Source organism: Vicugna pacos, chromosome X (genome assembly GCF_048564905.1).
Source record: "Vicugna pacos chromosome X, VicPac4, whole genome shotgun sequence".
NCBI classification, from domain to species: domain Eukaryota; kingdom Metazoa; phylum Chordata; class Mammalia; order Artiodactyla; family Camelidae; genus Vicugna; species Vicugna pacos.
In genome coordinates, this window is record NC_133023.1 from 77,490,870 (window position 1) to 77,620,342 (window position 129,473).

At 40.2% G+C, this 129,473-nt stretch overlaps 5 protein-coding genes and 1 long non-coding RNA gene across 15 annotated transcripts; 2 read left to right on the forward strand and 4 right to left on the reverse strand.

The window, feature by feature from the left end:
• The first annotated feature begins 9,248 nt into the window (after window positions 1–9,248).
• Window positions 9,249–13,486, forward strand: TCEAL2 (transcription elongation factor A like 2). Of its 4 annotated transcripts, none has more exons than XM_072956054.1 (3): window positions 9,249–9,365; window positions 10,287–10,359; window positions 10,708–13,486. In XM_072956054.1, exon 3 carries the CDS (start codon window positions 10,711–10,713, stop codon window positions 11,365–11,367), a length of 657 nt encoding a protein of 218 aa, XP_072812155.1. In that variant the 5' UTR covers window positions 9,249–9,365; window positions 10,287–10,359; window positions 10,708–10,710; the 3' UTR covers window positions 11,368–13,486. The 4 variants fall into 4 exon arrangements, with proteins under 4 accessions (XP_072812155.1, XP_072812152.1, XP_072812154.1 ...); XM_072956051.1 differs by lacking the exon at window positions 9,249–9,365 and adding an exon at window positions 9,620–9,743; XM_072956053.1 differs by lacking the exon at window positions 9,249–9,365 and adding an exon at window positions 10,141–10,189.
• Window positions 13,487–22,693: 9,207 nt separating this feature from the next.
• LOC102544932 (transcription elongation factor A protein-like 3) lies at window positions 22,694–25,240 on the reverse strand. Of its 3 annotated transcripts, none has more exons than XM_031671507.2 (3): window positions 25,080–25,240; window positions 24,450–24,516; window positions 22,694–24,081 (listed from the first exon to the last, which is right to left on the reverse strand). In XM_031671507.2, the coding sequence occupies exon 3, from the start codon at window positions 24,057–24,059 to the stop codon at window positions 23,460–23,462; it is 600 nt and encodes a 199-aa protein (XP_031527367.1). In that variant the 5' UTR covers window positions 24,060–24,081; window positions 24,450–24,516; window positions 25,080–25,240; the 3' UTR covers window positions 22,694–23,459. The 3 variants fall into 3 exon arrangements, with proteins under 3 accessions (XP_031527367.1, XP_072811974.1, XP_072811975.1); XM_072955873.1 differs by having other exon boundaries at window positions 22,694–24,086; XM_072955874.1 differs by lacking the exon at window positions 25,080–25,240 and adding an exon at window positions 24,634–24,686 and having other exon boundaries at window positions 22,694–24,086.
• Window positions 25,241–36,771: 11,531 nt separating this feature from the next.
• Window positions 36,772–39,135, reverse strand: BEX5 (brain expressed X-linked 5). Of its 3 annotated transcripts, none has more exons than XM_031671509.2 (3): window positions 39,007–39,135; window positions 37,795–37,861; window positions 36,772–37,363 (listed from the first exon to the last, which is right to left on the reverse strand). In XM_031671509.2, exon 3 carries the CDS (start codon window positions 37,333–37,335, stop codon window positions 36,994–36,996), a length of 342 nt encoding a protein of 113 aa, XP_031527369.1. In that variant the 5' UTR covers window positions 37,336–37,363; window positions 37,795–37,861; window positions 39,007–39,135; the 3' UTR covers window positions 36,772–36,993. The 3 variants fall into 3 exon arrangements, with proteins under 3 accessions (XP_031527369.1, XP_006219297.1, XP_072811856.1); XM_006219235.4 differs by having other exon boundaries at window positions 39,003–39,133; XM_072955755.1 differs by lacking the exon at window positions 39,007–39,135 and adding an exon at window positions 38,394–38,425.
• Window positions 39,136–49,316: 10,181 nt separating this feature from the next.
• Window positions 49,317–58,980, reverse strand: LOC140691753 (uncharacterized). 2 transcript variants are annotated; one of them, XR_012067426.1, is made up of 3 exons: window positions 58,911–58,980; window positions 58,115–58,210; window positions 49,317–49,679 (listed from the first exon to the last, which is right to left on the reverse strand). It is a non-coding gene; the product is annotated as an uncharacterized lncRNA (long non-coding RNA). The 2 variants fall into 2 exon arrangements; XR_012067425.1 differs by lacking the exon at window positions 58,911–58,980 and adding an exon at window positions 58,581–58,687.
• A 13,380-nt stretch (window positions 58,981–72,360) lies between these two features.
• LOC107035067 (melanoma antigen preferentially expressed in tumors-like) lies at window positions 72,361–85,675 on the reverse strand. 2 transcript variants are annotated; one of them, XM_072956574.1, is made up of 4 exons: window positions 85,596–85,675; window positions 76,556–76,855; window positions 75,389–75,991; window positions 72,361–74,559 (listed from the first exon to the last, which is right to left on the reverse strand). In XM_072956574.1, the coding sequence occupies exons 2-4, from the start codon at window positions 76,849–76,851 to the stop codon at window positions 74,046–74,048; spliced, it is 1,413 nt and encodes a 470-aa protein (XP_072812675.1). In that variant the 5' UTR covers window positions 76,852–76,855; window positions 85,596–85,675; the 3' UTR covers window positions 72,361–74,045. The 2 variants fall into 2 exon arrangements, with proteins under 2 accessions (XP_072812675.1, XP_072812676.1); XM_072956575.1 differs by having other exon boundaries at window positions 76,556–76,858; window positions 85,596–85,656.
• Window positions 85,676–98,559: 12,884 nt separating this feature from the next.
• Window positions 98,560–118,417, forward strand: LOC140691826 (nuclear RNA export factor 2-like). Its single transcript, XM_072955973.1, is given in 21 exon segments — window positions 98,560–98,701; window positions 101,309–101,492; window positions 101,725–101,878; window positions 102,414–102,497; window positions 102,612–102,716; window positions 102,830–102,910; window positions 103,047–103,116; window positions 103,272–103,360; window positions 103,480–103,587; window positions 103,764–103,873; window positions 105,565–105,601; window positions 105,964–106,032; window positions 106,118–106,173; window positions 106,307–106,414; window positions 106,536–106,594; window positions 106,704–106,819; window positions 106,913–106,955; window positions 107,529–107,601; window positions 108,141–108,198; window positions 108,201–108,325; window positions 118,186–118,417. Coding segments are annotated over 21 exon segments (1,764 nt in total). The 5' UTR covers window positions 98,560–98,688; the 3' UTR covers window positions 118,208–118,417.
• The last annotated feature ends 11,056 nt before the right edge of the window (window positions 118,418–129,473 follow it).

Consider the following 129,473-nt stretch of genomic DNA (forward strand, 5'->3'; position numbering starts at 1 on the left):
TGATAGTTTCAGTTTGCATATCTCTTTAATAAAGCTTATGCTCTAAAAACTGAATACTACTCATCAACTGATACATATTTTAAATCATTAACTTTCACTATAACCACTGTTGAATGACCTAACTGTCTTGAGAACCTCTCAAAAGCACTTGGAACAACTGACTTCAGGAAACACACCACCATTTCTACACGTGACCAAACATAAAGCCAAGGGGTCATCCTAGATCCTGTCTGATCCTCATACACCCACCCCCCTACAGCCACTGCAGGTCCCACCTGTCCTACCTCCTACACCCGCTGTCCAGGCCACCCCGCCCTCTGCACACTGCTGCAGCTCAGGGCCAATCCACTCTCGTCCCTCCTCTGGACTCTGCAAGCTTCTCCTAAGGGTTATCCCCACAGCTATCCCATCCCTGTCCAGTCCACTCCCCACACAGCGGCCAGAGTCAACTTGTGAGCACGTGAATCAGAGCCTGTCACCCCCACACGCTAACCCTCTGCCCTAAGAATGAACTCCAAACTCCTGACACGGCCCGGACCATGTGGCTCCTGTCTGCCCTCATCTCCCACCACCTTCACCTCGTCTGCCAGGCCCCACCCACACGAGCTAGTGGTCGTCCGCTCCTGCAACCACCAGAGCCACACAAATCACAGGGCGAATGACCCAAAGGCCTGCCCAGGCCAGGTGTCCTCTTGTCATTCAGGATTCAGCTCTAATGTTGCTTCCTGAGAAAGAGCCTCACTGACAGCCTCATCTATAATAATCCCTGTCCCCATCATTTTCTTTTCTTTTTACGTATTTATTTTCATCAAAGTGCAAATCCCCATATGAAATTGCCCCGTTTATTGATTTATCTCCTTACTGCCAGTCTTCCCAAACTAGAATGAAAGTTCCAGGGACCCTGCCTTTCTTGTTCTCTGTGCTGTGTCCCCAGTGTCTCATTCAATGCCTCCTCACATATATGTCACTGAATATATATTACTTAAATCAAGGAATTGTTAACCTATTTGACACACAGGAGCAGACACATATTTAAAGCTGTCAGAAACAAATGACAACAAAATTAGACATCAAAGGATTCCAAATTTTAAGAATATATTGTTGCAAATCCATAGCAGTATTTTTCAAACTTGGATGAGTACTATAATGAACTGAAGAAATTATTCAAAAGTAGACACCTTCCATCCCACCTCCCTGGTTTTGATTCAGCAAAACCTAGGGTCAGCCTAGGTATCTATAGTCTTAACAAGCATCACCTGATGATTTTGATAAGGCAGTCCATGGACCATAGTCGGAAAATTCCTGACCTAAACAGCTGACATTTGCTTAGCATTAGTTTCATGCCTGCCATGCAGACTTCTATGATATCTGGGATGTGTTTGTTAATGTAATTGCTTCAAAGTGCACTGGTCCTTTGGTCCACTGGTCGGTGGACTGCTTTCCCACATGACACTGCACTTAAACTCCACAATACTCCTGGGTGGTGAGGAAAGGGTAGTGACTTACCTGAAGTGTCCCAATGATGGGGCCTGAGCTCTTCACTCCTGCTCCAGGAACCTGTCTAGCAGACTCAGCATCACACTTGGTTCTTCTCTATCAGCTCCTGTTTCTGGGGCTCAGAGTCTACACCCTTCTCAGATGTTCCACTAAAAGAGAGAGACAGGGGAATCAGACAGCACGTGGGATAAAGAGAAAAGTGAGAGGATGGGAAAGCACATGAGACAGAGGGGAAGGGGTGAGGATGTTCTGCCCGTCCCCACTCAGTTCACTGGAAGCTGTGCAGTGATGCTTTGCCCCTTTCCCAGCTCCATCACACCGCCCCTTCCACACACTGCAGTGACACTGAAGCTGTCACATCATGGAAATGTGGGCTTATCCCTGCTTGCATCACGTGTCCAAGTGTTCTCCCTGGAAGTCATGTTATTATGTTAATATCAGAGGCATCACACTGACAGAATTAAGGAGATAAAGCTGGAATGTAGAAATACAATTTGATGAGGATCTACTAGTTGCCATACATTGTAGGCATTGTAGGTTATAATTTTTGGACTTTTTCTTTTCAAGTCCTCAAAGCAATTCTCTGAGGTGGGTGTATTTACTTCCTTTCTACAGATGGGGAGATTGTCAGGCTCTGAGAGCAAAGTACATGATAAAAAAAAATTCTAGGGAGGTGTCAATGGACATAGAAGCCAAATTGAAGGGGCTAACATTGGCCAATTCTGTGACAATTTGAGCATCAAAATATATAATGATAGTAACAGATGTAGCAAAGGTAACCCTTTGAGCAAAGTAGGAATCTGTGAGTCATACTGATACAAATATACATGAATAAATACATAAATAAGAAAGAGGGGAAAGCTCTACCCTGAAGTCAAATCCAACTAATAAATCTGGAAGGAATGAGGGAATTAGAAAAGCAACATTTGACATCTACCATAGTAACAAATAACTCAGCCAGGAGTCAAAAATGGATGATCTGCACGAAATCCCACAGCAGTCACTGAGCCACCGTGGTAACCAAACTGGCCAAGAAAAGCTGCGAAATAGAAACAATTTGGTTCCTAACCTGTGCTAGGAACTGAATAGAACAGACATGCACACACACATACGCACATGATCTCTCCCTCTCTGTCACTACCCAAGACTTTGCCTTATTCTCCCTCGCACCTGTTTTTAAAAGGAAAGTAGCTCCAGGACACCCTGGAGCAAGACACCACACTCACTGGGGCCGGGAGGGGCCCCTAGGGCCCATCTCTCTGCCTCACCAGACAGCCGGGGCACCGATTCCCAAAGCAGGAAAGACACGACTTGGATCCCTTTGTCTCCCCACACCTCAGGGCTGTTCAGCCCCCACGGCGGGAACCTACACCCTCAGTTGAGTCCCAAACACCTGAGGGCGGGACCTGCTCTTCTCGTCAGACCACGTCTGTCTCGGTAGAAAAGTCGTCACGGTCGCCACATTGACGTCAGGTTTCTATGGCAACCACGATGCGCAGACTAGTCCCCCCCTCCACCGGAAATACTACTGCACACCCCTCCACCCTCTGGCTTTTCGCTTGAAAGCAAAACATCTTCGGTCTTCAAGCTACTACGTGAGAAAGCATCCTAATTAGAAGATCTAGACTGGGACCTGGCAACTGGCGGAACTCTGCCTAGTTTGGTGAAACAAAGTGTGTCTCTGCTGTCAGGAATTTTGTTTGCTTTAAAGAGACTGTAGGGAAGTAGTATCAGTACCCAGAGACTCAGGGAGGTATCCTAGGATTCTTGCAGATAAGCTAGCCCTCAGAGCGTGAACATATCAAATCACAGGCCATGCTAAGCAGTTAGTTATCTGTGGCAGAAAATTAAGACGTGGTCTATGATTATGTGACTGAATGATGTAGGAGCACCAAAAGATGGTTTGATGATCTTCCCTTACCACAAATACTGCATAAAAGTCATCCTACAAAATAGAAATGGTCCCCAAACTTCATTCTACACATTTTGCTTCTTGATGCTACATTTTGGTGGTCTTTATGGCAGTTATGCTATATGGTTTAGGTCAAAGCCGTTATTTCTCTGGAAGACAGGAGAAAGATGTGCCTTGATTAACATTTGTTGAAGTCCTACTACATGCTATACACCCTGTACACTATTTATCATTTGCACCTCACAACAGTTCTGTAAGAAATACATCATGGGTCGCCTTTACAGATGACCAAGGGCAGCCTAACAGAAGCTAAGCAAGTATTCCAGCATCACACGTGAAGTTAGGGGCAAAAATGAGGGTTCAGATTTTGCCCTTATCACAATATGCCAATATACCATGGATTCTTAACAGAAGCAACATCACTGCCAAGGAACTGAAAATTGATTCTTAGGGATGAAGAGATCTTAGATAGTACTACGTTTTGTTGCCCTCAGAAAGATGAAGGTATATAAACTGATAAACACTACATCTCTGTATTAAACATTTCACATTCTGTGGATGGGGCAATGATTGGGGGAAAAAGTGTCTAAGAAGTGGATGATAATGAGAGGCTTGAGAAACATTGTATATACTCAGTGACCTAATATATGTAGATGATGGGCCGCCAGGACTTATGGACTGGTCATTTTACATCCCCTCATGGATGCTCAATTCTCAAAAACCAGTCCTAGTGGTGGTGGTGGTGATGATGATGATGATGATGATGATGATGATGATGATGGTGGTGATGATAGAGAAAATGAAATCCTGCCCCTGGGATCAAGAAACCTGGGTATGGAGACCATGTGAATTGACTGAATTTTAGGATGGCAGGCAGGGGCTCAATCAGAAGAATAGGTGTTTCCTCTGGAAAAGATGATCTGAAGGGTAAGATATTAATGTTTTTAAAACTAATGTAAATGGAACTCCAAATTGTGTCTTTTTTAGTTTCATCATTTATTCAAGTTACATGTTATTAAATCCATAATTCAGATCAGACCACCATAAGTTAGAATATGGTTAAGTAAATCAGGGAAACTTATGTGCAAATGCTTACTCAGTAGCTAAATCTGGAATTACTGTAAAGCTTTTTGCATTGTGTCCTGTAGCTGCTAGTGTTCTGAATGCTCTAATCTTCTTGAGAAATTGATACTATCCAATATATTGCTTATATTTTTATAGTGAATTGTTTTATTTTTAAATTAAAATAGTATTGTAATTTAAAATGTTGTATATGGTAAAAAAAATTAGCAAAGCTTGTCTGAAAAGGCTAGAGTAAATATTTTCATATATGGGGCTAATTCCTGTGATATATAACACATGGGCAAATGATTTGGTAGGCAGCCTTCAAGAAGACACTCAATGACCCACAACTCTGTATTCGTGCCCTTTTGTAATCATTTATCCTTCAGTGTGGACTGGGGATAGTTTCTTCTAGCGAATAGAATACTTGTGATGTATTGGGATGTCACTTCTGAGGTTAGTTACAAAGAGGCTGTGGCTTCATTTGAGGTACCCTCTTATGCTCACCCTAAGGAAAGCTAGCCACCATGTTGTGTGTTGCCCACATGTCAAGGATCTGATGTCTCTGGCCAGCAACCAGTGAGGTCTGCCAACAGACCGAAGTGTGAGCTTAGAAGTTTGTTCTCACCCAACTGACCCTTAAGACGACTGTAGCCCCAGCCTATACTCTATTTTTTCAGTTATACATATATACATATTATGTTTCATATTATTTTTGATCATAGGTTATTGCAAGCTATTGAATATAGTTCCCTGTGCTATATAGTAGGATCTTGTTTATCTATTTTGTATAAAGAAGTTTGTATATGCTAATCCCAAACTCCTAATTTATCCCTCCCTTCTCCTTTCTGTATGTCTCTGAGTCTGTTTCTATTTTGTAAGTTCTCCTGTGTCATTTTTTAGATGCTATATAGGTCATATCATACGATATTTGTCTTTCTCTGTCTGACTTACTTCACTTAGTATGACTATCTCTAGGTCTATCCATGTTGCTGCAAATGGAATTGTTTCATTCTTTCTTGTGGCTGAGTAGTATTCCATTGTGTGTGTGTGTGTGTGTGTGTGTGTGTGTGTAAGACATCTTCTTCATCCAATTATCTGTGGATGGACATTTAGGTTGCTTCCATGTTCATGTCTTGGCTATTGTAAATAGCACTGCTATGTACGTTGGGGTCCAGCATATATTTTATTTACATCCCTGTGAAAGTCTGGGCCAGAGACACCCAGCTAAGCTACATCCAGATCTCTGACTCCCCAAAATGGTGATTTAATACATGTTTGTTATTTTAAGCTACAATAGAACATTGGGGACCAGGTATACCATAGGGTCTTGGAAATTAGTTTTTCCTGTGCTGGTCTTTTTTTGGATAACACCTCTCAGATAGATGTAGAGTTTAAGGAATACCATCTGGGAAAGCACATATGATAAAATGTCATGTAACTAAATACACACACTCATACAGAAATGAGTGCATATAAAATGCATATAAAGTGCACATAAAATCTGAATAAGGTTAGTGGATTATATCTGTCAACAAAAAAATTAATCAGTAAGCAATCTAAGAAAGAAATGGAAAATTTTATTTGACTAAACCTGAGAGTTACAACCAGGGAGACAATCTTTTAGAAAGAGGTAAATAGGGAGACCAGTATATGTGTGATTTTAGAGAAGGGATACATACAGTCAAACACACATCTTGGTAGAAGGTTACTGCTATTTGCAAGGAGCAGATATCTTAGTTAATGATTTTAGTGCTTTTCTAAGTATGAGAAGATGCAAGAAGCTGAGTTTATAAAATTTTTCTCCTGAATGTATCTAACTATCTGAAGGGTCTGTCAAAAAAATCTTCATTTTTAAACAATGTATTAGTATTACTGATATTTGCAATAAATTGTCACCAAGTCCAAGCTCATAGCTCAATACCACTCGCCACACAACAGGTGAATAAGTCAGGAGACGAGGTGTTGGGGCAAGGAAAAGCAACTTTATTCAGAAAGCCAGCAAAGTGAGAAGACGGAGGACTAATGTTCTTTAAAAAATCATCTTAATTTGGGGTAGAATTAAAGCTTGTTTTATGCTAGGAAAGGGACAAGCAGGAGGAGGTGAGATCAGGTGATGAGGAATAGCCACAAGCAGCTGGGCACTGGCCATGGTCCAAAGGAGGTTAGGAAAGTTCTTTGTTCTTGGTCAGTTGACTCCCATTGACGTTAATCGGATTTGGTCGCAATGTTCCTGCAGAACTAGATAAGACAAATGTTAATTTTTCTTGTTCTTGTTCCTTATCACCTCTGGGAAGGTAGAGTTTCTTCGAAAGGAGGATATCACTTACACCCCAAGCTGCAAGCAAAATTCCTTCAATGATTAACACGCTTATGTGCTGAGCTAGCATGACTAAGCAAAGGCAACTAACAACACAAAGATAAGAACTAAAATAGCGTTCAATATGGAGTCAGAGTTGTTCTTGCCTGTTACAAAATTAAGCCAGAATGATTTTAGTAGACTTTGTTTTCTTGTAGTAGTTTCCTAATACTGCAGTAACAAATAACCACAAATATGAAGACTTAAAACAATACACATGTATTCTCTTACAGCTGTGGAAGTCAAAAGCCCAAAATCAGTTTTACTGGGCTGAGAAAAAGTTTATTCACAGGGCTGTGCTCCCTCTGGAAGTTCTACAGGAGAATCCATTTTCCTGCATTTTCCAGCTTCTAGAGCTGCATTCCTTGGTTCATGGCTTCTGCCTCCATCTTTGAAGCCAGAAGCTTAGCACCTTGCTTCAGTTGTCACGTTGCCTTCTTCTATAGTAGAATTTCCCTCTGTCTCCCTCTCATAAACACACCTGTGATCATATTTAAGGCCCACCCGTATAATCCAGGATATTCTTCTCATCTCAAAATTCTTAACTTAATCACATTTGTAAAATCTCTTTCCTAATTCAACATAATTAACACATCTCTTTCAAGGACAACATGCAAGGTACCCATTGTTAACATGAAGTAAACTCATGCAGGAGAAGCTAGAGAGCCAGTTTGTTTTTGTCTTCAGTGGTGGTGAAAAAAACCATTTGGTGCTGCTACCTCTGCTAGTTGTATGTGATTAGCTAGTTGGGCCATGATCATGCCAAGGACAGCCAAAATGCATGCAAGTGGATGTGAAATATGTGAGGGAAGTAAAAGCTGAACTGTCCTGCTGTGGAGCATGCACACCCTTGGTACAGTGTATTATACATGTATTATACATGTATTATACAGTGTAAACATATATCTATATTTTACTGTTGGAAACGATTCTTCAATCTTTCAACAAGAAACAAAAGTGCATATTGTATTAAAAATTAGGTAACAAACTGTGTTTGCTTAAGAAAGTATCTGATACACATTTAACTCACACAAAACATTTGCTGATGTTTACTATGCACCAAGGGGACTGTGGTGATATTATTGACCTCATGAAAACCCAAATCTACAAACCTGCTGAAGAAACATTTGCATCTACTTCAGAAGGTAGTAGTTATTTTAAGAAAAATATGTCAGTTAAATGCAGACAGATGCAGAATTTGTGTTGACTTCTCATTCTACGAATTGAACTTCTAATTTAGAACAAATTACTTTTCTTCTAATTCAATTATTCAAAGTTTGAATTCCAAGTTTTTGTGTGCATGTTCAAAAATAGGGGTGATAGCTCTTAATATGTTGGTTCCGTTAGGAAAAGAACTTAGCAATTATTGATGATAGTTTAAAATCAGCATCATTAGATGATTAAAACAGAAAATCAGTTAATGCCAACAGTGATTTGATAGTACTTTCATCAAATTCATGGAATAATAATAATAATAATACATTTTTGGGTGTTCATAATGATGAAACGGGCACATCCAGCCTTGTTATATATGGCATTGTGAATTCAGTTGACAAACTCAACATTGAGGATAAAATTACTTGTTATGTAGTGTTAATGTGCTCATGAGAATAGATATTTTGGTGGAACAAAACACCATAGAAAGATGAATTTTTTACTAAATTAAGAAACATATGCATCAGAAATAGAATTGGTTGTGTCACACATAATTAATAATTGTGTAAACAAGATGTAGTATTTTACAAATCAAAATAGTGTCCTGTATTAACACATATGAACACTCATACACACATATACCCTGTGTGTGAATGTGTGTGTGACTACACTGTAGAAGCTACAATATTAATAGTTTTCTAATCTTGGGTCAGCTAATGGTTTCACAAATGTGAGAGAGAAGAGAAAAGACAGAGAAAGGAAGGGGAGACAAGGAAGAGGGAGAAACATGGGTTACAGGATGAATCTGTGCATCTGTAGTTCCTTTTTAAATATATTCTAATGCTTCCTTTTTCTTCTGTTTTTATTTTTTAGTTGTCAGACATTCTCCATAGATGAGAACAGGTCAAATGTTGGCATGCAAGTTTCCGGTGTGGAGAGAAGTGAACAAAGAAAGCGAAAAGGAAGTTGGTGAAATCAGTTGGGGTATATGGATTTTGAAGTCCCTCGAGGATCAGGAAGTGGTGTCCAATAGACACTTGGCAAAAAGGGCCTGAGGCTCAGGGGAGGGAATAACCTGGATACGTAGATTTGGGAATCATCTGAGTTTAGAGGGAAATGAACAGAGATCACGCAAGGAGAGAGAACATGTGGACTAAAACAGGAGGCCCAGAACACCACTACTCAAGGTGGTAGCTCAATTCCCGGAGGGTATCACCACTTGGGCTCTGCAGTCAGGCAGAGCTGGTCTTGAAAGCGGGTTGTGGGGCTCGGTTGCTGAGCGCTCTTGGCGAAGTCGGGTACCCCGCTGTGATCAGCTGTCACAACCGGTGATAATGGACATCTCAGGGGGATGCTGCGCAAGGACCTGAGATGTGCCAGGTAAAGCACCTGCATCAGGAAGCCTCCTCCCTCCTGCTCTGTCAGTAACTCCCTCCTGCTCTGTCAGTAACTCCCTCCTCTCCAACCCCTGCCCCCCAAGGTCTGTCTGCAGCTGTTGGATCCCTTGGGGACGCGGGTGAGGGGGCGGAGCGGGGGGGAGCAGAGCTCGGGTGACGTGGCGCTCACGTGACCAGCCGGGCTCAGACGTGGGCAGCAGCCCCCGCGCGCGCCCGCCCGCCAGCCCTGCGGTCCGGTCCCGGCCGTGTCCGCTCGCATCGCCCGCGTGGAACCAGCTCCCCGAGCTCCCGGGGTGGCGGGCGAGGGGCGAGCGGGCTTAGGCGAGCCCGAGGAGGCGCAGGCCTGGCCCGGGCCTCGCAGGTCAGTGTGAAAGTGGGCGCTGCTGGAGGCCCGGGCGGCGCGGGAGGAGGATGAGAGGAGGATCCAGAAGCAGCGGGGCGGGGCCCGGGGAGAAGGGAAGGGTCCAGAGATGGGTGAGGAGGGGCACGGGGTGCGGCGTGGGCAGGTGGGGAGGGAGGACCCAGCAACCCATCCCGCCCCCTAGGACGCCCCTCCCCTGCACCCTACAGCCATTTTCTAGCCTGAACTGGGGTGGGGTGCGCCCCCGTAGTTCAACAGTGAAACAGACGAATTCTGAAAATAGCCCACCTGTCACACTCAGTGCCTATGAGAAAATAATGACTTCTGTGTAAAGGGGTGGGACTGGGGCGGGTTGCCTGCAGGGGAGGGGGCTACAGAGACCCAAAACAGTTTAGAAAGCATCCTGGTCAGATGCCTGATGCCTGAGAAAAGATATGGCGACTGAGGTGCGGGGTCAAGGGAGGTGGGGGAGGAGACGTCTGATGAGGCGGGCCCTGATTGCAACCACTGAGCTACCCAGCCTCTTCCCTTGTCTGTCTGCAGGTCTGCGAGGCTGTTGTTCCAGGTACTCTGCTGAGTTACGAAAAAAGGAGGAACCTGTCCAGAATCCCCGCAGGTCAGTGAAAGAGGGGGGCACTGGACAGGGACTCAGAGGGGTAAGGAGTATGAAGGTCAGGCCTTGGCAGAAGTGCGGGCCCCACTGCCCACTTGCCAACACATTTACTCACACTCTGAACAAAAGTAAGGAAAAATAGCAGGGCCGGCCAGAGAGATGGTTGGCTCACGTGCAGAAGGACTGGTGGGGTAAAAGGTGGCAGAAGTCACACTAGGAGGGCCGGGCCAGGTCCGGGGAGCCCTGACAAGCAGCGAGAAGCAACTGCTATTCCGACCTGCATTCCAACCCCCAAGCCCTCAGTCTTCCTTGTCTCCTTTTTGTCTTCTCTTCCCCTCATCCCACCCCCAGGACATGAAAAGGAGGGGACATCTCAACATGGAAAAACTCTGCAGTGAAAATGAGAACCCAGGAAAGATGGAAAACAGAGAACAGCCACTGGATGCGGGAAAGCCAGGAGTAGCTTGTACTGTGGAAGACAAGGAAAAGTTAGAAAACAAAGGAAGGATTGATCACAAGGGAAAGATAGAAGATAAGGACGTACTAAAGGATAAGGAAAAGCCAGAGAGTGAGGCAAAGCCAAGAGAAGGAAAGCCAGTGAGCCAGGGAAAGCCAGAGAATGAGGGAAAACCAAAAGAAGGAAAGCTAGAGAGCGAGGGAAAGGCAAAAGAAGGAAAGCCAGCCAGTGAACCAAGGGCTGCAGGAAAGCGCCCAGCAGGGGACGATGTACCCAGGAAGGCCAAAAGGAAAACCAACAAGGGGCTGGCTCAGTGTCTCAAGGAATACAAGGAGGCCATACACGATATGCATTTGAGCAATGAGGAGATGATAAGAGAATTTGATGAGATGGCCAGGGTGGAGGATGAGGTGAAGAAAACCAGACAAAAATTGGGGGGGTTTATGTGGATGCAAAAAAGTTTACAGGACCCTTTCTACCCCCGGGGCCCAAGGGAACTCAGGGGTGGCTGCAGGGCCCCACAAAGGGGCTTTGAAGACATTCCTTTTGTGTAGTGCCCTCAGCAGGCATTTGCCAGGCCCTGTGCTTTCACGTTTTTGAGATACTTTGATTTAGGTGTCACTCTTGTTATCAACAACAACTTTTGACCCAACTAGAGTGCTCTATCAGTAGGGGATTTTCAGCCTTATGCTTTGCAAAGACGTTATGAATCTTGGAAAAATAAAGCAGCTTATAATATTACCTGCAGAACTGGCCCAGTTTTGTTAAAAAAAAACAAATTTATATAGTACATCTGTGCACAGGAAAAATAGAAAATGTTGTTCACTGAATGGTTAACAGTGGTTTTCTGAGTTGTGAGATTGTGGGTGATTTACTTTCTTTGTTTTCTTTCTACTCATCTGTTTATTTTTTTCCCTAAAGAGCACAGATTACGTTTCTTATAAAGAAATACTAAAATATAAAAAAGGAAAACAATATATAAAAAGCAATACAAAGAATTGTTTACTGAGTTTATGGAGGCAATGGCAACACTTATGATTCTTGTTGTCAGAACTTAAAATGTTATGTAAAATTCACATTACTTCTGGAACTCGTATCTGGAGGAATCATCCTGGCAGTTATAACAGATCCATTGCCGTAAAGGACAGTCTTGTCATCTGTGAAATGGGGATAATAATTGTTTCATAGGGTTGCTGAGTGGATTAGATGAGTTACTGAGTATGTCAGCTGTGTTTGGCTGGCTTCTACCTTTTTCCTTGTACTAGCAGGACCAGGACTCTATCAGACACTTGGAAGAGGGTTGAGGTACATCTCACCTGTGCCCAGGAATAAGTCCAGGAAGCCAAAAGGTGGGTACCACCCTCCCCTAGGTATTTCCCTGTCTGCTGGGCTCTGTGCCCCTACTTATGAGTCCTGCACCCTATCCAGGCCCTCACTGCTGCTGGTGGACTGATTTCCTCAAAGTGACAAAGCCCAGTTGATTTACCTGAAGTCCTCAGTGCCCCAAACCTGCCCCACCCCATGACACCTATAGAAGTGAGGATAAAGCCCTTTTCCTCACTTTAGAGTTATACTTACCCACTGAGTAACACCTCATTGATACTTCAGTCCCTAATGAATTTCAGATTTTTTTCGCAAAACAATCCATTTTGTGTTTGTTGCTTTCCAAATGTTTTTGCATACAGCCATCTTTCCACCAGATTCAGATATGAAAATCTGGGATAAAATTTGAGTGGCACAAACTGCTTTTCTCATCTGTCAGTGCCTTGTCTGCTTGATTCCTCTTTCCTTAGAGGAAATTATGTCCTAGGAGACTCCTGCCAGGTCCTGAATTAAAAGGTTAGCACATCTACCTACACTTATGTTTTTTTAAGCTACCTTTTTTAAAATTTTTTATTGACATATAGTTGATTTACAATGTTGTGTTAATTTCTGGTGTGCAGTGTAGTGATTTATTTATACGTATATACATATTCCTTTTTATGTTTTTTCATTATAGGTTATTACTATATACCTACAATATAGGTATCAAATATAGTTCCCTGTACTATACAGTGGGACCTTGCAGTTTATCTATTTTATATATAGTAGTTAGTATCTGCTAATCCCAAACTCCCAATTTATCCCTCCACCCCCTTAAGATCATTGCTACTCAAACAGTGGTCCATGGGCCAGCGACATCAGCATCATCTGAGAGATAAAAGTGCAGAATCTCAGGTCCCCATCCAGACCTACTGAATTAGAATCTTCATTTAAACAAGATCTTCAGGTGATTCCTGGGCACTTTAAAGTTTGCAAAGCACTGGCTTATAAGGAGACTCCCCTTAGCCTCCCACCCCCACCATCACATGAAATACGTGCCTAGAAGGATAAGTATATATGCTGCATAAGATACACCCCACAGATTATTAAATAGTCCTGTGTTTGTCAAACTGCAATTCCACATCCTTGACATTAGCAGAACCTGAAACAAATTCAATGAGTCAATGCCTACAACTTTTTAATGATGTAGGGTAGAATAGCATTGGTTAGAGCCAAACAGTAAATATCAGATTGTATTGCAGGTGGGTAGAGTGAGTATTGTTTTCTGAAGTTTGTATTTCTGCTATGTATCTATGTATGTCTGTACACCCTGAGTTGTGATGAAAAATAAATTTCTGATTGTGAGCTAAATTTTTTAAAAATTGAGAAACACTGCTTTGGACTCTGCTTCTCAAAGCACAATCTGTCCTTTTTATCCTGGTACCGCTAACACCTAGCACAATACCTGTAAAGTAATAGGTTCTTAATAAATTGGTAATAATAATAACTGAGTTAGGCATTCTTGCCCCAGATCATTCCTGGTCTACATAAATAACTGTAGACTCTACTTCTGTAGCATGGTTTACTTGTAGTTCCAAATGAAACACCATGTAGAGGGGTTTGTACCACAGGTTCAACCTTATCTCATTTTATTAATGCATGCATATTTTTAAAGTGTACAAATCTGGCACATGTTAAAATCACCAGAGGACTTTGTTGAAAATGTGAACTGACCCCCACCACGGATCCTCTGAGTGGAGCACTAGAATCTCTGTTTTTAACTAGCTTCCTGGGTGATTCTGATTCACACTTAAGGCTAATGTCCACTAACTTATGAATTCATTCTGATTACAGTTGTATTAAATGTAAACCACCATAAGATAAGCAGAAGAAAAGAGTTGCAATGTCTATTTGGTGGGGGCAGGGGGAGTTGAAGGTCTTTGTAAGGTATAAAATTTGGGAGTAAGAATCCATAAAGGCAAGGATTAATATATCTACTGAGGAGAACCTGAAAGTGCTTATAGAGCAGAACATGACTATAAACAAAGGCAAATGGAAGGCATCTCATAGTATGGTGTATTTCCTTCTCCAGATGCTGTGATAACTATGACAGCTAAACAGTTCCTTTGCTAAATAAGACTCATGGAACCCCAAATGTCAATGCTTGCAAATTCATAGTTTGGTGCAGGGGGTAAAAGGGATGCAATATAGCAACAACATTGAGAATATGCCTCACAGCCAAGAGCTGTCTCATAGCTCAGGGTCTGGAGTGGCCAAACGCAAGCTTCAGTTGTCCTCCTTCTCTATAAGAGGTCCGGAAACATGTGCTGCTTCTTCTGGAGCAGGAACCACTGATGTGTGCACAGAATACCTTAGGACCAGAAAGCCCAGGATTCTCGTACAGTGATGGTTACATAGGCATATTCTTACTATGTTGCTGGCTATAACAGCACAGCTCTTGGTGGGGAGGTTCACCAAGACCAGGTTCAAATGATCAACCTTTCTGTTACTAATAAATGAAGCTGACAAGCTGGTACAAAACACCCCAAACTCCTCAGACCCATAGTCCTAAAACAACACTCATATATTTCATGCCTTTACCATGGTTCAGTGACTCACAGGTGCATTTCTTATTTTAGTAGAACAGCTTAGGCAAATCCCGGTCCTGCTAGAATTAACCCTCTAGGAACAATAGGCCTTTTATGCTCCTCCTTACAATATGAAAAAAGTTGAATAGGGGTACCCTTTTCCGCTTCAGGCACAATTCCCAGGGATTACTATTAACATGGCCCTCGTCCATTTGCTAGATATCTCTCCATCTCCCCATCTGGATTCACTCTCTATCCTCTTCCACCCTGCTCTGTATTCCAGGGAATCTAACCTGTATCAACTACATCAAAGGGCTCTTTTGAGAGTCAATAAAGGACAATGTGGTCAGGAAATTTCCTTCCCAGCTTGTTCCCTGTAGTGTCACCAGATGCTGACTGAGTCACTTCTCCAGAGTTTCCTAGAAGGTTGCCCTTTCCATTTAGGCTCTGTATCTCCAGCTTACAGTAACCCTTCTTTCCCCTTGTCCCTCAGGCCTAGATAATCCTACCTACACTAACCATGGAGTATTGCACTATCCTTTGTGATTCTCCAGTACTTTCCCCACATCTTTGTGTACTGTCCTTTAAAAAAAACTCCTCTCAAATTTTCTAATGCAAATAAGCTCCCTATTTCCTGTCATGTACTTCTCAGATACAGTAATAGATACCAGAAGTTATCCCAAGAACTGTGTTGCTAATTTGAGGAGGGAAAATAATTACCTCCTTACCGTGGAGGTCAGGAGAGTGGGGAGAAGGTGTTGGGAGAGGTTCCCTGGTACATAGCATGCATGTAGTAGTATCACACTAACTCAAATTAACACCACTGGTGGCATGGAATGAAGTACAGGTGGAAACCAAAGTTTGGGGAATCAAGCTGTTGTGTCATTTAATAGCACTGTGTGCAAAATAATTGTCCAGAGGGTTGTGGAGTTTCCCATGTTCATCTGAGGTTCCTAAAAAGTATCATAGGAAAAACAAAATTGAAAGCTATGAAAAAACAACAGAAAATGCATGTAGAGCACCAGAAGTCCTGCATGGTGTATTTAAAGGAGTCCCTCATCTTAGAACAGATAAAGCTGAGGACCAAGCTTGTCTCCTCATAATGTCACTGAGTTCCACTGCCAATTCAATGCTCTACCTGCTATGGTTTTACAATAAGGTAAGGACACTAATAGGGAAGGAGTGGAACCCTGATATATGGGATATGGGCATTTGTGCAGACATGTTCAAAGGCATTGGGGAGAGGGTCACCAGCACCCTTGACGATTTCTGTGGGCCTGTGCTCTGTAGGCTGAAGATGATGGTGGAGAATTCTGCAGTGGAATTGGGCTTCTTGATCTTAATGTAAATGAAGGAATTCCAGAGTGGTGGAGGTCGGGTGACAGTGCTTAATCATATGAGACAAGGTGCATGCAACTACCACAGAGCCACAGGGATGAAATGGTAATTAGAGCATGTTTGACCCACAGGACCTGTGGTGATAGTTAATCAGAGCATTCCTGAAAATGAACTAATTGTGCAGCCTGTAGGATGCTGTCTGACATATTCAGGCAGAAAAAAAGTCTAGATCTGCTTTTTCCTAATTCAGGTTGCTGTAGTGGAGGTTTTCAGCTTCTTACCCAGCTGAGGGGAAGGCAGGGTACCTCTAAGGTAGGACCCTGCAGTCACTGGTGTATACTATGAATCTTCCTTGAAATCTTTTCCAGTGCAGACACTTTTCAGAGTGACTGTGCACAAGAGAAATAGAAATAGCGAGACCTTCTGGGAGTTATTACCTAAAGGCTCTGAACTGGTGCTAATCTCTAGACTGAGGCAGAGAGAGGCAAAAGGATAGACTATACAGAAAAGATTGTGAGAAACTAATGGGATATGGTGGGAAAAAATCTAATGTATGTACAGTTGATCCATGAACATGTAACACGGGTTTGAACAGCATGGGTCCACTTATATACAGATTTTTTTTCAATAAATATACAAAAATATAGGTGTAGAACATCATGTGCAAGACTTGTATTAAAGTGGGTAACTTATTCTTACATAGGCATAAAGTGAGTGATATTTAATATAAATTAATAACGTGTTAGTTTTCTTACTGTTTTGTAACTTTGCTTTCAAAGAATTACATTACCATACAGTATGCCTCTCTCTCTCTCTCTCTCATAATTGGAGAAACTGCACATCAGGCCATCATCATCACAGGTAAGTAGTTTGTGTGTGTGTGTGTGTGTGTGTGTGTGTGTGTGTGTGTGTAACAATGTTTCCAATGCTGTATTATGAGTATAACTGTAATACTGTATGCTATAACAATTTCATAACGATTCATTCATTAGTGACGCAATGGTATTGACTATACTAGGCTGCCGTAAAGCAGTCATATTGCTACCTTGTTATCAGTTCATGAATCGCTATACCTGTAAATAAGTATGAATTTCTTTTTCATACAATCTTTTCGTTTTTGATGTCTAGTGTTAATAATACATATAACAGTGACAGTGTTTTGTACATATAAGGCAATATTGATGTAGGCATTGACAGACTATGTAATCTTACTGTATCAATAAATACAATACAGTACTGTAAATGTGTTTTCTTTTACTTATGATTTTCTTAATAACGTTTTCTTTTCTCTAGCTTACTTCATTGCAAGAGTACAGTATATAACACATATAACACAAAAATATGTTTTAATTGACTGTTTATGTTATCAGTAAGGCTCCCATTAATAGTAGTTATTAGTAGTTAAGTTTTGGGGAGTCAGAAGGTATCCATGGATTTTTCCAACTGTGCAGGGGATTGGTGCCGCTAACCACTGCATTGTTCAAGGGTCAACTGTATAATCAAAGTCCTGAAAGAAGAGGAGAGAGAAAGTGGGAATGAAACACTATGAAGAAAAAATGGAATATTGACTTCTGGCATGGCAGCATGAAGAACCCCACTGACCTGGTCCCCAATGAAAGTGGTAAAAATTATATTTTAAAAATCAAAATCAGCCATTAAAGATCTTTGGAAATGGTCCTAAGAACAAACAGCATGAAGAAACATCCTTTCAAGAAAATCTACAAATAGTAAGAAAGCTGAAATCTGTAATATTTGAACCAAGATTACTTCCTCCCCACTTTCCAAGCTCAGTGAGATGGATTCCAGACTTCTGTGGCCAAAATACAGGGCTCCCTTTCTCCCCCATCCCAGCTGTCAGACACTGTCAGGTAATAAATTAGTGTTGTTTTCAGCCACTAAATTTGAAGTAATTTGTTATATAGTAATAAAAAACTAACACAGATTTTGGCATTGAAAGTACCAAATACCTAAAAATGTGCAAGTGGCTTGGGAACTGGGCAGTAGGTGGAGGCTGGGGAAATTTTGAGGAACATTATTGCTTTGAACCAACTGTAAGTAAGCATATACACCTCAAAGACCCTGCTAGCACAGGTCCAGAAGGATGTGAGGAACATGTTATTGGAAACTGTAGGAGGAAGATCCTCATATGTAGTAACAGAATGATGAGTGAAGTTATCTCTTACAGTCCAGTGGAAAGCAGAACTTGTAAGTGATAAACTCAGATACTTGGCTGAGGAGATTTCTAAGCAAAGTGCTGAGGTATGGCCTGGTTTTTTCTTACTATTTATATCAAAATGTGGCAGGAGAGAGACAAATTGAGGGAATATCTGTTAAACAAAAAGGAAATAGGGCTTGATGATGTCCACCCTACTCAAATGGCAAAATACACTAAAATTAAGAAATGCCTCCTGAAAGTATGACATAAAGAAATAGCTGAGGATGTGGCTAGTATAATATTTTGCTGAAACCTCCAAAACATAAAGTCAGAGTACTCAGTCCCATAAAGCTCATTTTTGAGAGACAAAAAATTATGACTTGTGCATTCAACAAAACCCAACAGTTTCTAGGATACTTAAGGGCTTAGAGGTCAGAGACAAAGAGGTCAGAGATATGAAGTATGAGAAGGATTTACTGTGCCACTATTGGCTTGGTGATGGAGGACCCCATGTGGCAAGGAATATGCACATCCTTTACGGACCAAGTGCATCCACACTCAGCCCTCTCAGCAGGAGCCAAAGATAGATAAAAATGATCTCATAAATAACCGTGTGTGTGTAGATTTTGTCCAATGGAGTAAAACTCAGTGCAATTTATTCAAGACTAACAAGGTTCTTAAGAATATTATATCAACAGAAACATTGTCAGCTTGGTATGAAAGTGACAGAAGAGTACAAAATGAAAGGAGAACATTAGACCCCCCAAAACTCTCCTGGTGGGGAGCAGCCTGATAAAACTACTTAACTGGGACCATAAGCTACCTTTAATGAAAAAGGAAGGCTGAATCAGAGGACAGAATCAAGAGCTCAGAATACAGAGCTAAGAGTCCAGAAGACAAAGCCGTGAGCACAGAGGGTGAAACTGAGAGCTACAAAGAATTATTCTCAGGTCTTGAAACCTAATAATGGAAGTTGAGCTGTTTTGGACTTGTGACTCCTTTTTAGCTTCCATTTACCCCATGTTTGTCTGTAACTGTTATCCTGTGTCTATTCCATCATCATATGTTGGGAGTTTTGTGGGCAGAAAATTTGTGTCTTTAGTCTCATAGGTCCACACAGGACAGGAATATCCTCAGGAACTTCACTTAATGGTTATGTCCAAGATCCTCATCCATATCTGGTTTAAAAGATTTCAATGATGAGATGACTTTTCAGCTAACAATGTAATGGGATGCGATCCTTGGGAACCTTGGGAGAAGGTGAATATGTTTTGCGTTTGGGAAAGACATGAATCTTTGGGGACCAGAAGGCACACTGTGGTAGGCAGAATCTAAAGATGGCCTACCAAATTACCAGCTGATGGTGTACACATACCTTCTTCCAGTTATTCAGTCAAGCACCAATCCACGTATTTCTGTGAAGTCATCTTGCAAATGTAATTAGGTTCTCTAATCAATTGACCTTAACATGGGAAGATTATCCAGGTGGGCTTTACCTAATAACACCACTCCTTTAAATGAGGGGTCTCAAGTCAGAGACAGAGAATTCAGAGAGTAGAAGTATGAGAAAGAGTCAATGTGCTATCGATGACTTGCAGATGGAGTGAGCCTCATGGTAAAGAATGCAAGTAGCCTCTCCAAACTGAAAGTAGCCTAGCTGGCAGCCAGGAATAAGTGTACGACCACAATCCTAAGGCTGCAAGGAACTGAATTCTGAAAACAACCTAAATGATCTTGTTAGTAGATTTTCCCCCAGAGTTTCCAGATGAGAACTCAGTTTGACATCTTGATGTTAACCTCGTGAGACCCTGAGCAGAGAACACAACCATGCTGTGCCAGACTTCTGACCTACAGACATGTGAGCTAATAAATAAGTGTTTTGTTAAGCTGTTAAGTGTGTAGTAATTGGTTGTACAATAGTAAATGATTTTATCTTGAGACATAAATATCTGTACCATCTGTGCCCTTTATGAGTGGCTATCTATAAACCTATTCCTCAGACTTCCACATCATTAATTTTCCAATTTAATTCCCTCCAATTCCCTGATCAATCTTTTAATCATTGCACATGAGCCAGGGTAGATCCATATCTATAGCCATGATGTGTTCATACAAAAAGGACCAAACAAAATTGTACCCACTGGTGTCATTTATCTTCTGCTGCTTTCTGAGTCATTCCTGAGCAGGGCTACAGTGCAGCAGACATCCACTTGCATCTACAGTCAACATACCAAGAAAATACATCCATAAACTGGACCACTGCTTTATCCCTCTTTTTCTAACTGTGCACTATAGCCTGGAACTACTGTAGATCTTTTCCTTGTTCTAGGTTCCACTTAAAACTGGAAACCATCAGGAATCCAAGCACAAAACTAATATACCATATGTTGTCTCTAAAACCCAAGGCCTTGATTCTCACAAGCTAAATGGAGAAAGAGCATCTGTAAGTAGCTCAGCTGCTATCCCTCCAGGGTAGCCCCTCCCCCTTGGCCTCCAATCCTTGCAGTCATGCTTCTGTTCTGTGAGGCTGTGCTCCTGTGGCACACACAGAACCCTCCACTGCACCCCTTTACAGTACTGCATAGTTGTTTAGTTTCACTTTGCAGAGCCTGTCTTCCTGAGGTTAAGAAATTCTACTCCTGCCAGCCCAGGAGCTCTCCTTGGTACTGTTGAGTGTATACTTTTTACTAGTGACAGGTGGGGCTGTGAACTGCAGTAGGTTCTATTCATCCTGTGAAGTCCATGGCTCCTGGATCCTTCTGGATGTGTAAGTAAACGCTGTTAGGCAATTAAAAGTTATTTGTCCAAGCTTTTATTTATGTAGACATGGGTTAAACTTGGGGCAAAATTTGAGTTTCTGAATTAGTCATTATTATTTACATTTTAGTAATTGCCTACTGTTTATCAGGTACTGTGCTGGGTACTAGGGATATGAGTATATTAAATGGACTGGATATGCTTTGCAATGCAAAGAGTCCAGTGCAGAGTTTCTCATTTTTTTAAAAAACACAGCCCAGAGTCAGAAATATATCTTTCATCACAACTCATGTTGCATACACATACAGACATAACTGAAACACAAATTTCACAAAACAATGTTCACCTTAACTACCTGCAACTTGATATTTTCTATTTAACCCTATTCATCTCTGTTTTATCTTATTTCATTAAAAATTGCAAGTCTTGACCTAGTGAATTAATTTTAAGTTACTATTATTTCAATTAATTACTAATGAATGGGAGAAGGGGTAACTGCAGTTTGACAAACATGGATCTGTTTAATAATCTATGATGTGTACCTTATATGGTGCATATATTTACCCTTTCAGGTACATATTTCACATGAAGGTGGGAGTGGGGAGCCTGGAAAGAGTCTCCCTCTAATCCAGTGCTTCTCAAACATCAATGTGTATAGGAATTATCTGGGGATCTTGTTAAAATGAAGATTCTAACTCAGTAGGTCTGAGTAGAGCCTGAGATTCTGCATTTCTAATTAGCTCTCAGGTATTGCTGATGCAGCTGGTCTATTACCACATGTTCACTAATAAGGATCTAAAAATAAAAAATGTTGGTGGGTCTGCTAAACTGCTAAAGCAGGGCCTGACAAGTTTCCTGGGAGAGAATTCAACCTAGGAAAGAGAGTCTGCAGATGAGATACTAACCTGTGAGAACAGTACAGCCTCTATCATGCAGATGTTTTCCTCCTGGTCTAACCTGACGTATCTGAATTTGGTAATAAGGATAATTATGTATGCAAAACACACGAAAACACAAACCAACAAAATACACATAAATGATCATTTTACTTAAAAAATAAGTCTGAAAGGTATTAGAGTCCCAAGTAGCACCAGGGAAATACAGGTAACTAGGTAACCATAACTCTAAGGTGAAAAGAGGGCTTTATCTACACTTCTATAGAGATCAAGGGTAGGTGGGCATTGGCTTCAGATAAATTGATAGGGCTTTGGAAACTTAAGGCCTCCAGCTCATTATATAGTATCAGTAATGGATATAGGACCCAGGAGAAGGGGCACAGTGCCCAGCAGACAGGGCACTATCCAGGAGAGAGTGGCACCTATCTCTCAGCTGCTTGGACTTGTTCCTGGGGCACAAGTGAGACCTCCCTCAGTTCTCCTCTAAGTGTCTGCTTACATCCACATACCTGCTAATGCATGGGAGTAGTAAAGGAGCCACTTCTCTCCCAAGTATCTGGGGGGGGGGGCTGGGTCTAAACCAACTCATATACTCAGTACCTCATTTAATCCACTTGGTAGTCCCATGAGGCAAGTATTCTCACCATTTTACAGTTAACAACACTGACCCTTGCAGCAGTGTGTCTGTTATGACTGCGAAGTTGATTCCTCTAGCTATGAGTATAGCTACGAGTACCAGAGTCAACATGAGTTTTACCTATTATTGTAGGTTCTGACAAAAGGAATTTTAAGTGTCTTCATTGCTATCATAAACTCACTGAACAGTCCAATCACTTATCACACATTGTTTTCTGGTTTTAGGTTTTCTGTTTATTTATTTGGTTTTAAATGGAGGTACTGGGGATTGAACCCAGGACCTCGTGCATGTTAAGCATGCACTCTACCACTGAACTATACCCTCCCCCCTGGTTTTAGTTATTTTTTAATGACAAACATAATCCATATCATTTAGGAAAAAGTAGAGATGAGTGAGCAAAGGAAATAAAAAGAATCACACGTGGTGGGAGCCATAGGACAGTAGAGGACCCAGGAGATGCAGCAGCAGTGCCCACTGACATGGTTACAATGAGGGGAAGAGATGGGGATGAGTGCACCTGCAGAGGAATGGCATGTAAGTACCTAACCATCAAGCGATTGGCCTCATTTCTGAGAGCAGGCGAGGCCTATTTTCTGGCTACCTTGCAGGAAAAACCATTGCCCAATATTTAGTGCACACATTTCCAGAGTTTTCTTTGTGCCAAATGCATGATACAGACATTTATATTTTCACAAAAATGGGCTGATACTGTATATGTGGTTCTGAAAACTGTTTTTCCTTTATTGTTATTTTACAGTGTACCATGAACATCTGTTTCATGCACGTGGCTGAAAATCCCCTACTAAAACACAGAGAGCACTGTAGTTGGGTCAAAAGGCTGCTGGTAACAAGAGTGACACCTAAAGCAAAGTATCAGCTTAAGGTTAAAGCACATAGCCTGGCAAATGCCTGCCAGGGAAAGCAGGGTCAGCAACATTCTCACCAGAGGAGTCAGAATTGAAGGCCAAAGGCATTAAAGATATGGGATATCATGTAAGCCCCTTTGGCCCCTACCTCCGCCTCTCATTCCCCTGACACCCCGTTGCCCCCTTGGGGTGAAGGGATCCTGTACATCTCTTTGCATCCAATGAAAACCACCCATTTTCTGTTTTTTCCTTAGCTCCTCCTGAGCCCGTGACATATCTCCACATTCTCTCATCATCTCCTCACTGCCCAGATGCCTTTCCTGTAAGTCCTCCTGACGGTCCTTGGGGGAATCATCCGTCCCCCTGTCTGTTTTTCTTTTTGCTTTCCGGGGCACATAATCTTCAGCCGGGCGCTTTTCAGCAGCCCGTGGCTCGCTCTCCAGCTTTGCCTGGGATTCAGGCTTGCCCTCACCATGTGGTTTTCCCTCGGATTCAGACTTGCCCTGCTTTTCTTGCTTCCCCTCACCATATGGTGATCCCTCATCTTCTGGCCGTCCCTCATTCTGGAGCTTTCGCACGTGTTCTGACTTCTCCACTTCCAGCTTTTCTTCCTCATCTGACTTCCCTTCATTTTCAGGCTCTACTTCATCTTCTGGCTTTCCCTCGCTTTCCAGCTTTCCTTCATTTTCATTGCAGAGTTTTTCCATGTTGAAATGTCGCCTCCTTTTCCTGTGCTGGGAGGATGGGGTGGGGTGGGGAGAGAAGACAAAGAGGAGACAAGAGAGACTGAGGGCCTGGGGGTGGAATGCAGCTCCGGATAGCACTTGTATCTCGCCCTTGTCAGGGATTCCCTGACCTGGCCTGGCCTTCTTAGTGTGCCTTGTGACACACTTTACCACACCGTTCCTCCTGTACATGAGAGCCAACCACTTCCAGGGCAGGCCCTGCCACCTTCTGTACCAACCTTCAGCGTGGAAGGAAGTGTGTATATTACATGTAGTGGGGGGTGGGCAGTGGGGCCCTCAAATTCTGCCTAAGCTGTGCCCTCCAAACCTGTCCCCTCAACTTGTCCAGTGCCCCATCCCACTTTCACTGACCTGCAGGGACTCTGGACAGGTTCCTCTTTTCCTAGTCTTGCAGAGTGCTGGGAACAGACACGCGGACCTGCAGACAGACAGGAGACAGAGGCAGAGGCTGAGCGCTCAGTGAACTGAGATCCCTTTCCTGAATCTGGGCCCGCCTCATCAGACGTCTCCTCCCCCACCTCCCTTGACCCCGCACCTCAGTCGCCATATCTTTTCTCAGGCATCAGGCATCTGACCAGGATGCTTTCTAAACTGTTTTGGGTCTCTGTAGCCCCCTCCCCTGCAGGCAACCCGCCCCAGTCCCACCCCTTTACACAGAAGTCATTATTTTCTCATAGGCACTGAGTGTGACAGGTGGGCTATTTTCAGAATTCGTCTGTTTCACTGTTGAACTACGGGGGCGCACCCCACCCCAGTTCAGGCTAGAAAATGGCTGTAGGGTGCAGGGGAGGGGCGTCCTAGGGGGCGGGATGGGTTGCTGGGTCCTCCCTCCCCACCTGCCCACGCCGCACCCCGTGCCCCTCCTCACCCATCTCTGGACCCTTCCCTTCTCCCCGGGCCCCGCCCCGCTGCTTCTGGATCCTCCTCTCATCCTCCTCCCGCGCCGCCCGGGCCTCCAGCAGCGCCCACTTTCACACTGACCTGCGAGGCCCGGGCCAGGCCTGCGCCTCCTCGGGCTCGCCTAAGCCCGCTCGCCCCTCGCCCGCCACCCCGGGAGCTCGGGGAGCTGGTTCCACGCGGGCGATGCGAGCGGACACGGCCGGGACCGGACCGCAGGGCTGGCGGGCGGGCGCGCGCGGGGGCTGCTGCCCACGTCTGAGCCCGGCTGGTCACGTGAGCGCCACGTCACCCGAGCTCTGCTCCCCCCCGCTCCGCCCCCTCACCCGCGTCCCCAAGGGATCCAACAGCTGCAGACAGACCTTGGGGGGCAGGGGTTGGAGAGGAGGGAGTTACTGACAGAGCAGGAGGGAGTTACTGACAGAGCAGGAGGGAGGAGGCTTCCTGATGCAGGTGCTTTACCTGGCACATCTCAGGTCCTTGCGCAGCATCCCCCTGAGATGTCCATTATCACCGGTTGTGACAGCTGATCACAGCGGGGTACCCGACTTCGCCAAGAGCGCTCAGCAACCGAGCCCCACAACCCGCTTTCAAGACCAGCTCTGCCTGACTGCAGAGCCCAAGTGGTGATACCCTCCGGGAATTGAGCTACCACCTTGAGTAGTGGTGTTCTGGGCCTCCTGTTTTAGTCCACATGTTCTCTCTCCTTGCGTGATCTCTGTTCATTTCCCTCTAAACTCAGATGATTCCCAAATCTACGTATCCAGGTTATTCCCTCCCCTGAGCCTCAGGCCCTTTTTGCCAAGTGTCTATTGGACACCACTTCCTGATCCTCGAGGGACTTCAAAATCCATATACCCCAACTGATTTCACCAACTTCCTTTTCGCTTTCTTTGTTCACTTCTCTCCACACCGGAAACTTGCATGCCAACATTTGACCTGTTCTCATCTATGGAGAATGTCTGACAGCTAAAAAAGGGACGCATTAAGACATTTAAAAATATGGACTAGAGATGAACAGACTCATTAAAATCCTTGCTTTACAACAGACTCGTCATTTAACCCTGCTTGTCCCTCTTTCCTTTTCTTCCATTTCTCCCTTTCCCTTTCCTCTTTCACACTTGTGAAACCACCACCCAACTCCAAAACTAGACAATTGACATTGTCGTTGCTACAGTGTAGTGCCATATATTTGGTTTTGATGATATGACTCTAATGTGTCTTTGTTTGGGTCTCTTTAGGTTTGTCTTGATTGGAGTTAATGAACTTCTTAGATGCACATATTAGTGTCTTCCTTCTAATTTGAGCAATTTTCTTCTATTATTTGTTCAAAAATTATTTCTGCCCCTTTATGTCACTTGTCTCTTTCTGGGATTCCCATCATGGATATGTTACTGTGCTTGATGGTGTCTCATGGATCTCTTAGGTTTTGTTCATTTTTCTTCATTGTTTTCACTTTTTGCTCCTCAGACTGTATAATCTCAATTCATCTGTCTTCAAATTAGCAGATTCTTTCTTCTGCATGCTCAAACATGCTATTGGACCCCTTTAGTGAGCTTTTCGTTTCAGTCATTGTACTTTTGAGCTCCAGAATTTCTGTTTGGTTTCTTTTAATAACTTTTATTTCTTTATATTCTATTTCTCTACAGATATCCTATATTTTCTGGGGCATTTCCTTTAGCCCTTTGTCCATGGTTTCCTTTAGCTCTTAGAAAATATTTGACAATTGATCTAAAATTTTTGTCTAGTTAGTCCAATATGTGAACTTTATCAGTCAGTTTCCAATACTTCTTGTTTTAATTTCCTGTGAATGAACCATACTTTCTTGTTTCTTCATATACCTTATGCACAACTTGCATTGAAATCTGGATGTTTTGTATATGAGAAACTGTCAACTCTAGAAATCAGAATCATCTGTTTCCCAGGATCTGTTGTTGCTCTCTGTTGTGGGTTATTGTTTCCTTATTTAGTGACTTTTTAAAATAGTCTTGTATTTTCTGCATTCTTTGTCATATTTGGCCATTGAAGTCTCTGTTTCATTAGCTCAATGATCAACTAGTGTTTGGACAGTTACCTTAAATGCCTACAGCCAAAAAAAAGAAAAAAAAACTACTTTCCCAGTCTTTGCAGATGAGCTCTGAGTTTGAGCACTTTTTTAATGCTTTACCTTCTGCTTGTGCAGAGCCTGAAGGCCAGCCCAGGGTGAATGTTTATGGTCGTCTTTGTCCTTTTCTGAGCATGTGTCCAACCTTGAGCATAGACTTCTTGATTCCTCATTATATGAGAGTTTTTTAAAGTGCTTTTTCCTCCATTTATGTCATTTCCCTAACTCTTCCTTCCTAAGCTTCTCAGTCTGTCTGTTGCTTACCCGGAATGTTTCTTGCCCCAGGCTGCTATGGCCAATACCTATAACTTTAAATACTTTTGACAAAAGTCACTCAGGAGGGTGTTGTTCCAACTCCAGTCCTGGTAATGCTATTAGCGCGCTATGATCAAGGGAAAGATTTGTGCTGGTCCTTGAGGCAGCCACCAGACAGACCAATATCCACAACCACAACTCTATGAGAATAGAATCCAAACTCCTCCTTCTGGCACTAGCAATCTGAACCCAGATAGTGGTCTGTCATCTACAAACTACTACCAATCTGAGGCATGGGGATTGGTAGACAGGTAACTTAAAACTTCTTACCACAAAGCAAGAGTTTCTTTCTTCACCAAATTTCCTCCAGTTGTTGTAATTTTTTTTTTACTAGATTCCAGAATTCCACAAAACTTGATTCTGATAGTTTTTGCCAGTTCATTAGTTGCTTGTGGGGAGGGATAAAGTCCTGGAGTTCCATACCCTGCCATTTTCAGTAATGTTACTTTTCTTTCTATTTTCTATTTGTCAGTTTTGGTAGTTTGTGTCTTTATGGAATTTGTCCATTTCCTCTATCTTGTCTTATTTGTTGGCATACAATTGTTCATAATATTCCCCTATAATCGTTTTCAAACCTGTAGAATTGGGAGTGATGTCTCCTCTTTCATTCCTGATTTTGTTAATTTGAATCCTCATCCTTTTTTCCTTGGCAGTCTACCTACAGTTTTGTCAGGTTTTTTTTTTTTCAAGAAAATACTTTTGGTTTTAATAATGTTCTCCATTGTTTTTCTAGTATATATTTCATTTATTTCCACTCTAAATTTACTATTTCTTTTCTTCTGATTTCTCTGGGTTTAAGCTGCTTTTCTTTTTCTAGTGTTTTAAGGTGGAAATTTAAATGTTTGATTTGAGATCTTCATCTTTTTAATAATAAGTATTTAAAGCTATGAATTTCCCTCTGAGCACTGTTTAACTACATCTCATAAGTTTTGGCATGTTGTGTTTTTGTTTTCATTCATCTTAAAGTATTTTGTAATTTCTCTCATGATTTCTTCTGATTAAATGAAAGTATATTGTTTAATTTCTATGTATTTGTAGATTTTCCATATTTCCTTATGTTGTTGGTTATTAAATTGCATGTCATCAGAGAATATTCTTTGTATGATTTCAATCCTTTAAATTTTATGTAGGATTTTATTATGGCCTAGTATATGATCTATCCAGGAGAATATTCCAAGGCTGCTTGACAAGAATGTATATTCTGATGTTGCTTAAAGTATTCTGTAGGTGTCTGTTATTCTAGTTGGTTTGTAGTTTTATTTAAGTGTCTTATTTCTTTTGTGGGGGAGGGATGGGGAGTGATTAGGTGTTTTTTTTTTAATTGAAGTCCTGTGGGTATTGAACCCAGGACCTCATGCATACTAAGTATGCACTCTGTCACTGAACTATATCTTCCCCCACATTATGTCCTATTTCTTTGTTGATATTTTTCCTACTTGTGCCATACAATTTTGAAAGTGTCATTTTGAAGTCCCCAATTATTATCAATTGTCTGTTTTTCCCTTTTACTCTGTCACTTTTTGCTTTATGCATTTTGACATACATGTTTATATTTTTATATATTCCTGATGAATTGACCATGTTATCACTTTAAAACATCTTTCTTGTACTCCAGTAACATTTTTTTGTCTTAAAGTCTTTTTTGTCTGCTATTAAAATAGCCACTCCTCTTTTTGTTACTCTTTTTTGTATATATTTTCCATCTTTTCACTTTCATTGTATTTATTTCTTTGAATCCAAAATATTTATCTTATAGATAATATATAATTGAATAATGCTTTTTTCCCATTCTGCTAAATTTTGCCCTTTGAATGGAGCATTTAATCAATTTGCATTTAATGTAATAATGGAAAGGTAGGATTTATATCTGCCATTTTACTGTTTGTTTTTTTATATATCTTCTGTCTTTTTTTGTTCCTCTATTTCTCCACTATTGTATTCTTTTGAAAAGATATAAAAATATCTTTGTGCTTTCTGGTTAAGAAATCTTAGTTTACAGTCATTTTCTTTCCATATTCTGAAAATATCCCACTGTCTTCTAATTGCCACGATTTTGATTAGAAGTCAGTTGTATATTAGTATTTTTTAATCAAATTTGAAAAGTTTTGTTTATTATATCTTTGAATGTATTTCTCTGCCACTTTCTCTTTCTCATCTCTTTTTGGGATTCTCATTACGTCTATGTTGGTATGTTTGATTGTGTATCAGGGTTCTCTGTGTTTCTCTAAACTTTTCTTCATTTTTATTTATATTTTGTTCTTCAGACTCAAAAATATCTATTTACCTATCTTCAAGTTCATTGATTCTTCAGACAGTCCATATGAGTTGCTCTAGTGAATTTCTCATTCCAGTTATTTTCTATTCAACAGGGGGGAAACTGCCTTTTAAACAAATACTACTGGGAATACTGGATATCCACATGCAAATGAATGAAGTTGGACCTTTACATTACACCATTTACAAAAACTAACTCAAAATGGATCAAAGATCTCAACATAAGAGCTAAAATTTTGAAAATCGAGAAAGAAAAAGGTGGGTAAAACTTCATGTCACTGAATATGGCCATGATTTATTGAATATGACACCCAAAGCATAGAGAAAAACAGTATTAAGTAATTGGTGCTGTTGACCTAAAACAATAAAACGACTAGTTTTTTACCAGCAAAATATATTTATTTGGGAATAGCAAAGAATTGCAATTCAGGACATGCAAGCTATGGCAAACCACAGGCAAAGCCTGGAGAACAAAGGAAAGAATGTTCTTTTATAGAGTAGAAAGGGGTGTTGGGAGGAGCTGTTATACACAAAAACAAAGAGTCCATTGGAGGAAATGAAGTTCTAAGGGTAGTGGCTTTTCGCTGGCTGAGTTGTGACAGTCTCTCATTGGCTGAGATGTTACCAGGCAAGAAGAAATTCTTCCTTCTTACTCCTGGGTAGTAAAGTCCTTACTTTCTTCTTACTGGGCATGTAAAGGTATTTATCCTTCTGTTGGGTCTGCAACTGATATGGTAGGGCATGAGAGCTCCCCCTTCTGGCTGCCTGACTCCATTTTAAAAGAGGTTTCTGTTTATTAGTTTTCACATATTCACCCTTTTGATTAAGATTTTTCTCTGAAAGCATTACTGATCAAGAGTCAGATTTTACCAGATTCAGTGGCCTTTTGCCACTCAATGCTAGGAAAACCTTTCATGGGTGTCATGTCCCATGTTGGAGGGAAAGTACACACATTGGAAACCTACTGAGGTCACATTTGAGTAACAAAGAGGGGTAGGAGGGAGATCACTAATCATTTCCCATCTAAGCTCTGTATCTTAGAATAGTGAATACAGCAAGAGCACACTCAAAGCTGAAAGAATTAAACAGTGCTGTGTGAAGACAAAGTGCAGAAATAAACATGAAGCAATAGCTGATGAACTTTTCACAGAAAATAGACTTGAATGGGCAGCACATGGAACCAAAAGAGGATTATTCTCATGCCCTAAGAGCTAATGGGATTTACCTTGCTAGGTTTTGATTCACTCTTTCTTCTCTCTTATTTCTCCCTTTGGACTAGGAATGTCTATTCTATGTCTGTCCCACCATCGTATTTTGGAAGCATGTAAATTATTTGGTTTCACAGGTTCATAGCTGGAGAGTAATTTTGCCTCAGGATGAACCACGCCTAGAATCGAACCCATATCTCATTTAGATAGTACTTAGACGAGATTTTGCCCTTTTGACTTTAGAGTTTATGCTAGGATGAGTTAAAACTTTTAGGGCTGTTGGGATGAAATGAATGCACTTTGCTTGTGAGGACATAAATTTAGGGGGGCCAGGCGTGTAATACTATAGTCTGAATGTTTATGTCTTCCTCCAAATCGTACATTGAAGCCCTAATCCCCAGTTTGATGGTATTTGGAGATGGGGCCTTTGAGAAGAGATTAGATTTAGGTGAGGTCATGAAGGTGAAGCCCTTATGATGGGATCACTGTCTGTATAAGAAGAGGAAGAGATCAGAGAGATCGCTCTCTCCTCACCATGTAAGGACAGAGCAAGAAGACAGCTATTTGAAAACCAGGAAGAGGATTCTCATCAGACACTGCATCTGCCAAAACCTTGATCTTGGACATCCAAGTCTCCAGAACTGTAAGAAAAAAATATTTGTTGTTTAATCCACCTAGTGTACTGTATTTCTACTGATAGCAACCAGAACTAAGACATTTTGAATTAATCAAAGTTAAATACTTTTGTTCATCAAAGAACACTATTAAGAGAGTGAAAAGGCAACCTACAGAATTAGGGATTTATTTGCACATTATATATCTGATAAAAGTTTAACATTGAGTCAATATAAAATCCTTGTACAACTCAACAACAAAAAGAACCCAACTGAGAACTGGGCAAAAAACTTGAACAGACATTTCTTCAAAGAAGATATGCAAATATCCAAAGCATATAAAAAGATGCTCAACATCACTAGTCATTAGGGAAATGCTAACCCAAACCATGATGAGGTATGACTTCACATCCATTAGGCTGCTATTATAAAAAGAAATTCAGAAAATAATGTGGTAGTGAGAATAATGTGTGGAGAAATTGGAACATTTGTACAAAGCTAGTGGAAATGTAAAATGGTACAGCTATTGTGGAAAACATTCTGACATTTACTCAAAAACCCCACATATAATTACCATATATTCCAGTAATTCCACTTCTGGGTATATACTCAAAAAAGAATTGAGGGCAGAGGCTTACACAGATATTTGTACTTTCATGTTCACAGCAGCATTATTCATAATAGTCAAAAGGGAGAAGCAACACAATTGTTTATTGAAAAATGAGTGGATAAATAATATGTGGTATATACATTCAACGGAATATGATTCAGCCTTAAAAGGAAATGAAATTCTGCTACATTCTATAATATGGGTGAATCGAGAAAACATTATGCTAAGTTAAATAAGCCAGACACAAAAATACAAATACTGTATGATTCCACCTATATAAGGCCCCTAGGATAGTCATATTCATTTAGACAGAAAGTAGAATAGTGGTTACCAGGGCCCAGGGGGAGAGAAGAATGGGAAATTATTGTTTAATGGGTACAGAATTTCAGTTTGGAATGATGAAAAATTTCTGAAGATGCATAGTGGTAATGATTCTACAACAATGTGAATATACTTAATGCCACTGAATTGTACACTTGCAAGTGGTTAAAATGTAAATTTTGTATTATGTTTATTTTTCCACAGTAAAAATCCAAAAAATTGGACCATTTTAAAGTGAAAGGTATTCTAAATTCAGTGGTATTTAGAACAGTCACAGTGTTGTGGAACCACTGCCTCTATTTAGTTCCAAGGCATTTTCATCCCCTCAAAGTAAAAGTCCTTACTCACTAAGCAATTTCCTCCCTTTACCTTCTCCCCCAGTTCCTGGCAGCCACCAACCTGTGTTGTATCTTGTATTGGTCTTCTAGGTCCGCCATAACAAAATCCCACAGATTGAGTGACTTAAACAGCAGAAATGAATTTCTCACAGTTCTGGAGATTGGAATTCCAAGATCAAGTTGTCAGCAGTTTTGGTTTCTCCCGAGTCCTCTCCCCTTGGCTTGCAGATGGCTGTCTTTTCATTATATCCTTATATGGCCTTTTGATTGTGAGTGAACACTCCTAGTATCTCCTCCTCTTCTTGTAAGCACACCGGGCCTATTTGATTTTGGTATCACCCTGTGACCTCATTTCACCTTATTTACTTAAAGACCCTATCTCCAAATACAGCTACATTGGAGATTAGGGCTTCAATCTATGAATTTGTGGGACATGATTCAGTACCTAACATTCCAAACTCTGTCCCCCCTCCAATATTCATGTCCTGCTCATATAAAAAGTTCATCCCATCTCAACAGTCCCCGAAGTATTAACCCATTCCAACATCAACTCCAAGTCCATCTAATTATCATTTAAATCAAATCTGGGTGAGATTTGAGGTATGATTCATTCTGAGGCAAAATTCCTCTCCAGTTGAACCTGTGGAACTAAAGAAGTTATGTGCTTCCATATTCAATGGTGGAACAGGCATAAGATAGACATTCTTCTTCCCAAAGGGAGAAATCCAGTATCATGAGAATTTCCCCCTATGTTTCCTTCTAAAAGCTTTATAGTTTTAGCTCTTAGGTTAGGTTTCTGATTGAGACAATTTTTGTGTGTGGTGTAAGACAAGGGTCCAACCTTATTCTTTTGCGTGTAGATATTCAGTTTCCCAAGCACCATTTGCTGAAAACACTGTCTTTTCCTCACTTTATGGTCTTGGCAACCTGTTCAAAATCATCTGACGATATCTATGCAAGTTAGTTTCTGGGCTGTTTTTTCTATTCCATCGGCCTGTATGTCTGTCCTTATGCCAGTACCAAACTGTTTTGACTATTGTAGCTTTGATAGGGGCTATATAGCAATGATTCTCTTGTGGAGCTTCCAGTGGGAGCACAGGCCTCCCCAAACATTGATTTCTGACTTCCATTCTACAGAACTGTGAGAAGATACATTTCTATTGTCTTCTTCTCCTTCTTCTTCTTTTAACAGCAGCCACCAGAAACCAATACTAATAGTGAGCAGCAGGCACTGTGGCAAATGAGTATCCCTATTTTCACCTTACCACGTTACCACATTAGGGAACTAAGGCAAGCATATAATCCCTCTTTTGTTATTGAATAAATTCCAAATGGCTAGGACAGACCCTTACAATCAAAGTTTTAAGTGTGCAAGAGAAATGTGATTTTTATTAATTTTATTGTTTATATTTTACCCACATTGGAATGAGAGAGTAAATTACATGGTGTTCAATTGAGGAAGTACATCTTATTAAGACATACAGACCCTTCTCTTGGACTTTTATTTATTGTCTTGCTACCTTTTCCATAATATTTAATATGTTTTACATAGTATATATCAATTTTTTTCCTTTATGGTTTCATCTTTTCTTATTTTTCTAGTGTTCAGATAGGCCTTCTCCCCTATGATCTTTTCCCTGAACTCAGATTAACATATATCTATATTTTCTTTTAGTTGCTTCATTGGTTTGTCCTTAATATACTTGACATAAAAATATATGTATACATGGGTAATTCTCAAGCTCTAGTGTGCATCAGAATTACCTGGGAGCCTGTTAACAATGCAGTTACCTGCGCACCATTACCAAAGGGTGGTTCTGGAGTGTGGGGCCAGGATTCTGTATTTTAAATAAGTGCCACATGTGATTCTGAAGCATTTGATAGGCTAGAAAACTTCAAGGAACACTGACATACACTACCTTAAAAGGACCTCATATGTTGATTTGGGGGTATAATTCTTCTTTTCTGATACGTCTTTCACAAGAAAAATATTCTAGATAAATGAAATTACTTCCTTGGGGTCAAACAGTCAATCAAGTGTAGTGCAGAGAAAATAAACCAAAGATATTTTAGTCACAAATTATACCCAGTTGTTCTCAAGTCTACATGTACATCAGAATCACAGTGGGAGCTTTTACAATGTAATGATCCCTTGATCTCACTTCTACTGAGTCTGATTCAATAGGTTGGGATTGGGTCCTGAGTTCCATTTCAAATAATTCAAACCCGAAGCCAAGGTTAGAACATATGCACTAAAGATAACAGCATAAAAATAAGACAGTTGTCTCTTTAAAAAGGGGATGGGCTAGTGGTTAAAAAAAAAAGCCTTATGTGTATGTGTGTGTGTGTGTAAAACATAAAGTGGAGTGTCCAAACTTGAACTAAAGTTGGGACCTCCACTTTAATTTATCTAAGTCCAGAGCTATCATGAACTTGTAGGATGCAGTAAGTACGGAGTAAAATCTAGTTTCCTGAATTTTTTTCCAGTCCCTCAGGTGATTCCAATGCAGTTGGTCTGTATAGCACATGTTGATCAACACTGACATTTATAACAGTACAATGTCCATGCATCAAAACTGAGTCTAAGGAGACATAAATTGTTGTGTTCCTTTTTCAGTTGCAAGCTACAGTCTGCAGGGAAAAGGAAGTTACTTGCTCACAAACGATCAGAGGCAAACCTTGGCCCAGACAGCAAGACTTTTGACACAGTTATAATTAACTATTGTGCTCTACAACTTACCAGACCCTGTGCTAGGCACTGAGGGTACCAGGACAAATGAGACAATATATTTCCTGTGAGAAGGGCAGTCTAGTTAGGGAGTAATGATGACTGGGTGGTGGAACATCCTGAAAAAGTGGTCCATCTGCCATATCCCATATCAGCCTGTTTCCCATTGATCTGTGATTACAGGTCTATCGAGCGCAGCAAAAATCAAAGTAAAAGCAGAGGGAAACTGCTCTGGATCCGTGTAGGTTGGTGTGAGTAAAGAATCCTGGGTCTCCTGCAGTGAGGGTGGTATTGACCAGAACAGTTCTGGGGACTTAAAGCCACCTTCACAATACCTGGGTATATAAAAAGTAAAAAGTTTCTAGCAGTGTCTGCACAGAAAATGGAGAGTCAAGAAGACTGAGCCCTATTCACTGGAGGATAGAAGGAATAGTCCAATTCTGAGCATCCCATCATGAGTGTCACTCAGATTTATCTTGGGGAAGAGGGAGTGAGGAGAGGAAAAAAAGTCTGAGAAAAACCACAAAGGGTTGTTTGGATCCCTAAGCAGCACTGGGGAATTACTCACCTGGAGTAAGTATAACTGTAAAGCAGGCAAATGGGAGACCACTGAGGGCTCCAGAGAAATCAGTGGGTCTTTGTCACCTTTAAGACCCCAGCACATCAGCAGTGTTGGGGACCACTGGAGGGAGCAAAACCTAGCAGAAGGGGAAGTAGTGCCTAGCAGTCATGGCATTATCCAGGAAAAGGAGACACAGCAGCGTAGGTGTACAACAGTGTCTCCTACCTGGCGGTCAGTTGGACTTGCTGGTAGACATACTCCTTGGGTCCTTCACTAAATATGAAGGCCATCCAGAGGGCAGGGGCCTTGCATGTGTCAATAGAGCAGCTAGAGTTCAGTCAGTACCTCATTTGATTCCCACAGTAGCTCTGTAAAGCATGCACTGTCTTCATTTTACAGACACATATGCTGATTTTAAATAAATGTATCTGTAATAATTACCAGGTTTGTGCTTCTAAATTAAAGATCCAGAGGTAGTATAATATTTATGTCTTTAAATTGTGTCTCAAATGTTTATTGTCTCCATCCCCTTTATAAGCTGATTGGTAAGTTATTTGCTTCTTACTTTTGTTCTGACACACATGATACATTTTGGAAAAGTGAGGGAAAAAGATAATCAAGAAAAAATAAAGAAAAGGCTGCATTCTGATGTGTATATATATAATACACGTGGTTTTAAATGAGATAGTATATCTACAGACAGCTTTTTAAACTGCTTTATTAACTCTACAATATGCGATAGACATTTTTGCATGCAAGTTGATGAACCTCCCCTGCTGACAGAAAAACCTACAGAGTAAGTCAAAAGTCAAAATGAAATCTCCAATCAGAAAAATGACAGAATACCAAAGGTTCACAGTAAAGGCTACATCAAGAAAATGAAAGTTTGAGAAGCAGGGGATTTATGATCATTAACCTCAGCCTTCAAGGCATAAGGCAAAACTCATCATGATGATCATGGTGAGGGGGATCTCCAATAAGAATGCGCAGACTGTACCTCAACTGAAGCTCCCTAATTTTCCTCCTTAGCTCTCTCATCTCCTCCATGAACCTTTCCATATCATCTGCATCTCCATCTATCATGTCAATGTTATTGACAAGCCTATTGGGCATATCCTCTCTAAAATCCTGAGCAGGTGGAACCCAATCCCCTCTAATGTTTCCTCCAGGTCCCTGGCCATCTCCACCTCCCAAAGGGTGGGCTTCCTCTTCATTCTTCACTGGAGCCTGCTCCTCTCCTTTGCTTTCCTCGGGGACATTTTCCATCTTGAGATTTTTTTTTTCCTGCTTCTTCCTAGGAGACAAAAGTACTGAATGTAACAACAGCTTTCAGAGCTCTAACGGCAAAGGTTTTCCCATCTGAGAGACTGCATGTGCCCTCTAGGGGGCGCCCCAGAGCCGGCCCTGCCATAAAGCCCAGCATTTTCTCTGAAAATTCTTCCCTGGGCCACTCCTCCACCAAAACATAAGATGGGTGGTGGGCTGGACAGTGGTTGAGAGACCAGGCTTTAGCTTCTAGAGATCTTGATAAGCCCTTCAGGGGCATCCCAGGGCTTGTCCCTCTACTCCCGTCTTCCCTCACTAGCCACAGGCCCACTGTTTCTAGACTCCTGCCAGGTCTCTCCTGCACTTAACTAGGGCAGGTAGGGCTGGGAGTCTCCCAGATTTTGTTCTGATCCCTTATTCCCCCTACGCCAGAGGGCCCCAGGCACTCCCCCCTCATACCTGCAGGGATCAGAAGCAGTCCTCCTTTCTTAGCCTTGAAATCTGCTGCACCAACGGACCTAAAGACCTGCAGACGGAAATGCAACAACGGCCAGGATTTTTCATTTGATTAAAGGACAAGTATCGGGGGCAACAGCTCCACAGTTGACTTAGGACTCTGCTAGTCAAATGCTGCTGCCTTGTCTTTCTCCTCCATCCTGTCACACAGCTTCTTTTCCTGCCCCGCGACACGCTACCTCGCCTTCCAGAAATAGGTATTGTAATCAAAGATGGTTATTTCCAAACCAGTTAAACCTCTTCTTTGGGACCCTTATCTCCACTATCTCGTCCTTCCCGTCACCTAATTACAATTTCTTGAATGCAAATGTATAACTTGTGGGGCGGGGGAGTCCGAAGAACTTGTTGGGTAGCTACGTGGTTTATTTATAAAGAATTTCATTATGGGTATCTGCCAAGACCTTTTGGGACCCAGTGGCCTTTCTGGAGCTCACCCTCCTACCACTGCCCACCATTTTATGCATCAAGATGGAAGGGGGAAGAGGTAACGTGGGCACTGCAAACCTGTACCGGGGGCGGCGTCAGCGCTTTGTCATGCTTACCCCAGGGTCCGCAGGCAGCTCCCACGCTTATGCGGGCCTGCAGGGACCAGAAACTGTTTTTCGCCGCCACCCACCCCCCACACCCCCGCCTATATCTCTAAATCTCCTGATCGATCGCCTCCTCCGAAGGGATGTGCTTCTCAGACCTAATCCCTATCCTTATCCTCTGCATCAGCCGCCCCGGTCCCCGCTCCCCTCTCCCCTCCCCCCAAGTTCCCGCAGCCCACCGTTTCCGGCTCCAAAATGGACGGAGGGTGGAGAAGAAATACCGGGAACGGAGCCCTAGACCCGTTATACAGTCTGCCATCCCCAACCCAGGGTCACCGGTTGCGCGCCCCTCCTGTCGCCCTGCAGAAATCAGGCCGTTTCCTCGCGGTCTCCGTTTCTGGTCCTTCCCTTCTAGATGTCATCCGACCGCCCACCCCCTAGGAGATCCCAACTGGTCCCCATTCTCAACCCTTGGCCCCTCTGGATCTCCTCCCTCCAAGACTTCCATTTCTTGCACCAAACGGGTGGACATCGGGGAAAGGTTAGAGAGAATCCAGTCCTGGACCCGCTCTGATCTTTCCCTTCAGGCCCCGTTCCCCTCCCCAGTCAGCGCCCTCCAACCTGCCAAGGATCGGGGTCAGCTCCTACGACTTCCTCCTTCCCAAGACTCGCCCGCCTTCAAGGCAACAGCGAGCCGGCGCACAGCCACAAACGACTCCTGACCGCAACTGGGAGGAGAGAATAAACCAAGCGTCGGCTCTAGGTCTCGTAAGGGCTACGTCACTGTGAGCTCAGATCCCCAATTATGGTTCGTACCTGCAGTGCGGCAGAGGGTTGGGAGCGGGAGCATGGGCGGGGCCACCTTTCTCCTCTTTTCGTCCTCTCCCCACCAATACCACTGGGTACTGCCCATCCCTTATTTATTTATTTGTTTGCTTGTCTATTTATTTTCCTGTTTAGCAATCTTCAACACCAAAGAGGTCATAATATTTTGTCGTTTGTATTTGCTTTTTCCCTGATTCTTGCTGGAGCTTTTAAAGAATTGCTTCTTCCTTTTCTATACCATTAAATGCCCACTTCTCTCCCCTCCACTTCCCAGCAAGTAAAGTCCAGAATTTCCCCTAACAGTATTGGTTTTGTCCTAGGCTGGAACCGTGGCGTAGGAGGCGGGGGCAAGGCTAGAAAGTCTGGAAAATAGGTTGGAGGTCAAAATTTTTTTAAAAAAGTCCATCTTAGTTAATTCTCTTTCTATTTTTGTTTTGTTTTGTTTTGTTTCGTTTCGTTTTGTTTTGTTTTTAAGAGAATGGGTGATTGTTTTTTGTTCTGTTTCTCATCAGCATGCATATATTTTTTGGTTATAATTAGACAATACAGTTATTTTTAGTTGAAAAATAAGATTCGAGTTGTAAAAACTTGGCAACCTGTTTCTGCTAATGAATCATCCTATAAATATAGACCCTCGGGACAGTACACCACCTTCTAAGGACTTTGAAATGTAAACCTAAGCTGGTGGTTTCCCTTGTGAAGCGTCTCTGTGCAGGCCTTTTATGAGATGAGGCAGTGAGTCTAATGGAGTCTTGCTAGTGGAATTTCAGATCTTGAGACCTATGACAAATTTCTGGTCTCCTCTAAATTATATCTTAATTATATTAACGCGCCTTCACTTTACAAAAAGCCTCTAGCATGGCCTCTAACATAGAGCAACACTGAGGTGTTCCAACAATTCAGAACGATAATTTGGGAAAGTTATGCTGATGGATAAAAATTACTGTGAAGTTACAATATTAAAACAATATTATAGCAGAATAAATATAGAACAAATGAAACAGGAGAAAGCCAATTTTCAAACCCAAATATGGAGAAATATTAGTAACCTGATTGAAATATTTTGAATCAGTGGGGAAAGGTTAGATTACTGAAGAAATGGTGCTGGGATAATTGGTTAGCTATTTGGGAAAAAAAATGAAGTGTGTTATTCCTGTTATACACTTAAATACAGACGCTAAATATTTGGATTAAAAGATATGAAACCATTGAAAATAGTATATAAAAATGTTATTTTGTATATAATTTTAGGATGAAAAAGGTTTTTTTTAAATATAGCACAAATGACAGACATAGCCAAAAGCTAGTCAGCCCAATCCTGCTGGGAACCCTCTAAGTCTAAGGAACCATATAGAATGCTCCTCAGAATTATCCCAATTAGAGATGGGAAACTGGAGTATTCATCCACAGACGTGTGTCCTTTATTGGTAGATGTTATACCAGAATGTAAAAATCTCTGGCACTTCTAGGTTGTCCTAAGCCTGGGCTGAGCAAGCTCCCAAGGTGCCAGAAAAATCTGTCAGTAAAGTTTAGAAATACAAATGAGGTAGAAGGACAATATCATCATTATCCCTGCCTCAAGAAATATACCATTCACATTTTACTCCAAATCACTCCAAATATTTACCTTCAAAATAAAGGTAAAACACACACATCCATTCCCACGGATGTTTATGGATATTGGGCTGTTTGTAGTTTTCACTATGAAAGATAGTGTTGATTGAACTTCTTTGTACATAAAATGTTTAATACTAACATGAAGGTATTAAGTTCCTAGAATGCTCATTGCTGTATATGACTATGGATGCTTTTAATTGTCATAGAAATTGGCCTTGAAAAATATTGTCTCAGTTTGGGATCTATAATGTATGAGCATTCCTGTTTTCTTTTCTTTTTTTTAACATTTTTTATTGATTTATAATCATTTTACAACGTTGTGTCAAATTCCAGTGTTCAGCACAATTTTTCAGTCATTCATGGACATATACACACTCATTGTCACATTTTTTTCTCTGTGATTTATCATAACATTTTGTGTATATTTCCCTGTGCTATACAGTGTAATCTTGTTTATCTATTCTACATTTTTGAAATCCCAGTCTATCCCTTCCCACCCTCCACCACCCTGGTAACCACAAGTCTGTATTCTCTGTCCATGAGTCTATTTCTGTCCTGTATTTATGCTTTGTTTTTGTTTGTTTCTTTGTTTTTGTTTTTGTTTTTTAGAGTCCAATACTAGCAATCTCATATGGTATTTTTCTTTCTCTTTCTGGCTTACTTCACTTAGAATGACATTCTCCAGGAGCATCCATGTTGCTGCAAATGGCATTATGTTGTCAGTTTTTATGGCTGAGTAGTATTCCATTGTATAAATATACCACCTCTTCTTTATCCAGTCACCTGTTGATGGACATTTAGGCTGTTTCCATGTTTTGGCTATTGTAAATAGTGCTGCTATGAACATTCGGGTGCAGGTGTCATCCTGAAGTAGATTTCCTTCTGGATACAAGCCCAGGAGTGGGATTCCTGGGTCATATGGTAAGTCTATTCCTAGTCTTTTGAGGAGTCTCCACACTGTTTTCCACAGTGGCTGCACCAAACTGCATTCCCACCAGCAGTGTAGGAGGGTTCCCCTTTCTCCACAGCCTCTCCAGCATTTGTCATTTGTGGATTTTTGAATGACGGCCATTCTGACTGGTGTGAGGTGATACCTCATTGTAGTTTTGATTTGCATTTCTCTGATAATTAGTGATATTGAACATTTTTTCATGTGCTTTTTGATCATTTGTATGTCTTCCTTGGAGAATTGTTTGTTTAGGTCTTCTGCCCATTTTTGGATTGGGTTGTTTATTTTTTTCTTATTGAGTCATATGAGCTGCGTATATATTCTGGAGATCAAGCCTTTGTCGGTTTCACTTGCAAAAATTTTCTCCCATTCCATAGGTTTTCTTCTTGTTTTACTTCTGGTTTCCTTTGCTGTGCAGAAGCTTGTAAGTTTCATTAGGTCCCATTTGTTTATTCTTGCTTTTATTTCTTCTAGGAGAAAATTTTTGAAATGTATGTCAGATAATGTTTTGCCTATGTTTTCCTCTAGGAGGTTTATTGTATCTTGTCTTATGTTTAAGTCTTTAATCCATTTTGAGTTGATTTTTGTATATGGTGTAAGGGAGTGTTCTAGCTTCATTGTTTTACATGGTGCTGTCCAGTTTTCCCAACACCATTTGCTGAAGAGACTGTCTTTATTCCATTGTATATTCTTGCCTCCTTTGTCAAAGATGAGTTGACCAAAAGTTTGTGGGTTCATTTCTGGGCTCTCTATTCTGTTCCATTGGTCTATATGTCTGTTTTGGTACCAGTACCATGCTGTCTTGATGACTGTAGCTCTATAGTATTGTCTGAAGTCTGGCAGAATTATTCCTCCAGCCTCTTTCTTTCTCTTCAGTAATGCTTTGGCAATTCTAGGTCTTTGATGGTTCCGCATTCCTGTTTTCTTATGTGTTCACCAACACTGGTTTATTATATTTTTAAATTTTTGTTTTATTTTATTTTTCATTTCATTTTGTCTTATTTCATTTATTCTTAAAAAACTTTTGTCATGGTCATCACATAATGTTTTCTAAACCTGCCACATCATAACAGATACCTGAGATTAAGATTCCCAGACCCTTCTCTCAAGATTCTAGTTCAGTAGATTGAAGCCAGGCCTGCAAACTTGCATTTAGGTTCTTTAGACAATCCTTAATATTAGGATTGGGAATCCATGTCATAGGCAAAAAAAAAAAAAAAAACAAAACAACAACAAAAAGCTCCCATTGTTATGTAGTGCTTGTTTGAAAAATTATTATGAAATAATTTCAAAGTTACAGAATGATTTGAAAATAGTGCAAGGAATCCACACATGTCCTTCACTGTAGTCCCCAGTTTTAACATTTTGCTACATTTACTTTATCACTTTCTTTTCATCTAGAAAGGCATATTATTTTTTTCTGAATTGTTTGAGTCAGGTAAAGATCAAATGGTCATTTAAAAAAATTTAGTTTAATTCATTCTATATGAAATTTTCTTAAAGATGAGCCTAATTTTTGTCTTTGGAGATTTCTTATATAAAATATATGTGTATGTATATATGTATATATGTGTGTGTGTATATATATATATATATAAACTTGTGTAAAGATAAATATTTTAGTGTGTAGTCTTACTAAATGTTCTCTACTCACTACCATACTCACATAATTTATTTATGCATCTATTTTAATGGAATAATATATCATAAACTGTCCTGCTACTTGCTTTTTTATTTCCTCAAATATGTTTTCAGGGTAGTAACAATTTAACTGCTGTCCCTGTTTTCAATGTCTAAAAAGTGTTCAAATTACCATAATTTATTTAACCAATCCCCAATTTATTCATTTTGGTATTATTTCCATTTATTTACAGTTACTAGTATACTGTTTCAGTAAATGTGTATATGAAAATGGCCCTCCGGAAAGGTTGTCTGTTCACATTCTCACCAACACAGGTTGTAATCAATCATACTGATTTAGGAAATATTGGCATCATATAAAAGTATGTTGAGAGAATATAGCATATCTCCATGTTTTTATAATATATATAGTTTGAAAATATATAATAAATATATGTGTGTATGTATACGTATAATCACAGTTATTTTATATACCTTAAATTTGTGTATGTATGTATATATGTAATACATCCACGCCTATATGCATGCATACACAAACACACAATGCATTTTTCTTAGAAATCATGTTTTTGAGATTCATCTGTGCTTATATATATAGACATAGGTCATTTATTTTTATAGCAGTATAGTATTCCATTGTATAATTGTAATTCATTTTTTGTTTTCCTGTTGGTACACATTTAGATTTTTTTCCCTATTTATTCTACTACAAGCATAGTTTTGGTCAACATCTTTGTGCATGGATCCTTTGTACTTCCTTCACTTGAACAGCAAAATTATGTTTTTGTTTTGTTTGTTTTTAGTTTTTAGGGTTCTTCTTGTTGTTAAGCCTGATCTGCCAGGATTTTATAAATCTACTCCTTCTTGGATGACATCTTAGATATGTAAATAACACCTAAATACACAGATTCATCCTCCAGAGGTTTTAATTTAGTAGGTCTGGAATGGGACATGAAAATTTGCATTTTAAGGAGTACTCCAAGTAATTCAGAGGATCAGGCAAGTTTGGGAAACACTTTGATGAATTTTTAAAAATCATCCCATTAATTTGCTGATGGGTTTTCTTTAATTCTTACTGTAATTCAGCTTCTATTTTTAAACATCTTTGTTATCCTTAATGATTGGGTTTTAAAAAGTAAAGTAATACAGACATGAATAATGTAGAAAGTGAAGGAGTTTGCTATATATTCTTTCATAAATTTTATTTTGTATGTATTTATGCATAGAAATATTTCCTTAGCTCAAGCAAGGATGAAATAATACTTAAAATTGTTCTTTAGTATTCAGGATATTGCATAGCTTCTAAACAGAGTAACACTTAAAAACAAATTTTTAGGTTGAAGGGAAAGTTCCAAACTGAATACATTTCCCTCAAATTTCTGTACAAGCAAACAATCTATTTTGGTAAACCCTGAAATTGGTTAACACACACACACGTGCACACACATGCACACACATACACACACATTCTTCATTGATCTGTAATTACTGTTTCTTCCATTTTTATTTGTCTCTGTTCTTTTTAAATTGTTTAATTTTGAGGATTGTATTGTTTTTCAAAAATAAAACCATCCAGTTTTGTGTATATTATTGGAAATCATTCTCTCTGCATATACTTATGTAAAAGAAAATGTTATTGAATCAGGCAAGAATTGCATCATAAATGTGAATTTCTCCTTTAAGAAAGGCACAGAACTATGTTGACCACCAAGATTAAAGCTTGAAGAAAAATAAAGTTTTAAAGTCACTACGTTTTTCCCATTTACTTGAAACAAGAAACTACTGTTCACGGCTCAACTAAGTTTTCTAAAAAAATAAATACAACTTTCTTTCTCATGCTAAAAGTTGTAAAATTTCATGGTGATAAGAGATCATTTGTTCTTTTGTTGCGTCAAATGCTTTAAAACATTTGAAACATTGTAATATAGCATGAGTCACACAGCAATGACTAGTGGGAAAATTGTTTTAAAAATTCTATCAGCCAGTGTAAAACATTTCTTTGTTAAGCTTAGATTTTGTTAAAGAAAGCTTTGTATTCAAATGCTACTAAAACTCAGTCTTTCTTGATAACATTAACAAGAATAATTTAAGATAAATCTCCCTTCTGCAGTAGAAATAAAGAAGATTCTAATGGCTTTCCTAATCTTAAACACACCATGGAAATTGTTTTCTTTATTAAAATATATTACTAAAATAATACGTAATATATATTATATGCACATATTTAATTGCCTCCTATGTAGTTTTCTGAGATTGTTTTAATTCAACAGTATATTTGGACACATTTCCATGTCAGTAAATATAGTAAATCCTGTATTAGTTTTCTATTGCCTTGTAACAAATTACCACAAACTTAGAGGCATATCCAACATACCTCACAGTTTCTATAGGTCAGAAATCAGACACAGCATGGCCATGTGTTCCCTGCTCAGAGAATCCACAAGGCTGAAATCAAGATGTTGGCTTGTTGTGTCCTCATCTAGTGGCAAACCTAGGGAAAAATCTGCTTCTAAGCACATTTTTATTATTGTCAGAATTCAGTTCCTTGGGGATGCAAGACTGAAGTCTCAGTTTTCTTACTAGCTATCATCCAGGGACTGCTCTCAGCAACCAGAGTCTGGTCTCATATCTTACCATGTGGTTCCCGCAATCCCAGCAAGAGAGAACTACCCTTATTTCAAATCCTTCTCACACTTAAAATTTCTCTGATTTGCACTTCTGCTGCCAGCTGGAGAAAATTGTCTACTTTTTTTTTAAATTCCTAATGTTTGTTTGTTTGTTTGTATTTATTTATTTATTTATTTATTTATTTATTTATTTATTTATATTGAAGTCTAGTCAGTTTACAATGTTGTGTCAATTTCTGGTGTACAGCACAATGCTTCAGTCATACATGAATATACATATATTCATTTTCCTATTCTTTTCACCATAAGCTACTGTAAGATATTGAATATAGTTCCCTGTGCTGTACAGAATAAACTTGTTTGTCTAGAAAATTGTCTACTTTTGAATGGCTCAAGTGATTAAGCCCAATCTACCCAGATAATCTCAACATTTTAACTGTCAATTCATTCAGGATTTTATTTTTTTTAATGGAGGTACTGAGGATTGAACCCAGGACTTCACACATACTAAGCATATGCTCTACCATGAAGCTATACCCAACCACCTTACCCCTGGGCTTTAATTACAGGTGCAAAATCAAATTGCAGAAGTGCCTTGATTATTATGTGTTAGAATAATGAGAAGTCTAGAATCTTGTGGGCAAACATCTTAGAATTCTCTCTAGCACAGTACTTAAACCATTTTTTAAAATTTAGATACAATTTTCTGACATGAAATTCAATATTTTAACAATTTGAAAGTGTATAACTCAGTGGCATTTAGTACATTAACAGTGTTTTGCAACCATCACCCCTATCTAGTTCCAAAAATTTTCCATCACCTCAAAAGAAAACCCCATATCTTTTAAGCAATCATTCTCCATTACTCCCTCCCCACAACCTCTGGCAACCACTAATCTGCATTCTGTTTCTGTGGATTTTCCTAGTCTTGTTATGTCATATAAATGGAACCATGCAATACATGACCTTTTGTTTCTGGCTTCTTTCACTTAACATAATGTTTTCAAAATTCACTCATGTAGTATTACTACTTCATTCTTTGTTATAGCTGAGTAATATTATATTGATTGATATGCTACATTTTCTTTATCAATGCAGCAGCTGATGGACATTTGGACTATTTCCATCTAATGGCTACTGTGAATAGTGCTTCTGTGAAAATCTGTATACAAATTCCTGTCTGAATACCTGTTTTTATTTTTATTTTTTGTATATATCTAAGAATGGTATTGCTGGATCATAGGGTAATTCCATATTGAAGATGTTGTGGATTGATTTCTAGTCACTGTTTATTTCTTATATGATCTTTATTATTTCCTTCTTTCTGCTAGTTTTGTGTTTAGTGTGCCCCTCCTTTTTAATGTACATGCTTATAGCTATACGTTCCCCTCAGTACTGCTTTAGCGGCATCCTATAAGTTTGGCATGCTGTGTTTTTGTTTTCATTCACCTCAAAATATTTTCTAATTGCCTTTGTGATTTCTTCTTTGACCCATTTTTTGTTCACTAGTGTGTTTTAAAATTTGCTCATTTTTGTGAATTTTCCAGTTTTCCTCTGATAATGATTTCTAGTTTTATCCATTGCTTTTGGAGAAGATATTTTGCATAATTTTAATCTTTTAAAGTGTATTGAGACTTGTTTGTGGCCTAATATATGGTCTATCCTGGAGAATGTTGCATGTGTGTTTGAGAAGAATGTGCATTCTTGTGTTGTTGGGTAGAGTGTTCTGTATATATGTTTGGCCTACTGGATCTTATAGAGTTGTTCAAGTCCTCTGTTTTCCTTATTGATCTTCTGTATAGTTGTGCCATCCATTAGTGGAAGTGGAGTATTAAATTCTCCAACTATTATTGGAGAATTATTTCTCTCCTCAATTATCAGTTTTTCCTTTTTATATTTTGGTGGTCTTTTGTTAGGTGTGTGTATGCTTATAATTCTTATCGTCTTGATGAATTGACCCTTTTATCAATATATTATCTTTCTTTATCTCTTGTAATTTTTATTTTTACTTACTGTTGATTTTGTCTAACATTAATATAGCCACCCAGCTCTTCCTTGATAACTATTTTCATGGAATATCTTTTCTATCAATTTACTTTCACACTATTTGTGTTTTTGGATCTACAATGAGTCTCTTTTAGACAGCATATAGTTTGATTATGTTATTTTATTCATTCTTTTAATGCTTGTACTTCAATTGGAAAGTGTAGACCACTCACATTTACTAATTACTGATATGAAAAGACCTCTCTGTCATTACACAATTTTCTCTACATATCATATCTTTTTTGTTCTTCAATTCTGCCATTGCTTTCTTTTGTAAGTAATTTATATTTTTTTCATAGAGGTTACTGTGGAGATTACAGTTAGTATCTTTAATGCATAACAATCTAGTTTGAATTAATACCAACTTAATTTCAATTGTTTGGATCAATTTTGCTTATATATAATTTTATCCTTTCCCTTTATGTTGCTATTGTCATAAATAACATCTATATACATTTTGAGCCCATTAATATATATTTACAATTATTTTATGCACTTATCTTTTAAATCATATAGGGAAAAACAGAGGCATTACAAACCAAAAATACAACAAATACTGATGTTTATTTTTACCCACATAATTATCTTGACTTTTTTATTCATATGATTTTGTGTCAAAATTTCTAGTGTACATGGATAAGGAGTACAACATTTTATTCGTTGAGTGATGTAGTGGGTAGGTATTTAGGATGGAGGACTGATGAAATATATGTGAGAAATGTAATAAGGCCAGTATACAATTCCTATTTTTGTAAATCTTAAAAATATGTATTATATGTTCTTTGAGAAATAATTCAAATAATACAAAGTATGTGAATTAACAGTGTGGGAACTGCCTTACTCACTTCCACTGACTCTATTAAGCCAGTGGGCATCCCTTGCAAAAGCCCTGTTAGCCAGGTAACATCCTTACTTCTGCCAGCCTCCAGGTATGGCATCTGGCTTAGTGACACTGTCTCCAAGGCTTCTCACAAGAACAACATGTGTTCTTGTTTATCCGGTTTTATTTACAACTGTCTAGGTCTATACTGAAGAAATGTGAGTGCAAGGGACTGCCCGGGTTTGAGTGGTGAGGTAGAGCCTTTTGGTCCTGGCCCTGTTGTCTCAGGATTTGAAAAAGTAATCCACAATATACAACATACAACATATAACATCACTTACAGAACAAACAACATCACTCTTTATTTTGAAAAGAAATAGGGATTCTGGGTAGGATAAATAGACAGAATAACCGGCCTTTTGGGTGGATGAGTCAGTCTTCCAAGGAAAGCTTTAGCTCTCTCTCTCACTTCAGTCACAGGCCAGACAAAAGAGAAAGAAAGATTAGGATGATGATTACAAGTCTGGTGCTATTTTGTAGTTGTTGTTTACAGGACCGTGGATCATTTCATGAAAACCTCTTCTGAGACCTTGATTATAGCTTGTAAGAAGTGAAGAGAGGAAGTTGAGGGGATCATCAGTGCCAAAAGTCCTGAGTTTCATCCCCAAATCATCTAACCTCCACTTTCTTGGACTCAAGTTCCAGATCTCACCTTGGGAAGAACAAGAATCTTAGTGGCTCTGATGTAGTCCCACTGGTTGTCACGAAGGCATCTGGAGTGGATGAAGGATAGACAGCATTCATTAGGACCAAAGTGGAGACACACTGACTGCACAGTACCAGCTCCCAATCTATGTGACAAAAAATGCCTTCAAATTTGCTGTGACATATGCCCTGGATATGGATAATGGAACAGAGTCCATGGAATTCAGAATATTACTGTATACATGTTCCAAGCACAAAGGTAGTTTAATTTGTACTGAGAAAGATGTTCTGGGTACTGAGTGATTTAAAAAAGAGAATGAATATAGTCGTATGCATAGTGGAACATCTTTTTAGTTGAAAAATTGCTTATATACATAATCATTTAATTAGGATATATTTATAGAGACTTTAAAAAAATCTATGAGTTCCCATTATTTACTCCCCTGATATTCCCATCACTCTCTTCTAACACCAAATACATTTTATCTTAGACTGAGTGGAGAACGCCTGCACTTTTTCTAGCTACTCCTGGGAGAAGTTGGGCATGGAGCTGGAGGAGGGTATGGGTGCTGACTTGAAGTAACTGTATGTCTCTTTGGGACTAGTGTTCCTCACAATCAACTAATCATTACAGATATTTGACCTCACACAACTGTGGGAGCTGAGTAAGTAGTTTCTGTAAGGCTGTCCCTTCAAATCTGATTCTGAAGCTTAAAGATCAAAGTGCAAACGGTCAGAAAGACAAGCTAGATATAGCCTGGGGGAGAACAAGAACAAGCAATAATGCATAAGCACAAGCTGGAGCCCTTGAGGACAGACTATGTATGTCCTCAGGGTCTCTACAGTTAAGGGCATGGGTGTTATGGAGAATCTGGGGCCCTTAATCATATATCTAAATACACATGCCAGACACAGGAGTCGAAAAATCAGAGGACCTAGGGGAAATTTAGAACAGTCACAGGCTTGGCCAATGTCTCACACCACACTGACGTGAGTCAACCAATAAGCAATGTCTTTGAACTACAAAGAGGCAGTGTCTTCATTTCCACCCTCAAAATCTCCCGTGATAATCTCTCTTGTGACTAACTCTAACCACTTACATACAGGTAATTGAATCCTAGAAAATGTAGTCTACTCTATCCAGGTTGACAGATTTAAAACGGCCATAATATGATTCCATTTATAAGACATTTTGGTAAAGGTAAAATTATAGGGATAGAAAACTGACCAATGGTTGCCAAGGACTACGTGTGGATAGAGGTTGTGACTACAAGGTGGCATGAGGAAATGTTTTGATCTGATAGAACTGTTCTATCTCCCATCATCCCCACTGAAATGAGGGTGACCATGTCAATGACAGGATCTCCCATCTCATCTGTGGCCCACACAAGTAGCCACCTCAGAACACTTCAAGATGAAGATGCCCTCCTCACTAATATGTTTCTCAAAGCTGTGGGGAAGGGAGTGTCCTCTGAGTCCCTACAGCAGCTGCTTGGTCCACCGACTTACATTGACTTCAAAGGCATTTCCACTCAAATGACCGCAGGTGGTGACTCTTGCAACTGTTTCACCGTTGCGTGCCATGGAACACCAAAACTTCATGCCCTCATATCAGCTGGATCCTTGCTATCTTCAGATCCACCTTGGCCAGATAACTTTTCCCAGATCCCCACTTCCTTCAGGGCCTCTGGCTTGCAGCCAATTTTGCTGTCAAGTACTGTATTAATCACAGTCCCCACTTGCCTCTGCCAGGTATTCATTCCAGCTATTTTATCTTTAATAAAACATATTATATCACTTACAAAAACTCAGTGAACGTCAAAAAAGTGGGCTTGGACGGTGCAAGGCAGGGGAAGCCCACTCATGCTATGGGACTGTTATAGCTGAAATACTATTGCTGTCTACATGCTAACCAATATGTACAACAGAGACTGAATTCCAGGCACTCTTCTGTGACTGCTCATAAAAACCAGAGGCCCCTCCCATCATACATAGTTCACCATATCATTGAGCCAAATGAGGCTCCCATGTCATTCAGTTACATCTCCAAGTCTCAGGATGGTATGTGTGTTTGATACACACATGCACACAAACATACACACACACTCATATAAGTCTACTTTCTTGGTTTTAGTCTTTTAGTCTCTATAGAAAAGAAAAGCATATGAGTGTTTCCATATGTTGGAACAGTTGCCAAGCGATCTGATTCACAATTGATTTCACCGAATGTTATAATTTTTGCCATTTTAAATGGTATATTCAGACTGAAAATTATATTTTCCATTTGTTACAATTAGTTTGTGTATATTAAACTTACACTCAACAGACTTATTGATCTCTATCACTAATTTTAATTTTCTGTAGCCTCTCTGGAATTTATATGATGATAAACATATATTGACAGCTTTATTTTCACTTGTACACATTTATTAATTCATGCATGTATAGCTGCATGGATATATTTTGGCTTACTGGATTGCCCAGGAGAGGCTACAAAGCTGAAAAGAAGTGGTCATATAAGTCATTTTTGTCTCTTTTTTGACTTTAAAGGGAATGCACTTGATGTTTCACTATTAAGTATGATGTTTGATGTAGTTCATTCTTTTTTTAATATTCACTGTCAGTTTAAAGAAACGCCTTTCTATTTATTAACTGCTGAGAACTATTGTTATTGTCATTGTTTAATGCTAACTGGTTGTTTATTTTTTGTAGGCCTTTTTTATCACTCCTGGGCATATATTCAGAAGGAACCGTACTTCAAAAAGACACCTGCACCCCAATGTTTATAGCAGCACTATTTACAGTAGCCAAAACATGGAAACAGCCTAAATGTCCATCAACAGATGACTGGATAAAGAAGAGGTGGTATATTTATACAATGGAATACTATTCAGCCATAAAATCGACAACATAATGCCATTTGCAGCAACATGGATGTTCCTAGAGAACGTCATTCTAAGTGAAGTAAGCCAGAAGGAGAAAGAAAAATATCATATGAGATTGCTCATATGCGGAATCTAAAAAAAAAAAAAACATAAATACAAAAAAGAAACAGACTCATAGACATAGAATACAAACTTGTGGTTGCCGGGGGTTGGGGGTGGGAAGGGACAGACTGGGAGTTCAAAATTTGTAGATACTGACAGGCATATGCAGACTAGATAAACAAGATTATACTGTATAGCACAGGGAAATATATACAAGATCTTATGGTAGCTCACAGAGAAAAAAATGTGACAATGAATATATGTACATTCATGTATAACTGAAAAATTGTGCTCTACACTGGAATTTGACACAACATTGTAAAATGACTATAACTCAATAAAAAATGTTAAAAAAATACTGGATATTTTGTGATAATTGTCCTTTCCTCCTTCCTTTATTTCACTAAGGGGCTCAATTACATTACAGATCTTCTCATGTTAAACCAACATTGCATGCCTGGGATTAAACACAGCTCTGTCATATTGTATTTCCTGTTTTAGCCATGGCAGGACTTAGGTTGCTATTAATTTATTTATACCTTTTGCATTAATGTAACTAACTGAGATTGGCTAATAATTTTGCTTTCTCATATATTATTTGTCAAGAATACTTTTAACAATATATACGATTTTCTATTCCATTAGTATGGAAAGTCGTGGTTTTCTCTGGGATTTATCTGTTGAATCTAAATTTTAAATTTACCAGCATATCTTTTTAATAAGATTACTGTATCTTTTTAAGCTTTGCTGAAACTGCAAGCATGACAGCTTTTTTCATTCCAAAAGTGACTCATCTGTACCTGTCTCCAATTTTCTTGACCCCTGTTGCCAGAGATTTCTCTATTATCTTATCTCTTTAAAGTGCTGGCATGTAGGAGTTTTTGGTTGAACTCTTGTCATCTGTTATCAATTTCATCAATTTATACTCTTATCCTTACTATTTTTTCCTTGAAGATAGTGGAAAGACAAGAGATTGCATTTTATTAAGTAAATGACCAATGAGCAATCTTTTCATCTACCATCAGGTTTTATTTTCTGATTTTTATCCTTGAATATAACAGATACTCAAATATCCAATACACTCATCTGTTTGGAAGAGACCTGTGGCTCAGCAGTGCTGGTATTTTCAGTCAGTGCTACTGCTCTATTTAATTCCACCATTGGCACATCAGACGATTAAGGAAGAGGGAACTGGAGCAGTGAAGTAATAGAGTCTACTCTAAATACACTTGACTCTTGAACAACACAGGTTTGAACTGCATGGGTCCGCTTATGCGTGGATTTTTTCCCCAACAAATACACAAAAAAATACGTGTAGAGAATCATGTATAAGACTTGTATTGAAGTAGATAGCCTATCCTTACCTGACATAGGCAGAAGGTGAGTGACATTTAATATCAAATTAATAATGTTTAGTTTCCTTATTGTTTTATAACTTTTCTTTCCAATAATTCCATGACTGTACAGTATGCCTCTCTCTCTCTCTCTTGTAATTGTAGAAACTGTATAGCTGTCTATTATCACCACAGGTAAGTGTTTTTAATATAACAATGCTCCCAATGCTATATTATGAAGATGACTGTAATACTGTATGCCATAAAAGTTTTAAAGTGATTCATCCATTAGTATATAGACTAGGCTACCATGAAGCAATGGTATTGATCACCACAGGCTACTGTAAAACAATCATATTGCAGCTTCTTCCTTCTCAAATACCTGTAAATAAATATGAATTTCTTTCTCACATCATCTTTTTACTTTTGATGTCTAGTATTAGTAATATGTATAACATCTACAGTGTTTTGTATCATATAAGACAGTATTGATGTAGTTACTGACAGACAGATGATTCATCTTGTAAACAGATGAAACAAACTTTCAGTATTGAGAAGTACAGTACAGTACTGTGAATATATTTTCTCTTCCTTATAACTTCTCAATAACGTTATCTTTTCTTGGCTTACTTTATAGCAAGAATACACTATATAACACATATAACACAAAATATGTGTTGATCGACTACTTGTGCTGTCAATAAGGCTTCCAGTCAACAGTAGACTATTAGTAGTTACATTTTGGGGGGGTCAAAAGTTCTGTGCAGATTTTCAACTGTGCAGGGGTCAGCGCCCCTAATACCCGTGCTGTTCATGGGTCAACTGTATTTATGTATTTCACTTAAGAGAGAGAATAGCATACAATATAGCAAAGTGTAGGAAAGAACATCCACTTTGAAAACATCCCTGTCTAGACTCAAATCTGGGCTCTCTCACTTATTGCTCACATGATTTTACGCAAGTACTCCATCTCTCTGAGCTCTACCTGCATCGCGCAGTAGTCAGGGGTGTTGTTTGCCAAGTTGTTTCCATTTCTTCCCTGTTCCAGGCACCTGGCAGTACTGTACTTCTTGCTTTATCCTCTTTGTTTGGGCGGGGCCATATATGTGACTCATTCTGGCTAACGGGTTTGAGGGATATGTGTTATTTCTGGTTCAAAACATATGGTTTTTGGTTTGAGACCACCCCTTAACCCCAGGGCTCTCTTTCCCTCACAGCACAGTGATTGATAGCTTTTGAGATGGTGACTGCTCTGTCGATTTGGGTCTCTAAATTATTCCAATAAGAATAGATCAAATCTCCTACAACCACAATTCTGTAATGGGCATGCACCTGCCATAGACATGGAGTGGGAATGAGGCATATGCCACACTGAGGTTTGGGGATTGTCTATGACCACAGCACAACCCAGTCTCTCCTGACTCTTGTATCTCATCTGTAAATTAAAATAACACACTCCCAGGATTTTCCTGAGATTTAAATGAGTTAACTTACATAACGAGGTTATCACAGTGCTTGACATAAACAGGAATTTAAAACACAGCAGCTTTGATTATTAACTAATAATAACAAAACTACTTTGGAAGAGTGTGGAACATCTGTTTAAAATAAGAGGTATTCCTAGGTCGTAAACCTGAGCAGAAGCTTTTTTTAGCCTTAAAAATATACTCATACCTTCAAAGAGACATAAATAACTTACAAGTTTTCTAAAGTAACTGCTTTAAGAAAAAGTGGGGGAAAATGGTCACACTGCCAAGGCAATTTACAGATTTGATTTAATCCCTATCAAATTACCCAGGACGTATTTCACAGAACTAGAACAAATCATAATAAAATTTATATGGAACCACAAAAGACCTAAAATTGCCAAAGCATTACTGAAGAAAAAGAAAGAGGCTGGAGGAATCACTCTCCCAGACTTCAAACAATACTATAGAGCTATAGTCATCAAAACAACATGCTATTGGTACAAAAACACACATATAGACCAATGGAACAGAACAGAGAGCCCAGACATGAACCCACAAACTTCTGGTCAACTCATCTTTGACAAAGGAGGCAAGAATATACAATGGAATAAAGACAGTCTCTTCAGCAAATGGTGTTGGGAAAACTGGACAGCACCATGTAAAGCAATGAAGCTAGAACACTCCCTTACACCATACACAAAAATAAACTCTAAATGGATCAAAGACTTAAACATAAGACAAGATACAATAAACCTCCTAGAGGAAAACATAGGCAAAACATTATCTGACATACATCTCAAAAATGTTCTCCTAGAACAGTCTACCCAAGCAATAGAAATAAAAGCAAGAATAAACAAATGGGACCTAATGAAACTTACAAGCTTCTGCACAGCAAAGGAAACCATAGGTAAAACAAAAAGACAACCAACAGAATGGGAAAAAGTTTTTGCAAATGAAACCGACAAAGGCTTGATCTCCAGAATATATAAGCAGCCCATATGACTTAATAAGAAAAAAATAAACAACCCAATCCAAAAATGGGCAGAAGACCTAAACAAGCAATTCTCCATGGAAGAAATACAAATGATCAATAGGCACATGAAAAAATGATCAATATCACTAACTATCAGAGAAATGCAAATCAAAACTACAATGAGGTATCACCTCACACCAGTCAGAATGGCCATCATTCAAAAATCCACAAATGACAAATGCTGGAGAAGCTGTGGAGAAACGGGAATCCTCCTTCACTGCTGGTGGGAATGCAGTTTGGTGCAACCACCGTGGAAAACAGTATGGTGATTCCTCAAAAGACTAGGAATAGACTTACCATATTACCCAGGAATCCCGCTCCTGGGCATATATTCAGAAGGAATCCTACTTCAAAATGACACCTGCACCCCAATGTTCATAGCAGCACTATTTACAATAGTCAAGACATGGAAACAGCCTAAATGTCCATCAACAGATAACTGGATAAAGAAGAATTGGTATATTTATACAATGGACTACTATTCAGCCATAAAAACCGACAATATAATGCCATTTGCAGCAACATGGATGCTCCTGGAGAATGTCATTCTAAGTGAAGTAAGCCAGAAAGAGAAAGAAAAATACCATATGAGATCGCTCATATGTGGAATCTAAAAAACAAACAAACAAACAAAGCATGAATACAAAACAGAAACAGACTCACAGACTTAGAATGCAAACTTGTGGTTGCCAAGGGGGCGGGGGGGGTGGGAAGGAATAGACTGGGATTTCAAAATGTAGAATAGATAAACAAGATTATACTGTATAGCACAGGGAAATATATACAAGATCTTGTGGTAGCTCAGAGAGAAAAAGAATGTGACAATGAATTATATACATGTTCATGTATGTGTAACTGAAAAATTGTGCTCTACACTGAAATTTGACACAACATTGTAAAATCATTATAAATCAATAAAAAATATTAAAAAGGTGCGGGGCATCTCATCCCTCATTTTCAACTGGGAGAATGAAATCTCATTTTTAATTTTTATGCGTTCTTACAGTATGTCTCTCTAAAATGCAGTGTAACCAGCAAACTTGCTGAAGCCCTTAATTAGCTTGGTAGTTCTTTTGTAAAATCCATCGAATTTTCTACATAGGTGATCATGTCTGCAAATAAAGGCAGTTTTTCTTCTTCCTTCCCACCACCATCCCAAAAAAGGGGTATTGTGTCTGCTGATCCTGACAGGAAAGTTGCATCTTGCTTTCCGGAGAGGACAGTATATTTGTCATATAGATAAGACTTTCTAATGTTTTGCACTTATGCACTTATTTTTGCTACCACGCTATCAGAAACATGCTTAGAAATTGGAGTTATCTCTGAAGAATAAAAAAAAGTGAAAAGATTTAAGCAGGAGAGACTACAGGATGAGATAAGATAAAATGAATTAAAGAGCAATAATTAATTTCTTAATGAGAAGAAGAATAGAATATAATTATTATAAACATATATTACCTGGTTCTTTGTAAACAAAGGTACAAAGTTTTAAAGTGGTGGACGATTTAGTTTGGACAGTTTCCCAGAATATTTTCTGAGGAACACTATTTCCTCCAATGCTCTGTGAGAAAATATTTCATTCCCACGTAAGTTGGGGAAACTATCCCTTCCTTTGAGATTCATATTGCATATTACCATATTATCTAAAAAAAAAATCCTACAGTATGGAAATTAATTTACCTTCAGTCCTGTGTGTCCCAGACTTCGCTAACGTGGAGTACATTTTTGTCGTTGCTGTTTTTGGCCCTAGTAGTTTGGAGAACAAGCTTGGAAGTGCTGAAATGAGAGAAAAATAAAGGGGATTATTTAAGCTACGTGTAATATAAACTATCACAAGTGACAATATTCTTGAACTGCGTGTCAAAAAGTGTAAGCACGATTTCGCTATTTGCTCAACTTTACTCATTCAATACTACTTTAATGATGAACCAGGGCCCTGCTGCTGAGAGATGACATAAAATCCACGAACCACTGCCGCCCCTCCGCCGCCACCCCACCCCCAGAGGCAGGACATCGTCCTCCTCCACTTCACTCTCTGCCGACTCTGCGACACCAGCTTCCGTGGCTCCAAGTTCAGGTCACACACACCCACAGGCTTTCTTTGCCAGATGTACGAGTTAAGCCACGCTCCGAAGCCACTCCCTACCTCCTCCGTCCAGTCTCCTCTCCGGGCCCTCTGCTCTTCCGCCAGGCCTTGATCTGAGGTCGCTTGGGCGCCCCCAGAAGCCCAGTTCTCTGAGTGAACTTCTAGTACCGGCGGGAGCCCCTCCTACCCGAGTACCGCCCACCACGGAGGGATAGAATAGTGGGTGGAAAGGTTAGTACCCGAGCCCGAGTCTCGTCAGAGTTCCCCCTGAGCTAGAGCGCCCCCACAGGTCTAACGGTCTTCTGCACCTATACGTCTGACTCCGCTGAAAGCCAAGCCGGGCTATAGCTCAGTAGACTCTCCTTACACGTCCACACTCAAGGGACGCACCCTAGTGCACGGCCATAGGCGGTCCCATCACCTCGGGAACCACTGAGTTTAGGAGACCTCGATCTTCACGTGTCTGAGAGACCCGAGTCTCACGTGACCACATCCTGGCACGTGGCCGTAGGAGCCACTTGACCAATAGCGATAGAGAAGCTGCTGTGCTGACGTGATTGCTAGGGCTTTGTCTGCCACGTGTGGTGGGAGCCACGTTTTTGCCTCTATGTGGATCTACAGTTTCGTTGCCCACAACCTTCACATGACAGAGACGGCTGAACTGGTCATGTACCCTGGAGAGAGGGGTACCAGACCATAGCATCCATGACCTAAGTAGTAGATCACCAATGTGACATCAAGGGCTGAAGCTTCCACATGCTGGTAGCTACTAGGGGTCACATAAGAGAAGGATCCACGTGACAGGAAGGGTTTAGGAGCCCACAGTACTCTAGTGACTTGAAGAGCTGGATCTACCTCATGATCATAGCAGCAACAGGGCCACATAACCTTTGGCTTGAGGAGTCCATGGTACTGACAGGACAAGTAGGTCTGGGCCTGCCACATAACCATTGTCCACTTGATGGCAGCACCCACATGGCCCGCAGCACCCACAAGGCCTGCAGCCTTTGGAACCCACAATGCTCCAGTGCCTGGGAGGACTGGGTCAGCTTCCAGAGAGTAGGGGCCAAAGATATGAGGGTTCTCTTTGATCTGCTTGTTTCAGGAGAACTTTATCTTCAGGAGAACTAGTGATCTGAGTTTGCCCACATTCCTGGTCCCCTCCACACTCCACATGACATTAGTGGCTCCAGGTGGCCTTCTATAGCACACAGATTGGGCTTTATCTACTCCCATCCCTCTTTAATGTGTTAATGTTATTTCATTTTTCTCTAGATAACACATGAAATTAAATACATAACAAATTAATACATAATGATTAAATAAGTCCCCCCAAAACCCACAATCCTGGGCATACTGTAGAAACTACTGTAAGAGCCTAACTAGTGGGTACAGGCCAGCACTGTTGACTTCATGTAGGTCTAAAGGAAATTAAAGCAAATCTAATGAGTTTTAGTTGTTAATTTGGGAAGAACAAGTGTGTAGTGATTACTACTTGCCACGCACTTTAAAAGGATAACTCACCTAGAGAGGTAACTGTATAGGTTAGGTATTGTTACAGAACTTTACAGTGAGAAGATTGAAGTATAGCGGTATTAAATCAATCAGTTGGCTAAGAGGTCACAGATAATGTAGGTGGCAAACCAAGAGTTGCCCACAGGTCATCTGGCTCCAGGCTCTGTGTTCTGGTCACTTGCCTGACTCCTCAATGGAAAGAAATATGGGGTTCAGCCTCCCTGATTCAAAAAATGTGGCAAACAAGCCTCAGGTACTAAAAAGCTGAAATCGTGAGAAGTCTTTTTGAAATGCCAGGTAAATAATTTCAAATACTATGAGTAATTAGAGCCAGTCAAAGAGAAGTCCATTTAATGAACTCCATTTGAGGTTTATGTATAAATATAAACCTATCTCTAATATGTGAAATGTGTATATGAGAGTGTTGTATAAATTGCTTGATGTTAGATGAAAACATTTCCTTCTTATAAATAAACACTGAAAAGGAAACTATCCTAATGTTTAATCATTTTACTTGTCCCCTTGTCTGATTTACAACAGTTACAAATGAGTGGAATCTGAATTGATCAGGTTTTACAGTATATATGCTGTCTGTGTTCCCCAGAAAGCACACAGAAAGGAGTAGAAGAATATATACTGCAGGGTTATTTTAATTGCACTTCCACAAACACTTCTTTTTCTGATTTGTTTGGGAAACTGCAGCTTTGTCAGTATGTCCAGGGTAAGTTTGATCTGATCATTCTGGTTTGCTGGCTTAGGCAAGCAATGCTCTATCTATGTTGGTGTTATTTCACTAGGTCCCTGCAGTGTGGTCTGGCTACATAAATGAGCTGAGGAAAATGCAGCAGACCAAAGTTTCCACTGTGGTTAAAGTTGAGGAATTTAGAAAAGACAAGAATCTGTGGTTCTAGGCCTATGGAATGATGTCATAAGGTTTGGAGTGAAGAATGGTAAGAGAAGACAGTATTTGTACAGGTCGGTGTGTCTCGTGTAACTAGGTGACAATTAGACTTATGATGATCATTGTGAAAGGTATAGAAATACAGAATCACTATGTTAAGTACCAGGAACTAATATAGTGTTGTGGATCCATTGCACTTCAAAACAAAGTAGGAAACAAACAAGCTCATAGAAAAGGAAATCAGATTTGTGGTTACAAGAGATGGGAGATGAGAGGAGGGGGAATTAGACAAAGTTAATCAGAAGATACAAACTTCCAGTTATACATAAGTACTCGAGATGTAATATACAACATGATAAAAATGCTTAAGACCACTGTATGTGTTTCATACCACATGTGTGTGATATATGAAAGCTGTTAAGAAGGTAAATCTTGCGAGTTTTCAACACACACAAAAAATACTTCTTTTCTATTTCTTAATGTTGAATCTATATGAGGTGATGGAAGTTCACTAAATTTTTTTTGTGGTGACCATTTCATGATGTATTAGGTCAAATCATTATGCTGTACACCTTCAACTTATACAGTGCTGTGTGTCAATTATATCTCCATAAAACTGGAAGACATACAGGTAGATAAATAGATTAACTAGCTAACTAACTAACTAACTAACTAACTAAATAAATAAATAAATAAATAATGGAGTTCTAAGGCATTTGGTCTCCTGCAGGAAACAAAATGAATCTCTGAACTTCTCTAGTCTGCGTTTGTGACCCAAACAAAGTAGTAGAGGATTTTTTTCCCCATAGAAACAGCAGTAAATTATTTGAATGTCTTGTTATCCTCCAAAATAATATTCAGTGATTCCCTATCTGACAAGTCATTTAGGTCATTCTTTCAGTCTTCTGAGAACAAAGAATTGGAAACCACCAGACTTCAAAAGGAATTTCTAATCATGTTATTCACATTGTTAACACCACACCAATAAAATTTTTATTCATCCCTTTGCTTAGTGGTCTAGAGATTGTCCCCTTTACTGTGGTTTCTAAGGGAAGGCATGGCAAGGTAGGTTAAACAAGTTCAAGATGAGCTAATTTGGGTATTTTCCCTGGGCACTGAGAGGTAGAATTTTTCTCTAGTTGTTTGATATTTATACATGGGGTAACTAGGCTAAAGGGATAATGGCCCAGAGTGTAACAGCCCTGTGAGAGCCCATAAACAAGGTGATTCTTGTGGGGGTAGAGCTCTGTACTGGTTGTTTTGCATAAGGAAAGCATGCTCACAGGCTCACAGGCAATAGTCTGCTATCTCTAGGAATTAGCTAGCCTTGGGAGGGGCAGTCTCTCCAGTGACAGCAAGGCCCCAGATGTCAAAACATCAGAAAATACAGAACATGAGAAGGCACGATTAATGCATAAATAAAACAGAAATAGCCTCTGCCTGCATGGTCTAGTGCTGTGTTGTCCAATAGAACATAGTATAAACCACATCAAAACAAGGAAAACCCAAAAAAGTTCCTCAAAAAAGTGAATTTACTTTTAAATAATTATTTCATTTAAAAGTTAAAAATATTTAATTTCAACATGGAAACAATATACATTAATGGTTACTTACTTTTAGGTGTTTTGGGGAAGGTCTTTGAAATGCAGTGCATTATTTCAATATGTAAGAATTATGAACAAATTATTAAATAATTTTTCATAGCGTTTTTATTGAAGTATAGTTGATTTACAATATTATATTAGTTTCAGGTGTATAGCATAGTGATTCAGTATTTTTGAAGGTTATACTCTATTATAAGTGATTACAAGATAATGGCTATAATCCCCTGTGCTATGCAGTATATCCTGTTGCTTACCTATTTTATACATAGTAGTTTGTATCTCTTAATCCCATACCTCTAATTTGTCCTTCCCACCTTCCCTCTCCCCTTTGGTAACTACAAATTTGTTTTCTATATCTGAGAGTCTGTTTCTGTTTTGCATACACACTCATTTGTATTATTTTTACATTCCACATATAAATGATATCATACAGTAGTTATCTTTATCTGATTTATTTCAGTAAGCAGTAATATTGTCTAAGTCCATCCACGCTGCAGCAAGTAGCAGAATTTCACACTTTTTTATGAAAAGAGTAATATCCTATTGTGTATATATGCCACATTTTCTTGACCCATTTGTCTTTTGATGGGTGCTTGGGTTGCCTCCATATCTTTGCTATTATAAATAGTGCTGGGCTGCTATGAACCTTGGGATGCATGTATCTTTTTGAATCAGTTGTAAATATTTTCATTATTTTTCTGGATATACATCCAGAAGTGGAATTGCTGAGTAATATGGTAGCTCTTTTGAGGAACCTCCATACTGTTTTCCATAGTGGCTACACCAATTTACATTCCCACCAACAGTGTACAATTGTTCCCTTATCTCCATATCCTCTCCAGCATTTGTTATTTGTAGACATTTTGATGATAATCATTCTTACCAGTGTGAAATAACTCGTTGTTTTGATTGGCATTTCTCTAATAATTAACAATGTTGAGCATATTTTCATGTGCCTGTTGGCCATTTGTATATCTTCTTTGGAAAAATGTCTATTCAGGTCTTCTGCTTATTTTTGCTTGATGTATTTTTTCACTATTGAACTGTATGAGCTCTTTGTATATTTTGGATATTACCATTTGTCAGTAACATCATTTGAAAATACTTTATCCCGATCCATCAGTTGTCTTTTCATTTCCTTGATGGTTTCCTTTGCTGTCCAAAAACTTTTAAGTTTAATTAGGTTCTATTTGACTATTTTTGCTTTTATTTCTTCTCCTTAGGAGACTGATCCAAGTGAATACCGGTACAATTTATGTCCAAGAGTGTTCTGCCTATGTTCTCTTCCAGGAGTTTTATGGTTTCAGGTCTTACATTTAGGTCTTCAAACCATTTTGAGTTAATTTTTGTATACGGTGTGAAGGAAAGTTTTAATCTCATTGTTTTACATGTAGCTGTCCATTTTTCCCAGCACCACTTCTTGAAGAGACTATCTTTTCTCCATTATGTATTCTTGCCTTCTTTGTTAGAGATTAATTGATCATAGGTGCATGGGTTTATTTCGGGCTCTCTAATCTGTTCCATTGATCTGTGTCTGTTTTCGTGCCAGTACTACGCTGTTTTGATTACTGTATCTTTGTAGTATAATCTGAGGTCTGGAAGGGTGATACTTCCAGCTTTGTTCTTTTTTCTCAACATTACTTTGGCAATTTTGGGTCTTTTGTGATTCCACATGAATTATAAAATTGTGGGTTCTAGTTTTGTGAAAAATGTCATGGGTATTTTGATATGGATTGTATTGAATCTGGAGATTGCTTTGGGTAGTATGAACATTTTAATAATGTTAATTACTCCAATCTAAGAGCATGGGCTATCTTTCTGTTTATGAATATCATTTTCAGTTTCCTTCATAAATGTTTTATAGTTTTCAGTGTATATGTCTTTCACCTCCTTGGTTAAGTTTTTTTTAAACATTTTTATTGATTTATAATCATTTTACAGTGTTGTGTCAAATCCAGTATAGAGCACAATTTTTCAGTTATACATGAACATATATATATTCATTGTCACATTTTTTTCTCTGTGAGCTACCATAAGATCTTGTGTATATTTCCCTGTGCTATACAGTATAATTTTATTTATCTATTTCTACAATTTTGATATCCCAGTCTGTCTCTTCCCACCTACCGCCATCTTGGCAACCACAAGTTTGTATTCTATGTCTGTGAGTCTATTTCTGTTTTGTATTTATGCTTTGTTTTTTTTTTTTAGAGTCCAATACTAGCAATCTCATATGGTATTTTTCTTTCTCTTTCTGGCTTACTTCACTTAGAATGACATTCTCCAGGAGCATCCATGTTGCTGCAAATGGCATTATGTTGTCGGTTTTTATGGTTGAGTAGTATTCCATTGTATAAATATACCACCGCTTCTTTATCCGTCATCTGTCGATGGACATTTAGGCTGTTTCCATGTCTTGACTATTGTAAATAGTGCTGCTATGAACATTGGGGTGCAGGTGTCATTTTGAAGTAGGATTCCTTCTGAATATATGCCCAGGAGCGGGATTCCTGGGTAATATGGTAAGTCTATTCCTAGTCTTTTGAGGAATCACCATACTGTTTTCCACGGTGGTTGCACCAAACTGCATTCCCACCAGCAGTGAAGGAGGATTCCCGTTTCTCCACAGCTTCTCCAGCATTTGTCATTTGTGGATTTTTGAATGATGGCCATTCTGACTGGTGTGAGGTGATACCTCATTGTAGTTTTGATTTGCATTTCTCTGATAGTTAGTGATATTGATCATTTTTTCATGTGCCTATTGATCATTTGTATTTCTTCCATGGAGAATTGCTTGTTTAGGTCTTCTGCCCATTTTTGGATTGGGTTGTTTATTTTTTTCTTATTAAGTCATATGGGCTGCTTATATATTCTGGAGATCAAACCTTTGTCGGTTTCACTTGCAAAAACTTTTTCCCATTCTGTAGGTTGTCTTTTTGTTTTACCTATGGTTTCCTTTGCTGTGCAGAAGCTTGTAAGTTTCATTAGGTCCCATTTGTTTATTCTTGCTTTTATTTCTATTGCTTGGGTAGACTGTTCTAGGAGAACATTTTTGAGATGTATGTCAGATAATGTTTTGCCTATGTTTTCCTCTAGGAGGTTTATTGTATCTTGTCTTATGTTTAAGTCTTTGATCCATTTAGAGTTTATTTTTGTGTATGGTGTAAGGGAGTGTTCTAGCTTCATTGCTTTACATGGTGCTGTCCAGTTTTCCCAACACCATTTGCTGAAGAGACTGTCTTTATTCCATTGTATATTCTTGCCTCCTTTGTCAAAGATGAGTTGACCAGAAGTTTGTGGGTTCATGTCCGGGCTCTCTGTTCTGTTCCATTGGTCTATATGTGTGTTTTTGTACCAATAGCATGCTGTCTTGATGACTGTAGCTCTATAGTATTGTCTGAAGTCAGGGAGAGTGATTCCTCCAGCCTCTTTCTTTTTCTTCAGTAATGCTTTGGCAATTTTAGGTCTTTTGTGGTTCCATATAAATTTTATTATGATTTGTTCTAGTTCTGTGAAATACGTCCTGGGTAATTTGATAGGGATTGCTTTAAACCTGTAGATTGCCTTGGGCAATGTGACCATTTTAACAATATTGATTCTTCCAATCCAGGAGCATGGGATATCTTTCCATTTTTTAAAGTCTTCTTTAATTTTCTCCTTCAATGGTTTATAGTTTTCTGTGTATAATTCTTTCACTCCTTGGTTAGATTTATTCCTAGGTATTTTATTACTTTGGGTGCTGTTTTAAAGGGGACTTTCTTTTTCTGTTGATACATCATTAGTGTAAAGAAATGCAACTGATTTTTGAACGTTAATCTTGTAACCTGCTACCTTGCTGAATTCTCCAGTCAGCTCTAGTAGTTTTTGTGTGGACCTTTTAGGGTTTTCTACATATAACAACATGTCATCAGCATATAGTGATACTTTTACCTCTTCTTTTCCAATTTGGATCCCTTTTATTTCTCTCTGTTGCCTGATTGCTGTGGTTAGGACTTTCAAGACTATGTTGAATAGGAATGGTGACAGTGGGCATCCTTGTCTTGGCGCAGATTTTAGTGCAAAGCTTTTGAGTTTTTCACCGTTGAGTACTATGCTGGCTGTAGGTTTGTCATATATAGCTTTTATTATGTTGAGATGTGTTCCCTCTTTACCCACTTTGGTGAGAGTTTTTATCATAAATGGGTGTTGAATTTTATCAAATGCTTTTTCTGCATCGATTGAGATGATCATGTGGTTTTTGTCCTTCCTCTTGTTGATGTGATGTATTACATTGATTGATTTGCGTATGTTGAACCACCCTTGTGTCCCTGGGATGAACCCCACTTGGTCATGATGTATAATCTTTTTTACGTGTTGTTGGATTCTATTTGCTGATATTTTGGTGAGATTTTTGGCGTCTATGTTCATCAGTGATATTGGCCTAAAATTCTCTTTTTTGGTGGTGTCTTTGCCTGGTTTTGGTATCAGGGTGATTGTGGCTTCATAGAATGAGTTTGGGAGTATTCCCTCCTTTTCAATCTTCTGGAAGAGTTCTTCTTTGTATGTTTGGTAGAATTCCCTGGTGAAGCCATCTGGTCCTGGACTTTTATTTGTAGGGAGGTTTTTATTGCTATTTCGATTTCATTTCTAGTGATCAGTTTGTTCAAGTGGTCAGTATCGTCTTGATTCACTCTTGGTGGACAGTATATTTCCAGAAACTTGTCCATCTCCTCTAGGTTATCCAGTTTGGTTCCATATAGTTTTTCATAATAGTCTCATATGATATTCTATATTTCTATTTTATTTGTTGTAATTTCTCCATTTTCCTTTCTTATTTTGCTAATTTGTGCTCTCTCTTTTTTCTTCTTTGTGGGTTTGGCCAGAAGTTTGTCAATTTTATTTACTTTTTCAAAAAACCAGATTTTGGTTGCATTGATTTTTCCTATGGTCTTTTTAATCTGTATTTAATTTATTTCCTCCCTAATCTTTATAATTTCCTTCCTTCTGCTGCCTTTTGGGGTTTTTTGTTCTTCTTTTTCTAGTTCATTCAGCTCGTGTGTTAAATTGTTTATTTGAGATTGTTCTTTTTTGAGGAAGGCCTGTATCACTATAAACTTCCCTCTTAGCACTGCCTTTGCTGTGTCCCTTAAATTTTGTGTGGTTGTGCTTTCATTGTCATTTGTCTCAAAGTATTTTTTAATTTCAGCTTTGATTTCCTCATTGACCCATTGGTTTTTTAATAACGTATTGTTTAATCTCCATGCTTTCCTTTTTGTCTCCTTTGTTTCTCTGTTGTTGATTTCTAGTTTCATGGCATTGTGGCCAGTAAAGATGCTTGAGATAATTTCTGTCTTCTTAAAATTGTTGAGGTTTCTTTTGTGCCCAAGTACATGATCGATCCTGGAAAATGTTCCATGTGCACTTGAAAAGAATGTATATCCTATTTTTGGGGGGTGTAATCCTCTGAAAATATCCACCAAATCTAATTTTTCTATTGTATCATTTAATTTCTCTGTTGCCTTATTTATTTTTTGTCTGGAAGGACTGTCTAGTGATGTTAATGCGGTGGTAAAATCCCTGACAGTGATTGTATTCCCATCAATATCCCCCTTTATCTCTGTTAGTAATTGTTTTATGTACTTAGGTGCTCCTATATGGGGTGCGTATATATTAACGAGTGTAATATCCTCATCTTGTAGTACTCCTTTAATCATTATAAAATGTCCTTCTTTATCTTTTTTATGGCCTTTGTTTTAAAGTCTATTTTGTCTGAAATCAGTACTGCAACACCTGTTTTTTTGGCTTTTCCATTTGCATGGAATATCCTTTTCCATCCTTTCACTCTTAATTTATATGTGTCCTTCTCCCTAAAGTGGGACTCTTGTATGCAGCATATTGAAGGTTCTTGCTTTATTATCCAGCCTGCCGCTCTATGTCTTTTGACTGGAGCATTTAGTCCATTAACATTTGCAGTAATTAATGATAGATGTGTGTTTATTGCCATTTTGAACTTATCTGCAGTTGATTTGGTACTTCTTCTTTGTTTCTTTTGTGGTTTGGTAATTTTCCTTTGTATTATCATGGATTTTATTTAGTTTTTGTGACTCCCTTGTAAGTTTTTGGCTTGTGGTTACCTTTTTTTGTAAGTCTATTAGCCCATTACTATAACTGTTTTTATTAAACTGATAGTAACATGATCTCAAACCCATCCTACCGAGAACAAAAAATTTAAAAAAGAAAGAAAAAAATTCTATATTTTCCTGTCTCCCTCTCCCACTCTCATTGATTTGTATGTCTTCTTTTATACTTTTGTGTTTGTTTTATTTGTAATTCATGAGTTATCACCTTTCCACTTGTGAGTTTCTGATTTCTGTAGCATCCTGCTGCTTTTCTATTTAGAGTAGACCTTTCAATGTTTCTTTTAGCATGGGTTTAGTGTTGCTAAACTCTTGTAGCTTTTTCTTGTCTGTGAAATTTTTATGTCTCCTTCTATTCTAAAGGATAGCCTTGCTGGATAAAGCATCCTAGGCTGCATCTTTGTTTTCATTCAGGACTTTGAATATATCTTGCCACTCCCTTCTGGCCTGTAGTGTTTGTGTAGAGAAATCAGCTGAGAGCCTTATGGGGGTTCCCTTGTAACTCACTCCTTGCTTTCTCTTGCTGCCTTTAGTATCATTTCTTTATCCTTGACTCTGGCCATTGTGATTATGATATGTCTTGGTGTGGGTCTATTTGGGTTCTTCCTATTTGGGACCCTCTGAGCTTCCTGTACTTGGATATCTGATTCCTTCTTTAAGTTTGGGAAGTTTTCAGTCATGATTTCTTCAAAAACCTTTTCAATCCCCTTTGATCTTCCTTCCCCTTCTAGGACCCCTATTATGGAAGATTGGCATGTTTTTTATTATCCCATAGGTCCCTTATGCTATTTTAGTTTGTTTTTATTTGTTTATCTTGTAGCTTTTCTGATTGTCTGCTTTCTATTGTCCTGTCTTCTAGGTCACTAATTTGTTCCTCTGCATTATCTAGTCTGCTTTGCACAGCCTTTAGATCATTCCTCATCTCAGCCAATGAGTTTACCAGTTCTACTTGGCTCTTCTTTATAGCTTCAATTTCATTTTTGATGTATTTTATACCTCTAAACACTATCTCTTTTAGTTCCTTCAGTACTTTGATCATCCTTTTTTGAAATCTTGATCTACTAGGCTATCAATGTCTATTTCATTGATCGTTCTTTCAGGGGATTTCTCTTGTTCTTTTAATTAGGAATGGTTTCTCTGCTTCTTCATCTTGCTCATACCTCTCTGGCACTGTGGTTTATGGAGTATCAGTTATGATAGTGGTCCTTAAGGAGTTTATCTATCTAATGCCTATGTAGGAATAAGACTTAGAAAAGAAAAAAAAAGAGAGAGAGAGAGAAAGAATTTTAAAAGAAGGGAGAAAAAAGGTTTGAAAATAGTGTACAATGAATAATAGAAGAGCAAGTTGAAGCAGAATTTTAAAAAATAATAGTAATAAAATAATTTTTAACAATTTAAAAGGGATTAAAACTGGGGATATATATAATTGTTTAAGAAGTAAAAATTAAAAGTGTAATAGAAAATAGAAGAGGTAAAAACAGATTTTAAAAAAAGGGGGGAGGGGCGGTCGGTGTTCTCCTGGAGACTGTGTGCTTTTAATGTGAAGTCTTTCTATCTTCGTCCTGTTTTGGAAGCTCAGCTTGCTGTTTCCAGAGGCTCTCCATTGGCGCCCTCGTCTGTGCTGCTCCCAGTGCCTGTCAGCAAGCAGATCGCACCTCTACCCAACACTGGATCAGGTGCAGCTCTCCTTTGTTGTGGGCGGGCGGGTCACTGTGCCTCCGGATGCCGCAGTCAGATGTTGCAGACTGGCAGGTGGGAGGGGGGGTCGCGCCCCCTCCCATCACCACGGTCAGGGGCTGCGTTCCTGCCAGGAAGGCAGGGGGCCGCCCGCCCTCTCCCAGCACCAGTCGCTCTGGTGCTTTCTGCCACTGTGTGCTCCGCCTCGGGTTGGCGCTCCACAGGCCGGCTCAGGGAAGACCAAGGAACAGCCCTGTCCCTGCTCCGAGCCAAAATCCAGCTCCTTGTTTGTCTTGGCAGAGCAAGTTCTCTGAGGGACCAGTACGGAAGGATCCTATCTGCCTCGGGCTGTAGACAAGTCTCCGTCTGGCCCTTGAGGCTGCTTAGTCCTTAGGTGCGGATGCAGTTTTCGCCTCCGCCCCCACCTGGGTGCTAAGCGCCGGAGGATATGGCGGCTGTGCTTGAGCCCCACCTCTCTTCACCCGAAAACTTTCCACGGGTTTTCAGAGATGGGGGTATGCACCCTTCCCCCCAGGGCACATCAGCCATGTTGTTTTATGGATGGCCTGGGTTGTTCTGCCCTGTGCACCCACAGCCACAGCACGCAGCCCCCTGCAGTCCCCCCGGGCTGCCTCAGTGCAGCTGTCCTGGTCCTCCTCCAATCTCGGGAAGCCTGGCCCTGCCCCCAGCTGCTGGGCTGCATCTCAGGCTGGGTGTTGCGGGGACCCTCTGTGCCTGTTTAACTTAGTTTTGTCAGTCAAGGGCTGCTCTGTACAGATCCGAGTCTCGGAGGCTCCCCCTCCATCCCGCTGGCCTCTCAGTTGGAGGGGGAGACCCCGTGAACGTGCACCAGTCCTCCTTTGCCGCTCCCTCCCTGCGGAACCCGTCCCGGTCTGTTTTGCCTTTTCTTCTTTTTTCCTTTTCTCCTACCAGATTTTTGGCATCTCTGTCTTTTGAAGAGGACGATGTTCTGTTGGAGTTCCACAGGTGCTCTGGTTGGCTGAGTGGTTCTGTGGATGTGAGTCTTGGTGTATTTATGGGAGAGGGTGAGCTACGAGCGTCCTTCTACTCTGCCATCTTGGCCTCTGCCTCCCTCCTTAGTTAAGTTTATTCCTAGGTATCTTATTCTTTTTGATGGGATTTTAATAGGATTTCCTTTTTAACATTGTGTTTGTGATATTTCATTATTGGTGTATAGAAATGCAACAGATTTCTGCATATTAATCTAGTGTCCTGAAATTTTGCTGAATTCATTCATCAGTTTTAAGTTTTTGGGTGGAGGCTTTATGGTTTTCTATACAAAGTATCATGTCATCTGCAGAGTGACAGTTTTATCTCTTCCCTTCCAACTTGGGTATGTTTTATTTCTTATTCCATCTGATTGCTGTGTCTAGGATACCCAATATAATATTAAATGGGAGTTGTGAGACTGGGCATCCTTTTCTTATTCCTGAATTCTGCAGGAAGGCTTTTAACTTTTCACCTCTGAGTATGTTGGCCATGAGTGTTGGTAAGTGGCCTTCACTATGCCGAGACATGTTCCCTCTTTACGCCCTTCAATGAGTTTTCATCATGAATGGATGTTGAATTGTATCAAATGCTTCTCCTGTGTCTATTAAGATAGTCATGGGATTTCTATCTTTCCTTTTGTTAATGTGGTGTGTCACATTGATTTGAGTTGTAAATAATGAACCATTCTTGTGACCCTGGAATAAATGGAACTTGATCATGGTTTATGACCCTTTTATGTATTGCTGCATTTGCTTTGGTAGTGTTTCATTGAGGATTTCTGCATTTATGTTCATCAAAGATATTGGCCTGTAATTTTCTTTTTTTGGTAGTGTTTTGTCTGGTTTTGGTATCAGGGTAATGGTGGCCTTGAGGCACTCTGATTTTCTTATGATGTCTTTGAAATGCCATGTGTTATCATATCAACAAAGAAACACTATATACAATTAACTTATTAGTTACCTTAACATGTTTTTCTTTCTAAGTCAGAAATGCAGGAGTAAAATGGAAATCATAAAAAAATTATTAACTATTTTTATTAATTATTGATTGTTACATTTTCTCTAAGTCTTTGAAATGCAGTTTATCATTTAAACCCCTAAGTAATAAGAAAAACAATTTTTAAAACTTTTACTATGTCTTTGAAATGTGTATGTTATGATTTCAACATGGAAATGATATAAACATCATTAATTACCTTTACATTCTTCTTTCTTACTAAGTCTTTAAAATGCAATCTGTTTTCATTTCAACAAGGAAACACTATACACAAACTACTGACATTTCCATTCTTTTCTTGTACCAAATCACTGACATTTTCTATTTTACTATTTCAACATGTAAACAAGAGGAACAATCTATTAACTTTACATTATTTTTCTCAATAAGTTTTAAAATGCAAAGGTTTACCACTTTGACATGTAAACATATAATCAGGTAATTATTTTAACATATTTTCTTACTAAATCTTTGAAATACAATGCTATCATTTCAACTTTAACAATATAAACAGCTTAATTGACATTCTTTTTCCTTTACTGTCTTGGATATGCAGCATGTTATTACATTACATAAGCAGTACAAGTAAATTATCAATTAGTTATTCTACATCCTTTGTTTCTTACTAACTCTTGGTTATACAGTGTGCATTTAACATTCAGAGTACATCACTTTGGAAAGTAGTCAAATTTCTAGAGCTCAGTAGCCACAGATGGTTAGTGTGTACCATACTCAACAATGCAATTCTAATGGAAGAGAAGAGGGAGCAAATGCATGTGGAATAATGTGTACCATGAAGGTAATGTACCTGGTACATTAAGAGAGAGCAATGGTAGAATAAACCTACTTTAATAGGGAAATAAGAGAAAACCTATCTGAGGAGGTAACATTTAAGCCATGACCTGAGGACTAAGCAGTTATCCAATAGCATGAAGAGGTCAATATGGCTTAAGAGGAGTATGTGAGGGAAAGAGTGGGGGAAAATTGGGCTATGGGGGGATAAATAATTTTTCAAATGCTCCAGGAAAGAGTGGAGAAAATGATAAACCACAGAAACATCTTACACTCTGACTGAGATCAGGGACTTTTTCTTAGCATCTGGAACAGTGCCTAAATCATAACAGATGCTTGATGAATGCATGTAGAATAAGGAAAGACTGAGCCAGGGGTCTAAGACCTGGGAAACCAGGCAGCAACATGTTGATGAAGGTACCAGTAGATAGTGGACATAGTGTGTTTCCTTTGCTTGCACATGGTTTCTTTGAAGCAACCTGAGGCAATCAGAAATACAAGTTTGCATGGTAAACATATTGGCTTCAACAACTACCACATCTAGAGTTTCAACTGATCTGACTTGTGTCAAGTGCCCATAAATGGATAAATGGGCCAGTCAGTGTGGAGAATGAAATGACGTGTCATGACTGGGTTAGCTTATTTCACATACTTAACACTGTGGTTAGTAACCAGAAGATGTAGACAGCAGTGGGCAAGACATCCAGAGGACCTTTCAAACCTCTCTATTTCCTTTTTAAAGTTCCTCTTTTATAGAGGTCAGTTACATATCCAGTGTTCCTAACTCCAGTTTCCTGGAACAGTAGAACTTTATCTATGTGTCTCTACAAATTCGGGCTTCAGGCATAACAATGAATGCTTAAATGGCCACATGTCAGTGTTGAAACAACACCTTGTACACCTTGTGTGGAAATCAATCACAACAAGAGGTCCATTTCATATCCTCCCGCTGTACTTCCTTCAGCATCACGTTCACCTGGGCCTGAGCTTCAGCAAGTTTGTGCCGGTCCAAAGTCTCAAGAAAATTCCATTCATCGTAGCAATGGACAGGGACAGGATAAATCACATGCTTCAGCCTCCTCAAGGGTGCCAAGTGCTGCAGAAGGCTTTTGAGTGCAGGCATCGTAATGGGGTTGAAGGCAAAGCTAAGGAAATAGAGCTTGGAACAGAGACTTAGGGCTGGGAGGATAGCAGAGAGAGTTGAATCAGTAATGAAGCAATTATTTACCTCCAGATGTTCCAGAGTGTCTGAGACCTTCTCCAACAGAGTCAGGAAGGGCTCATCAACTTCTGAGAATATCTGGTTGTTACTGAGATTCAATACCCTTAGATGGGTGGCCTGAGAGCTCTGGGACAGGACAATGACATCTCTGTTGGAAAGGCCACAGAAAGATAGATACAATGTATCCATCCAAGGTGGCAGGACTCTATAGAGAGAAAAAAGAAAGGTTATTTTAGAAGAATGAAGGCAAAGAGCCCTGAATTATAGGTATCTAAGGCTCTAAAATAAACTAATGTGTATATATTTTGCAACAGTAGTTAACAATGGGGGTGTGGGGATCAGACTTTACATTTATAGATTTGTGACCCTGAAAATCTTACTTTTTCACTCTTAGACACAGGGTTTTAATCTTGAAAATGTGCACAACAGTAATTATTATTCAGGGTTGCAGGGAAGATTAAGTGAAAAAATTGTTTGCACTTAGTATATTCGACGTTATCAGTGTTGGATCTGGTTCACTTATTTGGTGAGGATGGGTCTGGGAAAGCAGCCAAGTGAAGGTTTTCCTTGAGTAGTTCCCAGATGACATGTTCTCCATTCAGGGTCTAAGCCTTGGGAAGAATGCTGGAGCAAACTTATCTGGCAATGTTAACTATTGTGGCCCATCCATGGGCATCTGTATTAGTGCTATAGCTTAAAATGTTTCTCCATCTGAATGTCTCCCCTTCCTCTCTAGAGAGCTGTAAACTCCAATAGGAGAAGAACTGAGTTTTTTCACCAATATATTTACGAACTTATCTAGTGTCTGCATGTGGTCACTGAATGAATGAATTAATGATCACAGTTCCTTTCTAATCTTGTCTTCTCACTATAAGGTACCTCCCCCTCCCCTGGCTAGTGTCAAACTCCAAGCCATGCCTGTGCTGAGGTGAAAGGAGAAATAGGTTACAAAGAGCTTAGGAATATCCAAGCATGGCCTCTTTTGTCTTAACAACGAGGTGCTCAGGGAACCCAGGTTCCTCCCCATCCCTCACCTGAGCAGTTTGTACAGTTGATTTGTGAGGCAGAAGTAAGACAAGCTGAGCTCCTGGAGGGTGTCCAGCCGCCCAAGCCAGATGAGGAAAGATCTGAAATTTCTTCCCTTATAAGATTTAAAGGGGATGTTAGAAAGACTGAGGCCACTAAGGTGGTTCACCTGAGTCAAAAGAGTGGTAACTTCATTCAGATAAGTCTGATCAATTTCCAGGTGTTCAATGCATCCCAGATCCAGAAACTGCAGGATAGTTTTATGGGCAGATACTGTATCAATTTGCAAATCTCTGCAGCAGAGGTGCAGGGACCCCGAGCTCTGCTCAACTTTACTAAGAAGTAAAGAAAGAAACTGCTCTGTTCTCAAGGTACCATTGAGGGAAATATCTACTATTAATTCCATCGGTTCCTGAGCTAAGTGAGGCTTAGATGCTGAATTACCAATCCCAAGGCACCTGACATTATTCTGAGCTTCTTCTATTTTAAGGATAGAGTGCTGAGAGTAAATGCATGACTGAAGACAGAAAGGGAATGTGGTCCTGATCTCAGAGCATGTTGTCCCACAGTCCAAGTCGTATCTTAAATCTAAGATCCTCAGTTTTGGCCGCCTGTAAGGAAAGGAGGAGACAGAATATATAAGAGTTAGTCAATTTTAATACAACCCAGCGAGGTCAATGATGGAAAGCAAGGACAGAACACTTTGACTTGGTTTCCACTTCATGTACCATTCACCAAGAAGTCCTTCCCACACTTTCCACACAATTTCAGCATCTTTCATTCTTTTCCCCATACTTTTTTAAATGGAGGTACTGGGAATTGCACCTAGGCCCTCGTGCATGCTAAGCACATGCTCTACAACTGAGCTATACCCTCCCCCTCCCCAGACTCTTTCCCTCCCATCTTTCCCTATCTCAGTGCCCACATCCTTTTTATATATAATCACACCCATGAGGCAAATAAATCCATTGTATCCTCACTCACCTCTATTTTGTAATCAACTCCATAAGACACTGAAGTCCCAAAGGTGACCCCAACTTTTGGACTGAGAGTTCCGCAAAGATCTGCAGCATTCACCTTTGGCTACTTTTGGGAGACTGTTAGGTATTCCCCTGCCCCAGGCTACAGCATACCCTCCTGCTGATTCACTATGTCTCTAGTGGTCATAGTCTTACCAAGAGGAAGAGTTCTGGGCTGGGAGGATCTGCAGACCATCAATCATGGCTTCCACGATTTCATAGTATGATTCTCGAGCATTCAGTGACCCAATATGGAGACAGCAAAAAGGCCAAATCCTCACCATTGCCTTTAGCATCTGCTTATGCCTACCCAAGAAGGCAGCGTTGAACAAGGGAACAAAGAGGTCTCTTGGGATTTCGTTCAGCACATGGATAGCTGCAGGCTCATTACTCAGCAGACTCTTTGCAGCAAGTTCTAGCAGTGTGGCTGTGGGTTTTTGGTCCATCTTCATAAACCTGCTTTGGGGTGAAGAATATTTAGAAATCCTGAGAAGACATCTACAGTGTCTTGTTTGCTCACAAGGTTAGCTATGGACAAAATATTTATTGAAAAAGATATGGTGAATCATACAGCCACCTCAATTGACATCTACTATAGGAATAGAATGAAAATAGACTTGTGTGTATATTTAACTATATGTGTATATATACACACATTTACATAAGATAATGCCCTTAGAAATCAGAGGCAAGTTAGCAGAATACAATGTTGACCACCTATCTGCCTTCCTCCCAATATCTTCTCCCAAGAGGATACAAACCAATAAGAAGGAAAATGTAAATTAGATAAAAGCCACACCCTCATCATTACTTTAAAATGGAGAATGCCAAAAACTCAGAATAATTGTGTGTAAAAAAAGAAAATCATGAAACTCCCACACTAGATTTGTCACACTCCATTACTAGGCTTTGTGGCAAGCAAAAAGACAGACCAAGAAAAGCTGCAAGAGATACAGAGGAAGGAAGATGAAGAGGGGCTTAAAAGTGATATAAAACTACAGCAGAAAGATTTAGTACAGAATAAATCTAAAAATAGCAAAAAGGTGTCCTGGAATATGAGAGCCGGGGCTACAAGGAAGGGACTACAAAATATGAGACTTTGAAGGGACAGGGGTGATTTAAAAGTGCAGTCTTTCAAACATATGACTTTTACGGAAGAAAAAAGGCAAAGAGGAAGGCAGAAGCATCCTTTGGTACTTGGGTAATTATGGGGAAAATAAGCAAAAGGGGAAAGTTAAGGATATTACAAGACAAGAGAACTACAAAATCAGAGCATTCACAGCTGTTCACTTCATCACCAAAACAAACAAAATAAATACAAAATCTGGATTTTACTATATACTGACAAAAAATGACATTAAACCAGGAATCTTGTGAAAAAGCCAATATCATACAGATGGACATAAGGAAGGGAATTTCATCCAAAACACTGTTAAAAAAGAAAGATGAGGAAACAAAACTGCACAGATGTTAAACAACCATGAAGCAGAAAGAGACTATAAGTCAGCACTCCAAACAGAAATAATTACAATCATGCAAGCTTTGGAGGATATGAAACTCACCTTTAATCACTATATTTTTAAGAATCTAAAAACAGATTGACTAAAAAGAAAGCCTGAAGTAAAGATTTTATATGCAACTGGCGTGTCATTCAAATAGTACAGCCTTGGGCTGGAGGGTATAGCTCAGTGGTAGCGCACATGTATGGCATGCACGAGGTCCTGGGTTCAATCCCCAGTGCCTCTGTTAAAGGAGGGGGAGAAAGTATGCTTGCAAATATTACAGGCTATAGAAGTAGTTTTTGAACATGTAGAAACTTAGGAAATTCTGCACCCCTCAGCCCTTCCTAAGGAAGCTACTAGAGCAGAGATCTGCAGACTGGCCCACTGTGCCAAATCAAGCCCCCTGCTTGATTTTGTAAAGAAAGTTTTATGGGAACAAAGTCATGAGGGATCATTTCTATGTTGTCTATGGATGATTTTGCATTACAGTAGCAAAGCTGAGTAGTGTCACACAGACATTGTGGCCCAGGAACTTAAAATAATTCCTATATCTCCCTTTACAGTGTCTGCCAAGTACTCTTGCAAAAGATGAGCTGGGATTGTGATCCCACACTCGAGGACAGGGAAAACTTCACCAAAATATCTGATGGTGAGTACTTTACATATATTATTAAAATCAAGGTGGAGGAAAAGGGTGAAGACTAATGTACACAAGTTTTATGTTGTGAAGAAATAGAAATTGTGCAACTCAAAATAAGAGAAAGGAGAAAAATACAAGAGGATAAATTCAAAAAAGAAGAGAATAGAACAAACTTCTTTTATCATAACACAGCAGATGAGTGTTAAATGATACTGGTGGAAAAAGGCATGGACTCGATAGTAAAGTGCTGAGAAAACAGGAAGATTTTTTTAAAAATGCACTAAGCATGAGCAAAAGTATGTCTTAATTATAAAAGCCAAAATTCACGGGGATAGGGTATAGCTCAGTGATAGAGTGCATGCCTAGCATGCCCAAGGTCCTGGGTTCAATCCCCAGTTCCTCCATTAAAAAACAAATAAATAAATAAACCTAATTACCTCCTCCCCCCCAAAAATAAAAATAAACAAACAAAAATCAAAATTCACAATGAAGATATAACTCTTAGGAATATTTATGCACCAATAACACATCAATCATCTTTACAAAGCAAAAAGGCAAGGAAACATAGATAAAATAATAGGAGATTTAATGAGAGTAACAATAGGAGGTTTAACACAACAATCTCAGTACAAAACTGGTCAAATAATATAAAAAGAGTAGGGATACAGAGAATCTAAACAAATTGATGAGACAGAAAGCTAATCAATAAGGTAAATATATATGTGTGTGTATATATAAATATACACTGAGAATAGAGAATATATTCTTGTCAAAAATGGATCATAATTTTCTCCCAGAGATGACATCATTAATTTCTGTAAAGCAGAAATATTACAAACAATCCTTTCTAATCACAATGCAACAAAAGTTAGGAGCAAAAACCACAAACAGAAAAGCCCTTCCACCTGAAAATTTTTTAAAGCTTATGTTTTAAAATGTTGAACTAAAGAGAAGATACAAACTGAAGTTACAGAAATTTTTTAAAAGAATGACTATGGCAAACTACATATCAGAATCTATGAAATACATTTATATCAGTGATCAGGGGCAAATTCACAGCCATATATATTTTTATGAGTAAAAAATATTTTTAAATGAATATAAAGAATTTAGTATGGTTTCAAAACTAAACAAAAACACCTCCATCCAAAAGAATAACTAAGTAAAGCAAAAGGTCACACAAGGAAAGAAATAATAAATACAAAAGCAAAAATGAATAAGATACAGAATCAAAAAACAAATCAAAATTCTGGTTTTTGAAACAGACATACCACTAGCTACCTTAATGAAAGAAGAAAGGGACAGATCACAGATATACAAAATAATAAGTGACTAAGGGTAAATAATCATTGAAACAGAAAAAAAAGAGATTTCACAAACCTCTATGCTAATACATTTGAAAATCTACATGTAACAGATAGCTTCCCAGAGAAATATAGATTACCAAAATTCTAACTCTAGTGTTAGAAAGCTTAAATTAGCCAATTTTCATAGAAGAAATAGAAAGAGTTATTAAGGAATTATGCCCAAGACGCGTTTTTGTTTCAGATGGTTTTACAGGTGAATTCTAGTAAACCATCAAAGATCACATAGTACCAAAGCTCCGTAAGTTACAGAACACTGAAGAGGAGGGAAATGTCCCTAAATTCTTTTATGAAGCAAGTATAACACTAACAGGTAAAATGCAGATATAAAAATACTAAAAAGAAATAGCAAACATCCAACAATACATTTAGAAGTTAATATTACTGTGACCAAGTGGGATTTATCCTATTGCATTAATACAAAGTTGGTTCTATATTAGGAATTCCACTGATATAACTCACCACAGTAATACACTTAAGGACAAATATCATATGATTATCACCATATATGCCAAGCAAACCTTTGGGAAACTTCACCACCCATTCATGCAAAAAAAAAAAAAAAGAAAAAGAAAAAAACTCAAGAAAATAGCAATGAAGGGTGCTTTCTTAACATGATAAAAGCTATATAATTAATTTCTAATGCCAGTATTTTATTTAATGGGAGACCACTAGAGATTTTACACTAAGGTCAAGAACAAGAAAATATGCCTACTATTTCATTCCTATTGAATTTTGTAATACAAGAATTAGGCAGTTAGGGAGAGGAGGGTATAGCTCAGTGGTAGAGTGTGTGTCTAGCATGCAAGAGGTCTGGGTTTAATCCCCAGTACCTCCATTAAAGATAAATAAATAAATAAGTAAGCTTAATAACCCCCCAAATTTTTAAATAAGTAAATAAACATTTTAAAAAAGAATTAGTTGATTAGAGAAATCAACTAAATTTATATGAATGGATAACAAGAAGTAAAGCCACCTCTATGTGCAGATATTATAGTATACCTGAAAAGCCCTACAGAAACAATGACAAATTATGTAAAACAATGAGAAATCAGCAAGGTAGTAGGCTATAAATTTACATACAAAAATCAAAATAGTCTTTGTGTACACACACACACAAACAGCTGGCGGACACATTAGTACAGAAAATCCCATATACAATAGCAAAAACAAAGATTAAATGCATAGAAATAAATTCTGCATTTAAAATGAGAAATAATGAGAGCATCTATACAAGAAAAAATTTAGACACTCCTGAACAATGTAGAAGGAAACATGACCATTCAATGACCCTGGGTAGAATAGCTGAAAATTAAAAAGATGTCAGTGGTCCCTAAACTCATGTAAAAATTTAATATACTCTCAAAAATATCAGCAATTGTTTTTATGGAGTTAGGCAAGCGGATAATAAAGTTCATATTAAAAAAAACATGCAATAATAGCCAGATACAAGTGAAAAAGAAAATCTGCAAGTGGGGAGTAATGATGCCAGACATTAAAGCATACTGTAAAGCCTCTGAAATCACAACATCGTGGTACTGGTACATGAATAGACAGATAGCCCAGTGGAATAGAATAGAATAGAAAACGCAGAAATTCACTCAATTATATATGGACATTTTAGTACATGATAAAAGGGCATGTACAATCACTAGGGGAAAGATGGACATTTAATCAATGATGCTGGAACAACTGAGACATTTGGGGAAAAATCAATGCAGAGCTACATCACACACCATACACAAAAATAAATTGTAACCGGGCTAGGAATCTAAACATAAAAAATGAAACCATAACAGTCTTGAAGGAAATATGGCAGAACTCTTGTTTAACCTCAGCGTAAGGAAAACCTTTCTAACTGTGACTCCAGTTCCAGGCGCAATGAAAGAAAACAATGATCAATATGACTACACAAAACATTTTTAAATGTATGGCAAACACATCATAAATAAATCAAAAGGAAATTGACAAACTGGGATAAAGGATTTGCAGCCTCCACCACAGGCAAATGAATAATAGCCCAAAGATATATAGAACTCTTACATACCGAAGGACAAAGAGGTCAAATTTCTGCAGGAAAATGTGGAAAAGATGGGACAGATAATTCACAAAAAACATAAAAAATAGTCCTCAAAATATAACGAGGCAAACTTACTCACAGTTGGACAAATGCCTATTAAAACAACGTCAAGATACCACCTCTCACCTACCACCCTGACAAAGCTCACAAAAGTAGGGCAAAATGTTCTGTTAGTGAAGCTGTGGGGAAACAGTCACTCTTATACATTGCTGGTGGGAACAAAGACCAGTAAGTACAACTGTTCTGGAGAGAAATTTGGAAATACCTAACAGAACTACATATGCACTTAACTTTTGGCCCAACAATCATACTGCTAAGAATATACCTTGAAGATACATTTCCACCAATACAAAAATACACACACCCAAAGTTATTCACTCCAGCATTGTTTGTAATTCCAAAATGTCGAAAACAACTTAAATGCCCCTACATAGGTGAGCGGTTGGATGCGAATGATACACCCATTCAATGGAGCCCAATGAAGCTGCAAAAAAAGAATGATGATTGGAAAAATGAATTATTTTATGGAATGCTGCTAAGTGAAAAAGGAAAAGTGCAAAGGAGCATTTTAAAATGCCATCTTTCATTTAACATGCAAGGCAATATAAGAAAACATATACATATCTGTTCACTTGTGCAAAGTAAATAAAGGAAAGATTAAACCAGAAATAGAAGAGGTTGCTCATCTAACTGGGAGTGTGGGAGAGAAGTGGTGAATGGAAAGGGAGTAGAAGGGATGTGGAGTGACACTTACCCTGAGTAGATGTTTTTGGTGTAGCCCTGACTCTTTGAGTAACAGTATTAATTCACAAATTCCAAAATTAAATAAACAATTAAAATCAACTAGGATGTGGGGAGGGGGCAAACTCAAATGTACACATGAACAAATTAACCTAATTATATGACAAATGAATATCTTAACTACACTGAAAAGGTGAGGGAAAAAATAGCTAAGCTAAGAAATTTGGGAAAACAGTACTTAGATTGCATCCTCTGAGGCTTAAGACATAAAGAACTGTACACAAACACAAGGTATTACATCTGCTTCTGACAGGGGTATTGGTTAGCATTTCTGCAACTACTTCATGTATACGTCTGGACTCAACAAACAAGTAAATATTGTAGATAATGAGAGCCATGTCAGAAAAAGAAGTTACAAATAAAGCTAGAATGGATTAAAAGATGAAGTACCATCAGTGAGAGCTCCTGGATTTTAGTATCTATACGTATGGGTAGGTGGAGAAATACGGAAGTGTCTGTAAGCATGAGTATATACATACAATATATTTCCCTCCTTTGTTGATGGAGAGGGAAGACTTGGCAGCAAGGAAGACACACTGACATACAGGTTTCTAAACGTCGTTCTCCTAGAAAAGGAACCAGGGCTCCTTGCAGAAGTGGTTTGATTTCAGGGCCAAGATAGGGAAAAAAACAACATGAGATGAACATGAACATCTTATGGTGCCAGTAAGGAAACGTACAAAAAAGGAACAGGTCATGTGGAAAGAGGACAGAACCAACCAAACAGAAACTCGCAAGATCAAAGCTGGAACAATTCAAGAAACTAAATAATGATATAATTTGATTGTAAGTCATAGTATAAAATAGTTATTCAGGAGTCGATACTGACTTAAAAATTTGAATAAATTACTTGCTTCAATAATTTGAAATAAATTTTATACAATAATTTTTATAAATATTTTGAAATTTTATTAACAAATAAATGGGGGAGAAAAGGCATCTTTCAGAATTCCAATGAATACATATAGTAGGAATGAGGAAACAGAAAGTCATCATTAGGTATTAACTCCTGTAGGCAAATTTCCTGATGGAGTCTAAAAGTAGTGAATAAAAGCCTGAGAAGAAACAGCATATTTTCAGTCTTAAAGTATTTCCTACAGGATATTTATTACTTACAAATGGGAAAACAGTCCCATTACAACGGAGCAACAGAGTTGTGACTCCCTTAATCAAGTGATGCAGATGAATATTATTACTACAACATATGGAGACCAGGTACCCCCTGACATGATGTTCGGGAAGGGAACAGAATCACTTTTGCAGTATAAGACCTAAAATTAAAGCACCATGACATGTATGCCTTGACATCCTGGGGAAAACCCAGAGGGCCTCGAATGGATGAACCACAGGTTCTCACCCCTCTTGTGCTCTCAGGGATAAGGTCCCTGGGCAAAAAACCTGCCTTACCATGGACACTGGCCACAGTGCCTGCTGACCCCTGACTGTCAGGGGTCAGGTCCCCACCAGCCCACAGAATTAACAAACCAGCCAGTCACATCCTCCCAAGAGAACCAAGAGTCACTTTGTCCTCTTGTTACTACAGACTGACCCCTACAGCCCCTGCCTGTCCACTCTCCTCCAGAGCATGACTCCTGTGAGGCTCCACCTGGTGAGTGGTGTCCCCCTCCCCCAGGCTGTGAGGAAATGTTACCGATAAACCGCTGTGGAGAGCATCAGTCCAGTGCCATGCATTCAGTCACCCCCATTAGCACTAGGGTGGAAATCCCTCCAGCACCAATGGGGCGAAGGAGGAGGAAAAAACGGGAATTTTTGCCAAAAATGTGTAACTTCTATCTAATCATAAGAAAACATCAGACAAACCCAAATTGACAGACATTCTATAAAATACGTGATCAGTATCTTCACAAGTGTCAGGGCTGGGAATGACCCAAAAAGACTGAGCAACTGTCAGCCTGGAGGAGACTGAGGAGAAATGCTAGCCAAACGCAATGTAGAATCCGGAATGGGATCCTCAAATAGAAAAAAGACATTACTGTGGCAAATTATGAAATTCAAATGAACTATATACATTAGTTAATAGTACTGCATCAATGTTAATTTCCCAGTTTTGGTAATGTTCCTGTGATTATAGATGTTAACATTAGGAAAATCTGGGTGAAGACTTTCTGTACTATTTTTTGCAACCTTCCTGTAAGTCTAAATTCCAAAATAAAAAATTAACCCCCCCAATCAGTGGTTAAAGGAATGGTTATTCTATAAATGACATTGTTTAATAATAGTTTACCCAAGTGAAATACAGTTAGGAGGATGGATAGTCAGACGGATAAATGCTCACGTCACATCATCCACTAAAAACTATTTCAAACAGCTTGAGAGAGCCCATTATAAGAAGTCAAAGTATAGTCTTCCAAGATACAGATGAATATTTATTTCCTCTTCAGATGAGAAAAACATTTTTAAGTATAAAATAAATGAAATACAAAAGAAATATATATTTGTATACACACACACACACATACACACACACAATTCAATATTTACAATTGAAAGTCTGGGAGAGCAAAACTAACCGCAAATGAAACTAAGATGCCAAGGAGGAATATAACTTTTTTTTAAGAAGAGAAAGGTTGACGGAGGGATTTTCAAGAGAGAGCACGAAATAATTAACCCTACGCGTAAAGCAAGTCACGCGTGAGGAGAAAGGGATGCACAGCGGTCGAGAGGAGGGTGGACCATCGAGTAAGCCAGCTCGATTGCCTTTCATATTAATGCCTAAATCTTGACACCGGCTAACTTAATTTAGTACAATATCGGCGTAGCTGATAGAAAGAATACTGTTGTTCTTTACCTGATTGGAAGAAGAGTCGGAAAACACTTGAGACGTCCAAGACCCCGGCACTCTACCTTCCTCTCCAGAGCTTGCCGCGAACTAGACTCGGTCTGGGTCGTGGCCGCCTGGCGTCTTAACGGTTCCCTCTCAAAGTTAAACTCGTCGGGAGAGCATCTGGATTGGCGCAGCTCAGGTCAGGTGACCCCACATCAGTCAGTCAATCATCTCTGCTCTGGGAGGCGGGGCCTGATTCCTGACCCGCCCAGAGGCCCCGAGTTGAGAAAGGGTTTTGCGTGAGAGGATTCTGCTCGGGCACCAGCCCCACCCTCCTACCTTCCCTTGCGGGGAAAGCGAGGCACAGTGCCTCTCCCTATGGCCTGGGACTGCCTGGCCAGCCTTTCTGCCTGAAAGCACAGAGAACTAATGTCCAAATTGATGGGCTGCGCAGAAGAGGGTGAGAACTTAAAGAACAAGTGGTCGCGGGATGACAAAAAGCCCTCAGATATTAGTCCGCCCTGCTATATTAAACAGGGAGTCGAGTCCCCACCAAGACAGGAAAAATGGATTCTGGCCTCTGTGCAGTAAAGCCAGCATAGCCCCTACATTGGCATTTGGCAAAAGGACCCTAAAGAAGACTCTCACCCTCTAAAAATACTGGTCCTACCCATTGCAAGGATAGGTAATAGTATTTGTTTCCAACCCTCTCCCCGACTCCTGATTCCACCTCTTCCCTATTGTTTCCTTTTATCTTCCGCATTGTTTACCACCTTTGGGAATACAATATATTTTATTCATATGTTGTTTTTTAAATTGGCCATCGCCTGGAGTGGGTAGGGTATAGCTCAAGTGGTAGAGCGCATGCTTAGCATGCACGAGTCTCCAGTACCTCCTCTAAACAAAAATAAATAAATAAACCTATTAAAAATAAATAAATAAATTGGCCATCGCCTATGGTGGAAAAATATAAATTCCAGAATGGCAGGAGTCCTGGTTTGTTTGTTCATTAATGTATCCTAAGTGCCTATAGTAATGCCTGGGTCACTGGATACTTGAATATTTGTTGAATGAAATTTTCTCCAGCCGCACAAGCCTCTTTTTTGTTCCTCTAACACAAGGTCATCCAGCATGTTCCCATATCATTATGTGTTTTCCTGTAAAAGCCTACCCCCTAGATAGCCCTATAACCACCTTCCTTACTAAATTCACATCTCTGGTCACCTTATCAGGCTAGTCTTTCTTTTCTTCATAACACTTAGCATTTGATCATATCTTTTGTGCTTTTCTTTTTTTGATATTTGTTTGTTTTGCTTTTCCTTCATTTGGTTTAGTTTTTTTTTTCTGTTTTCTTTCTTAAACATTTCTTTCTTATACTCTAATTGCAGGTAAAGTACTCTGACCAGGACTCTTCTGAATTTTTGCAGTACAACGTCATCTTTCAATAGATGGGATAATTGCATCAAATATCTTAAGATTGGATCCCTGGCTTTATGGCTTTACTACTTAGCATCTACATGACCTTGACCAGGCACGTTAACTCTTTCAAGATTTCATCATCCATCTTCAAAATGACAATGACAATTGATGTGACCTCTCAAGACTCTTGATGGGGTTTCATTCAGATAATACATAGAGAGGACTTAGCAGAACACTTGATAATGTTGACAAATGGATGATTATATAATTACTATTGACTGTAGGTTATCAGATTGAGTGTCAAGAGATCTAGGGTTCTTCCTAGTTTCTATTTCTCAAAAATATTTTACAATTTCCAAAATGTCACCTTAAACCACATCGTGCTTTAAATTGTGCCAGTCAAAGGGAATACTGAGCCCTGTCAATACTATTTACCATTAGCAGTTTAAGGACAATATAAGTCTTTAACTCATCATGAACCCAGTAACCCTTTTTCAGTGGGTAAAGGCCAGTTGAAGTGCATAGGGTGTCCAGAAAAACAATTCTAAAGAACCCCAGGCAAGGATAATGCAAATCTTGTTCTCCCTCCTTCAAAGGGCAAGACATTAGCCCAGCCTAGTGTCAAGTTCTGCCCAGAGAATCCCAAACAAAAAACAATTGAGAGGTCAGCTCAGAGCACCACTTGTACAGACAGAAACTGGGCATGGTGCAATGATACTGAGCTTAACATCCTTCTCTAGGTGGACTATTGCTTACTAAAGATCAGAACAGCAGAAACATTTCAAATGGAGAATTTTAAGGTCATTTTTTTTCTCTCATATTCCTTAAAAGAATTTTGAAAACAGCATTCTCATATTTTTAATTTGCAAAAGATGTAATTCCTGGTATATCATAGATATACCAGATGTGTTTTATATATCCTTTTTCTAAATTTTGGCACTGCAAGGATAGTTCAGTCAATTATGGAAAATGCTCAGCATATGACAAATTGGGAAACTAGTTCTCAGTGAAAAAATATTTTCATATATGAACAGAATTTCCATTTATAAGTAAAAGTCTGACTTCATTTTTCAATTTCAGTAAATGTATACATAACACTCTATGATATCTTCCTTCTGAATCCTGAAACTAATATTGGTAGGTGGATAGTAAGACAGTAAGTAAAGTAGAAGAAGCCCATTTTGCTGCCTCAACACTATTGTCTCCCAGGACTACGCAGTTTCAGTAAGAGATACACTATTTTTGCGTTCTATAATTTCCACTTGTTTCTTTCTTATAACTTCCATTTCTTTGCTGAGATTTTCAATTTTTTCTTCATTTGTTTTAAGAGATTTTGTAACTGCTTGTTAATTACTTTTAAGATGGTCACTTCAAAATTCTTGTCAGTTAATTCCAACATCATTCACTTCAGTGTTGGCATCTGTACATTGTCTTGTATTATTTGACGTGTGATTTTCTTGATTCTTGGTATTGTGATCTCTCATATCCTTAGCATTTTGGATACCACATCGTAAGGCTCCGGATCCCATTTAATCTTCATTTTTTCATGGTTCTTGGATGTAACACAGAGTGGTGTGGATTATATGTTCAGATTTCTGCTCTGATACCACGCTAACAAAAGTGGATTATTGGTCACACTGCTTCCGGGGTAGCTGAACTCCCCTTCCAGCCTTGTGATACCTTTCCAATGAAAGAGAGGCACCAATTCACAACACTTTGTTACCTCAGAATGAGAGTGTAAACTCAGTTCCCCTGTGGCTCTATTGACACCAGGGAAGGATGAAGGGAAGGGCAGTCTGCAGGGCTGGGGCAAGAAGCTTGGCTAGCTTCCCACTGGTCTCTGAGACATCAAGGGAAGGAAGGGAAAAGCTGAGTGCCAAGCAACCCTGCCTCCCACTCCTTGGTTCTGTCTTGATGTTGGGTGGAGGTGGAGGCTCACTTCTCAGTAGGGCCCAGCACACAAAGAGAGTTGAGGGAGAAAGTGGAGTGTTGACTAGTCCCACTTCACACCACCTCATTAGTGCTGGATGGATGTGGAGGTTCAGCTTACCTCTGGGCATCACTGACACCAGAGATGGGGATAAATGGAATGCTTACTAATCCCAATCTTGAACGCCTTGTTCAGAGTCATTGCCATTGAGTGGAGGTGGAGGCTCAGCTTGCTGCTGGACCCCTGTGATACTACCCTGACAGGTGAATTGGGTGGGTGTCACCTGTTTCAGACAGGCAGGATGGAAGATTAGCTCTTCTCCTGGCCTCTAAATCCTCAGGGGTTAGGGTGAGGTTTTTCCATTGCAGTTTGGAGATGGGGGGCATTATTACCAAACAGGTTTTCTATATTTAGACTACTCCTTTCATGGTCATTTGGCCAGAGGAACAGACTTTTCTTAGAGCTTTGTGTCTGTCAGTATTGTTGGTTCTGAGCTGCAGGCTTCTGCAGTGCCCATCTGGGACATTTGTGAGGAATTAAGAAAATTGAGGGGACTCATTCTTGTGTCCTGGCTCCAGTCCCAAGGGCACTAACCAGTTCATCGTCCCCTTTCCACCTTTTTGAGTTTCCTTTGGTTGCTTGCTATGCTATATCCAGGGTGTTCTGATGTAAAGAGATCACTTGGGAGGATTGGGACTACTCAAGCTGGCTGGGAATGGAAGTTTCGAGGACATTGGTCAATTATATTTTTATTATTCTAGTGAGCCTGCCAAGATCTGCTCATCTTTTGATCATCCACTGGTTGGAGAGCTGTTGCTTGATAAGAAAATGTAACATCAAGCTTGCTTTTGCAGGCCTTTGCTTCTCCTTGAACTTCCTGATGCCTGAGGTGCTATGACCCATGATGGGCTCTTTCTGAAACGTGACAGGTCAGATTTATTTTCTGTGTGTTCGGGTTTCCAAGTATGATGCTTATTTAACCAAGTTATATTTATTTTTAAAAAATATTTTTTTCTAAGTAGTTACAGAATACTAGTCGGGAACCACTCCGTTTTGCTTATCCAAGTTTTCTTTACAAGTGGAAATCTGAAACGTCTACTCTAGTTTGCTAACAATTCATGAATGAAAACTTCAGCTGCAGGGGAGAGACTGATAAACTTTTCTTTCAGTTTAAAGGCTGGTATCCTAGTTTTGATCCAGTTTCAAAGCTGGAAGCCTGTGAAACCTTTGAAATGTGAAAAAGACTATTATGCTTCTTTGGTTTAACGAATTTCATGGCTTGAGGAGGAGGGTCATGAAATTCCTGAGTAAATGGAACAGAATGAAGAGACTATCATTTGAAAACACAGAAAGCTCCTATACAAATAATTTAAAAGACCAAGTATCCATTCTCAGTCATCTATCTGCAATGATTATTTTTTTTCCTGTAGCATTTTTTTGCAAACGCATTTGTATCTGATTTTGCGTTAGACTCCTTGGTCAGGTTGTGGAGTCTAAGTTGTGAGTTCTCTGTGTGTCTTCCTGTCTGTAAATGAAAAGCCTTTCCTCCTAAGGCTTCTGAGAGTGTAATATTTTTAATACTTAGAAGGGTTTTGTAAATTTGATTATTTTCTTAAAATTAATTACATTCTAGTCTGCTTGGGTCATTATATCTCAAAAATGCTTAAATAATTTTAATAAAATGGAATAGAATATTTCCCAGAGAAGAAACTGATCTTCCACAATTTAATGTGCCAGGCTTTCAGGGAGGTGGACAAAAAACAAGCAATTCTTCTCAAAGAAACTTAATCTTGGAAGCATTTTAATAAGAATCCATATGTATGTGAATTCTTAGGCAGATAAAAATGGTTTGATAAGTTTTCTTTATATGCAGATACATTTCTTCATTTCTTTATAAATGTACACCTTTTCTTTTCTGGAAGAGCTGGTTTTGTTTTTTCATGTAGAGTCTAGTTTATCTAAACATCCCAAATACCTTTACTGGTTGTACCAATTATATAAGCTTATATTACAACCACATAATCCTGTATTCAGTAAAGCTGTCACTCAAAAATGAAGGCAAAATGAAGATATTTTTAGATTAACAAATATGAGAAAATTTGTTGCTAACAGACCATCCTTACAAGAAATACTAAAAGAAGTCCTTCAGTCTGAAAGCAAGTGACACCAAATGAGAATTCATATGCACACACAAAATAAAGTGCAATGGTAAAGATAATTATGTAATTATAAAAGACAATACAAATACACATTTTTCTCGTTTCTCTATGAACTGACTGAAAAGCAGCTGTATAAAATAATGTGTATATTAGACTTATTAGACTTTGTTAGACCCGTAACATATAGAAATATTATAATACTGGTAATGTGCTTACCAACAGTAGTACCAAGTAGGAGGGACCAAAGCTGTATTGGCGTAAAGGAATGACTGCTGATGGTGAAACAATAATTGCAACAATGTATGGGTGGATTTGTAACATTGGTAGATGTAATATGTATAACAATAATATGATAAAAAGGGTAGGGCAAAAGTAATACTGCTACCTAGGATTAATATTTCTATATATCATTGTAATTCAATCTGAATCTTATAAGATAAAATATACACGATAAGCCCTAGAACAACTGAAAAAACCTCAAACAATATAGTGAAAAAAATAATTAGATGAATGTAAATGCTTCATTAGAAAATATTCACTTAAAGCATAAGAAGAAATACAAAAGACATGCGACACATAAAAAAACAAAAAAGGTAGAGGTGTTTCCTTCCTTATAATTAATTACAGGGAGTTGAAGAGAGCAGGAAGAGCCTTCAGACCACAATGCAGGGATGACATCTGTGAAAAGAGAGAGAGAAAGAAAAAGGATTTGATAGGAAGACTCTTGGACTGTCACACAGTTCTAAGGTTTCTGACAGGCTGATGAGGATACCATGAGCCAGAGTTACTTGTTAGAGGAGTCCCCATCCTGAAATAAAGGACCTGTTCTGGTCGCCGCCCCTCATACTAGTACTTCCCATTTAGTGATTATTTGGGAGCAGTGCAAGGGAAGCATGGCTTTGGTGCAAACGCAGTGGTGGAATGAGTGAGGCAGCAGCTGAGGCTGTCAGTCAACTATGTTCCCCATAGCAACCAGACCTCATAGCAGGAGATCTGAGTGGTGTATTTTCATAGCCACCACCATTCACCTTTGTACTTAACAGATCTACTTCTCCGTGCAGGTTTAGAGAATAGCTCCTCCCTCATTCCTGTGGGCCTCTCTTCATAAGGAGAAACTTTGAAGGGAGAGATTAGGGGGACAAACCACAGCCTTTATTGCTGCATTTTGTCTTTGGGCCAGAACTGATAATTATTCTCTTCCTTTTCCACTATCCATTTTAAATTTCCCTCTTATCTTAAATGTCTTGGAGGCTTACCTAGTTGTGTAACCAAACCTTCATTACTGAGAGACCTGAACCCTTAGCAGTAATATTCGCGCCAGACTGGGGTTGCTGCATATGCATTAGGTCGCAATGGGGAAAGAGAATACCCGGAGGCACCCAAGTAGACCACCTGGCTTCACATGCATTTCTCCCTGACCCAGTGTATGAAAGCAACCCTACCTCCTCCTACTGATCATAGTCAATTATTCCTGCCAAAATGTGATTTCTCTTCTTGCCTGCAGGTCCCTGGACACCAGTAGTCCAATTCTTGTCATTTAGTGGGATCCCTACTGTGACCCCTTGGACCATTTTGGCTGACAGTAGACACACTCCTGCTCTTACCCTTGATTCCAGATCCAATTCTTCCAATTAAGGTCAAAGCCCAATATGATGTTCTATATATTGCATCCTGGAGAATGAGACCTATTTTTTTCAGTATTCCCTTTGATTGGTTCTTTAGCTGTGCCTTTAAACATCCGCTATGAGGTCAGCTGATTTTGTATGGTGCAGTATGTGATATGACCAAAGGGTCCCCTTATCATGGGCCCATTTCTGCACATCCCTTACCGTGAAGTGGCTACCCTGTGCAAATGCTATACTGGGCGGGATTCCATGACCATGGATCATGCACTGAAAAAGCCCCCAATTAGTGGTGCAAGCAGCAGTGAGGCTGTGCAAGCAGAAACCAAAAACTCATACCCTGTTGCCAGGAACCACTGACCTTTCCAGGATAGAAGGGGATCCAATGTAGTCAACTTGCTACTAAGTGACCTATTGGTCTCCTTGAAAACAATAATATATTTGGGACACACCCTTGGTTTCTGTTGCCACAGGCTGGATATTCATAAGGGGAAGCATCTAGGTCGTCTTGGTCTATACAATTTTATGCTATTCGGCCCATACATGGGCTTCATTTCTGCCATCATGGATACTCCTTTGAGGTGCCCATTAGGCCAGTCCTGAGGTAGCCAAGATGGATGCTGATTAACGTCAATTTGCTGAGTCATTGTGTCTAATTAATTGTTCAGTTACTCTCTTATGATGGATGGTTTCAAGTAGCCATTGAAGTAGGGTTGATATAAAAATCTTCCTATTTCATGACCACTCCCATATGTCCATGTTTTTATTTTTTGATAGTGTACACAAGCCTTACTAAGAAGCTTAACTTTCCGTGTTTTCAGTCATCTCTTAAATTTTGAAGGCTTTAAACATTCATTTGTACAAATACTATTAAGCATATGTTAAGCCTGTCATTTTCTATGGGTTCTATACATTTGAAAAACTGTGTTTTAAGTAATTTTTAATGTAAGCATGTATTTTTTAGGAATGATATTCAAAGTTGAACTTTGCTGTCAATAGGGGAAAATATCCTCAGTGTTTTTTTTCTTTTAATTTGCTCATTCAGATCCATAACTTGACCACGAATATGCCACTTTATTTTTCCTTCATCATTAAAACCATCCAATGCAAGGACATTTGTATTGGTTAAATTAAAATGTTACTGAGTCTCAAGCATGAAAAACACCCCATTTGATAACCTTCATTCCTTAAAGAAACCCTAACATTTCAAAACTGATATATTGCCAAAAGTGAAAAAAAAACCCTCCCCCACATCTTACTTCACAAGTAACCAAATTATATTAACCCAAAATTTCAGACTACATGTTTTTAATTCTCCCATTAGAGTTATATTTAAACTGAAAAAATAAAATGAGACACTGTTGAGCATCCTATGGAAGGGGCATTCCTCCACAATGCAGGCACCCATCATACCACTCCTTTGACCTACTCATTGTCTTGGACGGCTCCAGTATTTGTTGCAATGTGCACAGATGTTGCTACGTCTATAATGATTTATAATTTCCCCTTTTTTTTATTGTTTTACAGCAAAATCCTAGTCATTGTCTACTATGTTGGTTTAGTGGCCCACTAATTGGTCTCAACTTGTGCTTTTGGAAAAATCACTCCTGGAAAATGGACTACGAGATGCTAGTATTTGGCAAGCTGGCATATCAGTTACTTCAAAGAGAAGGAATGCAGATTCTCTTGAATTCTGGCAAGGCAGGTAGGTGTAAACTGGTTAAAGAGGCTTCTACTATACTTCTATCTGGAAGGATTCTCCTCTCTGGCTAGTGTCATTCTGGGGATGATATCAAGCACCAAAATAAATAAAATAATAACAAACTAAACCCAACAAGGGCTGAAACAAATAATATAGCATGACGAAGTTGTACTTAGCCTAACTGGGCAACTTTGATTCAACATTAGTAAATCTATAATGTAATTTGCCACATTCATAGAATAAATGAGGGAGAAGAAGATGATTTTCTTTAAAAGAAAAGTTCCAGAAGAAAAGTATACAGTGAAATTAAACAACCATTCTTTACTAATAAACAGTTTAATCAAAACAATAAACTTAAGCAAACTAGAACTAGAAGGCTGATCTTTAAAATGATAAATGGACATTAAACAAACTACAGCAAGCATCATACTTAATAGTGACATTAAAAACATTCTCTTTTAACAGAGGTATGACTCATAACCATTTCTGTTGAACATGATACTGAGTGTTGTAGCCAGTGCAATAACACAAAAGAAATACACATATTATTGTGTTAACGTGAAAAGAAAACTGTTAATATGACTGTCTTCATACAAAATTCAAGAACATCCACAGGAAAATTATAATTAATAATAAATATTAATAGGTTGCTGGATGTAAGAGTAATATCCACAAAGCAATTGCAACAAATAGAAAATACAATTTTCATTGTGAATATATCATTTACAACAGCAACATTCTTTAAAAAAGAATTTGAAATACATTATGAGTTAACTCACTTGGAAGCTACTCCAACTCTCTTATTTGCTTTCCTATACTATAAAGTCTGGAAAGCTAAAAACAACAAAGTAGACCTATATTTGAGTGTGTGTGTGTGTGTGTGTGTGTGTGTGTGTGTGTGCACGCATCTGTACACATTAATCAGGACCCCTTACAGCTAGGGTTCTAAATGGGATCTCAGTTGTATGAAGCATATGCTCCATCCTGAGACTTGGAGATGTAACTGAATGACATGGGAGCCTCATTTGGCTCAATGATATGGTGAACTATGTATGATGGGAGGGGCCTCTGGTTTTTATGAGCAGTCACAGAAGAGTGCCTGGAATTCAGTCTCTGTTGTACATATTGGTTAGCATGTAGACAGCAATAGTATTTCAACTATAACAGTCCCATAGCATGAGTGGGCTTCCCCTGCCTTGCACCGTCCAAGCCCACTTTTTTGACGTTCACTGAGTTTTTGTAAGTGATATAATATGTTTTATTAAAGATAAAATAGCTGGAATGAATACCTGGCAGAGGCAAGTGGGGACTGTGATTAATAGAGTACTTGACAGCAAAATTGGCTGCAAGCCAGAGGCCCTGAAGGAAGTGGGGATCTGGGAAAAGTTATCTGGCCAAGGTGGATCTGAAGATAGCAAGGATCCAGCTGATATGAGGGCATGAAGTTTTGGTGTTCCATGGCACGCAACGGTGAAACAGTTGCAAGAGTCACCACCTGCGGTCATTTGAGTGGAAATGCCTTTGAAGTCAATGTAAGTCGGTGGACCAAGCAGCTGCTGTAGGGACTCAGAGGACACTCCCTTCCCCACAGCTTTGAGAAACATATTAGTGAGGAGGGCATCTTCATCTTGAAGTGTTCTGAGGTGGCTACTTGTGTGGGCCACAGATGAGATGGGAGATCCTGTCATTGACATGGTCATCTTCATTTCATTATGGATGTGGGGATCCTGGAGTTGCAGGCCCAGTAGGAGCACTTAACCTCCTGCCTTAAGGTGAGTTCTGTTTACCTTAAGAAGCAGCAAGTACAAAAGGATTTTCACATTGGTTTGACCTATACCAACCTTTGAAGGTGGCTAGTTGATCAGCAGATCCTCTGGATCTTGAAATATATGAACATCCTTTAAGGTTGCATTTGATCAGTGTAAAAATGAATAATAGATAAATAAATATTTATTCATAGTAAAATATAAGAACACAAAATATATATAAATAAAACTCTAGATCTGGTGATCTGAGCTATCCTGATGGCAGCTGGTTGTCCTTTATTCAGTTCCCACACTTGACACAAGACACCATTAATGAATGGACTACTGGGGAAGGACTGTACAATGAAGACACAAGTAACTAAAGTAAACCTTCTTCCTAGGCTTAGCAAGTGTTTCTCTGTTGTTCAACTTGAAGGTGGAGTAACAGAGACGGACACAATATACACGGAAAGAAAGGGAGGTTTCCAGAGGGGTGTGTATCGCAGGGATGAATTCATTTCCTCCGGGGCTTTTTCCATTTGTGTTTCACTCTCTTCCCAATGCTCACCCTCATCTTTCTGATCCATACATCCATCCCTTGGCCTTTTCACCCTGTATGTCAGGTACGCACGTCCCTTCTTTCCTATCTATCCTTGATTCCAAGGACAATCACTTCTACCCCTCTTCTGACCATAGCAGCCACTCTCTGGTCCAGTCGTCCTTCTGTGCCAAAGAGCCTGTAAAGCACATCCATGTAACTATAAGTATACATTTAGGCAGGGAATATTTTGTATGATAAATTCAAAAAGTGAAAATGTCTGGGCCAAAGTGACCCAGGATTCTGTAGAGAATCAGGCTCTCATACATTGTTGGTGGAAATGTATATTGCTATAACTATCATCAAATGTCCTTAGGAAACTATCTCTTACATTAAAAAGAATGTTTATGTTCTTCTGAAAGTACCCTGAAGCCCAAGCTGTGCTCTACTATGTCCTTTGGCCTCCACCACTGGGGAAGCTCTGTAACCCTGGTCAATCAATCGGTATTGTTCCATTATTATTTTTTTGTATGGATAACTATTACTTTCATAATTTAAAAAATCAAATAGTCAAACACCAATATGAAAAAAATCATTAAGAATCATATTAAGATAGACCAAAGAGCAAAAATTGGTCATATATGATACAGAAAATGTACAGTAGGATTCAGTTTTGTGTGGCAATGCATTTACCAACATGATTTGGAATACATGCATCTGTAACCTAATTATAAAAGCTCATAATGCAAGATATTACCATGCACACACACACTCTTCCCTTCCTCTGAGACAGTGGCCATACTTACTGTCTGTCACAGAGCTGAGTGCCCACAGATATGCCTGTGAGTCCAGAAGATTCTTCCCACACACCTGACGGCCAGGAAGAAGCTGTGTCTCCTAGATTCAGGGAAACCTTCTCCTGGTTTCTGTCACCGCTGTTTGCAAAAGCCTCCCTTCCTGTAATCAGAAAAGCTGTAGTTTTGGCGTTAGTCAACAGGGAGGAGCTTAGCTCTATTTCTCATTGTACACTAATGAAAAATGTGAATTTTGCAAAAACAAGATCCCACACATGCTAGTTTTACAGGCAGGTTATGAAACAGTTCTGCAGCCCAGTTTATTTTTTCGTTTCTGAAATAAATAGATGTGCTTAGAATGGTTGAGTTGTGTGGATTCTCAAATGTGGTTTTGTTGAAGATTTCAAATCTTCATTACATATATTCATTTGACAAATATTAGTTGATATTCTGTGCCAGACGTTGCAAGCCCAAAGTGACTCCCAGTCTGCAAACCCCATGGTCCAAACAGATTTCTCCATCTGGTTTAAGAAAGATATGTCCAGTTGGTCCAAGAGCACCTGGACCCACCCAAGCAGGAGCAACTAGTTACCAGTCACAAAACATCATCCCAGGTCTGCCCACAGAAATCTGTGCATTGCAACCTGAAAGTTCACCATTCAAGGAGAACCAGTGCAATACTGGAGGAATATTTGGTATGTGGAGGCAGACCAACAGGTGAGGACCCAATTCCTGTTCTGCCATTTACCTGGCTGAGAATCCTAGGAAATGTATCTAAGCACTTTGAGCCTAATGTTCCTGACCTGGAAATGGACTGTGGATACAGTCGTCGTGGGGTTTCCATGAGTAGGTCAATTAAATCTAGTGAGTCTGCCTAACACTGAGCAAATGTTGGTTGCCACTGGGCAAGTGTTGGCTTACTTCTCACTGTTCTTTTTCTACCATAACAGGGACGCTGTTGCCATGTACTCAACGGCATAGCAATGATGTAGGCAGAGTTCCAAACTGACACAGGAAGTAGCCATATGAACACACATGATGTCATAAAGGATACTAATGACCATTTCTTCATGGGTGGATCAGCTAATGCCTGGTGGAGGCTGAAGGGGAAACCCAGGCAGCTTGGGTGGAGGCACTATTTGCTTAAAATATTCCTGTGATCACCTTTTATTCCCGCAGCACATCTGTGAGACAGGAATTGTACTGAGATGCAAAAGTTCAGTAAGTGAATTATGCGTGTGTTTGTGTGTGTGTGTGTGTAAGATGGCCCCTCTGTGTCTTTTTATCACATGCCACTCTCCTGTGAGACTCCCCAAATGAGGCCATGCCTGAGATTGCTTGTGTCAGAATCACCTTGTTGAAGGAGGGCTCTGGCCATGTTTAGGCACTGACAGAGTTGGTTACCGTGGAGATTACCATAGCTGTTTGTTGGCTTACTTTTACACTTTCCCCTCAGCAAACCTTGTTTATGAAGTAAAGTCGGTTCTTGAAAATGACTCTGACCCTTCCTGTATACCTTACATTGAATACGTGCCCTTCCTCCTCCCTTCAGTAATTTTTTCCTTTCCTCGACAAATTTTCATAAAGATGAGTTGGTTGCCTGGCATTCTCCAAAGGTCACCAGTAAGATTCCTCTTTGTCATTGTTACTATTGAGGAGTATCCTTATGAACTCATGGCTCTTTAATGAGTTGATGGGCTTCGAACCATTGGTATATGATGTTGAGCAGAGGAGTGATATGATTTGACTAATATTCTGCTTCTGGGTAGAAAACACAGGTAAGGGAGGCAGGATGAAAGCAGAGGGGCTAGTTGGAGGACAGTATAAATGCAGGAGCTGGATGTTGGAGTCTTGGCCAGAGTGGTAGTAATAGAGGTGGTGAGAAGTGGATAGATTCTGGACATACCTTAAGAGAGGGGACAAGAGAATTTCCTGACCAGTTGGATGTGGAGTATGGGAGTTTTGGGGGCTGAACAAGTGGCATTTGTCGGTCAGATGCTCGATTCATGTATAATTTCACTTCCAGTGCCACACAAGGAAAGTTGCAAGGCTGTGAGTAGCAAGATCGTCCTGCCAGCAGGCCACACAGTGAAAGCAGTGACCCCTCAGAGGAGTTCATCTGAGGCCTGGTCATAATCACTACGCCATGGCATGATCAGCAGTGGACGGGCTTTTCCTCATAAGCATGCCCTGAGACAATTAATGTACAAAATGTACAAGACACATGCCTAGAACACCTGAAGTGTTAGAACCCAAAAGGAAGCTGGTTTTTAACAGTGTAATTACCATAATCTTCCCTCCCCTCGAACCAATAGTATGATTATCTGCTGATTCGCGGTTTCAGTAGAATATGATAAAAATAAAACACCCTAAGTGAATCCACTTATAGGAGAGAGGATCAACACTGTCTTATCTCTGCAGATGCCAAAAAGCTTCTAGATCTTTTCACATGGTGAATTAGATATGCTGGCAGGGAGAGACTGTGGGTGGAGGGGTAAACAGCAACGCAAGTCCCAGGAATGAATACAAGGTGAGATATAACCAAGACACTTTATGGGCATACCTGTGGCTTCAGTAGCCAATAAAGTAGATGTCAGAGTAAGGGAAATTAATGAGACAAAGAGAGGCATTACATAATATAAAAGGATCAGTCCACGACACAGACATAACGATCCTAAATTTGATGCACCAAACAACAGAGCCTCAAAGTACACAAAGCAAAAACCGATGGAGCTGAAAGGAGAAGTAGCCGGGTCCATGATTATATTTGGGGCCTTCAACACCCACTCTCCTTTTACCAAGTGATCCAATTGCTAGAGAGAAAAATCAGCAAGGATATAGGAGATCTGAAAAACACAATAAACTGACAGAATCTACATGGTATAAATAGAACAATCCACCCAACAACAGCAGAGTACAGTTGTTCCCCCTGAGGGTCTATGTAACATTCACCAAGTTAAACCATCTTCTGGACCGTCAACCTCAGTAAGTTCCAAAAGAATTGAAATCATACAGAGTATGTTCCCTGGCCATGATGGAGTCAAATTAGAAGTCAGTAATAGAGAGAAAAAAGAAGAATCCCTAAACACTTGGAAATGGTACTTGACACATCATTCCAGGTTGTCGTTCAGACACTTGTTATAGAAGAACTGAGGTTAGGAAGAGTTGCCTCCTGAGCTGAAAGACGTTTCAGGCTGGTCCAAAAGAGAGTTCATTCTGGGCATTTCAAACAGTGTACTGCTGAGGGCAAGGCTGGAGAGAGGGAGACAGTTTAGGAGGCTATTACATCAGTCCTACCTGACACTAATGCTTTTACTGCACTGTCAAAGGAAGGACAGCTTGATGGTTGTTAGTGGAATCAGTCTGGTGACTGAATGGACTTGGGAAGCATGAGAGAGGTTGCTTCCCAAGTACTGGTGTGATTATTAGAAAGTCCTGAGAGGAGGCAAGATTCAGGTGCCTTCCTGGTGTATGACTGGTGTCCAGTCTAACCTGTGAATGCATATGCCTCTGTTCTTCATAAATCCTGCTCCATTGTTTTAAAGGGTTCAACACGGTTTTCCTCTTTCCTCTTCTCCTAATTCTTTCTCCTCCTCCTCCTGCTGCTCCCCCTTGATTCCTCCCCTGATAGTGCCTTCTATCTGCACAGGCAGAGAGTTTCCTTTCTGGGATTTGTGGGATTGGATCCTTAAGGTAGGTTGTGTGTGATTGGTCCCTTAGGGCAGGTTGGCACTTTGTTTTCCCTACCATCATGTTAGCCTAAGATGTGGTACATGGTAAGTGAACCACTGATGTGTCTTCAAATTTGTATTTTTGTTCCCCTTTCAGAATACAGTTATGGTAGTAGCTCATGTCAAGGAAGAAATGAAGGTTGGGGTTCTTTCCGAGGTAATTTTGGCAGGAGGAGCCCTCGTTATGAACGTGGTGGATGTGAGCCTCAGCCTTCACACCTCCAGGAGGAGGATGGAAACATGGTGATGGGGGATGTCCAGGAGGACCCCCAAGTGAGACAGTAAGTGACCAGGCAGCAGAGTTTGCATGCAGCAGCCCCTAGGACTGTGCAACCCTTTCACTCTCCATGCTCTTCTTTCTCTTCTCTCACTGGAAAACGGAAGTGTGCTAGAAGTGGAATAGAGGTTAAGTAATCCTAATCATAGTCCTGGTGTCAGAGAAGCAAGGCTGTACGGAAGACTTTCTTAGCATTTATGGCCACACACCCTCCTTCTCTCCACATTCCCCTGCAGCACTCCGTATACCACCTACCGGAACAAGAGGAGAGTGAGATGTCATAGTGAAGGCCGGATCCGTGTTACTGTGTGGAGAGATAGAAAACCTCCGCAGAGAGAAATGAGAGAGAACACACAAGATGGAACCCCAGGGAGCTGGTTCAAGATCACAGTGAGTGTCTTGGCAAGGTCTGCATTGGATAGGACATCCCAGAACCTTTTAAAAGGAAGACCGTATTAAACTACTTATGAAAGTTTATTCAGAGGAGAGCTTTCTTTTTTGCTTTTAACTGACGTGTAGTTGATTTACAATATTGTAATAGTTTCAGGTGTACACTATAGTGATTTGGGTTCTTTTTCCTTTTTTGCAGATTATACTCCATTATAGGTTATTGCAAGACATTGACTATAATTCGCTGTGGTATAGAATAAATCCTTATGGCTTATGTATTTTGTGTATAGAAGTTTGTATCTGTTAAAATTATACTCCTAGTTTGTCCCTCCCCCTCTCCTGGAGGAGAGCTTTTCAGTGGAGAGAAAGAGTGTAAAGGAAATCCATATTAGGCTCAAACATAAGAAAACATACTATCGGTCCATTTTTTTTTCGAAGCTCAGTAGGAGGTTGCAAAAGACTTTGTGTTATGTCTGTTCTCCAGCCTTAATTCCTACTGACTGTCTTCTCCCCCATTCCTTCTTTTCACCCTCAGATTTCTTATGGGAGAAAGTATGACAAGATGTGGCTAATGAAGTCAATCCAGAATCACTGCAGTGTCCCTTTCACTCCAGTGGATGTAAGAGAGGATGGTGAAGCCAGATGAGTGGGCAGAGGGAAGAGGGGGGATGGGGAGCCCACTGACGGGAAAGGCTTTGTCCTCTGAACTTATTGTTACCTCCCCATCCTGCAGTTCCACTATGTGAAAAACCGGGCTCGGTTCTTTGTCCAGGGTGCTAGCACTGCCTCTGCATTGAAGGATGTCAGCTACAAGATTTGTGATGAGGAGAATGAAAAGGTGTGTGTCAGGGGCATTACCTGTACCTTATCCCAGGACAGGACAGTCCAGGGGCTGGTCCTCTTCTTTGGAACTAGAGTTCCTGGTACTAACCTTACCTCTTCTTCCTGCAGGTGGCTATCTTTGTCAGTCCCTCTACTGTTCCCTACTCTGTGCTGAATAAGTTGGAGCCAAAAGAAATGGAGCAGCTAAAGGTAGTGTAGACTCAAGGCATGCGGTGTGCCAACACTCAGACCCACCTCTTCTTCCTCCAGCCCCCAGTTCCCCTCGCCCCCAAATTTCCTGTCACCATCGCAGCTTCAGAGTGGCTCTCTCCATCTCTCTCTGCAGCTGACTTTGAACAAACGATATAATGTCTCCCAGCAAGCCCTTGACCTCCAGAATCTCCGCTTTGACCCAGGTATGGCTGACAGCAGTAATTCTAGGACAGGGGAGGGCAGAGGGGTCTTCCTGGAGGGAGACTTAGGGAGGGTAACGTGTGTGGTGTGGGTGCTGGTTAGTGCTGGCCCCAGACCCCACTCAGCCTTCTGATTCACTTCCCTCGGCTTCCTGAAGACTTGGTGGGCCATGATATTGATATAATTCTGAATCGAAGAAACTGCATGGCTGCTACCCTGCAGATCATCGAAAAGGATTTCCCTGAGGTGAGGCTGTAGGCCTAGTGCTGGTATTATGGTAAGGGGTGGAAGACATGGGGCGGAGGGCAGGTTGGTCTCCCAGGCCCTAGATAGTAACTGTCACTCTAACTTTTCTCCCCCCAAAGCTGTTGTCCTTGAACTTGAGCAGCAACAAACTGTACCGTCTGGATGGCCTGTCTGACATTATACAGATGGCCCCCACAGTCAAGATTCTGAACCTCTGCAAAAATGAGGTGAGAGGAGGGAGCCAGATCAAAGTTGGGTTGAGAGCTGGGGAGTCGTGGTCATCACAGTGATGACAGGAGGCTGGCGAAGGTACCTGTCAGGGAGGGTGGGGGTGGAGGTGCAGGATCTGGAAGTGTCTCTTTCCCTGGGATTCGTTTTCCAATTTCCTCCCCATATTTCTCAGCTGAAGTCAGCCTGGGAGTTGAGCAAGATGAAAGGGCTGGATCTCGAAGAGCTGTGGTTGCAAGGAAACCCACTGTGTGGCACCTTCCCAGACCACTCCACCTACGTAAGGTTGGTGATAACCACTGGCACCTTTCCGGGGACCTTTGCCCCCTTGGGAGCCTGAACTGCCCCTGAGAGCGCATGTGTGCAGGAAGGGACAACCCAGGTACTCGAGAAGGAGCACAGACCCCACCTTCTGCTCTCTCTGTGTCCCTCACATTTGAGGAGTGTCCTTCCTCTGACCTGCTCACCTCTTCAGGTGCTCTGGGGTCTGTTTCCAAACGCTGCACCCAGCATTCTCTACCAAGTCCTCCCAAGAGCGTGCTCCACAAAGTGGGACTCCCCCCGTCACCAGAACGGGGAGCCAGATGCTGATTCCCTGGCCTGAGAAGGGTCCTCCAGCTCAGGGTCTCAGGCTGAGACAGGCTTTCCAACTCTATGCTGATATGGGGCTCCCCTCCCCCATTCTGAGAGAAGTCCTCTTTCCCTTCCTCCAAGACGGTCCTCCCTCCAACCCCAGGTTGACAAGGGGGCTTTCCTGCCACATACTCAGGGTAAAGCCCTGGTGGTTCCTGACATGACATCCGTTCCTCTGGCCCAACACCAGGAGCTGGGCCCTTCTTGTGGAAGAAGCAGGGTTCCTTGAGTCAAGGGGCCAGAAGTTTGTCACAGACAGTGAGCAGAGGGCTTCCCAAGGGGGAGTGGAAGGCAGAGGGCAGAGGAAGTAGAGGAGACAGAAAGAGAGGCCTCTCGGGGACACTTGCCCCTCCATCCCAACACACATCACATCATCTTGCCTGGTCCTTCAGAGGAGCCCTGGGCAGCCTGAGACAGATATGATTCCTCAGGTAAAGAACCAAGCAAGACAGGTGCAGGGACCATTGGGAGAGAAGACAGGCATAGGGAGGCATAGACCCTCACTCAGCCCCACACTGAGCTGGGAGCTGACCCTTTACTCTTCTGGGGAAGGTCTGCCCCTGTGGCTGCTGTTTCCAACGCCCAGCTCAGACTGAGCTCACACAGGTGACAGAGACTCAACCAGCATCCAGCAGGCCCCAGGCCCAACGTGTGCATGGTTACCATCCTTACCTCGGGTCCCTGGGACATTCGGGGGCAGGTGAAGGAAAGGGCTGCAGCAGGGGAGCCGGTTCCCCTTTCTTCTCTCTTCTTCCCTGATCCCCCACCCCAAACCATGGGAGAGGTTCTTTCCCTTCCCTTCACTTTGCTTTCTCTCCCTTGTCTCTGTGCCCCTATGTCTCTGTCTTCTCTTCTTCATCCTTCACTTCTTTTTTGTCTTAATCCCCCTCCATTTCCCTCCCTGCCTCACTAACCTCCTTGGCCCAGCATCCTGGGCCATCCCTGGTGGGTGTCCTTGTGTTGGCAGGATGCAGGACCCCCAGGAAGGATGAAGAGCCCCTAGCTCCAACCTCATTCCCTCTTCCCTCCAAAGCCTACAGTGGGGACCTGCAGGAAGGGAGGGAAGGGAAGGAAGCCTGCTTCCTTGTTGCTTCTTGTGGCACCTGGAGAAGGGAGTCAGGGCAGTCTAGGTGGGAGGTACCCAGGAGGGAAGGAGTGGAAGGAGAGGGATGGAGAGAGGCAGGCAGGTAGGGAACACTCTTCTGGTGCATCCATCAGTCCATGTGGAAGGTGCCCAGGGCCGGGGAGTGTAGGTGGACACACTGGACTGTGTCTGGTGTAAGTGTACTTGCTCCCACGAGAAGAGACCGCTTTGTAGTTTCACTGACTTTTCATCTTGGCAGCTCCATCCTGGAATTGTTCCCCAAGTTATTACGCTTGGTAAGTGTATTCCTCAATCACTGACTCCTCTAACTGACACTGACACCGCCCACAAACTACTCTGAACCCTTTAGGTCTTGCCTGAGTTCGATTTTTGAATGTGGCCCTTAAACGTTCTGGGGGCAGAGGGAGGGTACAGCCTCTGTGGGAAGCTCACAACAGCTCTGGGTCTTCTTCGACCACGTCTGCCACAGCCTTCAGGGACCTCGTGGTGATGACCCAAAGTGTAGTCCTGCCCTCAGATTTTCCAGGGCCCTTCCACAGTTGACCTCTGACCCTCACCCTCCTGGGCCCGTCCTTTTCCTTGACCATCCAGAAGTGCCTCTTGGTCTGCACCACTGACTTCCTCTTCCCTCTCACAGGATGGCCAGGAGACACCCCCACCAGCTAAGTTAGGTGTGGACACCCGTAAGAGCTTACCAGCCTGCAAGGTGAGCACGGAGAATCAAGCAGGGCTTTGGGAGGTGCGTGAGGAGAGGGTATCAGCCCTGGTGCTGAGGACTGTTTTGATTCCAGGAAAGCAGTGAAGGATCTGATCAGCTGAAGAGTCTGATCCTGCAATTCCTGCAGCAGTGAGTACTGCTGGCAACCTGAGGAAGGGGAGGGCTGGGACGCCACCCAAGCTCAGCTCTGCTCACGGGAGTTTCCAAGTCTCATTTGAGGTCCGGACCACAGAGACAGACTGTGCTCATGGCTCCCCGACAGGTATTACTTGATCCACGACTCTGGAGACCGACAGGATCTCCTGGGTGCTTATCACGACGAGGCCTGCTTCTCCCTGACCATTCCCTTCAACCCCGAGGACCCAGCCCCGTGAGTATCACAGCTCACACTCTGCTCCTGGGCCGTGTGGCTCCCCAGCAGACGCAGGGCAGCTCCTGCAAACCCCCACACTGGGGCCGCCCACCTCCCCCTGCTTCTCTTTTTCTCCCAGGAGCAGCTTGTGGGAGTACGTCAAGGACAGTAGGAATATGAAGAAGCTCAAGGACCCCTGTGAGTGTGTGATGAGGAGGCGGGGCGGGAAAGGGGGCGGGAAGGGGTCAGTCCTAGGGCCCAGGGCGTGGCAGCCCCTGACCTTCCCTCGCTTCTCCTCCCCCCACAGACCTGCGGGTCCAGCTGCTGAAACACACAAAACGTGACATTGGGCGCTCCCTCTGCCTGTTGCCCAAAACTCAGCATGACCTCAGCTCCTTCGTGGTGGACATGTGGCTCCACACGGTGAGCATCTGCTTCCATCTTGGGCAGGACCAGTTGCTGCAGGTGGGTAGGAGGTTTAGGTGGTGACTGAGCGCCTGGGCTCTTCCTTTTCAGGACACAATGCTCTGCTTCTCTGTCCACGGGGTGTTCAAGGAAGGTGAGTGTGTGTAGACCCCCCGTCCCCAGATGCCCCACTGCTCCGTCCCCCTGGCCGGGCTCCCTCTCAGCACCCTCCCAGCCACCCCGATCCCTCCCCTTCTCTTCCCGGCCCCTCTGTGTTCTCCAGCCCTCGCTCTTCCCACAAAGGACCCAGGTCTGACCTGCGTTCATGCCTGTCTGCCCCGCACACCCTGGGCGTTAGGGACACAGGCTGTGGAGTTTGATGGCTCTCATCCCAGAGCCTTCCTATGAGATCCGGGGACCATTACTTAACCTCTCAGTTTCCTCATTTGCAGAATGAGGTATTAGCATCCATGTCTTGGGCAGCAGTGACAAATGCATCAATGAACTGGTGAAGTGGTTGTCACGGGCCCGCGCACAGTAGAGGTCCTGCCACCAGCAGCAGGTTGCTCCTATAGCTGCCCTCCACATTCCCGACACCCTGGCGCCCAGTGAGCACCTGTCCCCTCAGCATGAGTTTCCAGTCAGACTCTGTCTGCAGACCCCTGTGTGAGCGTGTAAAGCAGGTGGGGCTCTCGGGGTTACTGAAGTTTGTTGTTTGTCGTTGAAGTGGAAGGAAGGTCTCAGGGTTCTGTTCGTGCCTTCACCCGGACCTTCATCGCTATCCCTGCCAGCCATTCCAGGTGAGTGCTGTGTGGTGGGTGGGAACCCCCGTCCCAGCCTGGGCTCAGGGGTGTGGGAATGTGATGGTGCCCACCTTAGGTTTTCTCAATACTGTGGAAAGCCAGCAGGTAGATCCAAGGAGCAGTCTAGCCTAGTGGTTAAGAAGGGCATGGGCTCTGGAACTGGAATGTGGCTTCTCTCCCTGGTCCCAACACTCATTGGCTGTGTGGCCTTGGTCAAGTCACGTGGCCTCTGTGCGACTCGGTGTCTTCCTATGACAGTAGATTTCAGATTGTCCACTCCTTGGGCTGTTGTAAAGGGTAAACGTGAAACTGTCCCTGAGTTGCAGGTAAACGTCCTAATGTCATGAAGACGGTGGATAATCTCCCCAAAGGTGGGCTTGTGGGAGGGGCATAGGTACCAGCCAAGGAACCTGGGGGACACACACAGGAGGAGGGTGGAAGGAATCTGGTTGCTGAGTGGCAGTGGGAGCAGGATTGTTGTTGGGGGTGTGGGGTGGTCCATCTGTCCAGCTGTTGAGGGCCCATTTTTCCTCCAGTCTGTGCATCGTGAACGACGAGCTGTTTGTGAGGGATGCCTCCCCCAGTGAGCCTCAGAATCTTCATTCTCTATCCCAATTCCTGCTACCTCTGCCAGCTTCACACTCATCTTCTCCCCAGAGCAGCGGGAAATGGTGTGCACGTTCTCCACCTACTGTGGGATGAACCTCCAGTGGTCTCAGAAGTGAGTGCTGGGTTTGCATGGGGATAGGAGGGAGCTGGGAAGAGCAAAGGAATGATTAATGGGAAGTTGAATACAATTCATTTTCCTCGTTTATTTCAGTCATTTTACTCTGATCATTTCGATCTCTGTACATATTAAGCCACCTAGTTGTTTTGAGCTGGCAGGTGTTACTTTTATGAATTTCATGGACCCTGACCCTTTATTAACAGACAGCTGGGTGTTCCTGATACACTGTGTATGAGGTTCATTCCACTCTATATATCACAGTAAACGTGGAGGGGGGAATCATCATCAATCACCCAAAGATAACCCTTGAATGTTTTCATCTTTATTATATTCTGGAACTTTGCTTATGCAGGTGTTTACATATTTATGCATGTATTTATATTTGTATATTTATCTACAGAAAACTAGCTCTCATAATGAGAGAGAGACAGTGAGAGACAGAGAGAGAGAGAGAGGGAGAGAGAGAAAGAAAGAGAGAGAGAAGGAAACAGACAGAGGCAAAGAGAAAGAGGCTTGTGGCTGAATGGGGAAGAGGGGTCCAATTAGGGACTTTTAACTCTTCAGTGCCTTTAAAGTTGAGCAAGTGTACAAGCTAATGTGAAGGGGCCATCTCATCTCATTTTTAACTCCCTGAATTTGCCTATACATTCCTTTCTCTTTTTACCTTCTTATTTCTACTAGAGAGTTAATGAGACACCTCTAATGGAATTATATACATTTAAAATCAAATATATATTTGGTTATTAGTGATTAAGAAAATGGACAATTAAGTGTCCAAAAATGCTAGTAATTCTTGGATTTTTGCCTCTCACGGAGGCAGCAGATGGCTGAAGTCCTGCTGTGACATGGCTGGATGATGCATGATCTGAGGACCCGTGCACTGGTGACTGTGGGTCGGATCCAGAATTTCCCTATAAATATATTAACATACCAAACAGTCCAGGAGCAGCAGTTAGGCAAACACCACGCTTTGCTGCCCTGGTGCCATCTCTCACTGAGCTCACCAGGTGAGTCAAAGGCAAGCCTGTCTTCCCAGCATGGGGAACTGGATTAGGATCTGCTCAGAGGCACATTGTTGGGCAGCTCTTATGAGCTTCTGAGCCTCCCAAGAACCTAGAGATCCTTCTGACTCCAAAACTTTGAACTCAAGGCATATCAGAGAGATATTTGTTTCCTTCATAAAGATATCTGTCCTCTCATTAGGAGAAACAGTGAGGAGTGACTTTTCACATTGCCTGTCTTAGTCCTGAGGCTCAGGCAGCTTCTATTTCTGTGTCCCAACATTTAGAAGGCAATGAAATCCCACCACATGCCATATACTTTGGCCAGGCTTTCTCAGTCACCCCTCAGGACTCTCTGTGATGAAGGTTTTGTGAGTCCCATGTCACAGATGCCCAAGTCAATCTGACAGAGCCTCAGTCACCTCTCTGGATGAGTGGCAGGATGGGATGAGGTTCTATCCCTCGCCCTCTCTGGAGGACACAGAGCAGCCTTCCTTTTAGAAGATGGGCTTCCAGGGCTGGAAAAGTGGTCATTTGCTCTCCTCTGATATCGAGGCCTCTCAGGTACGCACTCAGAAAGCCCCTCTTGATGATTAAGATCATAGTGCACGTACATGGGCACGTCCATTCATTCCCTTGGAAAAGCATTCACTGTGTTCAGTTTCATGGGGAGATGAAATAGAATCACAACGGAGCTGACAACGTGTGTGTGTGTGTGTGTGTGAGACAGACTTTGTATAGGAAATTTATAAAGTCATTACTTATAGAAGTACAATATGTCAGGTAAAAATGTGGAGATGACATACCTCGGAGAGGCAGGCATTTTTTCCTTTACCTCAGAGTCCCCCTTCTCCTGTGTGCAGGAGAACTTTTGGGGATTGGGGAAGATACAGTGTCATTGTAGGAGGAAAGCCCTTCAGGGTCATGTCTGGAAGGTTCCACAGAGGGACCTTTTCCGATACCCAGAGCAAAGATCAGGGAGGTGAGCCTAAATGAAGGGGCAACTCTGGCTGCCTTCAGCGAAAAGGAAGCTGATAAGGGCATAGTCGTTCAGCCCTGGACTTCCTGAGCCGTCCCAGGTCCTTGCTGTCTGCAGCCGAGTGCTCTTGGTAAGAACCTTCCCTGGATCATGACAGGATCAGCACAGGGCCTGGCACCCAGAGAGAGCCCAGTGCTTGTCTGCTTACTTCACCTCTATTCTCTTCCTGTATTTCTTCACCCTCAGGTGGGTTCATCCCTAACTTTGTGCTAATCACCACTCCTACCATTCACATTTTGACTGAGTGGTAGGATTAATAATAATAATACTAATAAAGCCAAAACCCCCACAATAACAGTAATAAAAGATACCAACAATTATAGCACACACATGGATAAGTTACTTGCTCAAGATCGGTCAACCAGCAAGTAATAGTTCTAGCATCAAATCCTGGTCTTCTGACCCAAAAGGCCCTGCTCCTAACCTCTGCTTCTATATTGACTGTACTTCTGTGTTAAGACAGACAGAGGCCAGCACAAGGGAAGGGACTCAGCCCAGGTCCTTTGCTCAGTTGATGGGTCTGGAACTGGATACAGGTTTGATGACTCCCATGTTCTGTCTAGCTGACCTGTTCCTATTCTTTGCTCTTCTGTACTAATTCTTCTCCCTGGGTCTCAATAAAAAATTACTTCTGGTCAAACTAGAATGAAAAAAAGGAGACAGGAAAGCATGTGGTAAAAAGAAATGACGAGATGGAATCAAAGTTCACTTCCTGCTGCTGCATTTCCAGATGCCGTTTCAAATTTTCTATTTTATAGACCAAAAGAGGCAAGGTGGGCTGGGAGTAATATATCCCAAAGTCCTAGATATTCCGCATGCCAGATATTCTTTGAGGTTTTTTCCTTTTCTTCTTACAACAAATCTAGAAGTAGGTACCCTTAGTCTCATTTACAGAGGCCAATCTCAGACTCACAGAGTAAGTAAATTTTCCAGGGTCAAATGTCTACCCTTTGCCCTCTACACAGGCCAATCAGCAGCTCCCATTTGGATGACACACTTCTAGGGTTTAAAGACTGATAGTGGAAAACTTGCCTGATGTGGAATGTGGGCTGTGTCATGCTCCCCACTGGGCATGAAGATGATGTTGGGGATGAAACCCTGCCCCATGGGCCAAGAGGCCTGGGTGTGGGGGCCACACAGATGGACTGACTCCTGAGATGCTGAACTAGAACCAGGAAGCAGCTCAAGCTGTTGCCCTTTGGAAAGAGAACCTGAATGGTGGGATATTGACATGTACACAACTACTATATGAAAAGGCTTTTACGTTTTATCTCCTTTAATCCTAAACTTTATTCAAGACCAGTATGTATTTATCAATGACCAGAAACAGATTTTTTTGCATTTTTTAAATTGAAGTATAGTTGATTTACAATACTGTGTTAATTTCAGGTGTACAGAAAAGTGATTCAGATATATATATATATATATAACTGAGTCCCTTCCCCTGTGCTGGCCTCTGTCCTAACACAGAAGTACAGTCATATAGAAGCAGAGGTTAGGGAGAGGGCCTTTTGGGTCAGAATGTGTATATATATATATATATATATATATATATATATATATACATACATATATACATATACATATATACATATATATATATATATATACACATTTGTATTATTTTCCGTTATAGGTTATTACAAGATATTGAATATAATTCCCTGTGCTATATAGTAAATCCTTGTTGTTTATCTATTTTATGTGAAACAGATCAAGACAATTTATTTGACAGTTTTCTGTGTGTGTGTGTTTGTGTATGTTTCTTTGTCTCAAACTTTTTCACATCAGTTATTCATAAGCTAACTCACACCAGTCATTCCTAAACGAACTCATGCAGCTTTCTACTGAGTTCACTTAGGGGCTGGATTTCCAGTCCCAGGACTTGAAGATTCTGCACGAATTCAGAAGGATTACTGCCAGTGTGTGAAGTCTAGACATCTTGGCCCATAGCTGGAATCCATTCAGCTACCTTGCTCCCCACCAACACCACAGCCCTTTCTATCCTCCACGCTTTGCCAAGGCCCCAGTTCACTTTCACACCTGCAGTTCTGACAATGGTCACCAGGTGGCAACGCTCTCCATTTTCTACAGATTTTTCTTTCTGCCCGCACCGCTACCCACCCCCCCCGCCCCAAAAAGACATCATTTTTATGAACAGAAGCAAAAAGTTTCCTCAAAGGTCTTAACTTTCCTTGAAAAATTCAGATGTGTATAAAAAGACTAAAAGGACATCTGTGTGGTTTCCATCCAGCTTCTCCTTAACTTATTCATGTGTCTTGTGTATGTACTGTGTGCCAGGCACTGTCAGTCCAATTCCTTATCTGCATCCCAACCTCCCCTCTCTTCACCTCCAGACCTGCATAACTGGAAGTGCCCACAGGAAGCAAGATGGATGTTAGTGCCCACTCCATGGGGTATGAACTCAGACTCTATTCCAAGCAAGGTCAGTCCAAGCCTGACGCTGGATCATGGCATCCAGCATCAAAACAGGAGATGATGCAGCTGAGTGGGAGAGGTTGTAGCTTGGGAAACTGTGGCACCTTTAACTCACACCCCCACCCTCTTACACAGGACTAACAGCCTATTACCTTCTCCTGACAGACCTCACTCACAGAGAGCAAAGGACCAGGCAAACAGTGTTGGTTTCAGTCTTGCTTCTTCTCATGGGCTTGAGCTAGAGGTTTTGCTTTCTCTTTGGTCCTTTGCTCTATCGGAGTGGTGCATTTCGGATTTGGTTCTGTATCTGTTTTATCTCTAAGAGGGTGGTTCTATCCATTCAGTCACCTGACAGGTCCATTTGAGGTGACATGGGGTTTTTGCTTCCTGTAAGAACTTCTCTACTTGTTAGGGGAGCCTGGGTCAATAACCAGAGGAGGCAGAAAAGAGGTATTGAGCTATCAAGACAAACACAAGACCAAGACTCTGGTCCAAACATCTGATTCTCTTCACTTAGTGAAATGGTTTTCAGATTTCTTACATGCTACTCACCTCTTCTCTGGTTTCCTTTTACACCTGACACTCTAATATAATTCCTTTCTCTCCTGTCCACAAATGTGCACCCACGGTAAATTCCTCTATTAATTAGTAGTAGAGAAATTTTTCTAAATATGACTTCAAATCCAGAAACAATCTGATTTCATTAAAAACTGCATGGCAAAAAAAACCCATAAGCAAGGTAAAATTAAAAATTACAAATTGGGAAGCATACAACTTATGTCACAGACAAAGGTTATATACCTTGTAGTAGAAAGATTATGAAAAAGGAAAAACAAATTAGAACATTCTGAAGGAGAAAGGACACTAGATACAAAGATACATTTCACTGAAAAATGTTCCTTAAACATATAAAAAACCCTGCTAAACCTAACATTTGATAAGAGATGCAAAGAAAAAAAACCTGAGATGCCTCTTACCATTTACATAATCTGTGAGGAAACAGACAGTCACCTTGCTGGTGGTAATGTAACATGGTACAACTCCTAGCCAGGGGATTTGATATTGTTTTATAAAATAACCGGGATACTTACTGTTGGAACCAACAATATCTCTTCCAAGAATCTATCCCAAAGAGACAATGTGGAGACAAAAAGTCATAAACAGAAAGCCATTCCTGCCAGAACAATTCATATAGCAGAAGACAAGAGACAAAGACACATCCACCAATAGGGGGCTTGTTGAATAAGCTATGGTCCATCTGCATCTGAGAGGAAAATGTAGCTATGAAAAGCAATGAAGACTCCCTCTCTGTACTGCTATGGTGTCATCTCCAGGGTATATTGTTCAGTGAAAAAAGGCAGGTGCAGAAAAGTGTGTAGCGCTACTGCTGTCCGATATGGTAGCCACTGGCCTCAAGTATCTATATTAAATGACATGAAATTTAAAAATCAGTTACTCAGTCACAGTTGCCGCATTTTAGGTGCTAGATGTTCAGTTCCTGAAAAAGCATTCAGGCAGCTAATGACTCCTGTGATGGACAGTACAGATACAGAACATTTCCATCTCCACAGAAATTTCTGTTGGAAAGCATTGGTGTAGAATATGACAACTTTTACCTATGAAAAGGAGAGCAAACTAAAATACATGTTATATTTTTAAAAAGTGGTTAAAACAAGATGATAAAAATGCTTACCTATAAAGGAATAGAGGAGAAGCCCAGGATGCAAGCCAATGATGTACATTCTCTTAAAAATATAGATTTATTGGCTCCATGCACTGAGAAGGTCAAGAAACAATGAGCAACCCAATAGTAACTGGCAACTACAGTCCCTAGATTGAATTCTCTAAACACATTTCCCACTAAGAGTAACCAGGCTTCCTTGGAGAAATGCCTGATTTCTGGTCTTGTTAAGGATTGTACCAGTTGAGTCTGGACTGAACTTTCATACCAGAAAGTATGTTAAAAAGACTCATAACCTGAGGGGCTCCCAGTGGCCAAAGATAGAACAATTTGAACAACAAAAACTTTAGTGACTACAGTGCACTAAAACATGTCAACAATAGAAACATCTGTGAGCTGATGATGACACAAAAAAAGCCAACAAAATCAACTCATTGTCCACCTTTGAGAATCCTAGGGAACAATTCATTTTAGAAAGTGGAAATATTGCAAAAAAATTGTATATTCACCCTACCTTTCCTGTGCATGTTATACCTATGCATAACCTAAGAGTTGATGAGGTGAAGATTCTTTTATAAAATAATTTCAGCTAATACATGCAGAAGAAATTGAAGAATTAGTATATCATACTTTTGCAATCTTCAATGAAATGTCGCTCTAGGCAGTGATCAATAGAGGCTGCAAAACATGATGGGAGAAGTAGATGGGAAATTTTATGATGGCTGCGTTATAATATTTCTGAGTTTGCCTTTCTTCAGTTATAAAATGGGGCCAGTTTTATCCATATTAGACAATTACTGGCAGGAACAAAGTATTTCAAGTCAATCCAGCATATGATACATGTAGTACTCAATAGATATGAGTCATCTTCTTATTCTATACCTGACCTTTCTTTAAAAGAGATTCTCAAATAGCATGGTTATAAGACAATAATGTGGAAATATTAAATGGAAGGGAAGTGTATAAGTTTTCATTATATATTCACTTCAGTGTCATTTCTTTGTGCTGGAGTCATTTCTCAGATAATTTATGGAAAAAGGAAAACAATGACTGGACCACTTCCATTGGGTATGCAAAAGAAAACTATTAGTCTGTTTCCCATTATTTCATATACTTTCCTATCCCACTTTTTATCTTCTGTGTTAATTTCTTAAGACTAACGTGTGTGTAATGTAACCCAGCAAGAATAGGCTTTGCAAAAGACCACTGCAATAAATCTCTGGTGGCCAGGCACATCACAGGTACTTAGGAGAGTCATTTCCCCTGTGCTGGACAGTTTTTGGATAAAACCTCTCAGATGTACAAGCTAATGAGATCCCATCCGGGAAAGCACTTTTGAGACCTTAGGTGGGATGGAGGGACAAATTATTTCTAAGTAATTACTTTCCAATCTGCACTACAGATATTTTCATACTCTGTGTTGAATGAATTCAGTAGGCATAAGTCCTTGCATTACTTTGCACTTGAACAGCCATTTGTGGATGGTCTTAAGGTGGTTGGAACTTAAACATGATATATTAGGACAGGGCCTCTGACCCAGAAAACCACGGGGACTTAACCTTTTGTGAATGAATGCATTTTTCTATCTCATGTATTTTCCACAACATTTCTTGGGGGGTAGAGGATACATCTCCACATCATTTTGTAGCTAGAGAAACAATAAGGTACAGAGGTTAAGTCACCTGGCTGGGGTTCATCCTCCTCTTAAGTGGAAAAGCAGAGACTGACACCCTATATGTCCAAGTGCAAACTGCATGATGCTCAGCTGCACATCACACTGTAATCAAGTAAGTCTTGCTTTTCCGCTGACCTACGGTGTCACTACTGAAATCTGTATCTTCGCTTCTGATACCAAGCTGTTAGTCCTGCCTGTATTTCTGCAAGTCAGTGAACATCGTCGTCAATTTCCTATTCTGTTAAAAAAAAAGAGAGGGAGAGAACATGTTTAGGTCATTTGTTTTTGAAAGTCAATTCCCAGACAACATAAGGAATATGCTCTGTCTAATAGAGGGACAGGTGTTATGCTGTTGATGACAAATTGAAGGAGCAGTCTCCAAATGCATGGAGATCAAAGGCGCCTGGATTCTTTGATGCATACTGATAAATCAACCTGTAAAAATGTTCTACTAATGGAAATCCTCTCCAGCAAAATCAGGCTTTGTAGGATTCCCCATATGCACACGCACACTGGGAATTCTCAATAGTTTTATTGTTACGCTTGAAAAACATGAAATTAGAAATTATTTTATTGTTATCATACTTAGTTGGATAATAAGGTTATTTTAAAATATTCTTAGTATGCAAAAATGTCCTGCTAATCATTGTCATTAGTTATTAATGCAAAAAGGTCTAGTGACATTTGCATCCTAACAGTGTGTGATGACCACATGAGCCGGCACGTTCTCCAAGGGCTGCTACCTACATGTGGTCTCCAGGTGTTTTGTGTGTGTATATGTGTGTGTGTGTGTGTGTGTGTGTGTGTGTGGACTTGGGGGGCTCCTAATGACATTGTATATACCTGAAGGATTACCAGTATCTCTCTGATACATATGGTGAGGAGTAGGATCTGCTCGTTCTTGAGTCTTTCCAAATGGCACAAGAGCTGGACCACACACTTCCAAGCAGACCGTGAGATGGAAGACAAGCCTGTCTGTGAACTCACCTGCTCAGATCAGGGGTGGATCCCTCCAGGATGTAAGGTGTGTTGGTCTGCCTAAATCCACTTCTAACCACTGATGTTGGGAGCTCCCATCTTGCAGCCATCAGCTGCAGAGTTCTGAGAAGCTGCATCCTCTCACCCACTCAACACCATGAGTTTCAGTCATCTGCATGAGGAGCTCTACACTTGGAGATAAAAATCCTCAAATTCCCAGCTCATGTGTGACACATCTTGTATCCATCCAGTCATATATTCATACATCTAACAGGCATTAAGAAGAAAGTCTACACTATCCCTTTGGTAAGTTTCAGGCTTCTCCAGAATGGAAACAAGGAAGAAAAGTATGGGAAGGCTCGTGTGGTAAGTTCAGATGTTAAATCTAAGAAGCGATGGCTCCTTCCCATTAAGATTTCAACCTGCTCAAGTCTCTTATAATTGATGATTTTAGAATATCATTTAATGCCATGGACTTCGGTCCACATCTCTTGTTACTGTCCTCTTTATATATGTATATATATATTTTTTCTTGCGCTTTACAACCAAATACTTGCAATGAATTCTTGGAACTCAATTCACATCCCCTGACCTTCCCTCCAACTCAGTCTTCATCCCTTCTCTAATGAGGAAGTCCCCCGACTCCTCCACTAAAATTTAGCTTGCCAAAGTCAACAGCTACCTTTTTGGCACATTGTACACCATGAGGGTTGAAATGCAGGTCAAATGGAGACAAAGTTTTCCCTTCCCAAGACAAAATTAATTTGCTTGTCCCCAGACAAGGATTACCTTGCCAACTGATGCTATCAGTTACCTGAAATCTAGAACTGTAAAATACTTACCATGGCAATCAAGTCAGATAATGGGGAAGTGTGTGCTACAGACAGTGGGCTTTCAAATGAAATATAAAATTTCTCAATGTATCTTACACTTTTGCATCATTGAAAGGGATTTTACAAATAGGTCTACAGCAGGATAACAATTTTTAGGGTCGCTTCACTAGACTCTGTCTTACCTGTTTCTCTTTTTTTTTCCCTCAAGGTCTTTCCAAGTATGGAGTTGAATCACCTGGAGTTGTAATGTTGTCTTACCCCTTGAGGTGTCTTATGATCCAGTGATTCCAGTCCTAGTTACATACTCGAGAAATAAAAAAATTTGTCTACGCAAAAATTTGTACAAAATGTTCATAACACCATTATTCATAACAGCCAAAAAGTGGAAACAAGACAAATGTCTATCAATTGATAAATGCATAAATAAAATTTGGCATATCCGTACAACAAAATATTATTCCGCTATGAAATGAATGAAGCACTGATACATGTACAGCATATGTGATCTTTGAAACCATTATACTAAGTGAATAGAGTCAAACATAAAAGACCAAATATATGATTCAATTTATAGGAAATGTTCAAGATAGGCAAATCCATAGACACAGAAAGGAAGTCATTGTTTGCCTGGAGCTAAGCATGGGTGCAAGGATTTACTGCTTTCAAGCATTATGGAAATTTTGGGAACCATGGAAATGTCTAAAAATCAATTATGGTGATGGTAGCATGCACTTACTAAGAATCATCATACTGTACTCTTAAAATGTATGAATTTAAAATGTATGAATGTAAATTTTACCCATAGAAAGATGTTGAAAATATGATGTTGACCTGGTCTTCCATTGACCACAGTTAACAAGCAAACTACATTCAGGATGTAGTTAAGGATGGTGATAGGAGTTGGTTATAAGGATTGCCGTCCTGCTAAATCACTACCTTCATTTCTGGGCCTGGATTTAGGAAGGGAGAACAAATGAGAAGCAACACCTTGAAGGGGTTGAAGGACACAAAGGAAATGTGGTTGTCAGCACTCACACACACACCATAGATAATTCATACATCTACCAGATTCTGTTATGAATTCTAGGACTCCCACAAGACACTTTGCTGGGCTCAAAGAGGACACATTCAGCTCACCAGTGCAAACAGCCATGCGAACTGTATCCTGAACTGTGCCCTTCAGTACATAAATGCCAGCCACACAGCATTGACAATGGGGAATATAAGAAACGCCGAATTCCAAATAATAGGGGGTTTTGAGAATTGATTCTGTCATATCCATAGGATGGAATTCTAGCCTGGCAGCAAAAATGAGAATGAAAGCAATGAGGAGAGAGGATTTATTGTCTATCAGATTAGCAACAATTCACATTATTTCTAAAGTGTGTAGAAACAAGAATTTTTCATACAGCACTGTTGGAAACATAAAATAGTAATAGTTTCCCCAATGTTGTGTTCATATAAAATATAATTTTCATGGTTTTGAAAGAACACGTTCAGGAACTTACAAAAAAATGCCTACTAAGGAATCTGCATATATGTGAACAAGAATGGTAAGTACATTATTATTTGTAATGGAAAACATGGTAAAGGAACTATATTCACCTCACTAGCACTGGAAAAGTGAATTCTGGAACATCCATGTGATGCATTGATACAATGATGGTCGATATAAACAAATAAATGAAATCATCAATTTAAAATGCTATATTAACGCATTTACATGGAAATATGGTCACAATAAGTGGCAAAGCAGGTTGCAGTGGTCATAAATGACACGGATCCATTTTTGCTTTTAAAGGTGTATATTTATCTAGAGGTCTTAAAATAAAAATGATCTTTTTGTGGAAACAAATATAAAAATAGTCCTTTTGTTGAACTCACATAGAGCTTTCTGTTCAACATAGAAAGAGGCTGGACTTTCTGTCTGGATACCTCAGTATCCCTGTAACGCCGGCAGTGTTCCCTTTCCACGCAGACTTCCGGAAAGCTCTGGGTTTTAGCCACAGCCCCTCCCGACCTTCAGGCTGTGATGTTCAAGCTGCAGTTCAGACTACTGTCACGAGGTGGCACCAACGTGCCGCCATCGTCAAATTTCTCTAAGAAGGCCGTTATTAAGAACTAAAAAATACCATCACTTTTCACAAAATCCAGCCTGTGAACCTATGTACAGAATGGTTCTAATTCTGTATGAAAAACGTATTAGGTGTCAAAGAAGACTGTAAAAACATATACTCCTGATCCTGCATGCGATGACGATGAAACATCAGGTGGCAGCAGCGCCTTGGCGGTGGTTTGCTGTTGAAGGGCTATGCAGGACTGGTGGGAGGTGACAGAGAGAATGAGGTGCCAGAGCGGGGTCTGGGCAGCTGTGTCCAGTGTCATGGACAGGGTATGACAGACAGAGGATAGGAGAAGGTCTGGACAGACTCAACAGGGGTGGGAAGATGGAGGGTGAACATCCTGCTCTCTGAGAAGGACCCCTCTGCAGTGTGGACACTTCAACCTACGCTGATGAGGGAAGAGATACATCAATGAACTCGATGTTCAGCAGATGGAACTGATTTACTAACACATTCACATTTTGCGAACATAATTAGTGTCTTAGTAAACAAAACATTCCAAAACTTTTCTAATTTTTGGCATAATGTACTCATTTTCTTTGACAAAGAAAAATGGAGACGGAAGCCACCTGCTGGCCAGAGCCAGGATTGCAGCTCTGAGGCTCAAACCAGGGAGCTTGGCAGAGTGAGGAGGAAGTTTGGAATCTGGGCTTTAGCCAGAATTTTCCGGAATTTTTCACTTACTGGCAGCAGTTTCTCTGTATCCACCATTTTCTGGCACATCTAAATCTGAGATAGGAATAAAGCCCCAGTCTTATCTGAAGATATAGGTATACTTGTGACATGGAGTTTACAAGCTATAGGAAACAGAAAGAGACACACACACACACACAGAGTCAATTCAATTTTTAAAATCTACTTTGTTCTCCTATAAAACTGAATATAATGAATGCTTATAAAGAGAAGAATGCATGTACTCATCATCAAGAGGGACTTTTGTGTGAGTGCCCATGGGACCACAATATCAAGGGAGTGTAAGAGGCTCATTTCTTAAGCCTTGGGAGCCCATTTTTGAAAAGGGAGGCTGCTCTGTGCTCTCTAGGGAGGGCGAGGAATGTTACTTCATTCAGGTCCTGCCACTTATCTGGAGAGGTAGTGTCGGTTCTGTGAGCCTGTGCTTTCTTGTTTATGAAACGGGATTCAAGACACTTTCGTCAAACAGCCATCCCGAGGGGAAAATGAGAACACCTGCTGAAAGTATAAGGCATGTGGTGGGACTTTAGGGGCTCTTTAAAAGTTAATACTCAGCAGTAGGGGCTGGCTGAGCCTCAGGGCTAAGGCAGGCATTGTGGAAAGTCATTTCTCACTGTTTTTCCTAAAGAGAAGATAGAGATATTTATGAAGGAATCAAATGCTTCTCTGATATGCCTTGAGTTCAAAGTCTTAAGAACAGAAAGATGTCTAGTTTCTGGGGTGATTAGAAGCTCATAAGAGCTGCCCAACATCGTGCCTCTGAGCAGATCCTAATCCAGTTCCCCACGCTGGGAAGACATGTTTGTCTTTGCCTCACCTGGTGAGCTCAGTGAGAGATGGCACCAGGGCAGCAAGGTGTGGTGTTTGCCTAACTGCTGCTCCTGGACTGTTTGGTATGTTAATATATTAAGAGGAAAGTTCTGGATCCGACCCACAGTCACCAGTGCACGGGTCCTCAGATTATGCATCATCCAGCCATGTCACAGCAGGACTTCAGCCATCTGTGAGAGACAAAAATCCAAGAATTAATAGCATTTTTGGACACTTAATTGTCCAGCTTTTAATTCACTAATAACTATATATATATATATATATATATATATATTTGTTTGGCTTAAAACCCATACTGTCCATTGAAAGTGTTTCATTAACTCTATTGTGAAATAAGAAGGTAAGAAGAAAGGGAGGAAAATGAACATATAGGAAAATGCAAGGGTTAAATCTGAGATAAGATAGCTCCTTCATATTAACTTTTAAACTTGTTCAAACTTCATGGCATTAAGGATTTAAAGAAAATCCCTCTTAGGGCGCCTAATGCCCCTGCAGACACAGGTCTCCTTCTCTCTGTGTCTCTGTGTGTGTGTGTCTCTCTCCCTCTTCTCCTTCAGAATAAAGGCTCCAGAAAGAGTTTTCTGCATTCCCTGTTAGCATTCCTCCTTCCCACAGACCCCTTATCTCACTGCATTGTCGATTCTGCGCACACGGTTTCAATGAACATACTCTCACCAAGGTCACAAGCCACCTTTCTGTCACGAGGTCCAGATGTTTTGTACAAGTATTAACATATTATTACTTTTAGTGACCACCTGCAATAAGCATGCTTGCACAGACCGCTCCTGTCACTTAACAACAAATCTTTGGAATTTTTCCAGCCTCTGCAGAATGAGGCATTGGGTACAAATCCAAGCTGTCCTGCTCCCTAAATGTGCAGTCCTGGGCCAAATCCTTATCCTCCCTGTTCCTCAGTTTTATAAGATGGAAATTAGTAACAGTACCTACCTCATAGTGGCACTGTGAGCACTGAAAGTGACAATACATTTTTAAAAACACACTTGGTAAGAAGAAATTTTATCTACATTTATTTCACTTTATATATCTTTATTGGCATTTCTATCCCTATTGGCATGAAAAATATAAGATATAGTGTGACAATTATTCACAATGACATTTGGGGTATGTTGTTAAAGAGTGTATTAGCTACCAAAGACCACATAACAAATCTCCACAAACTCTGTGGTTTAAATGTCAAAAAATGTATTCTCTCATAATTCTGGAGATCTGAAGGCCGAAATCAAGGTGTTGAGTAGGATCATGCTTCCTCCAAAAACTCTAGGGGAGAATCCATTCTTGACTCTTCTAGTGTCTGGTGGCTCCTGGCTTTCCTTGGTTTGTGGCAGCTTAACTCCAGTCTCTTCCTCTATCTTCACATGGCCTTCTTCCTTGTGTGTGAAATCATTCTTTCCTTCCTCTTATGAGGACATTAGTCATTGGATTTAGAGCCCACCTTAAATCTGGGATGATTTTATATGAAGATCCTTAGTTACATGTTCACAGATCTTATTCCCAAACAAGGTCTCATCACAGATTCAGGGGTTGAGGTTTGGACATGTCTTTTTCAGGGCATAAGTTAACCCACTATAGTGACACAAAAATTAAAAAAAAAACTAAAATGAGATCTTATTTTTTGTAGATAAGCATACAAATACATAAATATAAAAATGCATAAATATATAAATGCCTGCATAATAAAGAATATATTGCATTCTTGAAGAATAAAATGCAGATGAAAACTTTCAGTGGCTGTCTTTGGGTTGTATGTTTTGGAGTAATGTTTTTTCCCCTTTTTATTATATTATCTGTTTTTACATAAAATAAATACTCTTAAATAATTACTCTTAAAATAATTACTCATAAAATAATTACTCTTGCAAGTATTAAAAAATGGCAGGAAAGCAAGTGCATTCTTAGTGCACCCCCAGGAAAGCCTTTAGAATGGTAATATCTTTAATGGACAGGAAGAGAGGTGAGATGTTGAGGAAGCCCCTTCTCAATATTAACAAGATAATTTCCCTCCAATTCTAACCAAAATGATTATCATCAATGTTTTAAATTTCCTCCTAGTAAAATGGAGCGCCTCAGGGAAAAATGTACCTTAGTTTGGTTTGTTTGCTGTGCCCTGATGAACAGTAAGGTTGAGGGTCTTACCGGATGAGAAACACTAGCGTACACTGGTTAGACATGGGGCTCAGCAGCCGCCTGGAATCTGTTCATCTCTTAGTCTTGTGACTTGCCTGCCCTGCCCTCACTGTGCCCCAGTTCCCTGATGCTTAAAGTCAGGCAACCATAGCTCCTCCTTATTGGATGTGGTGAGGATTAAATAAGCAAGTATAGGTTTAGCACTTACAACATTGTAGGGACAGAGGAAGTCAGCAATAAATATTTACCCTTCTTGTCATTATAATGCCCAAATTGACCATAAGCATTTCCACATCCATTTGATTACTACATGGGCCTATATTGACTTTCATAATATGATATTTGTCCAAAAAAAGCAGTTTTATAAAACTGTAAGTAGGATAATTATCTCACTATTACTCTTAAAAATAAACAGTCATATTTATATAGCAAAACGTCTGAAATATAAGTATATACTCAATGGTTAAGAACCCTTTTCCATGAGTAATAAGCTTTTATGGATTTTTAGTGATTTTTTCCTAACTGCATTTTTCATTTTTTTCTACAATGAAAGTGTCTTGCATTTGGAAATGAAAACCACAGTAATGAATAAATATGTATCCCTAGTCCTCTCCATAAGAAAGTGGCTCAGGGTCAGAACGGGGAACATCTCTTAGCCAAGGGACTTAGGTAATAGGGTGGTTCTGGAAGTAATTTATGAATCTACCATATGACCATCCTAATTGGGCAGGAAAATTACAGATGCCTAGGAGAAGGGCATCTGTCTAAACAAATCTTACATTCAGCAGTTAGGAAGTGTCTCCACTTCCTAGCATTTTAGCTAAAGTCTTGAATTGAAAGTAGTTTTACAACATACTTTACTCCCTACCCTCCAAATAAAGTCTCTTGAAATGAAGGCAGATTAATGGATTTAACCATGCAGTTAGCCAAGCAGTGTACTTCACAGGGTAGAAAAAGGTGAGGATCTGCATGACATCTCCTAGCACTCATCCCCACAGCATCTAGAGGGAAGAATGCTTAAACATCAGGATTCAGGGTAAAAGTTTAGTCACAGGATCATTCAGACAATCTCTAGGAGCAATCAACACGTGAGAATGAAATATCCTTTCAAGTATCTTCCTTACCCAACTAAAAATAATGAAAGGAAAGGAAAATGTACACATGCTCAACACTTATAATACAAAATCAGATCAAATTCCCTAAAGCCATCAAGGGACTTGGGTGTTAGTCTGGACACAGGAGAACTAACTCCCTGCAATCACTGTCTTTTTTGACCAGGTTTTGGTTGTGTCAGATTTTAGCCCTGCAGAAATTATAAGTGCACAAAATCAATATGAAAAATGTGGTGAAGAGGAATGTTAAATTTTGGATAAACTGGTCAGAGCAGTGTGGTGTGATACATCTCACTGAACTGATGAAAGAAGTTGAGACAACACAGGAGGGGAAAACCTAAGTGATCTCTGGGATGATGCCGAGATGAAACAAATGAGAGCGTGGAGAGAGTGAACATGCGGACAGAGTGTTCTGGTTAAGAATGTGACTCCAGAAGGGAGGGAGAACCTCACTGACTGATGGGAGCCCCTGGGGCCTGGAGTCAGAGAGAAACTAAAGAGGGCTTGGGGGACCCGTTAGTCATAAGTCCTTCCCCTTGAGGGAGATTGAGGGAACCGAGCATCAACTCAGCTTCACGACTGTCAGTGCTCCTGGTTCTGAACCTGCCCCCGTGGACCAGAGACAGACGAGCAGGGCACTTTCCTTCTTCCCATCATTTGTGCCATTTCAGTGTATCCAGGGGATACTATGCAGCATCCCACAGAAGCAAGTGTGTTCCTTCCCCAATCAGCCCTACACCTGGATGGCCTCATGCCCCTGGAGTGTCCCACCTCTGAGCCCTGAATGCTCCCCTGGGAGTCCCCACTTTTCACTCCAGTCAGGATGGACTCCCCGTGCCCTCCCTCCCATCCAGCCCCATGAATCCTGCCCACTGTCCCGCCCAGCTCCTCTTTTGGGAGTCTCTGATCATGTCCTCCTCTTTGTAAATTAAGGGGGATCTACAGAGGTGACCACAACTTCCACAAGGACCTGGACTGCGTGAAACCATTTCTCAAGATTGTTTTGCTTACTCAGAATCTTTTGTTGTTCCATACAAAGTTTAGAATTATTTGTTTTAGTGAGCAAATTTTCCATGAAAAATGTTACTGGAATTTTGATAGGGATTGCATTGAATCTGTAGATTGCTTTGGGTATTACAGTTATTTTAACAATATTAATTATTCCAGTCCTTGAAGAGGGAATATCTTTACATTTATTTGTGTCTTCTTCATTTCTTTCATCAGTGTCTTATTGTTTGCACTGTACAGGACTTTTACCTCCTTTGTTAAATGTGTTCTTAGGTATTTTACTCTTCTTTATGCAATTGTAATGATATCGAGGGCTAGGGGCTGTTTCCATGTAAGGAAGTGACGCAACAGGCAGATCCTAGATGTGGCAGCCGGTTAAGGCTAAGGATCAAGTTAGACTAAGTGAGATGTGGCTGTTTATACTCCTACAGGGCACTATCACATACACCTGGGATTTCTACTGGGGACCATTGTTGTATTTGATGTTTTCAACCATTTTCTTCTCATAGTCAGTTAAGAGCTCAATATACTGTATGATGCGTACATTGTTCTTTCACCAGTACAAAGTCAATTTCCCTTCCACTGGGACTATTCACCTCTGCACTTTAAAATAACACCCTGTACTCATGCCTTTTGCCAAATCATTTCTTTTCCTAGCTCCTGAAAATGGATTTTCTCGATGGGAGGGCAAAGATTGCTTTGCATCCAACTGTATTTGTTTTGAGGAAGTAATGGACAATACTTAATCTGGGTTTTGGTGCATCATCAAATTAGTGAGATTCAAGGGTTTTGTTCAAAGTATCTATGAGTATGAATGATGGCATCTTAATTTTGACCTCAGTTCGTATAGCTTGTGTTACCCATTGGCAAACGTCTAATAATGCATATTTTAATTGCAATACTTTAAAATTAAACTCTTTAATTTAGAGAAAACAAATCCTTTTTGAGAAACACATATTATTCCTAGATTTTGTCAATGATATTCTTAAAATTGTTAATTTATTTTTATTGACAAATGATATAGTTTTCCTTCTCTGATAAAAAATGGTATCTGAGTAATATGGCTTAAAACAATAGAAATAAAAACAAAGAGTGTCTCAGATCATCACTGTAAGTTGAAACCAGCTTTCACATAGTTTTCAAATGTCAGTAAGGGTAACCCAAATAGTTTAACTGTGTTTGCCAGTGTTTTGTAGTTTGCCTGTTATTTGCATTTTTCCCTCCAACCATGAATCTATTTTCCACATTATTTAAAATGAATGCAAATTCCTATTATGGACATACTTGAAGCTTCACTTTATTTTGCTTCACAGATATTGTGTTCTTTACAAACTGAATGTTTATAGCAATCCCCTGTGTCAACAAATCTATTGGTACCATTTTTCCAACCTCATTTGCTCACTTTGTGTCTCTATGTCACATTTTGGCAATTCTCACAATATTTCAAATTTTTAATTATTATTTTATTTATTATGGTGATATGTGATAGATAATCTTTTATGTTACTATTGTAATTGTTTTGGGGCACCATGAATCTTGCCCACATAAGATGGTGGACTTAATCCAGAAATATTGTCTATGTTCATGCTACTTCACTGACAGGCCATTCCCCAATCTCTCTCCCTCTGCTCGGACTTCTCTATTCCCTGAGACATAACAATATTGAAATTAGGCCAATTAACAACCATACAATGGCCGCTAAGTGTTCAAGTGAAAGAAAGAGTAGCACATCTCTCACTTTAAATCAAAAGCTAGAAATGATTAAATTTAGTGAGGAAGGCACGTTAAAAGGCAAGATAGACCAAAATCTAAGCCTCTTGCACCACACAGTTACTGAAGCTGTGAATTTAAAAGAAGAGTTCTTGAAGGAAATGAAAAGTGCTACTCCAGTGAACATAGAAAGGATAAGAAAACAAAACAGTTATCGTTTTTTTTTCAATGGGGGGCGGTTCATGTGTCTTTCTTTAAATTTTTATTGAAATATAGTCAATTTACAATGTTGTGTCAATTTCTGGTTTACAGTGTAATGTTTTAGTCATACATATACATACATATATTCGTTTTCATATTTTCCATTATACGTTACTACAAGATATTGAATTCCCTGTGCTATACAGGAGAAATTTGTTGTTTCTCTATTTTATATACAATAGTGAGTATCTGGAGATCTTGAGCTCCCAATTTATCCCTCTACCCCTTTCCCCACTTAGTAACCTAGTAACCATAAATTTGTTTTCTATGTCTGTGAGCCTCTCTCTGCTTTGTAAATAAGTTCATTTGTGTCATTTTTTTTAAAGAGTCTACATATAAGACAGATCTTATGGCAATTTTCTTTCTCTTTCTGGCTTACTTCACTTAGAATGAAGATCTCCAGGTGCATCCACGTTGCTGCGGGTGGCATTCTTTCTTTCTTTTTTATGGCTGAGTAGTATTTGTTCTAGTTCTATTAAAATGTCCTGGGTAGTTTGATAGGGATCGCATTAAATCTTTCAATTGTTTTGGGTACTATGGCCATTTTAACAATATTAATTCTTCCAATCCAAGAGTCTGGGTTATCTTTCCATTTCTTTAAGTCATCTTTAATTTCCTTAATCAGTGTTTTGTAGTTCTTCACGTATAAATCTTTCACCTACTTGGTCAGATTTTTCCTAAGTATTTAATTTTTTGGATGTGATTTTAAAAGGGATTGTTTCTTTACTGTCTTCTTCTGATAGTTCATTGTTAATGTAAAGAAATGCAACTGATTTCTGTATGTTAACCTTATATCCTGCTACCTTGCCAAATTCTTTTATCAGCTCTAGTACTTTTTGTGTGAAGCTTTTAGGGTTTTCTATATACAGTATCATGTCATTCGCATACAGTGACAATTTTACCTCTTCTCTTCTAATTTGGATCCCTTTTGTTTCTTTTACTTCCCTGATTGTGATGGCTAGGCTTCCAATAATATGCTGAATCAAAGTGGTGACAGTAGGCACCCTTGTCTTGTTCCAGATTATAGTGGGAAGGCTTTTAACTTTTCACCATTGAGTATGATGCTGGCTGTGGGTTTGTCATAAATAGCTTTTATTTTGTTGAGATATGTTCCCTCTATACTCACTTTGGTAATAGTTCTTAACCATAAATGGGTGTTGAATTTTGTCAAATGCTTTCTCTGCATCTATTGAGATGATCCTATGATGTTTGGCCTTTCTTTCATTGATGTGGTGTATCACATTGATTGATTTGCATATGTTGAGCCATCTTTGTGTCCCTGGGATGGATCCAACTTGATCATAGTGTACAATCTTTTTCAGGTGTTGTTAGAGTCTGTTTGCTAATATTTAGTTGAGGATTTTTGCATCTATGTTCATCAATGATATTGGCCTGTAATTTTCCTTTTTGGTAGTCTCTTTGGCTTTGGTATCAGGGTGATGGTGGCTTCATAGAATGAGTTTGGGAATAATACCTCCTCTTCAGTCTTTTGGAAGAGTTTGAGAAGGATTGGTATGAGCTCTTCCTTATGCGTTTGATTGAATTCCCCAGTGAAGCCATCTGGTCCTGGACTTTCATTTGCAGAGAGGTCTTTTATTGCTGATTCTATTTCA

Excerpts from the sequence above, each read along its gene's own strand:
- LOC102544932 (XM_031671507.2), bottom strand. The coding sequence starts at position 24,059 with ATGGAAAAACTCTGCAATGAAAATGAAGGAAAGCTGGAAAGCGAGGGA.
- BEX5 (XM_031671509.2), bottom strand. The coding sequence starts at position 37,335 with ATGGAAAATGTCCCCGAGGAAAGCAAAGGAGAGGAGCAGGCTCCAGTG.
- LOC107035067 (XM_072956574.1), bottom strand. The coding sequence starts at position 76,851 with ATGAAGATGGACCAAAAACCCACAGCCACACTGCTAGAACTTGCTGCA. Across the intron at positions 75,992-76,555 it reads GCCCAGAACTCTTCCTCTTG|GCGGCCAAAACTGAGGATCT; the intron begins GTAAGACTATGA and ends CTTTCCTTACAG. Across the intron at positions 74,560-75,388 it reads CAACTGTACAAACTGCTCAG|AGTCCTGCCACCTTGGATGG; the intron begins GTGAGGGATGGG and ends TTCTCTCTATAG.